The sequence below is a fragment of the Perca flavescens genome, chromosome 11, assembly GCF_004354835.1.
Source record: "Perca flavescens isolate YP-PL-M2 chromosome 11, PFLA_1.0, whole genome shotgun sequence".
NCBI classification, from domain to species: domain Eukaryota; kingdom Metazoa; phylum Chordata; class Actinopteri; order Perciformes; family Percidae; genus Perca; species Perca flavescens.
In genome coordinates, this window is record NC_041341.1 from 13,436,886 (window position 1) to 13,581,064 (window position 144,179).

The window sequence follows — 144,179 nt, forward strand, 5'->3', positions numbered from 1 at the left end:
AATCACATCTGCCGGATTTATGTCATCAACAGATCCATGATTCATGGAAATGTTGTGTAAAACACAACAAGCCACAAAGAATGCTGCGACTTTTTGAGGACTGTACTGTAAAGTTCCTCCTGATCTATCCAAACACCTGAAGCGCATTTTCAGTAATATTTTTCCTTGTAATTATGTATGGTTGCAAAAAATGCAAAAATGGGAACTGCTGCGTCCGTGTAGATGAGAGAAGCAAAGTGTATGCACGTTGTGCACACGCTACATTATGGCCAAGCATGTGCCCCTAAAATAGCATCTGAATAACGCGCCACTGACTTTAGACCAGGTTTTTCCTGGTCAGTGGCGGAACTTCAGGGAACGTTTGCGCCGGAAAACATCTCCTCTTTTCGCTGAACTGCCCCCGGGAGCGCAAATACATTCCCTAATTTACCGACGTGCGTCTGTGGAGGAAGTCTGCTGTGCGTCAGGTGCAAAATAGGAATGATACATGCGTCGGTGTACAAAGGCAATTGCGCTGAGTGCAAGATAGGGCCCATCGTATTGGATGTCCTCTCTTGCCAGGCACCTGGATCATCTATAAATACAATGTGGTGTTTCCATTGTTTCCACCTACATTACTTTCTGAAAAACGGTAAGTGTGCAGGTTTACTGTAAAGGTAGTGTTTTTCAAATTTTTTTATCTTACCTGGATGTACTGTATTGGTATCTTTGCTTTTTTACCTGTTTGCAGTGTTTGAAATGCACCAGGCTGAAATCCATTCTTTTTTAACAGTTTTGACAGCAGTGTGTTAGCATTTGAACAAAGTGCTATAAGTCCACAGTGTTGTGCAGGTTGTGGTTAAAGTCATGGGATAAGTGTGTAGAGTTTTGTAAACTGTGTTCAAGCAATGAAAAACGAACTAGAGTTTGGTCCACATGAACTGCTGCTGTGCAGACTGTAGTTAGAGTTTTGCACACGTGGCTCCAGTTGTGCCCACTGTCGTTTAGCAATCAGAAAAAAAACTAACTCTTTTATGTGGTGCTGCTCCCTCTGACTGAAACCTTTTTTAACAGTTAGATTTAAAGTTCAAAAAGTTGGTCTTTTTCTGTGAATCATAGCTGCAGTAACAACTGGATGTGTTTATTGTTTGACAGTTTTAGGTCGGTTTCACACATGTAGTTCAGTTCACTTGGCCCAGGAAGAAATGATCAACTGTTGCCTCTTAGATCTGGTTCATTTCATGTTCACACTATCTTATTACAAATGTACCAAGAGGACAGTGGTGGAAGAAGTACTCCAACTCTTTGAGTAAAAAAAGAAATACCATGGCATAGAATAATTTACTCATTATGCAGAATGGCTCCACCTCACAGTGTCATATTGTTTTAGAACATTATATTCATGTAGGAGCATTAGATTTAGATACTTTGTATACTAGCGGGTAGATTAGTAGTATAATACGTATAATATCTTATAAGCATATTATGTTTTATGTAAGAAGTAACTGGTACTAAATGTGTCAAAGAAATATAGTGGAGTAAAAAGTACAACATTTTGAAATGTTGTATAAGTAGCTTAGAATGGAAATACTTAAGTAAATTGTACCTAATCTAATTAGTTACATTTCACCACTGCAGGAAGAGTAAACCTATCCTCGTATGGACTGACTCAATTATTGGAAATGCTTTGCTTTAGTGGGATGTACCACTCTTAGTGTCTCAAAGAGCTCATTAGAACAAAGCTGATTGAGCACTATTAGTGGAGACTGCTTCTGGACTTTACATGACATACTTAATGACGGACAGGTAGAAACAGGACTAAAAGGTGTTGCATGTTGTAATGTTATGCGTTCACTTAGGAGCTGCCAAAACACACAGAGTAGAACACGAGCACAATTAACTGCTTTTCTGTGTCTAACAAATCAGGAAAAATCCTCTCCCCCACATGCTGACAATATGCATACTTAATTGTTACCATGGTTACAAATCCTCTTTCATACATATGTGTGTGTGTGTATATATATATATATATATATATATATATATATATATATATATATACATACATACATACATACATACATACATACATACATTAATTATATAGATTGTTTGCTTGACATATCTTAGCTACTATCATATTATCCTGGGGTGGCCCACTCTGCTTTTAAATCACAAACTCTTATATTTGATTCTGAAGTTGTGATATTTTCTTTAAACTTTTTTTACATCAGTAGTCTGTATGTCATTGTTATTGCTGCCTATTTTGCCCAAGGCACTTTATTTACCAGTGTAGTGTTGCTAAAAAGGAGTTTTACTGCCAATCGGGTCATCCCTTACTGTGAAAAAAATTAAAACCCAGTTTTCTAACTAATCTTTGCTCCTAAGCTCAGTAGCAAGGCAACCCAATGTGATTATGTATTGTATTATACTGTACATTTCATTACCAGTAAACTGAATGTTTTATATTCAAATGGATGCAGCATCAGGTAACGTGCAGAAGAATATATTATATAAGCTACAAGAAAAGGGAACAATAACTAGATAAGAAAGAATACAAGAAAAAAAAGACTAACTCCACAAATAAACCTACAGACTTGCACAGACACAGACATAAAGTATAGTACAATAACTAGCATACTCAAAAAGCCTGAAAATATTTGTTGCTTTTCAGTGTGGTCATCAGTTTGTTCCAGAGAACAGGCCCAAGCCCCCTCAACCAATCTGAATCTTACTCTAGGTTCAGACCACCTGATGGCCTGAAAGCTCTGATCTGATTGTAGCCTGTGAGCAGCTTTAGGTAGCCAGTGAAGTGATGTACTGGAATGATATGTTTGGATGGTTTGATTGTGACATGCCAACCTCTACAAGTTGAATTAAAGCTCAGGGTCAAAGGTCACCCACAGACCTGTGTCCAGGACTATGTGGGCTGAATGGAGCGGTAAACCTTAAGCAGCAATAAAAGGTCCGTTACACTTCCTCCACAGCAGCCCTGAACATGTGCCCGGTGAGGGAGTGTTGCTTTAATCAGATGACTCAAGCAAACAGAGTTATGATAAGCTTGTTGTAACCCAGATGTAGCCATCAAACAGGGCAGGGTTTGAATCTGCTTTTAATTGCAGGATGTGCTCAATGATAAAAGTCAAGGCTACCGCGTGGTGCAATGTCTTAACGTAATGATATGATTGACACATTAAGGCTTGGTCTGTAATATCTTGCAGAAAGATACAAGATTGATGTGAACTTCTCTGACTAAAGACATTTTCTTGGTGTGGCCTTTATTGTTCACCTACAGTACTGTATATTAGTTTGTATTTCTCATACAGCACATTAGGTTTAGTACTGAAACCAGTAATTAATCAAAAATACATTTAACAACAACAATTGTAATGTGTTGTATGAAGCCAAATCAACAGTGGTGGAAGATGTCAGATCTTTTCTTAAGTAAAAGTAGCAATATTACAATGTAGAAATACCCTGTTACAAGTAGAAATCATGCATTCAAAATCTTGCTTTAGTAAAAGTACAAAGGTATTCAAATCAAAATATACTTAAAGTACAAAAAGTAGAAGTAGAAAGCAGCAGTAGAGTACAAGTACCTCCAAAAACTGTCCTTTAAGTACAGTATTTGAGTACATTGAGTACAAGCAATTAAAGATATTGTGATGGGCATTTATTCACTATTGATTGAATGATTTGTTGATACATTAATGGATTATGGAAATAAGCTTTAGTTGCAGCCCTGAAGAGGTTTTTGCTGCAAGTATAAAATAACTACAGGGGTTAGTGCTGTTTTTTTTATAGCAGAGGCAGGACACCTTGCCTGAAAGACTTAGCCTCAACTAACATCATAAAAAATTTAATTATTTCCTCCAGGGGAAAATGAGACGTGCTACTCCACACAGCAAGTGCTATATATTTGAGTCTCATTACTGTTTAGGCTGCTTTCTTCTAAATTATTTATAATGGGTTGAGACATGTCAGGATGCGGGTGGCTTATCACCACTGCTGAATACTTTCCTGGGCTAAAGCCTGAACCAATATACACCAATAAACGATGCTAGTTAAAATGTCCATTAAGTGAGGACAAATGTAATAATTTATGGACGTTTTAATGGGGGAGCTAATAGTTAATTTGTGTTTTTCAGAATCATACATGTAATGCACAATTTCATGACAGTAGCTTAAACAGGGCGGACATTTTTGATGCATCATTTGCCAAAGTCTAATTGTTATGGATGACTAATTTCTGTGATGTTGAAATTCACTCCCCCATGCATATGCTAAATCTGAGCCTTCTACTTTGTTGTTGACCTCAACACGTTCAGCTAATGACCCTGCTTTTAGTTACTTATTCAACTTCACAGGCTTCTGCTTCTGATTAATTCACCAAGCTTCTGTGTTTGCCAGAGTAAACTGAAATTGTCATGCATCTCTGCCATAACGGCTCTGTTTACAGGTTAAATGATCTCTCCATGGTGTTTTATAAACACTGCTGGAGCTGTTTCCTTCCTGGTAGCAGCATAGTCTGCTTTTACAAGATTGGAAACATTGCTTACTTTGCTATTATTAGGCACTGGAAAAATACGCTGAAAAGGCTGAAAAGATAAAAGGTTTTTGTAAAATCAGGATTAAAAAAAAAACCTGCTTGGTGACTAAAGGTGACTGGACCTTCTGCTTATTTCTAAATATAGACATTAACACTAATGACAGCACACACACAAACATACACCCTGTGTTTGTTGCAGGATAATTGATAATTAAGCTTAGCCTCTGTGTGACCCATTCATACCAGACTGCTGTCACAGGTTAATCATTGTTTGTCACCTTTGAAACAAGACCGCTGTCAGTATGTTAGTTCTGTACAAATTTTTGCTATGCGGAACACCGAATGAAACCAGGCCTGGCAAAAATTCATTCAGGTTATTTAATGTGGTTTCTGAAATGTATACAATGGAGATCCAGTATGCCACTATTTATGGTTGATGATGCCTGAAGATGTCCGTAATCCACTCCTTTTACAACCCTCCCCTGGCCCAGTTTAAACACAGGTCTGACACTGTTTGGCTTTGTTAGGACAGTGTGAACACGGGTTCCTATAATAACTACTATTACTGTACAGTTGCCATAACATTATCATAGGTGTCAGAAGATTTGTGTGTCTTTGACTTATGCATATTTTTACTGCAGCTACAATATTCATCTGGAAGCGCCTCCACTTCCCTCATCCAACTTTCACTTTCATCATGAAGTTTTCATGCTCCGACAGTGCTATACAGTACATCATGATGACTGCAGGATTTCATTCTCCTCAGATAAACTTGCCTCAGGTCTTAAGTCTAGATTCAGGAATAATAGCCTGGAGGTCCAAAAAACCTCTGATCTCTGTGCTCCCACGCAGGGTTCAGGTCTTCATTCAAGACATGTTTTTTTTAAGGACATAGTTTTTAATGTGTTATGGTTTGTGGACCATTTTTGGGTGTTTTTAAAAGGTCCTGAAATTAATATAGTCAGAGGAAGTACTTCAGAAGGAGAGGTGCACATTACAAGTATGCTTGGCTATGTTAGGTGTGTGTGTGTGTGTGTGTGTGTGTGTGTGTGTGTGTGTGTGTGTGTGTGTGTGTGTGTGTGTGTGTGTGTGTGTGTGTGTGTGTGTGTGTGTGTGTGTGTGTGTGTGTGTGTGTGTGTGTGTGTGTGTGTGTGTGTGTGTGTGTGTGTTTGCGCGAGTGGGCATAGGGTGGAGCAGCATTTTTCAGAAGTTCCATTAACCTGAGTCACCATCAGATCACAGCAGGGTGTGGGTGCTGACTGTGCACTTTAAAGTTACACTGTGATTTTGGTTTTTGCCAAGTTAAGCATTGTTTCACTGTTTTACATCCAATACCAGTGTTTAATCACAGTAGAAGATACATTGTTTGCTATTTGTGTTCCCTAATCACAGCTGTATTTCAGTGTTAAAGGTTTGAGGTAAATGTCTCAATATTACAGTTTTCTGAGTAAAAGGTTAGAAGGATGCCAAATTTGAGTCACACTGCCTGCTTAGGTCGCTGATAGAAACATTTTGCTTTGGTCGTCTGTTGTGATGTTGGTTTGACCGACATGTCAGTTGTTTACATTGAAATGATTTGAAATTACTGTGTCTAAAACTCTGAGAGGTATGGTAAGATTATTTCTAAAATTAGTGAAATAGAAAGCAAAAGCAGTTGCCTCAAGTAGTTATGGCAAAATAGCTGCCTGCGTAGAGATTGAGTGATCTCATTTCATGTCACTGACTTTATATTTTTATATGTTTGACCTGCTGTGTTGCTGTGAAGTAATTACACTGCAGTCAGAATAAAAGAAAATGCTCACACGGTTACTTTCAACTCCCTCATCTGCCCACAATTCCTGCATTTCTTTTTTCCTGCTGACTTAAATGTAATTTCTTTCGTTGTGTGTCTGTCTCTTTCTCACATCCGTCCTTAGAGCAGTGTTGGGAGCCCTGTTGGACCTTCCTCCTCCCGCCCAGACTCTGATGGTGTTGGTGGACTCCCTGGATGTAGGGTATGGAGCAGGAGAAGGAAATGGGAACAGCGGCTCCATTGCACAGCTCCTGGCCGCCAATCAACACCTGCTGCCCAGCTGGCTGCTGCTGGTCTGCTCTGTCCGCCGCCACAACAAGGCTGTGTCCAAGATGTTCTCAGGTAAGAAGAAAGAATAACTCATCTACGTGGATTTTGCACTTCAAGATGTTATTATGTTAGTGGGACCAAACATGAACTACCTCAGGCTTGCATGTGGTGGATATCCTTTCTTGGGGAGTGAAATCACTGTTCTTCTGTTGTTTGTTTTGTTTATATAATTGATCGAGTCATTTTAATGATTATTGATTGACATACAGTAAACAAACAATCATTTTCAGAATTACTACCTAGGTAGATGTGACGCAGTAGATGTGAAATTATTTTTTGAGATGAAAACTAGAAGAACCCAAATAACACAATGCTGGACTGATAAATTCCAGACAAATATGCAAAACTATATTGGGTTAACAAACCTGCACTCTCTTTCTGTGTTGTAGGTTTTCGTCGACTCTGTCTGGATGATCTGCGCAAGCCCCCACCAGTCCGTGATGTGCAGCAGTACATCCTGTGCCGGCTAGATGAAGACGCAACACTTCGGCGTCAGCTCACTCCTGACACGGCTGACATGTTGAATCTGCTGCATATTAAGAGCGGCGGCTGCTTTCTCTTCCTTGAGCGTGTGCTGGATGGGGTGGCAGGTGCACTTGTGGGACTCCGGGAGATCCGAGACATCCCTGGGACTCTCAATGGCCTCTACCTCTGGTTATGTCAGAGACTGTTCCCCCGGGGGCTCTTTGTCTATGTCAGGCCTCTCCTCAATGTCCTCTTGGCTGCCCCAAGGCCCCTCACACCCCAGCAGCTGTTTACAGCAGCTTGGACACATGACCCCCCGCTCAGCCTCCAGGACTTCCAGAACAAGCTCCGAACCCTTGCACCTCTCCTGATCGATGGCCCTGGGGGCACCAAACTACTTTTTCATGCCAGCTTTGCTGAGTGGCTGACGGATGTTAAGTATTGCACGCAGAAGTACCTCTGTAGCAGAACAGAAGGTCACAGCATGCTTGCCATGGCTCTGACTTTGCAGGGACCCCACCTGGACATTGAGGACACTTGCCAGCTCGCCACACATTTAGTTTGCTCAGGACACCATAAAGATAACCCCTCATTATTGGCCCTGTGGATGCTGTGGGCAGGTGTGCCTGCTCTTACTCCTAGCGGCAGTAGTGCCCTCACCACATCCGTAAGCCATCCTCCTGTTCTGGTCAGTCAGGAAGTCCTTCAGCTGTTAACGAGGAGTGGGCTCGTCTCTGCAGCCTGTTTTTCACATGCAGACCCAAGGGTTGGAGTGCATTGTACAGGGGAAGAGGGAACAAATTTACGAGAGGCATTTGAAAGGGAGGTGTCTGTAAAGAAGCTGCTAGGCAGTGGGGCGTCTGTAAACCAGCCTATTTCTACAGATGGGAAGACATTGCTTGCCAGTGCGGCCCACGAGGGTTCTGCAAACGTAGCTGAACTTCTCCTGACACAAGGATCTGATCCACTGGTCAGTGATCAACAGGGTCAAACGCCACTGACTTTGGCTTCCAGGCAGGGTCATGTCAAAGTGTTGTCTGTGCTCCTGGAATGGACCAAAAGCCAGGAGCCAGAAACTGCAGTGCGGATGATGGAGCATCTCGACAATGAAGGCTGGACAGCACTGCGCTCTGCAGCTTGGGGAGGACACAGCGAGGCTGTCCGGCTTCTGCTAGATGCAGGAGCAGATGTGGATGGATGTGACGCTGAGGGCCGGACTGCTCTCAGAGCTGCTGCCTGGGGGGGGCATGAGGAAATTGTCCTGACCCTGCTGGACTATGGGGCACAGGTTGACAAAGCTGACAGCAAGGGCCGCACGCCGCTTATTGCTGCTGCCTATATGGGACATCATGAAGCTGTGGAGATATTGCTGGACCACAATGCAGAAGTTAACTTAGCTGATGGAGATGGGCGCACTGCTTTGTCAGTCGCTGCCCTCTGTGTCCCTACAGCAGCAGGGGTCAAAGGTTACGGTGAGGTAGCAAGTCTGTTGCTGGAGCGTGGAGCAGAGCCAGCACACAGAGACCATGATGGAATGACACCATTGCTTCTTGCAGCCTATGAGGGCCATGACGATGTAGTTGAGCTTCTGTTAGAAGCTGGTGCTGATGTAGATGAGACTGCTGGCCCTAATGGCAATGTCCCTGCTGCAGCTGCTGTTACTCCCCTGCTGGCGGCTGCAGCAATGGGCCACATGAAGACGGTGTCACGGCTGCTTTTCTGGGGAGCAGCTGTGGATGCCATTGATTGTGAAGGCAGGACGGCACTCTGCCTTGCAGCAGCAAGAGGCAGCGTTGAGGTTGTTCGTGCCCTGCTGGACCGTGGCCTGGACGAGAACCACAAGGATGACCTTGGCTGGACTCCACTGCACGCTGCCGCCTGTGAAGGCCATCGGGGTGTGTGTGCTGCTTTGACAGAGCGAGGCAGCATGGCACGTGTTGGAGAGATGGATATTGAAGGACGCACCCCTCTTATACTGGCTGCCCAGGAAGGTCACTGGAGCACTGTCAGGCTGTTGTTGGACAGACGTTCTCCCATTGATCACAGGGCGTATGATGGACATTCTGCCTTGAGTGCCGCACTCCTGGAGGGCCATGCTGAGGTTGCAGAGCTGCTTATGAGGCGAGGGGCTGATACTGATGTCCGGGATGCAGAGGGAAGGCCACTGCTCTACCTCCTGGTGTTGGAGAACCGCCTTGAAAAGGCTACTCTCCTCATAGAGAAGGGGGGGGTGCCCCTGGAGTCCAGAGACTCTGAGGGCCGTACAGCGCTTCATGTGGCTTCCTGGCAGGGGTGTGTGGAGATGGTAGACCTACTGTTAAAGCATGGGGCAAACCCCAATGCACAGGATACAGAAGGGAGACCACCAATGCATTCAGTGGCTTGGACAGGACATGCTGAAGTAGGACGTCATCTTCTTGAAAGCAGTGGTGTCAAGATAGACCTTGCTTGTCACCAGAAGGCAACAGCTCTGAGCATCGCTGCCCAGGAGGGACATGCAAACATTGTTGCAATGCTTCTGGAAAGAGGCGCAAATCCCAATCACATGGATAAATATGGCCGCAGTCCAGTCAAAGTGGCCGGGAAACATGGGCACTTTAACATTGTCAGGCTCTTGGAGAGCTATGGAGCCAAGCCATACATAGGCCTGTTGCCTAACTCAAGTACTAGCTCCCCTGCAAAACCCAACAAGATCCTCTCTTCGGGCATCTTAGTGAGTAATGGAGGTGAAGTCACAGCTGCTACCTCCTCCTCTTCAGTATCTTCTCCCGGCTCCACTGCAGAACGATTCCACTCTACGCAGAGCTCCCAATCCTCATCTACCTGCCACTCATTGGCCACGGTGCAGACAGTGCCAGCCGACAGCCTCCGCTTCATTCAGCAGATCCAACAGCACTCACTGCCCCGCAGTCGTAGTCGTCCCTCCACCCTCCCCCCACCAGGGAGCTCAGGCATGGGCAGCCTCCATGGAAGCACCCAGAGGCATCCCAAGGGCAGCCCTCCTACCACTGTTTGCAAAATCTCTGCCATGGTGCACAACTGCGAACTGCCTCAGAAAGGCTTGTCGTCTGGACTTGAATATCATGACAAAATGAACAAACAAAAGTCAAACCTAATAACACCAGACAGGACTACTTATGCTGGTGGTAAATGGCACTCAGTCATGACTTCCCTTGGGATAATGCCAGGGCAAGACAGCCCTGCAGTAGGTGCTAAAAACAGAGAAAGTCCTCCTCTGGGCTACCCATATAGGCTACAGAGCCAACTTCAAGGGGAAGCTTGGGATTCTCAACCCGAGAAGAGCATTTTGTCACCTGCTTGCTACAGTTTTTCCCCAGTCCCACCTTGCAGTGCCTTGCCAGAGGATGTTATGATTGCTATGACAACCACAGACCCACAGCTTAATCTGAAACAGGCCATCAAACTGCAGTTTGAGGGTCCCACCAGTGCAGCCTTATACAAGAGAGAGACACCCCTGTGATTGCTGCTCCAGTATGTGACTAAAGTTAGCTATTGTTACACTTCCTTTACAAACCTTTTACTTTTAAGATTACTGGATTATTGTGAAAAACAATTAGTTCATCAACAGTACATTTTAAAGAAATTAATTTATCAAGCCAAATACTCTCTGGTCTCAGCATCTCCAATGTGAAGATTTGCTGCTTTTCTTTGTTTTATGTCATTTCAAATTAATATTGTAGGATTCAGTAATTTTGTTATTTTGAAAAAATAATTGACAGATCAATTGATGTGAAATAATCCTAAATTGCCACCCCAGTGTGGGTATTTACAGGCTATTTTGTGGTACCATGCATTTAAAGCATCCACAGACATTTAAATTCTAATGACATCTTTGTTTTCGATGGAGATGGATATATTTTTACTGAGTTCACTGATACGTTCTGGATTCGGAAGTGATCTTTTTCTCCACCCCCTTCAGAAAACCACAGGAAGAACAAACTTACTCAAAGCTTACATTCCTGCCTTTCCGTTGTCTGTTGTGAGTGTGTGTGTTGAGCAGGGCTCTAACAGCTCTAATAGACATGCTTATTCATTTAAAGTGTACTGTAAAGCAGGACTGTTCATTTTCAACAGGGACCATATTTAACACTCCATATTTTGGAACACAACTGTCTAGTTAAGTTATGTTATTAAATTATTATTTTTGCAAGGAAAGATCCCTTTTTTAAGCAGTAAACAACCTTGTTTAAGAGCTTTAAGCTTGTGGCCTTGATCTTCATTGAAGCTTTTAATATTTACTATAAACTGCCCTCCCCCTCCCCCCATCGGTCCAGTGCTGACAACCAAAAACAGTTTCAAGAAAAGCAAGCCTACCAAAAGCCTAACCCGGTGCGAGGTTTATGATACAAACTATAAAAGACAGCCAAGTGTACTGAACCAACTTGGCTTGCTAACAGTGTGTGTCTTTGAGCAAACAGGAAGGAAAGTGAAAATTGGACCATAAAAACTGAGGGTGGATGTGGGAGGATTGTTAATTCCAAAACTTGTGTGTGGCCCAAAGACATTTTGAGTTCTTTTATCATTTTCCATTGGATTAATATTTAATTACATTCATACATTAAAGTGGCAAACGGTGCCATAAAAATGTCTACCTCTTTCTTGTCTGCTTAATTCGTGAATGTGTATGTCATGTTTTATTTCATGCACTTTACTGCTGTATGTCACAGAAAGCTTCTGATGTCGCATCATGCAGAGATGAAAGTCTGTTAGTGGGCTGATGGTTGCCACCTGGGAGTATAAAACCAAGCACTTTTGGATGGTTTAGAAACTGTAGAGGGGAGAGCGATCTGCAGTCAGGCCCAAGTGTGACATCCTCCATTTTTGTGATGTGTTGCATCTGTGAAACATTTTAGCTTTTCAGACTTTGGGAGCTACATTTCTATAAAAGCACAAGTGTGCTATTTTGATGTAATTATAAGCTCTTTTGTCAACATTGGCCCTGAAGAAGTCTAGTACCTGAAAAGCTTTATTGTTTAATACTTTCATTGGACCTAAGACACAGAGCCCTGGCCTTCTGCACCTTAGCATTGTGTCGGGAGTGTGATGATCTTCTCAAAACGACAGTTTTCAAGCTAAAATGTAACAATTCTTTCACCAATTTACTTTGAATCTACAGCACATGGCCAGATACTCATTCCCAGCAGGTTAAATCTCTCCTTTGTCTCCTCCAGCTTTCTATGATACTTATATTGTGTTTCAGCATAGAGAGCCCACCCCTCTCCTCTTTATAGCCTCTAGCTATGCTCCTTCCTACTTGTAATGCAATGCATTTACTCATAGAGGGATTCTTTCATCAGTTGCTTGTTTCTTGGGTCCTAATTCCAAACTAAATGTGTATCTTCTCTGTTACTGGACAGTAAAATTTACTTTACAGTCATTATACTGTAACATTGCACTACAGTGTTGTACTGACAATAATCTTTTTTTTTTAAACATTTTGACAAGGAGTTGACATGTTTTACCCAGTACTGTAGAAGATACCCATTTAGCTTAGAATACTGATAGAAACCCCCACGGAAACAGTTTTTTCAGGAAGATGGATATAATGGAACAAAAGCTAAACCAGACGTGTGGTGGGACTTTGGCTCTCTATACCCAAGCAAACACAATACAGCTTTATATACAGTTTCTGATGTCAGACACCTGCATCTGTTCGATACACTGACTTCTCAGCCATGTCTGTGAAGACAGACAGTGATACATCAGAGTTTTTTTGGGGTGTTAAGAAGTTTAGTTTGGAAAATGTCAGCTTTCTGTGGCAGAACGGTCAACTAGGAAGAAAAAAAAGTGTGCTTTGAAATCATACTGTAGCAGAATTTGCTGGCACCGTGGGATACCCTCAACACTGATCACAGCCCCGACAGACAATTTACAGACAACAGTGTTTATGCTGACTGCTCACACTTTTAACACAACTTTATAACCACCAACTGGCAGGCGCACAGCCCGTTGCTCACGACGTTTTAACAAAGAACCATCAAAACAATATCTCACAGCCCATATTTCTTCTTCTTCTTCTTCTTCTTCTTCTTCTTCTTCTTCTTCTTCTTCGGGGTTTTACGGAAGTTGGCATCCTATGCGTTGCATTACAGCCTCCTACTGGTAATTACTCGTTACCTATTCATTTCATTTCATTATACTATCATTTTCTAAGTAGTCCAGTGTCTTTCAAAAATGTAAATATATGTTTCTTTCCATTTACGGAAACCCCACTTTCAAGAGCATCTGCCATCCAAAGGTCAAGCACACTACTGCATATAAAGGGAGAGTTTAATTAGTACAATGATCAGCTGAGACAATTAACTCTCACTGATCTCCTGCTCTATCCAGATACCTCTCTCCACTGCAGATGATTGCAGACCACGCCCATGTCCACAGATACACATTAGTGAACACACAGTACGGGCTGCATCCGGCAGAATGTACTGTACTTTATTTTTTTAGTTCCATAGTCAGCACTGTGACTGGCAAAGAGAGAGCACTGTGTACATGTTTGTATGCGGAGGCCAGCCAGTCACAAGTTGTGCCGACAGCTGGGTTACAACTGCTTTAATAAGGACAAGCTGGAAAGGTCGGCATGATCTTTCAACCACTCTGCCCCTCTTTAACCTCTGGTTGAAACATCAGTCTACACACTGACTTTAACGCAAGGAAAGAAGAACAAAAGCAAACTTGTTTTTGGAAATGTGTTAGTGTAACATTTGTGAAAAGGATCACGTTCCCTGCTTGGTCGACAGGGTTCCAAAGGTAAACATCTGGTGAAAATTGGTATTTGCTTGACACTGAGAATCTGAAACTATGAGCCTCTTATCCTGTGCAAACGCACTATGCTCTGTAAATAATCTGGTAATTTTGCGTTGGTGTCTTGTGTGTAGGAGCCCAGTCATTTCCATAATTCTTCCTCAACAGCTCAAGTGTTCAATGAATACATTGGGCACAATGTTATAATGTTATTATATAAACGCATTCATCTATAATTTAAACAATGCTTGCTCCAGACAAAATTACAAATGTAAAATGTGTTTGGTAAGTGTATTTACTTTGGTTTAAAGACATCTTGTGCTGGTTGTATATTTCTTTTTTAAATCCATAATTTAGGCAGCTTCTGTGTGTGTTAAAACCCAATGTATGAAAATATAGGACAGTTATTTTTGCTGGATAATGTTAGGTGAGTGAGTAAAGCTAGATTGCCTGGAAACATCCAAACAATACTGTAAATAAAATACTGTATAAGAGCTGGCTACAGAATTGGGCAAGTGAAAGGGCTAGTGAACTGGGAGAAGGGGTTAGCTGACTGAGGAACAGGAAAGCCTGATGACAGGATGACCAGCTGGCTAGGAAACAAGAAGGCTGGCTGACTGGAGAACAATGGATAGTTCCACAGCTAGGAAACAGCTGAAATGGCTGAACCTGATGCCAGGGAACAGGAAGGTAACTCTCTTACACACACTCTTTAGTAACACCTAGTGGTAGTGGCAGGGACGTACAACAATGTGTCTTCTGTCATCACCCAGCAGGTTTCCCTAAATATAATTAAGTCTTTAAAGTAGGTCTTGACTTGACTCATAGGCTGTTTATCCTAATAAGGTTTTGTATAACAGCCTAAGTTCTGCACTGACGTGTATCCTCGTCTCCACCTGCACAACCTGACTCAGGTGAGGGGATTTGTGCTAGCACTAAGCTAAATATATGGCATGCTGAAAAAGTGTGGTGTGCATTTAAAAACTTAGCTGACACAATCAGAACACTATTGGATGTTTGTGAGAGATGCTATAGAGATTAGCTTTCATAGCTTTGTTTCATCAACAACAAACTTACGTGGCTCCTATTAGCTACATCACATTATGGGTTGCCTGTCCACCAAATCTTAGGTCAATTCTACCAAGTGAAGAGCAAACTGACTGAATATTTTTGGGGCCTGAGATGTAGAGCAATTTCAGCAAATACCGTACTATAGTGCCACACCCAGGTAGTTCAGGGAACCTTGTACAGAAAATTCCCAGCAAATACTAAAGAATGTGGAGCATCCTCCTGGAAATAGACATAGCTGGGTGAGCTGCCTGTCTTCAAAGTTTGAAACTTGAGCAGCTGACTATACTGGGGTAACAGCTTTTATGTTACGGTTAATATTACCGTTTGCAACTTTAAAGAACACTGCTCTTATTTGGCTACATAACATGGTTTGGTAAAATCTCTTTAGCGGATGATGAAAGACAAAAGGTGGTTTGAATCTCAGATGTGCAAGAAATTGATGCAAACAAAGCCTTTACTGTATGTTACTCTTTGGTTGGCAACAAATATGAGTAAGTGGGTGTTAGACCCATGAGATTCCTCCTTCAGTTTTTTCACTGCAAGTTCATTTTGTGGTTAATAATTTTTCATCTGCATTTAAATTCTAATTGTGGGTGGTGTACTGCAGGATTTAAGTTGTGATTCCCCACTAGTGCAAGAGATGGCTGACAAATGATTGTTAAGTTAGTGTCAAATGCTGCTAATGTGATAGGAAATGAAGAAAATGGCTGTGATGTATTGAAAAAAATCTGATTCTTCATTCTGTAAATTAATTTGTAGTTGCAGTATTCATATATACACCAATACCTGGATGACTCCATACACAAATTAGCTGTAATATTTTAAAATGTGTTTTAATGTTCCATTGTGTATTGCTACAATAGAAACCATATGATTAAGGTTTTTTAATATGTTGTGGCTTCACCATTATATTTCTGGAAAACCTTATAATTTTGCTGAAAGTGATAAGACTTGATGATAGAAATAGATAGATAGAAAAAAGTTTGTCATACGAAACAAAACAAGCTGCAGGAGGAAAAGATCACAATTGTACAAGTAAAAAGTATTTGGGGTAAAAAGTATCAAAGTATCAAATGGTATCTGTCACAGTGTTAAATTATTGATGTTTAAACATCAAAGCAGTATTTGAGCTACCTTTAGCTACTTCATGATACTGTTGGGGGATTTAAACTACAGCAATATGTCATAACGCATATCTCAAGTTTAGAGGATTGTAATACTTTTAGATTGTAATACTTACATGCTCCTCCAGTCTAACCTCTTTCCATTTCAAAAACTGATGAGATAATGTCAAAAATGCATAATTGAAGCTAAAACAAATGCAAATTTAAAATAGCTGCAACCACATACAGCATGCATGCACGCATTCACACACACACACACACACACACACACACACACACACACACACACAACTTCACAAACACGACCTCCGTGCCTTCAGCCTCATAGGGCGAAAAATGACTGCCAATGGGTAATGTGACTTTATATCAAACTGAATGTAAGTTGTAGTGGAGTAAAAGTATAAAGTTTCCTAAAAAATTAAATATACTAAGTACGATTACTGCAAATTTATTGTATTTGTGTATACAACTTTGCCTGATCCCAAGTAAGCAATGTTCCCCTGATCTGCTATTAACAGACACATTTCACAGAAAAGAATTTGGATGACAGTTTGGTTTCACTGCTGATGATTCACCCTCTCTGTACATTCTGGCAGCAGTGTATCCACATGTTAAATACAGAATCCATCAAAGAGTGGTGGATATGACAGACACTGCGGGTGAAAGAATGGAGTGGGAGGACTGAAAAAAGCCACCAAGCTCTACTGGTTGTCAGTAAAGATCAGTGATGGCGTGAAAAATTGTAGAATTTGCAGGAATGATTAAAGCAAATCGTGACAAGATTGAACACATCAAAAATAAAAATGCCACATTGAGAAAACAATACTGCATTCATATTTGTGTTGAATCTTGTTGAATTTATTTAAATCCATACACAGAACAGGGAATACTTTTCAGAGTTGATTTGTCAGTAGTATTCTCTGCAGGTAAGCAGCTGTGGGTGAAAACTCTTACAGAAAATTAAGGGCAACACAGACATTATACAGACTATAATTAAACTCTAAATCTATAAACTATATTCGAAAAGCAATCAGCAATTTTGTTTAACCTTGAACAGTTTAGATCAGCAAAACCAAACTAAACTCAGTTTAGCACCAGCTATTTGTTTTTTTGTCTCTATAGCTTAGCTTTATGGCTTTTGCCTTTTGATGAATTGATAGCCTTTGGCTTACAAATACACCTGACTCTGCTCTTAATGTACAGCTATACCAAACACCAATACATTGTTTGTCAGCCTAAATGCAGTTGGGTTTCACAAGTGAAGTTTACAGTATCCGCACAGGAGCTGCATCTGATTGTAGTTGCAGTTCAGCAGTAAAATTACCCAAATTAGTTTTATTAAGTATAAATACCCACTAGATCTCAGGTTACCCTAACACAGTTTCTTGTATCTTCAAACATCAACATGTTCTCTCTACTCCTGGGTCACTTTGTACTGGTATATCTTAATGCAATGGTGCATGCTGTCAGACACAGCTAGTTGGCCCTCAGGTAGCAGGGTCAGTCCACGTGGACTACTCAACCCCTGGGTTACTATCGGCCACCCGACTCCCTGTGCTGGGTATAACAGGACCCTGTGCTGCTCCCCCCAGTCTGCTACCAGCACATTACCATCTGTATCTATAGAGATGCCCCAGGGGCAGGCCAGGACTGGTCCCATACCAGCACATACACCTAGAACTCTCACCGTGTTCCAGCCTGGTTCTAACACTTTTATGCAAGGCACACAACCTGTTTCATTACCCCTTTCGGACACAGCTACCATGCCTGAGCTCAAGCATGCTGCCACTAAGTAAGGCCGGTGAAATCCGGTCACTACTGTGCGCTCAAGACGAGAGCCTGTCTTAGGGTCAAGCTTTAAGGCAATGAGGGTACCTTTCCGGATATCAGCTACCAAGAACTCATCCAGCCTGGTTACGGTCACACCCCTGGGAGCCTCAAGCTCATCTTTTGCAGAGCCCAACCCTGACCCTCCAAAAGTCTGTAGCAGGCGACCATGCCGGCTGAAGACAAGCAGGGCCCGCTCTGCTGCACAGCTTAGTGCAATCAAACCCTTAGCATTGACGGCAATGTCAAAGTAGTTCCGACAACGTCTGGCAGTGCCATCAGAAGTTGGGGAGGTCACTTGCTGGAGGACATTGCCCCGAGGGTCAGTCACCTGTTTCAAAGTTGGATTCACTTTTAACATGGGTGGAAACTTCATTTGATATAGTACACATACTGTATGTTGTATGTCTGAAAGACATTTAACACAACACATACCTGAACACGTGCATTTCCACAGTCCACTATATAGAGTTGGCCCTGTGGTGTTGCATGGATGCCACTTGGCAGCGTAAGCTCAGCTCTACCCGAACCCTGCTTCCCAAACTTCCGGATCAGATGGATTCCTCCGTGGTTGAATACTGTCATGGAAGATTCTACCTCCTCCTCCAACTCCACCAGGGCCGACTCTCCTCTCTCTCTTCTGCCTTTCTTTAGCTCCTGAGTGGAACCATCTATGATGGACATGGATAAAGACCTAGCCACCGGGGGTTGTTTTGAGCCAGCCACTGTGATGTTTTTCTGTGGCTGATGCAGAATATTATGACTTCTATATGTAGGGTATGAGAGGGTCTGCCCCATGTCAGAGACTCTAGGCCCCCTACTGAGAGTTGGGGAGGTTGAGCTCGACAAGGAGTTGCTACACTTCACGTTCCACACTCCTACTTGCTCATTCATCCCACCACTGATCATTGGGCGAGTCTTGTGTGTCAAGTCCACTGCAGACTTTGATAGACGGGAATTGTAGTTCAGAGAGCCTCTGTTCATGCTGTAGTCATGAGGTGGGCTAACAATGAAAGTATAGCTGGAGTCCAGGCTGTCTGTGGGGGATGGTGCTCGACCAGAGTCACCATGGGTCCCTATAGAGTGTTCATCAGAGGACTGGCTGAGGCAAGAGTGAGGTCGCCCCCTGGAGGTGAGGTCTAGGCAGCTTTGGCTGGTCAGAGGCTCTCTTGGAGTCATCCTGGGAGTTGATAGGGCACTGTTGCTGTACCTCAAAAGTCTACTATTGGAATCTTGACTCACTTTTCCTCTATATCCACCCTGGCTGTCTAAACTCAAGCAGTGACTCACTTGACTCTTAGAATGCTTCCATCTTTGTTCAGGTGAGGGGGACGGCTTCCTACCAGAGACCACAGTAATCGACTTCCTCAAATTTTTGGGAGAGTAGTGTTTTCCGTTACTATTCACCCTGTACATCTGCTGCTTGCCTTCACTATCCATGTTTATAAGTACCGTAGGGGCAACCAGAAATGCATCCTCTCCTTGTGGCTGAATAGAGGCTGATTCCATCTCGTCATCCTGTGATGACTCCCAGTCAGACTGCTCACACTTCGGAAGCCAGGGACATATCTTTGTTGAGGACAGGTTTTGTTCCTCTTCTGTTTCCAGATCACTCCGGGTGGAGAGCCTGATCTTTCTGGCAACCCTGCCTGTTGGTGAGGTCCACCCCTGTCCTAGGCTGCTTTTCTCTCCTCCAGCACCTTGATGGTTTGTGTCTTCACACTGCGTCTCGGGTGAATGGAGAGCACAAAGCTGCCCCTGTGGCCCACAACCTCCGACATGCAGGCACAGGCTTTGTTCTTGCACACGGATATCTCCAAAGTTTACAGCATGAGGTTGGGAGCTGGGTTTGAAGTTCACTTTCTTTAGGGAAACCGAGACTTCCCAGGGTTGTAGGAACTCTGCAATGTCCTTCAGCATCTGGTTTGGCCCACCATCCTCCAGACGTGACTGTTGACCCACCTCCTGAATCCGATGCTGAAGTTGAGCCAGTTTACGGAGCCTTTGGTCCAACAGGGACTGGCTGACCCGGGCTGCTGCCATGTTCTCCCTCTGGACCTGCTCCAGATGCTGCTGAGTGTCCCGATGGTCCTGTTCCACCCTCTCCAGCAGGCGCCGCTCTTCTCTGCGCGCTCCCAGGATGGCCCTCTCTACACCCCGCTTCACAGATTCAGTCTCAGTTGCATGACGCTCTTGTAGGCGATGCAGCTCTGCCTCTGCCTTGGCAAGGTCGCACCGTGCCTGTGTTGCCCAACATGGAGGGGACTGAGACAGGAGAGAAGGGGAAGGACCATCTGAATGACGATCAGGACTGGGGCTGTGGGCTGGAACAGGAGAGGAGGAATTGCTACCCAAAGGAGTTCCCACAAACATCATGATGGATGGATGGATCTTTCCTTATTTTCTAGCATTTAGTTCGAGTTCCTACAGAAAGACATAATGGGCGGAAAGGGAAGATCATTAAATAATAAATGCCTAATGAACCACAGTATGTCAGGCAATTCAGAGTTTAACATTAAGAGTAATATTAGAGTATATAAAATGATTGTGATTTTATGATGCTAACACCTAATGTTTTGTTCAGCCCCAACATATTTTTCAACAAGCAAAGCTTTTCTCCAACACTATATTACCTCAATATGACCCATACCACACACGTAGTTTAGTGAATCCGACACACACTAATTCAGCCTGGCAAAGGTAACTGAGCAACCACTTTTTTAACAAACTTTTTTTTTTTTAAGATTATTTTGTGGGTATTTTTAGGCCTTTATTGACAGGACAGCTGAAGACATTAAAGGGGAGAGAGAGCCATTGTTATGCTGCCAAGTGAACAAATGGCTTTGGAAAGGTGATACAGCTATGAAGGAAGGGCATAGGAGAGACAATTCTGTGGGCAGAGAGAACTAGCATAGAGGAAGAAGGAAGTTTTACACTGAAAAAACATCTATTAGCACTTCAAATAGAGGCAGACAGCCAGAAGCATCCAGAGTGAGGGCAAGAGTGGGAGGTAAAGAGACAGCCCAAGTGTCAACACAACAATACTTCTCAACTCCCCAGTTCTCCATACAGACCCCGCTTTGAAATTGTATTCATGAGAACACAGTGATAGGGCAGTGAAAGATGTCTGTCCTCCGTGTGATGTATTGTGATAATAGTGGAACCCCAAGGAGCCATCATATAATGAACACAAAGAAGCATTCTGGGAGTACATCAGGACGTTTATGGCCCCAAACTATTTTATAGAAATGGGTATGCCAGTCCAATGTATGAATACTTTATAATGCTTTTTTGCTACTTTATAGTTGAAGTTTTTCTAAAATGGAAAAAGAAGTCACTTTAACAAACATTTAACACAGCTGTACAAGGATGTTGTACAGCTGTAATAAATGCAGTATGAACGTATGACTCCAAATTGCAAAATATGTGTTTAAGAATAATAAAAATTATATATTGAATTAAGTATTCAGTGACAACTTCTCATACTTCACAATGTGTTTACTCAATGGTTTTGGACACAAGTATAACAATTAAAAACTTCACACACAGACCCATTATTATATGGTTCATTCCTGCGCTACTGAAGATCTACATGTTTTAATCTGTATGTTCAAGCTCAATATGTAGTTTCAACATACAAACATCTTCAATAACAAGTGGTCAATACTGAAAACTAAACAACATGGGAAGTTCTTTTTTTTTATTCACAAATTAACACATATCACACACATACTCCTAAACACAGTCACACAAAACAATAGGGACAATACAGCTAAATGTATCCACAGGACAGAAAAGAACAGAGAAGAAAGACACACAAAGATATACACTACCGGTCAAAAGTTTGGGGTCACTTAGAAATTTCCATTCTACTCCATTATAGACAGAAAACCAGCTGAGATCAGTTGCATTGTTTTTATTTTAACCAGGGCAGCAGTTTTCAGATTACATTATGTGCTTACATAATTGCAAAAGGGTTCTCCAATGTTTTCTCAGCCTTTTAAAATGATATCAGATTAGTAAACAGAATGTGCCTTTGGAACATTGGATGAATGGTTGCTGATAATGGACAATGTAGATATTGCATTAAAGATCAGCCATATATATATATATATATATATATATATATATATATATATATATATATATATATATATATATATATATATATATATATATATATATATATATAGTAATAATAATAGCATGGTAATTTCTGAGCTTGAGTTGAGAATGTAAAGAAAGATAATTAGTGTGGCACACTATTCTCTTTGGACGTACATTTGGTTGAGAATTACTTTGTGTTATGTTGCACTGACCCTTTTAGCTGACAAGAAAGTGCCTTCCCACGCATAAAGCTTTTTCAACTAAATATTTGCAAATATTGAACATGTAACATATAACTAGCCTTATTTAGTGACATTCAATAGTTTAGCAAAAGGGAGATGTTGAGGAAGGAAAAGAAAGAGAGGAAGAAGCCATTATTTTCTCTGTATTTAAAAATGCTATAAATTCATCAGTAAGAATGCAAAATATTAAACTGAACCTCCAAACGGTTTAGTCCTTTGTCCCCGATATTTCCCCTCTAAATCCAACCTTAACCCTCACCCCAATTTTAATTGTGCAAGGCACTATGGGTAATACCTTTTCCTGTCTTGCACTTTAATTAACATAACCGCAAAAATTGTAAATTACATTCATATCATCGCTAAGGTCGGAGAACAAAATGGTTTGGAAGTTCCTTAAAGTCTCTTTATGGGTATGTCTGGATTGTATTGCTTTTTTTAAGCGGGGGGGGAGGGCTCCTTGGTTGGGTGTTAGCATGGGTACCTGACTCTGGGCTTAACTTGATGCTATTTAGAAGCATTGATGAGCCAACAACTAGAGTAGAGGTTGATGTGGTAGTTGAGGGAGTGTATCTAATATATTTAAATTAGTGTGGCATTTGTATCAGGGGTATGAATATTTTAAGTAGCTGGAGTCTTTTTGCTGTGGTATAAATTACTTTACACATTACTAATTAAACAGTGTCTATTCTATTCATATGAGTCTTCATATCAGTCTTGTAGTTTTGATACTTGCTTACATTTTTTATTGACTTGTTCTTTTACTTGCAGTGACTTGGTCTACAGAATGTTCATTGTGGTGTAGCTACTTGTATTTATGGAATGGATTTTAAGTCGTGAAGTTTTTTATGTTGGAGATAAAGTGACAGGTGCGTCTTAGGCACAGTGCCAGTCCCATCTCTTTGTGTCACACCAGGTTTCCACTTACATTACCCAACTACATTATAGATGCGGAGAGGTCCAGTTGCACATCCTGGGAGTGCTGTGTTATAACTGGGTCACATCAGGAAAATATAGTTACTACTACATGTCCGTCTCAAAAAAATAAGACTTAACTCCAGAAGTACTCAAAAGATATTGTGAAATTGTAATATTTGTAAAAAGAAATAAAAAAAAGCACCTCTTCGCGTTTGCATTTTCACAGAAAATAGAAATTAAATCAACGAGTACTTAATCAAATTGTACTTTACAATAAAACTATTGAAATAAAAAAAAGAAATTGATAAAAGCACAAATCCATCGGCGTATCTTACCTGCAGTCAGGTACCAGCGCTGCTTCGACCCCATGCTCTGCTCTTCTTCTACACATTTCCCCACTCCCTCACTTTCTACCAGTAACCTCTGGCCCTCCCTCTGCACGGTTTCCCCTCTTGTTGGCTGTTGCTAGGAGACCGCCAAGCTGACTCCAGTTTCTCTCTGTGAGCAAACTCAGAATGTGCATCCACAATTGAAATTTCTCTTGGTCTGTGGACTGTATTATTTACTTGGAGTCCCGCTGCCTTGTTTTAGAGAAGAACCCATTAAGTAGTAAAGATTCAGAGCGGGGAGCAAACGTATTGATAACACAAAGCACCTGAGGAACCAACTCTTCTTTATGTTGTGAAATACACCTATGAGCTTCTGTGTAGCATTGATTGTAAGTGTTTACTATGCCATCTGAATTAAACATTGATTTGTAGAGTTGGTTAGCATGCAGTCTAGTGTTTGGCACATACTCAGTTTGGGGTTTCACCTGATCTCACAGAATTTCGTGAAATGAACACGGGCCCTTAAGTTAAGGAAAAGGTCATAGGTGGGCTTACGTTTCCATTACATGCGGGACAACGACGGGATGGTTGGGTTTAGGAAAACAATAAACGGTTGGGTTTAGGAAAACAATAACGGGATGCGGGACAACAACGGGACGGTTGGGTTTAGGAAAAGAAGAATGGGCGGTTACGGTTGGGTTTAGGAAACGTGATACGCGGGACACGATCCCCGGTCTCCTGGGTGAAAGTCCTGTGTTGTGTGACCCATCCACCACCCCAACCAACCTCCCTACGCAAATTTTCGGGCTTTCATACTACTCACTACCGTAGTCGCTCTTTATGCTACGTCATCTTCTCATTGACTTTACATTGGCATTGTTTTCCATGGTGGCCACATGGAATTTTCACACATTCCGTGCCACCACCACGTAATGCGGTGTTAACAGTTCGTGATCATTTCACAGAATTCTGTGAGACCAGGATGTCTGGGTTTGAGCCAGTACCTTCTGCGTGGACTTAATATGCTCTTGGATGGGTTTCTGTGATGTTAGGGCTGCAACTGACAATTATTTACATTATTAATTAATGTACAGATTATTTTATTAATTAATCGCTCATAACATGTCAACAAATAGTGGGAAGTTCCCAGACTCTATGGTGATATCCCCCACCCCCCCAAAGATATTTAGTTTAATGTTGCTGAAAACCAGCAAATATTCACATTTGAGGCTGGAACCAATTCATTTTTGCTCAAAAAAGTAATAATTCAACAATGAACTGATATCAGAACCGTTGCTGATTCATGTTATGTTAGTTGACTACTTGATTATTTGACTAATTATTTCAGCTCTACTGGTGACCACTAGAGTCCTAAATGTTATTTTGTGTGTGTGTGTGTGTGTGTGTGTGTGTGTGTGTGTGTGTGTGTGTGTGTGTGTGTGTTTTTACTTATATGCCTGTGTGTCTTAAATGTGCTGCACTGTGACCAAACAAATTTCCCAACTCTGGGATTATAAAGTATACTTTGACTTTTGACTATTGCTTATTATTATTATTATTATTATTATTATATATTTAACTTTACATAACTAGTACATAACTGAGTTAAAGATGTGCCTGCACCCATGGCAGACAAGGATCAGAAACCTGGTTAAGCTGTTATATAGAACACTATCTTTGTTTCTATCAAAGTAAAGCGGTTTCTCAAAACCAGACTATCCAGGATGTGTAAACATATAAACATGATACTAAAACCTGAAACTGAGATACTAGTGTTCCAGGGATGCTCAATATATGCTGGGATGGGCCCTGGCCCCCCAAATGGATACATTATTAATGAACGCTGCTTTGTGCTTGTGCAGCGAGCATGTTAACATGCGTACTAGTTGATGTTATACAGTCTTTTAGCACAGTGGTTTCCAACATCATCAGATGCTTCTGTTGCAAACAAAGTCATGTTTATTACTTTCAGATTTATTTCCTAGTTTTTCATGTAAAAAATAGTGGATAGTTTGACATTTTATTTTAGGCCTTAAATGGTTCCAACTATTCAAGAAGGAAAGTCCCTCTATGGTTGAACGTGTCCATGTCAAAGCCATACATAATCTGTGATGAGAGTTCACAAAGTGGACTTACTGCACAAGCCAAGAAGGTTGGGATTGGGAACCACTGTTTTACCAAACTGGAGATATGAGGTTTACGTGGAAGATAGACAAATGTTGGTACAGTCACAAGACGACAAAGAAAAAACACTAGGACAAAAGCGATATTGCTAGGCAAATTTATAAATTAATAAAAACATTCCCTTTGTAGTGTTTTTTTTTTCTCCTGACAGCTCTTTCCTGCTTTGTATTTTTGTCCTTTTTTCTAATGATTTCAAAATATAGAAAAATATTTCTGATCACATTCATCATTACATTATTTTTCGCATGATTTTCATTCTGTCCTGTTGGTTATTTCACATACCTCTGTTTTTTTTAACCCATTGCTTTTTACATTATTTACACATTAAATCAGTCCACATCATCTTTCAGTCTCAAAAGAGGGGGGACGGGGACAGGAACACACCAGAGCATGATTTGCATAGATCACAGGGGAGAAATCGTTCAGGGGGGGAAAGTCAAAGCTTTTCAAAGGAAAAGTGAGAAGATTCTGTACATCCCGTGATAAGCATTGCAAGTCAAACGTGTACACACGATGTGTTAAGAAATCAGCTGTGACAACAAATTCTTACCGGCAACTGAGTCCCTTTAGATGAACTGTATGTTTCCAAAGCTAAATGGCCAAAAACAGTTTCAGTTCTTATAGTCATACAGTCAAAATCACATGAAGAAATAAACTGTAACCGTACGTACATTTGAAACTGAAATAGGTTGCAAAGTGGAAACTGTTTGAGGCGATGGAACAGTATGATTGGCTGTTCCATCGCCTCAAACAGTTTCCACTTTGCAACCTATTTCAGCCTAAAACAAAAAGGTGCATGCTATAATTCCAATTCAAATGAAATGGTCAGTTGCATGCTGTGAATTTAATCACAATTCAACAGCTTGGGAATTTGAAAGATCTGAAATATTCAATTTTTAACTCATTGATGGATCAATTGTAGTGTAAGTACATCTGTCTGAAACACAGAACACAGCAGAAAAAAAAAAAAAATCTATATAAACATGACAACATTTTCTGAAGCTTAGCTTTGGGTTTACCACTCACCACCATCTATAGTATGTCAGTTAACACAATCATAATTTGAACAAACAAATACATTGGAGTCGGAGTAGAGCTGAGGTGAGACAAGGAAACAGCAACCACCACAGCTGAGACGTCGGTTTATCAAGCAAACACACAAATGGAAGATATTTACTGGTTTTAGCATCCACCTGTCGTAGTTGCTGCATATTTCAAAACCCTTTCCCAAATGTAACATTGGATCAGTATTGGTGTGTTTTTGACAGGCTATCCCCATGCCCATGATCCCTAATAGTGCCTGAACAGTTGGAGGAAACTGATCACTTTTCTACCAGCAGAGGAAGCCAAAATTGCTGGCTGCCATTCTTGGAGTGTGAAAAACAACTTCCATAAAACAAGGTAATCCATCACAGGAAGTGACCACACAGCCTCCATTATATTTGCCAAACTCACTGTTTGTTTTTTCACTGTGTGCGAGGTCGGTTTCTCCATATCAGACTGTAAGCTCTGCTCGCAGTCTGTCATCCGACTTCTCCAGATAGGAGTCAAAGTCCCTGGTAGGAAATAATCCCTTATAAAAAAACGCCCTGTTACACACTTTGCCACATCTATGTCTGTATTCTTAAAAATGAATAAACAGTAAGCAGTGGAAAACAATGACTGTAGGATGTGTAGATACATGTACATGGGCTAAAATCCCAAATCATAAAAAATTCAGTCACATAGGACCAATACCAAGTTTCGCATCTCAGGGTTACTGAGCAGCTCCCTTTTTGTTTAAATTAAAGTCCCAAAAACACACCTGGCCCCTGTCCAATAAGCTTCACCTGGTAAATCTCCTTTTTTAGGAATAATTCTGGTTTATTACAGCTTTGGTCTTCTTTTCACAGGTTTAGCCATCGGTTCCATCTTCTGACAATGTTACACCGATCAACTTGGTGAGTACAATTCTATCATAATGTTTTCCATCCTTTCCTTGTATTGAACTTTTACTGTACTATTTTTTTGGAGGGGTTTTTGAAAGCACTTCCAGCATTTAGAAAGTGCTACACGATTAAGGTTTGTTACAGATTGTGTGTCAGATTGCTTAAACAGTTACACTGAAAGTTTCAGTATTGTCAGAGAGAAATTGTCTTTGGTGTCCACAAATATATCACAGAAATACAGATAACGGACTGAAACGGCTTGGTTACAATGCGACTGACCAGGGAAGCGATAGTACTACTGTGAAAATACTGTATGACCGGTCATTAACAGAATGGTTTGTAAAATAAATAGTGTAGTTATAAAACACAATCGTGAGTGTAAAAGTAGACAAACTGTTGAGGAATGAGACCCTGTGGTCTTTTTATCTGAGCAAGGGAAACATTAATCTGACTAAGGTGAACAGATGGATGGACGAATGGCAGTGGGTAAAATACAGAAGTGATTTCTCTACCAATTTAATTAAGCGAGTGCAAACATTCAGTGTGAAGTGTGTTCTTTGCTGCCGCCGCCGCTGACCTCAGTCAGCCAGATTAGTCACTAACCACTAAAACCTACAGCATGAAAGCTTATTTGAGTTCAGCACTATCGCACAAACCAAAGAAAACTTACTCTACGCTATTTAATTATTATTTAATTATAAAACTGGCCTTAAGTGGCATGCAGGGACTCTTAACTAATGGTATTAAAACAGTGGGGTGTTACGAAATGTGTCTAGAAATTTCATAGAAAAGTGAGTTACAGCGGTAATGAAGTACTACGTTTACAAACATGACGACCATGGATATGGCTTTGACAAGATGAGAAGGCCTCAACTTGTCCAGATGAAACGGTTGTCTTCGCAGGATGGCAGGCACTTTTAGCAGCTTCTCTACTGCTAAAAGATGTGAGAATGTGTATGTGCAGAAAACCAGACAAATTCCCAGAAAGCTGGGTCATAGTTAGATGGGTTTTACATACCAGTCAATGCTTCATTTAAGAGGTCCAAAATTATGGACTTGTGAATTAAAGGTCCCATGGCATGAAAATCTCACTTTATGAGGTTTTTTAACATTAATATGCATTTCCCCAGCCTGTCCATGGTCCCCCAGTGGCTATAAATGCTGATAGGTGTAAACTGAGCCCTGGGTATCCTGCTCTGCCTTTGAGAAAATGAAAGCTCAGATGGGCCGATCTGGAATCTTCTCCTTATGAGGTCATAAGGAGCAAGGTTACCTCCCCTTTCTCTGCTTTGCCCTCCCAGAGAATTTGGCCCGCCCATGAGAGAGAGAGAGAGAGACATCATGGCTTGCAAACAAGCAAAACATGGCAGTTGGTCAAGGCCACACGCCCACCCTCCACCTTGCCCCCCCCCTCTCTCCTCCTCAATAGCATTTAAAGCTACAGACACAGAAATGGCACATCCTAAGGAAAGCTCATTGTGGGACTGGCTCAAGTTTGTAATTCTGCACCAAGGCTGCATTTCCGGGATACAAATATTAGGGGACCACTGAGGCCTATAAAAACCATCCAAAAAGCAGCATGTCGTAGGACCTTTAAAGAATAACCATCTTATAAAACAAACTCCCAACAGACAACAATTCAAATCTTCAATAGGTTGATGAAAGTTAAAGAAAAAAAAAAAAAAAAAAAAAAAAAGAGAATTTTGTCTTGGCAAATGCTTTTAACACTGGGCGGCTACGACTTCATTCAACCTCAGACACAAGAAAATAAATTAAATGCCGACCACAACACTGGCACTGATTCTGGCACATCCTCACATGCACATTCATACTTGGTACCCAACAATGAAATGAAGAGAAAAATTGGTGTTAGTGTTAAAAAACAAAATAGCAGCATGTTAAGTTCCAAGATGAACAGTTGTACTGTATGTTCAGTTTGGCCCGTCTCATCCAAAGGAGACAATATTTTGAAGTTAACTTAAAAGGGAAAAGCTGAAATTGAGATTGCTTCATTTTTAGCACACAAACAAAGAAATGGAGAAAAGTGAGTGAATACCTCAAAAGGACATTTTTCAAATGTCAGTTCAAAGTAAATGGAAATCATGCCAACACTTCCCTTCTCACCTTTTTATGGCAGACTCTCTCAGGTCTTTTAAAAAGACTAAATGACAGACAAAAAGGTATGAATTGTAAAGCAGTGCTGCCTTTCAATCCCGCAGCCTCCTTTATGGCAACAGGTGAATGGCTTACTAATGGCCTGAAGAGTTGGAGTCATTTGTTAAAATAAACCTTGCATACATGACGACAGACACACCTGCTCCCACACGTTGCTGATATGTCTAGAAAATGGTGCAAATGCAAAAGACAAACATGTTTAAAACAAAATACAATAAAAATGGTATTCGTTATCCAAAGTTTTCCAGTACATTTTGCGTTGGCCGTGCTGAGTCACAGGAGAAAGTGGCACTGTCCCTCCCCTGTGTTCCAGTTTTCGTCTCTCTGTGTGAGCTTCCTCTATTGGCCAGTCCTTGATAGAGGACCAAAGCAAAGACGAGCTTGTCATACAGACATGGCCAAAGCTGATGGGATCATTTCATAGGTGACTGACGAGTCTACACTTTCAATGTTTTCCTGCCAAACTATTTTTGGTGTTTTGTTATTATTTTGTTGAGGACAAAAACTTCTTCTCCTCCGTGCCGCCTGAAAGCACCCTTTCAACTTAAAACATAAAAGAGACTAGCACCAATATGTGCACCTATTTCTTTTATCTGTGGCTTTACTGTGTCACATTATACCATGACATGGTATGTGTATGTACAAGCTCCTTAATCTCAAGCATTTACTGAGATTTTCCGAGTATAGAATGTAAATAGTATTCATGATATGCACAATATCATAAGTTTACAGATGAGGAAAATTATTCCAGTCATATAGGTATCCTATAACAATTTGGTACAAAAATGCCACTGTTTCCATCTTGTCAGTGTCATTGCAGACGACCCACTTTAGTGACAGAAAAGTCTCAGGGCTTTAGTCTGTCCTCTGGTGGTGGGAGAATCCTATATAACTCTTTTTTTACAGCCTAATCAAAAAGAAAGAGAGGCTAAGACCTAGATTTGAGGAGTTTGCAATCTATTCCTCTGCCTCCGGGCTGTGAGGGAAAGGCAGAGTGACGGCGTGCTCTTGAGCCAGGGCAGCCAGCTCCTTGAGGAACTCACAGAAGATAACGGCACAGTAGACGGCGTTCTTAACTCGCAGAGCCTCAGCTTGCTTCTCCAAGCCAGAGGCCCCTCCGCCGCCCCTGAACAAAGCGCTGTGCAGCGATTGGCTGCCGTCCCGTACGTGTGCGAGGGCCAGCTGAGCGGCGTGCCGAGCCCGGGTCGGGCTGTTGGTGTGACGAAGGATCAGGTCTCCGAGAGATGGCTTACGACTCTTCACTGGAACAAGAGAACGTTAGGTTTACAAGTAGGCACAGGGCTAACAAGGATATGGGACTTGAAATTATTCTCAACTCAAGGTCCACTTACTAGTTTTTTTATTCAGAGCTTTCAAAGACTGAAAGCTCTGTTATTGTGATCTTTGTGTCTCTTTAAAAATAAATCAAATATTTGATGTAAATGAAATCCATTTTCTGTTTTTAAATTCTTTTTAACTGAATGTAAAGCACTACTTCAGTGTATGCATTGTGCTCTATTAATAAACTTGCCTTCACTTCAGATTTTAAATTAATAGAGAAATAACTTGTTACATAGATTTCTGTGTGGAAATAAAGAGAGCGACTTATCAATCTCACATTTTGAGTCCTTGGTAATTAACTGAATCACATGCAAAGACGTTTAATACAAACTGAGGAAATCGGATTTTTAGTTTAATAGCCAGGTAGGGAAGGCATAAAAAGGCTTAATTACGACACAGACACACAAATACACAGTACGTGTAAATGCCTCCATGCTCACCTAATGAATCAGAGCGCCGCAGGGTAGGAACTGCTGCAGGAGAGTCAGCCCAGTCCAACTTGCCTCGGGCCACCAGGTACTGTTGGGCTTTCTTCAGCATGGCAGGGAAGTCCTCATGAGAGGCTGCAAACGCCTCGATACGGTTCTTCACAGAACCTAGAACCTGATGGGAGTCGGCGAAAAAAGTTTTGATTGATTTTCAAAAGGCAGCTGGCTTGTGTTCGTTGATTAGTCAGTCAATTTTATTTAAGACTGATCACTGTAGCCAAACTAAAGTGCTATGTTTTTTGTCCAATATAGTATTAGTCATCCGTTTACAGCATATAAGAATACGGAAAGAAATGGAATATGAAAAAGAAACTATGCAAATGCATTCTGGGCCTGATCCTATTGGAACAGAAGCTAGCACAGAAGTGAGGTGGGCTGGAAACGGACAACTATGCCTACAAACGATAGACTAAAAGACGCCATCACTTCAAGTAGAAATACAGAAAAAAATGTTGTGCTGAGCACCTGGTTTAGAAATGTAATGCACTTAAGTTTAATAGACAGCATGGAGAGCAGCCTTGGGTCAATACTGTATGTAACAGGTTTGGCATGGTGCAGTGTACCTGGATCAGTGACTTGATGCTCGGCTGGAAGACCATGTTGGTGTTGAGCAGGAAGGAGCGTAGGAGGGGCTGAGGATAGCAGGCCAGCTGGGCCACGATGCCCGTGAGCAGGATGTTGACGTACAGCGAGTTTTGGAGCATGTTCTCCAGCTTGGAAAACAGAACCACCATGAACGGACCTGCACAGAGAAGGATCATTGAGTGGAAAGATACAACACACAATTTTAGCTAAGCTGCATGCAAATAAACTAGGGATGAAATAAAAAGGTGTCTTTGACAGCTATTTTTAAATAAGCGAGGTGGCATAGAGGCTGTCAAAGTGTAAAGAAAATAGTCAGCAGGGTGCTTTAAAATGCTCATATTATGCTCATTTTCAGGTTCATAATTGTATTTAGAGGTTATATCAGAATAGGTTTACATGGTTTAATTTTCAAAAAAACACATATTGTTGTTGTACTGCACACTGCTGTAGCTCCTCTTTTCACCCTGTGTGTTGAGCTCTCTGTTTTAGCTACCGAGTGAGGCATCGCACTTCTATTCCATCTTTGTTAGGAGTACCATGTACAGTACCTAGGTAGGGACTACTAGCTAATCAGAAGCAGAGTATGAGGGCGTGCCACGCTAGCAGCTCGGCGAGCATTATAACATTATAACGTGTGTTACAAAGTGACCCACGTTTGTCTCTGAAGTAAAGGCTGGACTACAATAGAGCTGTTTGAAGCAGTTGGTGAACATTGTTTTCGGTTGGAGATGGTAAGTCCCTTTGGGGTGGACTTTGGGCTTTTTCACTTTGTAAACCTATAACGTGCACAAAAAAAGATATATAACACAATAAAGCCAAAATATATGAGCACTTTAACAGCTTGTAGAGGTTAAATGGGGACAATTAAACCTGCCACTGGCGAGAAAAAAACTGTAATCCATCCCCTATGATTTCAGGACTGACTTCATGAAAAACTGTACCAATGAAGAAACATTAGTACAAAAGAGAAGTTTAGTCTTTGTGTGTGGCAATGCTGCTAAAAATGTGCCGTTTTATTATCAGGGACATGTGCCCATACAGTGTTACTGAAAATACCAAGCTCGGAGGACGACACTGACCAGGGACTGAGGTGAAAAACCAAAAAGTCAGCAGCACTTTAGTGAAAAACAAAATCATCCTACTTGGGGATTATTTCTGAAGAATTACAGTTATGATTCAGTATTTGAACTAACAATGGAGTAAATCAATTATCTATTTTAGTCACTTTTATTATCTAAGAAGTAAACATTTCACATTGTAATTGTGACTGAATTGTGTCTTTTGTAACTGGTTTGGAATTAGGGCAAGGCGATATAGAGAAAATCAAATATCACGATATTTTTGACCAAATACCTCAATATCGCAACAATATTGTAGTATGACTATTGGTGCTTTCACAAAATATTTACACAATGAGATTTTTGATAAATGATCATCAGTAATGTGGATATAATGACTAAGTGGGTAAAGGCAAATAATAGAACAGCTAGAACAGTCTGGTAAGTTCAGAAAATTACATAGCTTTACTGTAACGCAGCCTTTAAAACCAGGAAAAGTCTCATATCACGATACCGATATATCGATATATTGCCTAGCTCTATTTAAAATCGTAGAATATCATCATTACAAATTTATCTGTATTGCTTTTGTATTGGATCCTGGACTGTGTACACAGATATGCTGCAAGAGAGAGAGCGCGAGAGAGTGAGCGAGCGAGCGAGAGCAAAAACCAAAAATAAAATACCTTGATTACCCATAATTTCACAACTGGGTATAGCTTTAAAATAAATGAATATAAAAAGAACACAACCAACAAGTCATCACACTTTAACACTGCCGCGCCGCCACACACACACACACACACACACACACACACACACACACACACACACACACACACACACACACACACACACACACACACACACACACACACACACACACACACACACACACACACACACACACACACCTGTGTACGGCTGGTAGGCAGGTTGATTTAGTGGTCTGGCAGGACTGCAGAGGCCCACCGCAGGCCCGTCTTCCTTGGGGTCACCGGTCAGCTTCGCCTCCAGGGCCGAGGACAGCTGCTGCTCCTCCTGCCGCTCAGAGGATAGGGACTCTCTGGTGCTTTCCTCCTGCTGGCAGGCTGCTCTGCTGCGCTCCTTCACTCGGTCCTCCAGCTCCCTCAGCTCCTGCGTGAAGGCCTCGATGCTGATGCCCTGACCGTTGGATTCCCCGGGGAGCGGCGCTTCTCCTGGTGCCTGCTCCAACAGCTCCTGGATAAGACTCTCTACAGATTGTTGCGTCTGGTTGGCTTCTGGAAGATCGGAGGATGCACTCGGTGGGTTTGAGGTGTCGCTGGTCAGCAATTTGGTGTCAGACGTTGGCTGGGTGATGGAGCTTTGAGAGGAAATCTGGTTAGGGCTATCACCCAATTCGCTGTTGCTAAAAATGGACTGCGGCAGAGTGGTGCAGCTTTGGGAGGAGCAGGTGACAAGGGATCCATTTTGATTTGCGTTTTCATCCAAATACGGCTGCTCCCCCAAGTCTCTCTTCACTTTCTTTACCTCCAGTCCTCGGTCCCGATTGTCTGAGCCCCCGTCCCCCTGCCCCGTCACTCCGTTATACACGGCCTGGTAGCTAACGGTGATGGCAGAGGTGGGATTGTGTGGTGCTGGGGACGAGGCGGGGTGGGAAGTCGACGAAGGGGCAGCCGAGGACGAGGAGGAGGGGACGAGATGAGGTATAGGCTTTGGCAGGAGCTCCTCTCTCTGCAGGCTGCGTTTCTTGGAGCGTGGCGTGAGGCTGATGCAGTTGTTTTTGCTGATCGTAACGTCCCACTCGCCGCTGTCCCGTTCTGAGCTGCTCCACTCGGCTCGTGCTGCAGCCACAGTGGGCGCCCTCTGCTGGCCTGGCGGGGTGTTACTGCTTCCTCCCTGCTGCAAAGAGAAGTGCTCGGGGAACATAGCCATGGAGGGGTTGGACGTAGGGGGAGGTGGGGGTGGAGGGGCTGTGTTCGGGGAGGGGTTTTCTCCATCATAGGGCGCCGACCAGTCGCGGCAGGCCCAGGAGCAAATCTCGATGCCCCGCCGGGCGTCTTTGAGGTACTCCAGGTAACCCGAATCCCAGTCCAGACACTCCGTGTTAGTCTGCTGCTGGTGCATCGGGCTCTCAGGGGACAGCGGGTGGGAGCTGGAAGGACCCGACTGCAGCGGCTCCATGCTGGTGGGGGAAGAGGGACCCCCTCCTCCTGATCCACCTCCACTGCTCTGTTGGCGGATGAAGAAGGATAAGCGGGATGGGGTGCTGGGTCTGGGTGGGGCTGGAGACTCTGTGGTGGGACTGTTCAGTACTGTGGGGTGAAAGAATACAGATGCAAACAGTTAACTTTCTCACACTGTTGGTAAGTTACGTTATATAAAGAGTTACACATCAAGATTATCGGTAGGATATAATATAGACTTTTTCAATGTAATTCCATTGCTAGGCAACAGCCTGGCCCCTTGTTAACTTCCTGGCAGTTGATTTCATTCACATACAGTACACTGCAACAGGAAATCAACTTGGGGCCATTTAGAATGTTTATATTTACATCTGTGAAAAGGTCTATATAAAGATTTTAAGCTAACAGGCTACTGAACACAACCTGTTGATCTGATCTACAGTAAACTAGTGTTCACTGACATGTTGATGTGGATGCTGATTGTTGCCGTTACTTATGTACTTATTTATTTACATGGATCAGATAGACCGTAAAAATGAATTACCCCTTCGGGATTAATAAAGTATTCTGAATCTGACATAACGTTTGTCTTGATTTGATATTACAATAATTATGTGTGGACATTTGGTCCTACGCTGAAATTAATAATTTTTGCTCCTGAATTACTTAATTTGATGAAAACAAAACAACAACAAATCCACAGTTGTGTCACAGCCACAGCTAAAAAGGTAAATAGCTTTTTTTTTGTCCCCCACACAGGTGTTTGTAGCTCACCTTTTCCCCAGAACGCACCGTCCTCGTCAGCAGAGGACCCTGCATTCAGCCGGCAGCACTCTGGGATCAGCGACAGGAACTTGTCTGCTGACTTTCCGTACAGGTCAGCCTCCCTGATAGCACGACGCTGACTCAGCATTACATGGGTACAGGGCAGTAGATACCTGGCAGCAAACACACACATGTCCAAACCATTAATAAACTCGAGTCATTTTTGATACAACATTTTATTTGGCAATGTTGGCTTTTCTGTCTTGCTGTGACCGTGGGCAGTTACAAACTTTAGTTAACATGTTTAGAAAAATTCTTAATCATCCTGGTGAGAAGATACCAAGAAGTACAAAGTCACAAGCAGCTGTATTTGCCGTTGTCCTATAGACAAAAAGGCTAAACTGACCTTGGAAGTTTGCAAAAATCTTGTTAAAATTTAAAATGTGAAGACAGTGTGCTCTGGTTTGTGGGCAGAGGAACGCTTATTTTTTCAAAATTCTAGAAGGAGGGCACACATCTCAGTGACACAAAGTGAGTACGTAAAAGGTATTTCTCACAAAAATAAATAAATATGTAATTGCACATTCAAAGGACCCAGGTAGTACATCTACAAAAAAGATGGGGCGCAAATACTCTGTGCTGTACACAGAAGACAGAGACTGACTCTCTGACACACACATCAACCTTCAGTTAATCTGAATAAGTACAGAGAAAAATATTTACTACTAGAGCCATGTTTTGCATATTAAATGAGCCTAATAAAAATATTACACTTGGGGAGGACATGCTGAGATGTGCAGACATACCTGAGAACAAGCTGCAGCATGACGTCTTCACAGTTCAGAGACAGAAGAGTCCTGAAGAGGCTCAACGATACCATACAGAGCTGCAACACACACATAAGGAAACTAGTTGGAAAACGTGTCCGGAGAAATAATATATACAAATGCCAATTTGCATATGATATGGTAAAAAAAAAAAAAAAAAAAAAAAAAATCATAAATGCACAAAAAATGTGACACTTAACTTTTCCTCTCATTTTTCAGGTGTACTTCAGTAATAAAACATTTCCCAGGCCATATGGGTTTCCTGTGTTCAGTGGTACCGTCGTATTTAAATGTTACTGTGTGAGCGATGAACAAAACTACAAAAAGACCGAAGTTGTCAAAAAGCACAGCTTTCCTTTCAAGCTGAAATCTTTGCTTTCTGTTAAGTTTCCATTGTTGCTTTCTACGACAATTTTTATTTTTATTTTTTTAGATTATTTGCACATTTCACTGCGGATTGTTTTACTGACCACAAACAACGTACAATACAGCATGCATAGATGCAGGAGACATGACATTTACTTTGTTCTGAAAAACCAAATACTTCTATATACTGCTGGAATCACTTTCAATCAATTTTTGTTCTCAGCCCACGCACCACCCACACAATGGAGTTCATACAAGGGCCTGAACACACACACACACACACACACCCTTGAATTGCTGCTGATGCGTGTGAGTAATGTGTCCAGGATGGTGTCGTTGTCGTGGCGATGCAGCAGGAAAAAGCGCAGGAAGGTTTTGAGGAGCGACGTCTCTGACACGCTGCGCAGGAAAAGGTCCAGGTAGGCGGTGCTGGCAATCATCTCATCCACCGACGACTACAAAAACACACACACACACACACACACACACACACACACACACACACACACACACACACACACACACACACACACACACACACACACACACACACACACACACACACACACACACACACACACACACACACACACACACACACACACACACACACACACACACACACACACACACACACACACACACACACACACCGGGATTTGTGTAAAAACTACAAAAGAGGGCAGTACGACAACTGTCCTATGACTAAGATGAAGTCTAGGATTAAAAACCGACAACGAGACAATTTCTTCATCATTTTTTGCTTTGATTCCCAATCTGACTAATCGGTTGAAGAAACTACCAAGTTAACACAATTGTTCCCCCGCAAATTCACTTGAGATACACAATAAATAATGTCTTCCACTAACTCAAGAGCAGCCATAAACAAGTGGTCAATTTCCATCTGTGTGGTCCACCATATCCTGTTTTACTTACAGGATCAGTTTATCCAAATCACAAAAAAAACTATTGTCCTCACATACCCTGACTGGTATCTGGCCGTGCATAGTTTGGGGTCCACAAAGCCTTGCAAAAAAAGAACCATGGAAACTATTTTCTAACATGAAAATAGTTTGATAGTAAACTGGTGACAGGGAGGTCTGTGATAACCCTTCCCTTTCTTACTGTACCTTATGCAGCGCGGGGCCCATGACGGGTACGAGGAAGCCGTTGTGGAGGTAGTCCAGGAGCTGGGAGCGGACCAGGGGATGAGCAACCTGCACCACGGCATTGCAGAACTCCAGAGAGTTCATGAACAGCACGAGCGATGAGACGCCCATCCAGTCCTCCCGCCGCAGGGCGTGCCAGTCGTCTCCTCGGACCTCAATCTTTCTCGGCAGAGAGGAGTAGAGAGCGCTGAGGCCCGTCGCCAACACCTGAGAAGGCAACAGAGAGGCTTTAGATGAGACCGCTGTGGGTCAGTAGGTGGTTGAGGTGTCGGACAGCCCTCAGGTAAAAATGTGGGAGTATCCTTAACGCACAATGGGCCTCATTCACCAATATCTTCCGAAGTTTTCTCTTAAATATGTTCTTAAGAAAGTCCCTAAGAAAAGTCTATGTCGGATTCATGACGTGTTCTTAAACAGCACAATTGTTCGCACCTGTGTTCTTAGGATTGATGAATCCCACGTCTTCGTAACTGAAAGCACGTGCCAGTTGTTCCTAATTAACATAAGATAACGCCCACAAATCCCCATATAAGGACATGACGCTTCCTGTGCACCTCCTGCGAAGCGGGAGACTGCGTTAGAGATGGTTGTCGGAGTCGCAGATGACTTGTACATTGCAGTGGTGGAGGAAGTACTGAATCTCCGTACTTAATTAAAAGTACAAATAACCAGAGACATATTTACTTTAGTAAAAGTAGAAGATGTCCACTACCACAAACAAGGCCTGGCTTTTAAAAGAAGTTCCTATCCTAACCAGCATAAAATGGAAATATGTTAAATCGGAATGCGGTTGCTTTTATTCATGGATGTATTTTAAGACGGTTTTATTTTCTTTAATCATGCAAGTAAGCAAAGTGTGTGAAGCCGCGAAAATGGGGAGATGTGAAGAGGTTCAGCCAAATAAATAAGATATGAACGTGTCTTACGCAGCCTGGCGGGGGAGTAAACGACGCTGTGGAGAGAAAAAGATGGCAACTAGGATTTAAAAACGGGAATAATAAAAAACAAACATTTTCACTTTTGCCGGAGGCTGAATTACCGAAGGTCAGCGGTGCTGCGCCTGGGCTCTGGAGCACCGGGCCGGCTTGGATTGGCGGTGTCCCAAATATATCTACGGCAACCAAACTTCACTGGTGAGAAAAACGTGTGACGGTCAGGAAGACGTTTTGGCTAGGGGAAACAGTGATCAGAAAATGTAACGGAAGATTGTAGAAATGTAGTGGAGTAGAAAGTATAGATAATTGCTGCAAAATGTAACAAAGTAAAAGTCAAAAGTAGGCTATGCACTATTGAGTCTACTTAAGTACAGTAACGAACAATTTGTACTTGGTTACATTCCACCACTGCATTTTGGCCCTATAAATAGCACGATCAATCACCAAATAACGCAGGATTTAAATCAGTTGTAAATTGCAGTGTTAGTGTTGTTTTGTCATACTATGATGTTTTTTCAACAAATGATCAGAAATACATTACAGTACAATACTATCATTGTAAATGACTGTAGAATTAAATAAAATGCAGTAACCAATTATTTGGAGCAAATTGTCATCACTCAAATGTGCGTAAGAGTGCTTTTCAGTGTTTGTAGATTTTGTTCTTAGCTAAGAACAAATCAAAGTTAAGAAAACATTAGTGAATGTCAATATATTCGTAAAAAGTGCGCAAGTGGGGTTTAAGAACACATTTCTTTGTGAGAACGGTTGGTGAATGAGGCCCAATGTTTTTTATGTTGATTAGCAAAGTGATGGAAAATTATCCAATATTTTATATTTTTAAGGCAGCACGGTGGCTCAGTGGTTAGCACTTCTGCCTCACAGAAAGAAGGTTCTGGGTTCGAGTCCAGGCCGTTCCGGGCCTTTCTGTGTGGAGTCCCGTGTTTGCGTGGGTTTCCTCCGGTTTCTAGGACTACAGTTGAAAATTAGCCGACTGGCAAACACTGGCGCATTAACAGAAATGTTGATTAATGTGCATTGTCCTAATCAAATAAACTTACTTATAGACCAAATGATTAATCAATTAATACATTAAGAATGAATAATCAGCACATTTGCAGCCGTATAATAAGTCCAATAGATCATACGGTCTAGAAACAAACAACCCTTTCCTTCCCTGTTTTAGTCCCAGAGATGGCATGTTTATAATGTACATAATACTTTGCAGTGTTCTCTTGTATCTTGGCTGAAACACATTTTGTTTTCATAACACCACTAATGACCCTACAGAAAAATGTACAGCTCACTTAACCTATTGCAGTCTAAAGAAATGAGTTTGATAAGCACAATGACCTCCCAGTATGTATAGACATGCTGGAAATGTCACAGATAAAAAGCCACATACTGTAAGCCCTAATGTAGTTTATTAATGTATACTGGGTTATTACCATATCACTTTCGCATATCCTTCGGCTTACTTACACCACACGTTTGTGCCAGCTTTGTAATGCCTACTTAATCTGCACTTTAAGTAGCCTTTATGTAGCATATTGTACTCTGTATTGTATTGAATGTGAAACTGTATGTTGTCTCGCATGCTTACGCTTTTCTTAGCCAGGTCACCGTTGCAAATGAGAACCTGTTCTCAATGGCCTAACTGGTTAAATAAAAAAAATATTTAAATAATAATGTTTTTGGATTGCATTCATGAAACTGTGTTTTTGCTTACTGGACCAGTGGAAACATATGATGTAGAAATCTGGACCCGTTAGCCTGACTAAGCAAATGCAAACAATTCATTGATCATAATTCATTAAAAATAAAAAAAAGGGGCTATGCACTGAGATTCCATGGGAGGAAAGAGGAGTGGGTTTGTGATGAGCACTGCTTACGGTAACACACAGTAAGAGGGCTTTTACAGTCGTCACAGAATCTATTGCTACATCCACAAATGTCAAACAAAGTTGATTAGTGTGAGCATGCACAGGCAGAAAATAGTGAGCCTCAGGCAGGGAGGAGCATTCGGTCCTTGATGCCACCTCCACTGGTCCCGCTAGCCTGTAAGTAGGTCAGACTGAAGCTGCTGGAAGGAGGGCGAGCAGAAAATAGCTGAGCTAGCTCTTTGAACACCAGAGTAAACAGGCAGAGGAAAGCAGTATTGACCATAGCATTAAACTATGGTATACAGCCACACTCATCATGCTACACTGTCCTAATGGCGTTTTAAAGCTAAAGGGTTGCTCGGATGCTGTAATTTCAGACCAGATTTTGGCTGCAAAGACTGGATTCAGAACGATGGTCCTGACGTTAGAATGTGTCCACACAAACCTGCGCCTCGCACTGAGTCACTTTCAACATTAAATCCAGCAAGTTAGGACAGCCTTTTTTAGTACGAAATACATTTTAAAGTGCAATCAGTATCAAAGTATGGCTCTTTAGTAACACCTAGTGGCAGCAGGTAGAAACTACAACAACACAGGCAGAAACAGCTCCAACCTTTTATATCTGTTTTGATCATTTACAGACTAAATGAAAATGTCAAAACAGTGTTTTTTTTCTATTTTATCAGAAAGTAGAAATTTATTGATTGAAATAATCATGGTTCATTTAAACGCGATCACAAATACCATCATCTACATTTTATTTTATTTATTTATTTATTTTTTAGGTACCTGCTACATCAACTGCTATGTTCCATCATCAAGTTTCAGTTCAACTCTTTGATTAGCTGTCACGGTAGATTTGCAGAAAAAAGTAGTGGTTAGAGATTATTGATTTAGTGGTGTTGAGTGAGGTGGTTATTTTTTAAAATGCCTACTTAAAAAGGAACATGCCGACTTATTGGGAGTCCGCTCCGAATAAGTGACAAAATAACGCCAACATGTTCCTATTTACATGTTGTGATTTGTATAGTCACAGCGTGTACAAATAACACAGTCACATGAGACACAGCCGTCTTCTAACTGTATATAAACTGGGAACTATATTCTCAGAAAGGCAAAGCACTGCTACTTTGGCAGAGTGATATGCTTGCAGCACCTGAGAAGCCCAGAGCAGCTTCGCCTTTCCGAGACTATAGAAAGGCCCCCCTGTGACTATACAAATCACAACATGTAAATAGGAACATGTTGGCATTATTTTGACTTATTTGGAGCAGTAGGCTAGTTGGAACCAGTTACCTCCAGGATCTGTGCTAGGCTAAGCTAATACTGGGGGCGTCAGACAGCGTTACAGCACACATGGAGATGAGAAGGGTATGTATCGACTTGTCTAACTCTGGGGGTTACGGTGAATAAGCTAAAGTCCCAATAAGTTGGCGTGTTCCTTTAAAGCCTTCTAAGTTGAGGCAGAACTGATAGGATGTAGATAAGGATGAACAGTCTGTCAGAGTGCACAGTCACGTCCTTCCCCTTCCATTATCACACACCATCACTGATGCATTAGAAACACAGACACACACACACACAGACACACAGACACATTATAAGCTGTCCTCAACTATCACATCATTAAAGAGTAAGTCATATATGTGTATATAATATGGATGACCCTTTTCTGTAAGAGCCAAAGTGACTATAAATAATAGAACCGAGTTTGATATTATGCATAGTCATGTGAATTACTGTTAAGTCAGTTACGGTAAGAGTGAAAAAAAAAAAAGGTTTTGACAGGTTCTACATTTTCAAATGCTTCACTTTGAAAGAAGCTCAGTAGGATTTTAACTTGTGGATGGGAACTAAAAAAAACTTGACAGGATATTGAGGATGTTAATAAACCATCAAACCCAAATGAATGGATCTCTGCCCTACTCTGTGAGTTATTAACAATTGAAAAAGATAAATTATAAATGCCTGAATATGAGTCAAGACACTCTAATTTGCTTGATTATTTTTTTTTGGCCCCTATAGGTTCAGCTATCAAAAATATGCCAAAATACCAAAACCAGGTTGAAAATAATGTAGCAATATGACCAGTTGTGCTGTTGTTGTTTTTCAAACAAATGGACAAAAACCTTGATCATCAATTTCTGTGGCCATGGTATATTAGAATTATTCTTTAACTTTACTTCAAATTCACAAACTGACAATATAACTACAACATGTATAATTAAATGCATGGAAATAGTTACAGCCAAATCAAGTTTTTTGTAGAGCCCAATACCAGCCACAATGTGTCAACATTCAGAGCCACAACAGCAACAGTTTCTAGCTGAAGGCAGGAAGAAAACCTTTATTACTGTATAAGCAAAACACAAGATGCCCAGACACATGTCCAAATGTATCACTTTCTGTAACTACATCCGCTACTAAAACCCCAGTTAAAGCCCCAAAAAACCCCACATTTTCCATAACAAACATGTTTTAATGAGCACCATCACTCACTGGGCAGAAGTAGGAGTTCTCAGCAATGTAACGTGCCACGGCCTCGTGGCTGGCCGAGGCCGCCATGACCAGCAGCAGTGCGTCTCGGGCCTGCTGTCCGATGGCTCCGTCCCGGTGGATGAACGGCACCAGGAGGGAGAAGATCAGCAGATTGGTGGAGCCCTGCTGAGCCGGTGCCGCCCGAAACAGCATCTCTAAAACCACAGGCTGCCGGGCCATGGACACACAGATCTGGTGGGGATTCACAGAGTCCCAATTATAAACCGTATTATTACACGGCTTGGTTGAACGCGACGGCATTCTGTGGTCTGCTAATTCTCCCCTTAAGTGTTCTATTGGAATGGATAATCCCACAGTCTGTTTTCACCTTTAGTTTACATTTTGCAAATATAGCTAGAAGGCCAAAAACCAATAACTTCTTATGTAGATTGTAGGTAACGATATACACAATAGAGCAGTATAAAGACTGTAGGCGAATGTACCTGATTGAGCAGCAGTACCAGGCTGTTTTCCAGGGCTAACGGACAACCAAGTTCTGGGTCAGCGCAAGCTCCCAGCAGCCTCAGCAGGGGGTGGAGGACGGCTGTGTGCTGCAGCAGAGGCTGCTGGGACTGGCCGATGAGCATCTCAAACAGCTTGAGCAGCGCCCCCTGGCTGTCTGGGTCCAAGCCGCGGCGGAGGTGCCACTGAACCAGGCCCGCCAGAATATTCTGGGTGACCACCAGCTCCAGTATGGGGCCCATGGGTGCCACGCCGGGGGCACCCTCTGGGCTCTCAGCAGGCCGCTCCTCTGCCAGCAGACATAACATCTGGTCGGTGTGATTCCTCACTGCCGTCAGGTCATCGCTGGAGGATGAAGGCTCCTGCTGCTCCAACACCCAAGAGACCTGAATAAAGGAACAGTGTTTTAGTGTAATGTTTAACTCTTAACATTGCTGCTGTCCTTGTATGAGGAGTTAAGAAGTAACTAAAGGGTGGCCTCATTCAATTTCAATTCAGTTCTTTAAAAACATAAAAATATATATATATAAAAAAAAAAAAACTGTAGGCTATTATATAAAAGTTTACTTCCAATTTTTACAAAATCATTTAAATTAATTTACTAAGATCTAAATACGCTGACAGATAATATAAATGCAATAAAAAGCAATTACTGGCACTGCAACACAGTTATTTTCTGAGGATCAAATGCAACAAAATTGCATAATTGTGGTGTGGAAAACAAACGACAAATGAGGTTTCACAACAACAATTTATCAAAGGGTCTACCAGTCAGCATGACTACAGCAATTATGAATGTACAGAGCTGCAGACAGCTTGTGCAGATAAAAGATGTGCTTCTTTGTGTTTGTGCAGCTTGAAGTTTGGGGTGAATGTTGCACAACACATTTGTGTTCGCAAAAACACACTCTCCCACAAAACCACTTGTTTTTATTTTCTCATATCCACTAACATATAACTAGATTATCGACACATATGCCTCTATCCTCCCCCTTATAAATTAGGAAAACATGGAGGATTGATTTTTCAAAAATATATATACACTGGGCGCTCCACATGCAGGTTAGGTACAGTACTAGGAATCAATTAGTGACATGTAGGAGTACTTTAACATCTTGTGGATACGTTGCAATTTAGTTGCAACATATCCACCTATTAAGTCTGAACAAATTACACACACAAATAAATATCACTCAGATGTCTAATATTGCGTCTGAGGAAACTCAACAGTCAGGTAGTGGCAAGGCTCTGTAACCTATACAACGTTCAGTCAGTGATTGGCCATAAGCCAGTCACACTGTTCCAGTAGACTGACTGACCACTCCCATTAGCACTGGCACAGCTAACTGAATGTGTAAACATCCACACTTGGTGTCTGGACAGATTATCATTCACTAAAACATGATGATTATCATTTACTGTTAACCAAAAGTGAACATTTGCTTTTGTATCTGCACAAAGCAAAACTAAACATGCAACAAAAAAAATTTAAAATAAAAGTCAACCATTGTAAATGACTGATGAGTGTAGGGTGTAACAGTTAGTTCTGAAATGATTAGCCATCAGTTTAGAAACGGAAAGTTAAGTCATTTATCAAACAACAATATTTGCTGGTTCTCTGTTTTATATAATTGGAAACCAAATCTTTGGACTGTTGGTTGGAGAAAAAAAGCACTTTAAATAAGTCAGCTTGAGGTCTGGGAAATCGGGATTGTCAAATGTTTCACTGTTTTCTGCCTTAACAGGGTGAACCAGGGGACACTGTGGGCCCCTCCTCAGACACAAACGAGACAACTTGAGCCCAGTATTTTTAGCCTATATTTTGTTCACATTTTGGCACCATGGCCGAACTAGCTATTAGCAGTTCCTGTTTACAATGTACCCATGGACGTACAGACAACCATCACCGGATTATTTTGACACTGAAGAGAACTTAAAAAACGTGAAGATTTTTAGTCAAGTTCTGGAGTTATAAGGAGACTCTGTTTTTCTGTGATTTCTGAGTGGATTTTTTGGATGTTTATTTGCCATAACATAAGATACAGTATAATGATAGCCTCAGAAAGTTTAAGTCACACTGAATCCTAAATATTTTTATCATGTCTGTTTGTTCAGAAGTGACTGAGTGATGACTCAGAGAAGGAGTGAGAAATGAACAACTCACCCAGAGAAGGTGTGGTTTGGATAATATTGTATCTTGTGACTTGTTTAAAAATCGTTCTACTTGATGGTAACCGCGAGCATAGCAGAGATGCTGTCTCCACATCTCAACCGTTAAGTTGGCGAGTAAAAAAAAAAATATTCAGCAGCAAACTAATATCCAGTTTGTGAAAAATAAAATTTTATATACATTTTATCAAAATTCCCAAGAGAGGTGTGTTTGTAGCTCACCTGTCTCCAGTGGTTCTCAAACACCATGAGGCAGGTCTCCGGGTCAGCAGTGCAGGGGCTGGAGGGGGCGGCACTCCGGCCAGACCGATTCCCCGGAGCCCGCGGGTTCAACCTGCTCAGCCAGCTCATTCTGGATCCGGTGAGAGGCAGGTCAAAAGGTCACAAGAACTTAAATACGAGAGAAGGAGTTCCGGTAAAAAAGAAAAGAAAGAAAAAAAAGGTCGAAGTATGGGAGCAACAGAAGGCAAAAAGAAATGAAGGGGAAAGGAAAAGGTGAGGGAGGGAGAAGGAGAGGAGGAGGACGGGGAGAAAGGGGAGGGGGAGTGTTTCCAAAAAGAGAGGAGGGGAAGGAGGTCTGCTGCAAACGCGCTGTCACAGCCAGTCAGTGTACATCTAGGAAAAGCCCGCTGCTGCTTCAGAATCGGTGCGACCCTGTCCACCCTGTAGACCCTGTCATCCAGTCTGAAGCCAACACCACTCCATAGCCAGTCAGGACGGCCACTCTGCTCTGCATATACAACCACAAAACATATTAGCATGTAAACCAGCGGGCACAAACTATAATGCATTTTCACAACCTTTTAAACCTTTACAAGTTAAAATATGGAATTGTGTTTTTTTCTAAGTGTATTTTAGGCTACTTGAATATGTTCCTGTATGTCCCTAAAGCCTACGTAAGTGGCCTGAAGTTTATACTTATGCGCTGGTCTGTGCGTCAATCTCTTTAAGAGAATAGCAGGGCCGGTGTGCGTGTGCGTGTGATAGAGCGAGTGAGAGAGTGACGGCGATTAGGTTCGGAGCAAGTAGAGACGCTAGAGTCTTAGTGAGAGAAACAAAGAGTCTCCCCTGTGCTTTCTGACCACGTGGGAAATCTGTAGCAGGAAAAGTTAACCCTCTCCCTGATTTCATGTTGTTTATGGAGAAGGCGAACCAGGAAATGAGTCGGGGGAAATGCAACGCAACGGTAAGTGTAGTTACATTTCTCGAGAGGTGCACGTCAGGCTCAGCGTAGGGTCCGTATCTCCACGTACCTATGTACGTAACCACGACGTATGTAGATTTAACGCAGAAGCATAAATCACGCTTTAGTTTGGTGTAAGAGCCTTTTTTTATTCATGGTAGTCGCTGTGTATGTTTCAGTGGGTCACACTTGGCTAAAACTGATGGGAATCCAGACCAGTCTGAGCTAGTGCAGTGTTTTAGCTTACACCAATGCGTGTCTGACACCCACCACTTCATCAAAAGTCTGAAAGTGTATTATTCATGCCAGCAGTCCAGGTGGGAAACATGACCAAAATATTTAATCACAGTAGATTTAGTTTTGCATCGTGATATCAAAATGGACCTAATGAAAACATTTTCTTCAAACTTCGCAAAGAACATTTTTATTGATAAAAATAACCAGATGGAAATGTCTGTTTTGGCTAATCCAGTTATGCATAATTGACATTTAACTATCTGTTAAATCGAGATACATAGATGCAAAGATGCAGTCTGGTACTTCCATAAGGCATTCATTTGCAAAACAAGAAATGGTCTCATATAGCCAGAGATATTAAAGTGATGTAGTGTATATCAAAACACCCATTCATTCAGAAATCATTTAATTTATGCTGAAGAGCATCTGTGTTTTTTCCGTGTTTTCCTAAACAAACAGCCTCTACAGTATGTTGTTACCAGGGAAACCATTTTGTCCTTCTGTGGAAAAGCTACATCCAGTCCACCTTCTGCTCAACATGGGAGAAACTGTCTGTCCTGTATTATGCATGCCCATTTCAAGCATTTTCCTTGCATCAAAGTTAACGACAGATTGATCACTAAAGATCATTAACTTACAAGATGCATGCTTTCCTTCAATGATTTTTTTTGCCCCACAACCATATTAATATTCAGTGTGTTATCAAAAATATTTCTGCCCACTCAAAATTGCAACTCGAACGGTCTTTCAAAAAAACTGGCTAAAAAAATAAGGACGGTTAAAGTTAGGGCTGGGTATCGTTAAAAGATTTGATAACGGTACCAATACCGTGAATTCAATACTTTTTTTGACACCAATTTTTATTAAAAAAATTATTTATGTAAAAGAAAAAAAGAAATTACAACATTACACATTATCTTATCTTTTTATAAATTTTTCAGCTCCTACTACGTGAGCCCAATCTCTGTGTATAACATAGGGTTTTTCCTGGGTGTCTCTATGACGTATAATGTTAGACAGCCAATCACAAACATTATTAGATCTTGGTAGAAGCATGCTTATTGACGCTGATGAGATTTACTCCTTAGGTATTGAAATTGGGTATTGAATGAAGAGGCATTTTTCGATACTTTATGGGAAATTTGGTCGGTGCCTAAAAAGTATTGAATTCGGTACCCAGTCCTAGTTAAACAAAAGTTTCGAACAATTGAAAGGCTTCGCTGCTCAATATGCAGGACACTTTAAATCAAAGCATAATCCTTTCTTGTATCAACTAAAAAAGGTTGAGGCTAACAAATGCTGATCTCAAGTAAGAAAACATAAAACAGTGCCCAGATCTCCCAACAGTTCTTAGTAGTTTTTATTTGAGAATATGAGATAATTAACATGGTCAGAGCTAAATTGTATGCCAAGTATGTTCTCTCTAACTCTGTTGATAAACCATGTGGTTGAACAGTTTTGCATGTCATCGCAAGAGAAAAAACATAAAAGAGGAAACAGCCACAGTGAACTGATGAAGAATTTCAGTTTGGGCTCAAACTGACTACAACACATACTTTTTATTAGGCATCGACAGATATGGATTTTTTAGTGCCAATACCGATTTTTTTCCATCAGCCTTAGCTGATGACCGATACGGTCTGTCGATTTTCTTGAGCCGATATTTGGAGCAGATACTGCTTTTGCTCCCTCAATTTACATCATAAAAATGTAAACCCTGCCACACTGGATTTGTTTTCAGAATCTGCTCTGCCATTTCTCTAAAGATAATAAACAAAAACACAGATCAGTGTCACTTCTGCAATCATCTTACATTCATATCACCCAAATGATGTAGTGCAATGTGCATCATATGGATGGGTGCACTGCATATGGTTAACTGTGCAAGGCTAAAAGGCTTTCATCAACATCTACAACACAGCCTTGATGATGCATTGCTTGCTGACATATTATAAGACAGATATAATCAGGTCATCACAAAATGTCCTTTGTCAACACATTTAAATAATTTAAGAAAACAATAAACCTGAAAAGTAGCCATTGAAATAAAGTGCTTGATTTGTAATTTAAGCCTGGAAGGCTTCCAGCACCAGCACTCTGCTAGTGGGCCAGGGGCAGTGCATGGTCTGCATGTCAACTGCAGCGTCGCAAATATCGGCCCGATATATCGTCTGGCCGATAAAATCTAAAAAACGTCTATCACTAATTTAAAGCAAAGCATAATCCTTTCTTGTATCAACTAAAAAGGTTGAGGCTAACAAATGCTGATCTCAAGTAAGAAAACATAAAACTGTGCCCAGATCTTAGTAGTTTTTAATTTGAGAATATGAGATAACTAACATGGTCAGAGCTAAATTGTATGCAAAGTATGTTCTCTGTAAGTCTGTAGTTTTGCATGTTATCACAAGTGAAAAAAGATAAAAGAGGAAGCAGCCACAGTGAACTGATGAAGAATTTCAGTTTGGGCTCAAACTGGCTACAACATGTACTTTTTAAATCAGTCAATTCAGCTGTTAAAAACACCTGCAAGGATTGAATCAATGTCCAAGATAAGCACAAATCCTCATGCTGTACCTTTGTGCACTGCTAGAGCCTCTCTCTAGGTGTTTATATGTGTTTAAGTAACAGGGTTACTGTCGACTCCCTGCAGTAACCCGATTACTTCAACATTATGTAAACTTGAAACGGATTTCTTTAACTGGAGAAATGTATTATGGAAATAGGCTGTCAAAAGTATTTTTGAGAATCAAATACTAACAGGTTATGGTTGATAAAACATTCATTGTTTTTCCATAGCATAATTAGAGACACTACTTCTGCTATCACATCCTGAAAAGCTCCACAAATATTTGCTGGAAGTATTATATTTAGTAATTTATTGTGAGGATTATTGGGAAAGGACTGAACAGATGGATCAACATTGGAGAAGTATATTATAATGCAGTAACCCAATAACCCTTTTGATGCATTTAAAAAAAAAAAATGTGAACCAACATCTGATACCCACCTTTCCAACATGCCTATTTTATACCTAAAAGATAGATTTGCTTTGGGGAGAGAGAAGAGAAACTTGGTAATCAAAGTTAGATTTCTGCTGGAGAAAGCGGATTTCCCTGTAATGCATTAAGTCCAAGGTTAATGTCACAAGTATTAGTTATTAAAGTGCTCATATTATGCTTTTTGGCTTTTCCCCTTTCCTTTACTGTGTTATATATATTTTTGTGCACGTTATAGGTTTACAAAAGTGAAAAAGCCCAAAGTCCACCCCAAAGGGACTTAGCCTACCATCTCCAACAGAAAACACTGTTCACAAACTGCTCCAAACAGCTCTATTGTAGTCCAGCCTTTACTTCCGTGATGAACGTGCTTCACTTTGTAACACACGTTCTAATGCTCGCCTACCTGCTAGCGTGGCACGATCTCATACTCTGCTTCTGACTGACTGGGTAGTGGTCCCTACCTAGGTACTGCGCATGTGTGACTCCCAACAAAGATGGTACATAAGTGTGATGCCTCAGTCAGTAGCTAAAACAGAGAGCTCAACACACAGGGTCAAAAGAGGAGCTGCAGCAATGTGCGGTACAACAAAAATATGGTGTTTTTTGAAAATTAAACCATGTAAACCTATTCTGGTCCAACCTCTAAATACAATTATGAACCTGAAAATGAGCATAATATGAGCACTTTAATGGACCTGAAAGCTATTTGTGTGAATTTGTTTGCTTTTATCTCCTAAGTGTTTGAATAAAAGATAATTGATCAGAGCCCTCTGGTAGGTCCAGAAAGGTTCAATAGGTTAATGGGTTTAATGCACACTGTTAGTATAGATTTTGTACTATTAATGACCACATAATGTGGACTGAAGTCACATGACTTGGACTTGGGTCAGTCACAAGTAACAGATTTGATGACAAATGAATCAATAATGCACCAAGGTTTACTTTGTTGAATTTCTAATACATCAGCTGTATGAGTAGACCTGTCCACAAACAGCGCTGAAAAAGGCAGGTCAAATTAACATCCAGGCTTCTTTAATGATTAACCAGTCCTCAGCGGGTGAGTCAAAGTTAAATCCAATCTTTTCTTTGAATGCACTAAATGAATCCATTCACAGGCATCAAAGCGGAGAGAAACTCAGTCCACAAAGAGTCGAAACAGAGAGATAGGCTATCTACAGTAAATTGACGGACTGAAAACAAGCTCAGTGAAAATACTATGATTCAGCATAATTGCAATTAAGTTAAATGCACGTCTGCCAATCTTCAATCCTTCAAATTCAAAATGTGTTTAGTTTTCATGTCACATGCACACACACAACTATATAAAAAAAAGCACCCATAAAATGAGTTCAAAGTTCAACTACCACTAACCACTAAAGGGAGGCTGCCATCATAAAAACAATAGAGCTTGTCAAAGGTTAGTGGTTAAACAAGCCATAACACAGCTAGACTTTACTGGTATATAATCTCACACCACAATGTCTAAAGGCCAAGATAGACTCTCTCACATGTTCAGACAGAAGTGGAGAAAAGCTTAGTTACTTCTTACAACAAACTGACAACCACACCTACTTTCTGCAGGAATTTTCCAGGTGCCCAATGGTTTAAAAACAGGCAGAGCTCCAAGGTGTCCTTCCCTTTCCTCACATTTCGACTTCTGTCCCTATCTGTTTTTACTGTTGAACTTCATTGATCACATCTGTGTTTGCAGTGGTAGAGGCAGGGAGCTTTCATAGCAGCAGCTGCGACAGGTATGAGCTGATACGGACTTCCCCTTCGACCAAATGTGCATTTTTAAGTCAGTGGCAAAGCTGATCTTAAAAACACACCAGAAAAAGGCGGCTACCTTTGTGCTGCTGTCTAAAAGCAAAATAATTTATTTCCTGCAGCCTGTTTACTGATCTCCCGTACCAACAAATACTTCGGCTCTGTAACCCCCACCACTCACCAGCATGACAACCAGCTTCTCGGCCCATCTTCAAATATACAGTCTCTATAAAAAGAAGTGAAGTATGTAGCCTATAGCTTGCCTTTTTCTGATATGGAACTCATTGCATTATCCAAACTTATTCTGAGAGACTAGATTGCAGCATTGAAAGTTAATTTATGGCACAACTACACTCCAGACAACTAGAAACTTTACAAAAATATTGTCATGGCTCTACTCAGGTGGGTCACTTTTAATGAAAGATGTCAGTGACTTTACGCAAGTGAAGCAGACAAACTTCAAAAGCATCAGTTATTCATGCTGTCTTAATACAAAGTAGCTGTACACAAACTTTGCCTATATTAAAAATGCAGGCCGGTGCTTCAATTAGCAATGACTTTCATTATCAATTAATATGCAGCTTATTTTCTAGATTGATTGCATACTTGTTTGGTATACATGTCAGACAATGCCAGAGCCCAAGGTGAATATCTAAATTGCTTGTTCTATTAAAGATATTTAATGTACTGTTGTGGAGAGAAACAGCCAATGTTCACAACGGGGAGGGTAAAACCAGTGATTTTTCTTGTATAAAAATTGATCAATTGTCCACCTTGTTGCTGATTCATTTTGTGGAGGAACAAGTAACATTAGCCTAATCGTTTCAGCTCTCCTGCTCTAATGCGGTCTAAAATTAACTAAATTATTAGAGCATGAAAATTCAATCTTGACCCAATGACAGCCTTGGGTTCAGTTTGACAAAATAGCAAAATTATGATTTAAAGCAGGAGGACAGAGACAAAAAAAAGACGAGGAGTCTGATGAAGCATTTGTTGCTTTCCATACTTTAACACTACGGACACATTTCAGTCAATACTATTGATATATTGGTATCTAGCCCTACACTTGAGTGAATTAATGACTATCATAATATAACCTGTTAAATCAACTTCAGATATTCCCCTTTTGATTTTCTCAATTTGGAGGAGAGTTTAGATTAGTTTATTGAAGGATTAAGTGCTTTTGCCACAGCTCACAAGGGTTAAAGATAACTACAAAAGCAAAGTTTCAGGGAAAACAATATCCTCTTATTTAATCAGGACGTTCACAGATTGTATCATGCAAAGTCAGCCATCAATCACTGCAGTGTTTTGGGTCATGTGCCCCCTTCAGTCTGACAATGGGACACCTAGCTCTCAACCCTCCACAACATTGCCATTACACTGATGGGTTAATTAACGTTATCTAAACAGCATTTGGGATTTACACCTGATCCTGTAGTCATCATCCTGCGCCAGATCGCACATTAGCCAACCCAAGCGGCTTACTTTAGGGTCCGCCGAAAAACAACAATCAATGCATTTCAATAGCGAGATGATGTAGCAAGCTAGTTGGTAACGTTCCTGCAAATATAATTAGCTAGCTAGCTATCTTAGAAATGTCACCCATGTTATGTGGCCAATTCATCAAGTTGTCTGTGCACTGTAATAGAAGGTAATAAAATAGTTATTTACCTTTAATATTTGTGGGAGTCTCAACAGTTGTTGCGAGGTCCTGATTTCCACGGATACCTGCTAGCTGGTTGCTAGTAAGTTAGCGCTGGTAGGTTGCTAACGACTAGCTGCTAATGAATTCCACAATGTCAGAGCAGTAAACGGATGACCAGCGCGCAAGTAACCTGGAGACAACTGGCGAGCTAGACCATATTGAGCCGGGGAAGCTAACAAATTAACCACTCCTTCATTCGGGCAGCTGTGCATCCTGTTAGAGACAGATAAACATCCCATTCGATGATTTCTCAAACACTCTTCCCTTTCCCGCAGCCATCTTACTTTAACTCCTCCCACACGACTCCTCTGACTCACACCCACACATGTCAATGCACCCACAGCGACACTGCTCCTCTCTGCTTCACCCTGCTGTCGGAAGGGTTTAAAGTGCCATAATTAAGAAGAAAACATGGTGACCCAATTCTATACCTACTGACAAATGTACATTGTGTACTAACGGTTCTATTTTGGTCTTTACTAGGCCTACGCGAGAAACTGATTACAACTGATAAATCAGTCCTTAAAGCAGCTCATAATGACTGAACATCATTCTTAATCCTGGAAATAGTAATTTGACAAAAAACTCAAAAGTCTATAAGTCTTTCATGGCCTTCAACCATATCTCATTAGTTTGCTTTGCTAGTTGCTAAAAATATGTTGTGACCTCAGTAGCTGACTTTGCTCATCCTTGGGCACTCCAATTTATTATTGTACTTTTATAAAGTTTGGGGATACGGATTTAAAAACAAAACAAAACGTAATGGTCAAAGTTGTAGCAACAGAGGCCGAGATACCCTGACTTTAGTCCCCCACTATGGGTCAGTCAACCTTCAAAAAAAGCTGCATCCTATTTCCAACTCAGTTGTCTTTTATTAGACCTTCCCTGCCTCTTAAATGCCCAGTTCTTTAAATCCAAACCCCACACAGTCAGTTTGTAATACAAGCTTTCTGTTAAAAATTCCCCTTAACATGGCTGATCACAATGATTAACACACACACAAAAACAGATCAGTGTATCTTTTTCAAATTTGATGCATGTATTTCTCTGGAAAGAAGTAAAATATGGCAAACGTTTTACTAACTCTTAACAGCTAAAACACCAATGAATGGGGACAAAGCTACGGCTAAACAGCTTTAGACCAAAACAGGGCTAAAACACAAGAGAATGTCTCAAGTCTTAAACCCACAGTGCGATAACCCTGATGACACATGACATATTGGTTATTGTTTCAAACCTTAGAAAAAGCTCACTCTAGAGCCACAGAAGACATCATACAGGAGGAATACTCCTTGTGACAAGTAGCCTACATTGAACTTAATGTGTAAAATGTGTAGTGTGCCCCTAGAAAAATTTAACATCTAAGCTCATTCTTGACCTTGGAAATAATACTTTAACACATTCTGTCTCTGATAAAGGGCAGTGGTGTATGCATACATATAAAACAGTTTTATATCAGTGGGTATATGCTTGAAAGCTCTGGAGGGGGGAGCTAGCAAGTGAACTTTGAGATGGGATTGTTTTATCGAAATGTTGATGCTGATGGTTTCTTGATGCTCTATGTCAGTCTTTGAAACTTCAATATTTTTCTGGTCAAGGTTAATAATGGGCAGTCAGACCGATTGAAATAAAAAAATCATTTCAAGTAGCTCTGGATTCAAAATTACAAAGTACAGAAGTATTATCAGCAAAACAGAAAAGTTTAAATGTGATTGAAATTAGTCAATTCATAATGATGAAACATCAACTCAAATGAATAATGTGCAAAATGGAGGGCAGAAAATGGGAATAAAAGATGCAATACTGAAGCTTTTCATTTAAACTGAAGTTCCACATTTCCAGGCTCACATGTAAGCTATACATTTGAGTTTTTCCAATGTTCTCATTTCAAGTTTGTAAATTTCACTTTCACAATTTCGCTTTCAAATTTGTCATTTAAAGAAAAAGGGATTTTCATTTGCATATATGTTTTTTATATGTATTTCATTTAATAATATATTTTTTTTAATAAACATTTCATTTTGGCCAGATTATCCCTAATTATAAACTAATACGAATAAATAGAATCAATCCATGAAAACACCACTGTCTCTTATAATTTTCAATTTTCTCTTCTAATGTGGTGTATTTATAGTAGCCTATCTACATATAGCCTACACTGCACTCTGTATGTTTATTGACAGTGATACATGCGCTATAGTTTGGGCTCTACACACACATTTATTGTTTGTTGGCTCTAACAGCCACTGGGATGTGCAAAGGAAGACCTCTCTGGTTTTCTAGGCAAAGGATGAATTCCCTGAGGACGAGTGACATCTGTTGTGGTTTTCTTCCATGGAGACCTGCATCACCAGGCAGTGTTCAGGTACACCTGGTTTGTTGTTATATAGGTGAACCACGTAGCCTACTTCCTGATGCATGTCAACAAGGTTGTTTGAACTATTGTCCAAGAAAGTGCAACGGTCATGCAGGGAACAAGATCAAACAACATGCTCTCTTAGAAAAATGTGTTAGTTTAAAAGGCTTCACTTTGGAGAATGGATAAAACAGGCGATGTTAGTATTAGAGGTAACCAATGGCAGAGACTGCTGCAGTGGCATCGGAGGGAGAAAGTGACAGAGGAAGGAGAAGATGGAGTCAAGGATAAAGGGAAACATAACACCAATCTAGGTCTGAAGTTGAACGTTAAGTAAGTAATGGATCATAATCGGATATCTGGTTTTAAGGTATTTTTGAATTAGCGTGAAGACATTTATTAATTTATTCAGACTTAATCACTTCTGAATTGGTGAAGAACTACAGCAAGCTTCTTGGATGAGAGAATACATGTCCAGCTAATGTATAGGGAGCATTTGTATCCACAATGAGAGCTTTTTTTTACCATTGTATATTCTTATTTTTGTATCTTAATTTGTTTTACATTTAAAAGAAGCATCTACCAAATTGCATTTTAAAGTTATAGACATATGTTTAAGATCTTATAAACAAGCAGAAGTAGGCAATATGAACAACATTAAATATTCTAATAATTACCACAGAATCTTAATGATGTACGATACTGTATGTACATGAAAGCCATAGACCAGAGATCTTCAACAGGGGGTCCGGGACCCTTAGGGGGTCCTCAGAGTTACTGCAGGGGGGCCTCCAAATTGATAATTCTTTTAATTTTTTTAATCCAACATATTATTAGCAAATATAAGTCAGCCTATTTGTGAAATAAAAAACCCCACTGATGATATGCTAACTGTAGGTAAGGTAGTCACTAAGATAGCTATCCCCAGATCCAGGTAAGGATTCACTGCTCCACATGTATTTTTAACATTAAAACATGATTTGTAAAATTGTGCCAACATTTATTTTAAAAAGCTTAGTATTCTATGCACAAAAAAGGTATATATAAAGGCCTTAGACTGCCCTACATGTTATTGTAGGCCCAGTTTAATATGCAACTTCTCTGCTCCATCTCTCTTTCAGTTAAGGGGTCCTTGGCTTAAAAAACATTGAAGATCCCTGCCATAGACTGTATATGATGAAAAAAAGTTAAAATCATGTTCATCCCATTAGACAGATCAACAGATCAACACTGTAATTTAAATTTATGTTTTAGAGTATGTATTAAAGACATACCGTGACAAATGTTGGCTTATTATTCATGTAGATATGAGAACCATAAACCTCAGTCTGTATGTGACAGTTCCCTTCATGTCACACTAACATCATAATGACTGATCATCCTCATTTCCCTCTCTCTACTCTTCATCATCATTTCCCTCTCAGCCGGAAAGAGTGGGTGGTTGATCCGGCAGAACAGTTTTATTATGTCTGGCTACAGGTCATGATCTTCCCCATCGTCTACAACTGGGTGATCATCATTTTGAGGTACAACAGAATACGATTATATAGAATATCAAGTAGTAAGCATTTAACGTGTAATCATTTGACATCCCTGTTCTTATTGGAAATGTTTTCTCAGGACATGCTTCACTACAATTGGACTGAGCTACCTGCCTGTGTGGCTTACACTGGACTATCTGTCAGACCTCATGTATATGCTTGACATGATCATCACTGTTCACACAGGTAAATCTTTTTTAATTTATTTGCTTTTTATTGAGACTTTGAAAAAGAATATAACTCTTAAAAATGAACTTGTATTTGTCAGATATGTAGTCATATGAAATGGGAAATATAAAAGGAACAACATCAGATTAGTTTTAATGAACTGAGATGGCATTTTAATTTATCAGTCGTTATCATAGCATTATGGGTTACTGTCGCATTCGTGTCACATTGGAGTTAAAACTGGTAAATACCATTTATGTCAACTTCCAAGTTGTAATTAAGACTAGGAAACTCAGATTTGTCTAGATCCTCCCATGTATCTGATTTGGTGCTCAATAATAAATAAGTACCTGAAAAAGCAAAGAGGCATGGCTGCCTCACATCAGCCATAGTCGTTTGTTCAGTGTAATTTAATAACAGTCAATGGATATATTGCCATTTTGACGATGCACAGTATTTGAACCCCCACGTGAGCAACTCTGCAACCAAAAAATCATCTTGAGATGTCAGATGATGTGAAAGCTTGAAAAGTCATAAACATGGAACTCTTTCCCATCTTCCATTTATGATGTGAAAGCAGGACTAACTCTTGCAAGTCAGATGGATTTGATATTCCTGAATAGTTAGTGACAAATTACGCTTTGACTTGATCATTCTGCCAGTGTTTGAAGTGTACTCTGAGCTTTGTTCAACTGTGTTCTTCTCTCTCCAGGTTACTTGGATCAGGGCATCCTAATCAAAGACCTAACTCACCTGAAGAAGCGCTACCTGCACTCGAAACATTTCATATTGGATCTGGTTTCCTTGCTGCCCACCGACGTCCTCTACTTTGTCTTTGGCATCCAAACTCCGCTAGTGAGGATCAACCGCCTTCTGCGCATGCCACGACTTGACGAGGCCCTGGATCGCATAGAGACGAGAACCTCCTACCCCAACACCTTCCGCATCTCCAAGCTCATGATCTACATCTTTGTGTTGATCCACTGGAATGCCTGTTTTTACTTTGCACTGTCGAGCTACGTGGGCTGTGGAAGTGATGTTTGGGTTTACCCCAATGTCTCTGAACCAGAGTTTGCCTCCATGCGTCGTCAGTACTTTTATTGCTTCTGGTTCTCTACCCTGATTTTAACCACAGTGGGAGACGTCCCCCAGCCACAAAGGGAAGAAGAGTACCTGTTCATGACTGCAGACCTGCTCATTGCTGTACTGGTGTTTGCAACGGTTGTTGGCAATGTTGGCGATGTCATCGTAAGCCTAAGGGACCGTGATAATGTCTTCTTCCCTAACCATGAGCTGGTACGTTTTTGAGTCTTCTTCCTGTCGGTATCTGTAATATATATAGGGCAGATAGCTATATGTTGTAATTTCATTATTTTATAGAAAATAAGGTTAATCGTATCCTCTTTCAGGTGAAGGCTTACCTGCGTAGCCATCTCATTAGCAGGGAGCTTCATCAGCGTATCAACAACTGGTACCAGCATCTTTACATCAACAAGAAGATCATCCGAGAGAATGAAATCCTGCAACAGCTGCCCATACACCTGAGGACAGAGATCGCTGTCAGTGTTCACCTTCCCACACTCTCCAAAGTCACCATCTTCCAGAGCTGTGAGAAAAGTCTGCTGGAGGAGCTGGTGCTCAAACTAACACCTCAGGTCAGGGGGGATACAGGTGAACCTGCTACCCTCAGGTTCAATACTCAATGGCTCAGTGGCATATATGTGTCATATAGATTTGAATTCAACCCTATTTCTTTGCCTAGTTTCTTATCTAAAAGAATTGTTTAAGGATGAGGAGGTTTCTCATGCCATTTGTCTTGCAGGTGTTCAGTCCAGGAGAGTATGTCTGCAGGAAAGGAGATGTGGGCCACGAAATGTACATCATCACAGACGGCAAACTTGCAGTTGTAGCAGATGACGGTGTCACAGAATATGCTGTGCTGAGTGAATCAAATTTCTTTGGGGAAATTAGTATCCTCAATATCAAAGGTAGGTCAAGTGTCAAGTACTTGGTCATACTGCATTTATTAATGCATGTATGTGGGGGGAAATACCAAGCATTTTTTTATTGTACTAAAGAAAAATACAGTCGGAATAGAGAGTTTGGTTGGGTCAACAGTGCAAAAAGGTAGAATACTAGACTATAGATGCTTCAAGAAGACAAGCATGAGTTGGTACCAAGAGAAGAGACATATTGGTGCTTTAAGGTTGTAGTTGTGTTCAAATTAAAGGTCAGTCGTATAACTTGAGTGACTTGAGTGACTTGAGTCACGGAGAATGTGCATTGGAAGACCCTGTAGAAAAACAAAATGTAGATGAACATAATGAAAGGAAATTGCAGTGAGGGTGTAAAGCACAGAGCTGAGAGACATAACTGTAAAATATTAATACTTAAAGGTACCCTGCCACACAAAACCGTTTTTACTTGTATTTTTTGAAATATGTTAGGTCCATATGTGTTTGTGTTATATCGTGAATGTGAAAATGAACTGTTACCTCCTCTGTCAGCTTTAGCTACTGAAAAGAAATAAGCGGAGAAATCAGGCCAATTACAAAAGCTGGTCAGTCTGACGTGGTGTTGCCTGAGCTCATTACTATTCATGAGCTCGCCCAGTTGTGCTGGGTAAAGGATGCTGATAGCAAGGCTCTCATTGGCTAGCTGTTAGCCAATCAGAGTCAAGCAGCTTAGCTCGTTGAATTTGAATGAGAACTGACACAAATCGAGCTGAGTCTTCCTGTAGGCTTTCTATACCACGCTAGAATGGCTTGAAACAAAAAATGTTACAGAGTCCATGGTAGAACTTCAGGCATTACCACAAAGTAATAAAATATGTGTGGCAGGGCACCTTTAAATGTTAATACTATTGACTTTCTCATTTAAGGCAGCAACAAGAATGTTTCCCTAATGTCCTTTTAATCTTTGAAATGGCCTCGCTTTGGATAATAGAACATGAGTTGGAAACATCATGATATATTTTTATTTTTTTAAATCTCACTGAAATTTTCAAGAAATTACAACATGTTACCTTTTAGGTAACAAGTCAGGCAATCGTCGCACTGCCAACATCCGAAGCATTGGCTACTCTGACCTGTTCAGCTTGTCCAAAGAAGACCTGACAGACGTGCTATCCGAGTTCCCTGCAGCCAAACGTCACCTGGAGGAGAAAGGCAGACAGATCCTCACCAAGATGGGCATGTTGGAGGAGACCGGGGAGCAAGAGGAGGCAGAGAAAGTCGAAACCAAGATAAACAGGCTGGAGAGCAACTTGGAAATCCTGCAAACAAAACTAGCTCGCCTTATGCTGGAATTAGAGTCGTCTAATCACAAGGCGCAGGCCAGGATGGAGCAGCTGGAGTGGGAGGTGGCAGCACTGGAGACTCAGCTGCCAGAAGACGAGATGGAAGGAGAACAGGGAAGAGGTGAAGGGGTGGGCGGGGAGGTTGGATGGGAGCGAGAAGAGGCAGAGGGGGAGGAAGAAGAGGGTTCAGATGCAAAGATAAAAAAACAAGGACAGGGAGAAGATGGTAATGATGTGACCAAAGAGGGAGATGGGGAGAGCACTAAAAGTACAAAGGAAGATGTAGAAGGGATGGTGGAGGGAGATAAATCTGTGCTGAAAGACCCGGATAATCAGGAAAATAAAAAAGAAGACAATGAAGGGAAAAAGAGAGAGAAAGGAGATGACAGACCTGGGAAAGGAGATGGAGCGGAAATTGAACCTGAAGATGAGAAAGAAGAGAAAAGTGGAGAGAGAGAATCTGAAGAGGGGAGAGAAGGGGCTGAAGAAAAGACGGGGGAGAAAGGTGAAGGGCAGAAAAAATAACAATGAAAAAGCTAAATAACTGAAAAGGAGAATGATTAAAAATATGTAATTGTGTATTTTCATTTGTAGGCATTTATCGGTTTGATATTAATAAAAATATTGAAAACCTTAACATCTCATTGATACACTTTCTGCAATACAACTTTGTACCCCAAGGTGACAGCATTGTATTCCCCATGCAGTGTAGATACATCCAAAACAGGTGTTGAAACGAGACCTACATGACAGATTAACTTTTAATTTATCTTTTTCTTTTTAATTTAATAAAATACTTTATAAACATTTTGTAGGTTCCATGGTGATGAATTGTTTTTTTCTTTTTTGAATTAATTTAATGAAAAAAATGTTACATGGGGTTTTGTTATTTGTGGCCTATATTTATTTTGATTTGTCTCTTTGGGGCTTGAAGAATTTATTTTATTTTTCACCTCCGAGTCAGATAGGCTACTTGAATAAAACACCTGTAATGGGTGCATAGCATGGATGTATGGTGCATCGACAGTAAACATGAGGTGTCATAAAAGCACAGGTCGGCCCTTTAATGACGCACGGTTTACGCAGTTCCCGGAAGTGCAGTGGGGACACAGGCCCCATCGATTCAACACAACTGCATACATAAGCATTTACTAATAATAAAGCTCGGTTTGTATATAATTTTCATGGAGTACTACCGCTAACACATATGGAGTGTCAAGAGGAAAAGCCGATCATCTATACTATGGAAAACAAGCCGATTGTGACATGTGAGTGTTTAGTAAAAGGAGACGTTCAGTCTTATTTTTCTGGTCTTGACAGTAAGCCAGCCAACTAGCTACATTCAGTAGCTCGTTTTAGCTAAGCTAGCAGGTACCCTCATATTAACCAGCTTGGAGACGGTGCGTGTGGTGATGTGTGGCTTAATTTTTTACTCGTCAAGGCTATAGGTTCATACTTATACACTGCAACACTGTCTGTGATAAATGTTAACATGTGTAGCGGCATTTCTCTCAGCTAGTTTGTAGCTACATCGATTAACAGGCCTAGCTAACGATACAACGTCACGGCTAGTTGCTGCAGTTTTGAGAAGGATATCACCTTGTTCCCTGATAGACAGCCACAGTTTTCTCCGTTAACAGCTCAGACTGTAGCTAGTTAGCTAGCTACCACATGATGTTTGGGCGGTGGGGTCAGTTTGCCATTCATAAATCCCTTGGAATCTTATGGAAGCTTCTTGGAGAGGTTATTTTAGGAGCCGAGTCTGGTATTTGGTGCCAGCTTCCTCTCACACCGCAGGCTGCTCCATTTTTAGGACATAGTGCACATATGTCACAGAGAGGTCGGAATATGGATATAAAGCATAGGTGTGAACGTTGACTAATGGGATTTGTTGATGTGTTCAAAATCTAAGTCACAGGTTTCCCCAAGTGGGATCCAGGGAACAGCCTGTGTTTCTTGAGGGGCTATCCGGTGTCCTAACTCAGGTTATCATCTTTGTTACATTGGGACTTTTGCATTGGTGAATGGATTAAGAAATAAGCAACGTAACACACACACACACACACACACACACACACACACACACACACACACACACACACACACACACACACACACACAACAACAAAAATCACAAGTAAACCCTGCAAAAGTACAACTCAATGTTCCTTCTGCTTTTAGTGTTGTCCCCAGCAAGATGAGCAGCGTTGTACTTTAGCTGTTATTTGACGCTGTGTTGATTTACACAGGCACAGGGATTATACTGGTGTTTGCTTTGCCGGGTTGTATTTGATAACAGGTGTTTATAGCCTTTGTAGAACATTCAAAGTTCAGTTTTGTTCAGACTTTACTGGAGCTTTAATACCCCAAAAAGATTAATGTCAGCAATTAACGCACACATTAACGCATTAACTAAATGTGTAAACTGTTGCATTTTAACAAGGTTTCAGATCAGGGCAGACTCACACTGGTCCATGCTGAATTGACATTGAGAAAAAACACCAAATACAAATAGTGTTTGCTGGCAGTCATGAACTTTAAGAGTGACCAGGGTTTTTCCTGCTAGAAGAATTTTTGGTTACACGCAGAACGGTCATGCTTACTGTTGTGCGTAGTTATCCCCCCCTCCCCCCACCCAAAGACCCATTCTAAATCAGCTACCAGTTACTAATGTAAATGGAACTCACTAGGGCTGACGATTGTCCTGCAGGATGTTTGAAGGTGTTTACATTAACAGTGAGGACTAGTTATCCTGTTTCCCCTTGGGGGGTATTTATAAAAAAAGGGCTTATTATGTGGTTCATTGGATGTAGCCCAGTTTCAGTGCAGCTTGAAATCTAAGCTAAAGACCTATCTTTTTGATGTTGCTTTTCTTTAAATAATCTATTTTATTAACTTTAATTTCTTATACTGCACTGTAACTTTTATTCTTATACTGCACTATCAATTTTATTCTTGTCTTTTAATGTTTTTAATTTGTTTATTATTGTTTTTTAATTGTTTTCTAACTGCTCTTTAATGTTTTATGTAAAGCACTTTGAATTGCCCTGTTGCTGAAATGTGCTATATAAATAAAGCTGCCTTGCCTTGCCTTGAACAATTACTTCAGTCCTATAAGTCACTCTTTATCAAAAAGCACACAGCTTTCATGAATGACAGATTGAGCTTTGCTGAAATGGGGAACTGGTGGCGACATTGAAGTAACTTTATTGTTGAGCTGGACTGGGTATTCTACCGATGGGGAGCAGGGCCTGGTACACAGCACTGGTGGGGAATTGGAGGATGGACCAACCTCAAACGTGGATCTGCACAGCTTAGGAGCCAAATATTAAAAAAATTCAAATGCAATTTAAAACTGAGCATCAGCACCTTACTCTCATAGTCCTATTTTCATTTTAAATGCAGTGTGCTTCAGTGCAGTGCCACAACAAATATATTGCAGTACTTAAGGACTGCTCTCCATATTGACAAGTATATGATGATCTAAGGGGCGGATTTTTACTTTAAAGCACTGGTGAGATGTGAGGAGCTAGTTAAGTGAACAAGACCAACTGTTAATAGGAATGGCTCATACAGTAGTGTTGTTAGAAGGCTTCTATGTAGACTCAGACTGTGCACTAATATGACATGGTGATGAAACTGGGTCTAAGGATAGAGGGTGTTTCTCGCTGTGCAGATCGTAAAACTCTCTGGGACAAACGATGACAAACTCAGTGATTTGAAACCGCTCTGCAGAAAACTGTTTGTCAGTTCAGCCACACATTTTCAACATTAGGCTCCCTAAAGCACAATTGCAGTAGAAAGCATGAAATGTGCACGGACATATGAATCCAGTGCGATACAGGACAATTTTCCAAAGCTTTTTGGAAGCAGGCATTTATCAGTCGCTCAACAAAAAAGACCGAAATTACAGTTTTAGAAGTGAGTAAATAATCAGTTACAGTTAAAATGAAAAATATAATTTTTGTGTTGCTCGGTGATTCCCAGAAAGACGGCAACCATGGCAACTTTTGCTGATTTTTCTCCTCCACTCTCCAGTAGACTTGCAGTAACTCCGGTGGTGACTGCGCACATTGAGCTCAGAGCCCAATAAGTTATTCATTATTTTATTAATAATGAATTTAATTAAGTTATTCGGGGTGGAAAGACCATTTCAAACAATATATAAAAAAGTGTATATTGGAAATGGTTAACTGTGATGAGTGTAAAAACATCAGTACAATGGTTGTGAGGAGAGCAAAAACAACTTCTGACTTCTGCTCTGGATTTTGTTCTTTAATGTTCAATTTTTTTAGTCAGTTAAGTATTCTTCGTAGCATTTGTACCCTTTTCACATTATACCCCTGCTATTCTTTGTATTTACATTAGTATGATTGCAAATGAGTTTTCCAGTTATGTGCAAACTTAATTTTGCCCAAAAAAGTTTCTGTGTCCCTATTTGAATTCTTAATTTTTGACTTATTTTTAATTGCCCTTTTGTTCTGCCCTTTTCATCACAGGTGCTGGAGACCAGGGCTTGTTTACGTCTCTCTATACCTCATTGGCCCAACAACTTCCCAGGGAGCCAATGGAGTGGAGGAGGTGAGTACTGCTCTGGTGAATGTATAATGGAAAAACATTGTAATAGCTTTTACTTTTCGTTGCCACTGTGTCAGAGAGGATTGAGTTGATGGGCTGCTCTTGAATTTTTGTCCACTCTCATTGATGTGAGTGGGTATGTTTTTGGTACAGGTGGTTAACATCATTACACCATGCATTTTTATTTTCTTACATAGTATTAGAGCAATTTTGATTTACATACTTTCTCTCTTGTTATTATTAAACTGTTTGCATAGAATAATATTATACTGAATACTCTAAACAAGATAACATGGAGCCATTGCGTGTCCTTGTCTGAGCACGGTGTGTTCCTGAGGGCATGCATGCCTGACCAGACCAGACCAGACAGGGGAGACAACAATTGACGACATCTACTCTGTACCATGATTTATCACATTTTCACTTAATATTATAAAAAGCAGCTGTAGAGAGCTTTTCTTTAGGTTGTTGTCTGTACTATTCTGTAGTGCGGAGACTGCCTCCTTATTGGGTTCTCAAGTAAAATGAACTTTAATATATCTTCAGTGGCCCTGTATAGCCACAATAATAGCTGCGTATGATGTAAGAATGCTTTCTGTGATGTCTGAGATGGAGCAGGAGAAATTGTCTCACATTGACTTTTTTATGAGCTGAAATGAGAGTTGAGAGTTTGTTGGGCTTTTTATTGTGATGTCTGCATTTATATTCCTTTTTAAGGTTATTACTTATTAGGAATACATTTGAATGAGCCAATGAAGGATATCAGAGATGAGTATCATAGTTTTGACAAATGACATACTTTTATCAAGGCCTTGTTGTTCTCTCTTCAGGTGAGGGATTTGATAAAGGACAGTATTTAGTCACAACAATAGTATGAGAAACTGAATTGTCCTTCAAACACTTTTAAACTAAGCTTCTGCGAAAGCTGCTAATCCAGTGACAGATTCAGGGGTCCAGTGTTCATGATCTCTCTCTCTCTCTCTCTCTCTCTCTCTCTCCCTCTGTGGAGCTAATGTATGGAGGGAAAAAAATAATAATCTGGCATGGATTTTCCATAGATATGGCCACAGTTTTTCATGGACCAATAACCATAATATTCATCGTAAACGGCATGTAATTGATCCTATAAAACCTGCTTTCTTTTCCGTACAGGACTTATGGCCGTGCACCAAAAATGATCCACCTTGAAGCTAATTTTGTCCAGTTTAAAGAGGAGCTGCTCCCCAAGGAGGGCAACAAGGCTCTCCTCACCTTCCCTTTTCTCCACATCTATTGGACCGACTGCTGTGTGAGTAGTTACACACACACACACGCACACGCATGCACAACAACCTCCATCATTCAGTCACTCAATTGTAATTTCATTAACAATACTGAGAACAAAGTGTGTTAAGATACAAGGGAGGTTTGTCTTCCTGTTCCAGTGGGACAATAAAGCACTGTTCTATTAAATTCTATTCCGTTCTCTATCCTGCTGGCAGATCTGGTTCAAAGACTCCAGTGCTTTTAATGCTATAACTCTCTGTGAGCACTTTTGTGTTTCAGTAGTCGAACACTCGGTGCAGATGATTTGGTTGTTGTGATAGCTTTCTGTGTTTGCTGTCAGACAGTTGCACGCATAATGACTTGATTTGTAGCCATAAAAGCTTCCTGTCAACTAAGACTAATGAAAGATATGCTGCTGCTGTTAGAGATTGGATTAAATGTTGACTGTATTATGACCATTACAATTGAGTTGTCCGACACTATAAATATAAAGACACATCAATAAGAACACTTTTATTCTGCGATCAGTTACGTTAACGTACAACCTGATTAATCCTAGAGAGGCGGTGGCGGGAACACAAAGTCTGCCTTTTAAGGTTGCTGCTACCTGACCTTTTCCCAAGAAAACACACAGATTCTTCATAAAGTTTGTTTATTTCATCTGTTATGGAGTATAGGCAATGTCTGCTTGTCTACCCTCCTAAGAATAGATGAGTACTTATGGGCATCTTATCTGGGAAAAATAGGTCACACAGCTCTGTAAGCAAGATATGCAAACTCATAGTGTAAGAGCTATAAGATAAGTTAAGAGTATTTTGGCATAACTCCCATGACTCGTAAGGTTAACAGGCACCCACAAAGCCTTATTTTCCTTGTCCATACAACACCCAGAAAATAGCATTTTCAAATGTATTTAGTTGTAGAGCATTTTCTAATGGAAGGAGAAAATAGCACGTTTGTGCACACTTGACGGATTTTTAGGAGCCTGCAACCACCAACATAAACTGAACTGGACATCGACTGTGCAGGGCCGCTGCTTAGGGAAAACAGATAGGAAAAAAGAAATGGGGACACAGGAACCTGCTGAGCAGCAGGTTAGTTTAAGGAAGTGCTGTCATCAGCGTGTGACTCATGACTTTTCTTAAGAACTATGCCTCCAGTGTGGAAGTAGTGAGCCTGCGTATCGTATGTGTACGCAGATGGGCACAGCAACATTATCACCTGTACAGTATTACAAATTCACTACATATTAGACCATATTAGATTAAGGAATCACCACTTCCCTGATAAACAACTATCTAAAAGGAACATTTCCTTTACGGTTAACTGTCACATGCAATAATTGTGCCTTAGATGCTGTCTAGTGACTGAAACTGTGACTCTAATTTCTATCAACACGTGATTGCATGTGCAGTGTCAATCGGCTGATCACCAAGATTCACAACCCAAAAAATTATCCTGCCAAATGTAACTAGAAGTTCACTTCCAAAACATTGTGAAACACCAGGGCTTCAGTTCCTCTCCCTGCCACTGGACACTGTTACGTAATAACAGACTTGTCTTAATACAAACCACTGAGTCACAGCATTCAGTAAGTTATTATAAAATGTAAACTTGCTGGCCAGCATTCTTTTTGTAGTTTCTGTCCTCTGGTATCTTCTGATGTGGAAACATCCTCCTCATTGTGTACAACATACAGGTCACTTAAAGGAGAAGTACCCTTTCCCTTTCTTTCATCATTCAGTCATTAATTTCTACAAGACTTGATTTCCCCCAAATTCAGTATCAACAAGAGTTGTTGTATTCCTTCACATGTATAATTGTTTTGTTTTAACGTCATTTTTGGGGGTTCACATGAGTCAATCAAGAGTGAGAGGATACTGTTATTTTACCTATTATTTTGTAACGTCATTGTAGGACACAGAGGTGTATAAGGGCACGGTGAAGGAGGACATGATACGCTGGCAGAACAGCTTGCGAGCTCATGGCTCAGCAGACTGGGTCATCATCGTCGTGGAGACCAACGACACTAAGAAGAAGAACAAGACCAACATCCTGCCTCGGTCATCCATCGTGGACAAGATCCGCAGCGATTTTTGCAACAAGCAGAACGACAGGTGAGAACACTCCTCCCCTATAAACTAGTTGATTTTGGTGAATTTTGGAGCGGACCATGAGAATTGGTAACAGACTGACTTATTGCTGCCGTTTTTATATGTTCTCACAGCAGGCAACATAATCGATACCTGCTGAATATAAGAAACCATGTTGATTCAGCCTTCCCTGAGTATATGAAGGTTATTTCCCCTTTGACGCAGGTGTGTGGTGCTGTCCGATCCTCTGAAGGACTCATCTCGGTCTCAGGAATCCTGGAATTCCCTGCTGCTCAAGCTGCGAACTCTTCTCCTCATGTCCTTCACCAAGAACCTGGGGCGCTTTGAAGACGACATGCGTACGCTCCGAGAGAAACGCACCCAGCCTGGCTGGAGCTTCTGTGAATACTTCATGGTCCAGGTACATACTGTAGGAAAACAGCAGGCGTGCGTCTGCACAGAAAGAAAAGTAGAGGTTGTGTAATGACTGAAACGGAGTCAAGTCCAGTCTCATCAAATCAGCCTCACCCCTATTTTGCACCGGGCTCGTCTGCGCCGCGGTCCGGAGGCACCGCGACTCGATTTGATTCTTGTCGATGCTTGATATTCCACCGGCTGGGCCGTGGCGCAGCCCAGAAGCGTGCGTGAAGCCGCTCTCCTCTACGATACGATATGTTTATATATATATATATATATATATATATATATATATATATATATATATATATATATATATATATATATATATATATATATATATATATATATATATAAAAAAGCTGAAATGAAGAACCTATTCATCAGTGTGATGTAGAGGGATTCTATGTTGATGCTTTCCTAACTCTGCCTTGTGTTGTGGATTATGGTGCTAAAGTGTCCCAGTTCAGTTGTTACTCACCTGTGTGTGTGTGTGTGTGTGTGTGTGTGTGTGTGTGTGTGTGTGTGTGTGTGTGTGTGTGTGTGCGCGCGTGTAGGAAGAGCTGGCCTTTGTTTTTGAGATGCTACAACAGTTTGAAGATGCCTTGGTCCAGTATGATGAACTGGATGCTCTTTTTACCCAATATGTCCTTAACTTTGGAGCTGGAGGTAAGTTACCACCACTTAATGGTTGGCTTCAATATGAGTCTTCTCAAGTAAAATAACATGCATTTTTTTGTTTTCAAGATCAAAGGTCCATTCTAGTTTTGGTTTTGGTCTGACCAGTCTATTTCTATCCACAGATACAGCTAACTGGCTCGGATCGTTCTGCGCCCCAGTGCGCAGCTGGAACGGCTTGCTTCTTCGGCGGCCCATCGACATGGAGAAGAGGGATGGGATCCAGCGCGGAGAGGCCAGCCTGTTAGATTTGAGGAGCTACCTGTTCTCCCGCCAGTGCACCTTACTCATCTTCCTCCTGAGGCCCTGGGAGGTCACACAGAGAGCCCTGGAGCTGCTGCACAACTGTGTCCAGGAGCTCCGTCTGCTGGAGGTGCAGACTCCTAAAGGGATATTTCTGTCATGTATATTACACTTTAATCAACTTCATGCACTTTATACAGGCTGAATCTCAAAATGTATTCAAAACCTGTAGCCATCTATAGAAAACGCAAAATAAAAATGGATAATTCTCTGTTTGACATATGAGTTGCTCTACATCCTAAATCCTGAACAAACCTACATAAAAAGCCTAAACGGACTGAACTAAATGTGTCACTCATCCTAATGCTGTGTGTTGTTGCTCTTGTTGTTAAGGTGTCAGTGCTGGAGGGGGCGCTAGACTGCTGGGTGTTTCTCAGCTGCTTGGAGGTTCTGCACAGGATCGAGGGCTGCTGTGATCAGGCCCAGTTAGCTGCAAACTGCTCCCATACCGTGGGGCTGTGGGCCTACGCCACTGACAAGGTAACAAAAAATTACTGAATCATGTAGCTTTGACTTTGATTGACCAAGATGTGTTATGATACCTTTAGAGGGCAAGGGTCCCGTTCTTTATATTGCAGTAGTACATTTCTGACTTAAGAGGAGGAATTTATTTGCTCATTCTTTTACTTATTCATTTAAATAGTGAGCACTTAATAGCTGGTAAAAATGTTTTTCTCCAACTAATAAAAGCGTTTTCAAATGAAATTCTTTTTTTCTTTTTCCTGTCTGTCTTCTCCAGCTGAAGTCCCTGGGGGAACTCTGTGGCCTGGTGTCAGAGAAGGGACCCACATCAGAGGACCTGAACAGGACTGTGGATCTGCTGGCCGGACTGGGGGATGAGAGGCCCGAGACTGGTGAGTTTTCAGATTGCTGTTAAATAAAACTAGCTTCATTTTCAAGTCCTGCTGAGTGGTAATGTTTACAGGCGTACCAGCCCCTCCCATTGATGACATCAACACATAAATTGTGATCTAGGGCCCTGACACACCAACAGTCGGGCATCTTTGTGCCGAGTGTGGTTGTCTGTTGCATGTAGCTTTTGCGGTGTGATCGGCCCTCATCATCAGCGGGTCAGCTGACTCAGGACTGACTGGGTGTCTGACAGATTGATCTGGGATTTCACCCATTTAGTGCAGTTTCTCCTTATCTTTTGCCCCTGCCTTTTCTTTTTTCTTCTACAAGCAGACGGCCATGGGCTGAAAACGCCAGCAAAGCAAAACTTTACAGCACTAATTGCAACTTTTTATCAAACATTTTTTTATTCACTTTATCAGACATTTATTACTTGTACTCCACTTCCAAATACTATTTACCGAATGAAAACTCATATTTGAAAGACCTGTGCCTTGTTTTCATTTTCCTTTTGTTATCCTCCACAGTCAACAGTTTGCAGAGCCCTTACAAAAAGCTGAAAGAAGCCTTGTCGTCTGTGGAAGCTTTTGAAAGGCACTATCTTGTAAGTCAATATCTTGCCACAGCTTGGTGTTGTATTTCTGTAGTTGGCAAAGCAGGAAGTTAACACACATTTTCTGAATGTCTGTCCCAAAACTTAAATCATTATTTTCTGATGTAATCTCCTGGAAACAACAGTGGAAATGATCCTTCTCCTCCCTTTTCCCTTCTCACCCTCTCCCTCCTCCACCACCTTGTTGGCCACTTCTTGCATCAGGAACTCTCTCATGCTGCTATGGAGATGTATAGGGCCATCGGCCGGCTGAGGTCTGCCAGACTGGTGGGAAAAAGCCTGGCTGAGTTCTACATGTAAGTAATCCTTCTACTTCGCTTGGGGTACACAAGGGTTAAAGCAGCTATGCTTCCACGCTGGTATTTTCAGGTCTTTTTGCTAATTAGGCCTCTTCTCCAGAACTGTCAATCAGTTACTGCTTGTAAACACCCACACACTCCTGTGGAGAGGTCTAATTAGGCAGAATAAATGAAAACACTAATGTGGTACGATGGGTGTAAATGGGGTTTTAAACTAAATGTGAAGCCATAAATGTGCATTTGAAAGTAACATTTTAAACACATTTATTATAGTATATCATGCAGTGACAGGTTTCTTTTAGCTGGGTTTTGAAGTGGCTTTTAAGAGGCAGATTTTTGACATCACTTTTTAGATAACTATCATCACCCAATGCCCAACGCCAGCCAAAAGCAGATGGATAGTTCATCATTCTGCATTCACAGTAGATGTCAGCCTTTAAAAACTATTTAATTGGCAAAATAATACCTTTTGCAAATATTTAAAAAAAGAATAAAGCTTAATTTGTTTATGCTTAGTACATGAATGGTATAGATACTCTATCTGTTGTCTGCCTTTACTTTGGTCTTTAAATTAGAGTTGATTTCACTTCTAAGTAGCATTGTAGAAAAGGATGTGGAAAAGCTAACATTCTGTCAGTTATCTATGTGTTTTTCTATAGATACTGTATGAAAAACAAGGTGATGTATTTCTGTCTGTTTTTGCGTTTATTAGGAAGAAGGGGGACCCTGAGCGGGCAGAAACCTTCTTACAGGAAGCTTTGAAGTCGTATGTATCAGAGGGATGGAGCCTCCCCGTCACTCACACCAGGAAACAGATTGCGGAGTGTCAGAAGCTGCTGGGCAGAACTGAAGAGTATCCTTCATAACACCAACACCAAGTATAGCCAGAAGACCAATTAAGGGCCAAATATGTCAACTTTACAGTAGTACAAAGATTAAATTGTAAAAGGAAATAACCTTCAGTGTTCTGTGGCATATGCAGTTGTTCAAATAGTCAAAGCCTTATAGTGCTGTACACTAGAGAAATACATTAATCAGCTTTGAGTTGGTCGTATTGTGCCATCTTTTCAGTCAGGGTTAAAGTAGGCTGGCCCATTGGTGATCCAAAATCTCATCCAACATGCTCGGGCATTGGCAAGTTAACAAAGGGGTTCCTGTGTTGACCTGATAGAGGTGGTGTTCTTGTACCAATGCACTGCAGTGTCTGGTTTCCTTTACAGCCCACTGCAGCTACTTGCAAACCAGTGCCTTGTTGGCAGGTGATGTGAATCTGACCACAGAGGAGAGGAAGCACTTTTGTCAAGAAATTCTGACCTTTGCGGACAAGGCTGAAGATCAGTGTAAGTGATCATGCCATCATTACAAGTTTACCTTCACAACACAAAGCTTAAAGGGGCAAAACCACCTCATAAACTCTGTTGTATATCATCAGTCTGTGATGTTCACTGCTTTCTGGGGGTCTTTAACACCATATTTAATTTTCTTCCCCCACAGCTCACAAAGTGACTCTCAGCATGGGTGTTTTTTCTCAACTCACACGGCTACAGTTCCGTCCAGCCACAGCCTCTGTGCACTCTGGAGCCGTCCTGCAGGTGGAGCTCACTCTGCGATGTTTGATGCCCGTGGCAGTGCACATACAGCAAATAGCTGCTAACATTCACTTTGACCTGGAGCGTGGAGGGACTAATGGAAGGTCTAAGGGAAATCAGAGACAAACAAACCCAGGGACAATAGAGTTTCACCAAGGTAACTCGTCAGCGGGTCCGCCCTCCTCCTCAGCTGCTGGTCCCCCTTTAGAGCTAGATGAGATTCAAGACAGGAGTCCTTCGGACAATTCGCTCAACTCTACAGGAGTGGTGTGTAAAAACACTCATCTGGTAATGCGTCTTCATGAAAACATCTCGCTGCCCGACACGCCCAACTGTGTCAGCCCTCCTGCTGTTACCATCCAGGAAGGAGCACAGATGCTGAAAGTGCAGGATGTAACGTTAGAGCCCGGGAATAACAGCATCATATTCACAGCACCAGTAAGAGAAACTTTGCTGCCACCTTAAATGAAAAAAACTAAACTAAAATGTGACCCTTTTTTAAAAATAACTTTTGCTCTGTCACTATTATCTTTTGTGTGTAGAGTGGACAACCAGGTACTTACACATTGCGTCAGCTGTATGCCACGGTGGGTCAAGTGCAGTTTGTACTGCCTCATATCTACCCATCGGTCCAGTATGAAGTCTATTCTCAGGAGCCTCAACTCACCGTGGAGCCTCTCTCAGGTCTGAATGTTGAAGTTGAAGTTGTGGTATTGGTTTCAATTTTCAAGTGTGTTTGCTGTGTACTACATGAACTTAATTCCATGAAACACTAAAACTGCGCAACATTGATTTCTCAATTTTATATCACTTGCTTACCTTAGGAGCTGCTCAGCTTTTCACATATTTCTCTTATTGAACAAACCAAACATGCAGCTGGCAAACCAAAACGTATCACACTATCCCCCAGTCTTCTTCAGCTTACCATGTTATGAGTGTTTATGTGATTGTCTAGAATAAGTTGGGTATGCTCATATAGCAAGTCTAGAGTCTTGACAGCAACGTGTATCATATTATTTAACTGTTTCTGTACAAGCCTTCTGTATTTACATAATTATGCAGGGCTGAATCTCCATTTGCTGTCATGCAAATATTTGTATGATCATCACCTGAGCTTGCATCACATGGGTTTCTGCCGCTCTGATTACCACCATATCACGTTTATGATTGTATATAAACCACAGTGCAGCATGTGTGTGGCGTTTTTGTTCACTGTGGTTGTGTGTTCTTCAGAGCCACTGTTGGCCGGTCTGCCTCAGATGGTGAAGTTCACTCTGTTGACGGGTCACTACGCAGTGAAGAAGGGAGACGCTCTGCAGCTCAGCAACACAGACACCATGCCCATCCTGCCCTCTACCAGCTGCACCGCCCGCATCAGCAACCCAACAGCTGGTCAGTACACATTAGAAAAGCTTTATTTGAATCCGCCACTCTGCTGTCATTCTTACCCCGTCTGAAATCTTTTCTGTGCACAAGGCCACATGAAAAATATGAATCACGATTTTTTTTAGCTTAGAATTGATATCATGATTCTCTGCCACGATTTGTTTCTCACAAAGTGTAATGTTTATTGCACACATGAACCATGACAAAACAAAAACAAATTGTCAGTACCAAACATTGATTTTTTTTTTTTTTTGGCACCTATAGCACATTGCGCATCACCACAAGCCTGTAAACATAGAGGCTTCAATGAATAAAGAAAATGAAGTACATACTGGCCCTTTACAATAGGCTACCAAAAATAGTGACATAACACATTGAACTAAATATGGCCCTAATACAGGCCCTATCTGAACTCCTTGAACATGTCTTTACATAATTAAAACATGTCAATGTCAAATGCTTTCATTAAATTAATTGAAGGACGAAAAAAAATCGCGAACGGGTGAATTGAGATGGCAATTTTGTAACGATTTATCGTGCAGGCCTATTGTGCACTTATGTTGTAGGTGGTGGGCGTGTTCATCGCGGCTTGAGCAGAAGTGATAACATTATATTTGTTTGGTTCACCTGGTTAATTTTGGGCTTTGACAAAGAGGGGGTGATCCTGGGAGTGAACACTTTCTGTTGACCCGCAACACTAACTTTTTATCGACTCAAAAAGTAACTTTACTTGGTAACTGCAGTACTAGTTGTATTTTACGTGTGGAGGAATAAATCATTGCAATACAATCTTGAGCGCGTCACAGTGTGTTTATGCGTCTCTCAGTGTTTAGTCCCTCGCGGCCGCACTTTGTAGGACTGCTTACAGCCGCAACACACTCCTACCACATTAAGAGACACTCCAACCATAAATAACCACTCTTTGTTTTTGTCAGACTATGCTTCTTGGGTACGTAATGTTCAACTCATAAAAATCCGGTTCCTGCAGAAAGCTGTGTGCCTATAAACACACTGACGAACCCATTTACAGCTTTTCTCATTGCTATCTATTCCGCTTCCTGTGTTCAGAGTTGGTGGGTGAAAGCGCCCTGTTCATCCAGTCGTCTGAGAAGGTGACCAGCATCAGCCTGCCCGCCACCCCTCCTTACCACACTGTGGAGTTCCTCCTGGAGGTTCTGTGCATCATCCCGTCCGGGTCCGACCGGCCAGCCAATGAGAGGCTGACCAACGGCGAGGTCCGCCATCGACCACGCAGCTACAGTCACCCTGACACGCCCATGACCGCCATCGACCAGAGGGTGAGCCTCTCAAACAATTACACATTTTCAAAGTGTGAGACGGGGAAATAGCGATGGAAGACTTAGGCGGTATCTATACGGTAATCTAGAGCTGTAATGATTATGGATTCATAGATTAGTTGCTTGACATAAAGTGTATCGGCAACTATTTTGATAATTGATTAATTGTTTAGTCATTTTTCAAACAAAAATGGCTAAATAATTGATATTTCCAGATTCTCAGATGTCGGTAATCGCTGCTTTTCTTTGGCTTACATTATAGTAAATTGAATAATTTTGGGCTAGGGAGTTTTTGGTCCGACAAAACAAGACATTTAATGAAGTCACTTTGGGCTCAAGGATACTGTAACAGGCATTTTTCACTGTTTTCTAATGTTTTATAGACCAATGATTTTAATTGAAAAAAACAAAAACGGTGCAAATTAATCTGTAATAAAAAATAACCTTAGTTGCTCTTTGTAATTAGGCCAGTTAGAGCTGTTTGAAATAAGCTACTTCAAGAGATTTGATAGTAAAGTCCCGCTGGTGTCTGTCCCCAGATGTCCATCGACTGTCCGTGGTCCATCTACTCCACGCTGCTTGCCCTCACCTTCTACATCCCTTTCAAGACCAAACACTCTCTGCTTTCTGCTGGTAACAGGTGAGCCTCCATTCTCGTAGAAATAACCTGTATATGCCATTTTTAATTGTAAACCAACAACGTTTATCCATGGGAATCCTTGGGAAATATTTTCACTTTCACATAAAATCGTAAAAAACCTCCTTTTACTAATTTAATTAACAGCATGCTTTACCATTTACATTCCCCAACTTGCTCATACACATGCCTGACCTGTGACCTTTGACCTGACCCCACAGGAAGTACATCCAGGTGTGTGTGCAGAACATGTCAGATGTGAACTTCACGCTGGCAGAAGTAAAGCTGGCCGAGAAGCAGCATGCGTCACTGGAGCTGCAGTCTCTCAACACTAAAACTCAACAGGTGAGCAGAAATAAAAAATCAAACCAATGTCATTGACTACAGGATGGATCCATAGATGGCTTCCAGTATACATTTCATTATATTTATGGGAAAATATTCGAAATGAGTAAGATGGGTTCTACGGCCATGTTTACACTAGTCTTGCATTGCCAAACCTTCCTTCACAGCGCTGCGGAGGAGGGTCTGGCTACACACAGCACTCTGGGATGGGAGAGAAATGTTCTCTGGTTTATTGGCATTTCTTTAAACCAATCACAATCGTCTTGGGTGGCGCTAAGCTTTGGACTCAATGACTGTGCCGCTGCAAAATAGCCTCGGGAAGTAACTTGTTTTGGTGGAACATGTGTACGTTCTAGCTAGCTGTCTGGATTTACCCTGCAGAGATCTGAGGAGCAGTTAACCATAGTCTTCATAAATTGACCGGGAAAACGGAAGGTGTGGGACATCTGGCCGAAATATGACGGACATCCGGCGGAGTTTCCAGTGGCACCTGAACAATCCCGGAAGTGGAACGTCATTGATATAGACTATGTTCACAATAACGAGGATACATATGAAAATACTTATTTTTCCCCTTAGTTTCAGCCTTCCATCTACAGGGAGCAGCCTGAGGATGCAGCTCTTGATTAACCAGTTGATCTGTGTTGCAAGCTGCATTCATGGTCATGAACTCTGGCTAGTGACAGAAATAATGATTGTGTTCACAAGCAGCCAAAATGAGTTTCTTTAGCAGGGCTGAGATGTAGGGATAAGGCGAGGAGCTCAGATATCCAGAGGGATTTAAAGTGGCCAACTGAGATGGTTCAGGCATCGGATCAGGGTCCTCCTGGATGCCTCTCTGTGGAGGTCTTCACAAAGAAAATCAGAATTGACAAATACCAAGCAGAGTATCTGGACATGTCTGTCAAAAAGATCTACCCACTCAGCCATACTCTTTAGTCTTTACCATGATGGCAGTTATACAGAATGTTGTTGTTCACTGACCGAAACAGGAGGAAAAGATTTTACACTTTTCCAGTTGCTTTATTGCTTTGGTTTAAGTTTGGATCCTAAGGTTTTTGTTTTTGGCCCCGTTTAGTCCTTATTTCTCAAATAAACAACATTTGCAAATATGTTCACATTAGTGTTGTCTGATGTTAAAGAACATCAAAACTACATCAATCACTAATTCATATGCTTTTTTTTTTTCTTAGCTTTTGTGCAGTAAGCACAGTGTGTTCTGCTTGTGGGAGGTGAGGTGGAAGGATGACCTGCCCTCCTGTCTACAGTGTGTATTCTCTGCCAACTTCTCTCCACTCAAGCAAGACGTCTCTGCTTTCAAACCCTTCCACTACCAGTTCCAGTTGGAGAGAGTCACTGTAAGTCCACTTAAACATTTATTGTGTCCCCTTTGTCCTGAGAGTTTGATAAGTGAAGCTGTAATTGTGTCGCCTGAAAGCCAGACAAATCTGCGAGTCAGGGGCGTTTCTAGGACTTGATGAGGCGCGGGGCTTAGCCCAGACCCATTCAAATAAACTGAAGGCAATGTACGCAGATCACAAAAGCGGTGATTGGCTTTCCAAGTTTGCCGTGTTCTGTTCATTTCAGCTGCCCAGTTTGTAGATGTTAGTTAGATGGCACAAACATTTGGCTTAATCACAGCTGGCCAGGTACCAAGGCAAAGGTTTTGTTTCCATTTCGGTGGACACATCAAATGTGTCCAATTTTGAGCGTTAAACATTTAATTTCCTGCATTCTGGTGAATTAGATGCACCTATTTCCACCGTTTTCTGCTGGAAATATCATTATTTATGTAAAGGGAAACCTAGATGACAATTCTAAATGTAAAACTATAATTGTAAATAATGCAGTAAGGCTCTTAGGCATTCTGTATTGTGTTCACGTATTCTCCTGTAGATCAACTTTTCTCATTATCTCTGCTGACTGAGACAGGCATAATTTACTCCTCGCTCCTCTTTTGCGTCTTTTTGTTGGGGAAGTAACCTCTTTAAATGTGCATGTGGCAATTAAATATCTAGATGTTTTTAAAACATCTGGACAGGCAATTATGTTCCTGGTTTGAATAAGTGATAATGTTACTCATGTAGTATAAAGACATGCATATACTATTTTGTGAGTTTTGGTTATCTAAACACTCCTACCACATTAAGAGACTTCTTTCCACCATAAATAACCTCTGTTTGTTTTGGTCAGACGTTGTACAGTGTGAGAGCTGAGATCTTTCCTCCTGCTGGTGAGCAGCACTGTCGCTCCGGTTACCTCTGTGGCCTGGAGGTGTGTATAACCCGACTGACTGAGCCTGCGGAGGGAGAGATGGCGGAGGACAGCAAGACTGACACCGATGGCCTCAAAACCACCAAACTCATGTATGAAGGTATGTCGGGTTTATCATCCGGGTTTTCTAAACTGATGGAAAAACACAAGCAGGGGGAATGGGGATTATACTAGCACTGAAAAATTCTTCTTTTATTCAATAAGATGTATATCATCGGTGCTTCAAATGTGACTAAAAAGATCAAATTTAAGCTTTCTTCAAGCTCTGGTAATGTGTGACAAATGATTATATGATGAAATAAAAATGTAATGAAGATAATCATTATTTCCAGCTAAGATTATAGTAAAAATATTCAAATAACGATTCCAAAAAGAGTCAAAAAGAAAACCAAATGAGTGCTGAAATGTTTTTTGCTTAAGCTTGATTAGTCAATCAAACTTTAATTAGCAACTATTTTAATAATTGATTACCTGTTTAAACAAATTTTTAAATAAAAATGCCATGTGTTTATTTTTTGATTTTCCCGCCTTTGTTCTCATTCGTTCATCATATCGGACATCTGATAAACTAAATAATTAATCAGTTAGATGAAAGAAATATTTGATAGGCTAACCATTAAAGAAGATATTCATTAGTTGCCGACAATATTGAAAGTAAAAAATCTAAAAAGTAAAAAAAAAAAGTCAGCTGTTTGCCGTAAGCACAGCGAAGGCTCATCGATGCGAGTTTAGCAATTTTTGCAAATATTTCTAGAAGTAGATTGATCACTTTGTAGATCATATAAGCATGCATATGAATACAAATATGTTGATATTTAGAGTCCCTGTAGAGTCACCAACTGTAGAACAGACAATACATCAGTGACGTGTGTGTGCGTGTCTCCACAGTGGCTGACGGCAGCAGTAACTGGGCGGTGTGCGGGAAGAGTTCGGGGATGGTGTTGATGCCGATGGTGGCCGACGCCACTCACAAGGTGCAGATCGAGGTGATGCCTCTGTTTGCAGGACACCTGCCCTTCCCCAAGATCAAAGTGCTGAAGTACCTGCCTCACACTGCAGCAGTGGCCATTCAACCAGACCCTGGTAAGACCTCCCCCAACACAAAACCACACATCTTAGTAGATGTTCGTCCCATGTTATGTAGCAGGAAAAAGCACTTAAATGTCATTCAAGCAGCAACTAGTGGGTTAGGGTAAGAGAGAACGCTGCTTATTTAGAGGAAAGTTCTTCCATGATGTCTTCAAAGAGTAAGAGGCAGCTAAATGTCAGGTAAACAATATATTAACCTCCAAACCACTGTCTGTTAGAAAAGATGTAGTCATCATTCAGGACAAACTTTAATTTTAGCTTTGGACAACTTGTAAACAAACAGAATACATTAAATAGCTGAAAATGGAGTGGAAATCACACTGGTCCGTCAAAACCTAATGGACCTGTGGGATGTGAAAACAACATTATAGCAAATGGACTTCTGCTGACTTGTTGATCTTCTCTCTCATCCTGTGGACGCTCAGTAATTAGTTTGTCTCTTCCCGTCCTCAGACAGCTGCGTGGAGAACGACAGTCTGTCCCTGCTGGACAAGGCGCTGGACGACCAGGGGGACACGGCGAGCATCCGCAGCCGGGGCAGCGTGCACTCTGTGGGCAGCGGTGACCAGCAGCAGAAGGGTGTGGCCATGCCGCGTCTGGAGCCCTTCAGCCCCGGACAGGTGTTCAACCACAGCCACGCACAGCAGGTCCTGGTGCTGCCCGCCACCGACGACCACATCCTGGAGGTCAACGCTACATGACCCTGGTGGCAAGACCGCCCGCTTCTTATAGAACTGAACCCAGGCCCTGGGTGGACTCTGCTGAGCTTTTGCTCTGGGGCAGATCGGGTCCATGAGTCCTTGTCAAAGACCGCTGCAAGTTGCCGGCATGGACTCACCCCTAAGCATGAAACTTTCACATCACTGGAGACATTACGGACTAGACGCAGTGAAGAGCCAATGACATCTGCTGATAAAATTTAAATAAAGATGTTTCTTTGCCATACTTTGTACATAGCTCATTGGATGGATTTATAGTTATATATATATATATATATATATATATATATATATATATATATATATATATATGGACTGATCAATCAGATTGGCGCCTGTCCTGCTCCTTTCGAACTGAAGAAAACAGTCCTGATTGTCCCATGATGCACCAAAGCCCTAGATGTGTGTACGCCTCAGTCAAAGTTCCAGTACTTAAGTAGCTGATCGAGTGTGTCCAGCTGTAAGTGCTGTTCCTGTGCCACTCAAGTAGTCATCATTTTTACATTTGAGACTTTTGCCTTGATGGTTATCTTCGAGTTGCTTCAATTTTACAGAAGTCAAAATGAGGAAGGTTAACAAACTTGAATGCATCTTTGGAGACATATCCATCCTCCCAGACTCTTCTGTCCTGCCAATACGAAAACCATTCCCTCTGATGTATGTTGAAGTAGAATATTAATTCTGACAACAGACTACATAGTATCAGCCTGATAATGGTCCCAAAATGATCAAAATTTCAGCTTTTGGATGGTTGTAACGTCATGTGAAATTGAGTTGTCTCTCGCATCCTTTTGTATTTTAAATTTGGACACATTTTAAACTAATACTGCTACGTTGTAACTAATTATGGTGCTTGCTGATCGATTATTCAACCATTCATAAACTATTACCTGTAGCAAGGTTTTAATTAGATCAAGCTGCTGCTCGCCCTCCACAGTAGAGTTTTGGTAAAAATTGTACATTACTATACTAAATAATGTATTCTAAATATCAGTTTTATTACAAGTATAACGGCAACGAGAATTGTTTTTGTACAGGCAGGATAAAAAAAAAAGTATGGAAGCCCTGAGAGGCAAGAGAAGCAATTTTTTCATCTGAAAACGTCTGGGGGGGAAATATTTTTATTCCCAGGCTAATTTTTTCTCTTTTCTTGTTCTTTTTTTGCCCCATCTCTGAAAATGGGTGAAATGGGGTAGTGGTGCATTTCAGCCTCTTGTGGCCGACATGAGTATTACAATAACAAACCCTTCAAAAGAAAATTCTCTCTTGCCTCTCAGGGCTTCCATAGCAAAGTCGCCAGTGATTATGAAAATGTCTTAAAACATACAAGTCAGATTTATTGGATAACTGCATTCATTTTAAACAAAAAGAGAAATGCAAACATCAGCACAAAATTCTCAAATGTAAAACCATTGACGACATGAGAGTTTCCAACTGAGTCTAGCGGTGTGTGCCGTGTGTATCTGTTCAGCTCATAGACTGGAAGGGTTCAGCTGTAGTGTGTATGTGTGAGGGTTTACGTGTATGTTTCGGTACGAGTGTGTGTGTGTGAGATCAGGTGAGATCAGCCAGTGCACATTATAGTCTATCTATTGTCTTACCTTATCAGTGGATTGTTCATATACAGTGTGTGTATATTTATTGTGTTTGGGTGTGCGTCGCCAAATCCATATCCGAGCTATGCACACATACCGTTAGGTGTTGAATAGATGAATGTAATAAGTCTTTATTGGATTTATTTATTCATTTATTTGAGAGCATGAATGTCAGCTACTTCTCACCCCCCCCCCTCCCTTTCCTCCCCCCTGGTGCACACACACACACACACACAGTGTAACTACAGCCTCCAGCTCCTCTCTGACCACTGTACATACTGATCTGTAAATAATGATTCAAATCAAAATCATCTTTGATTTCCAACTATATTAAAAAAATCATTGGAACTGACTTGATGTATGGTGTTTATAACGGCATGTTAGCAAGAACATTACAGTTAAAGAAGGTCTCCTCGCACAAGAAGTGATTGTTAAACCTGTCTAAAACGTGCATTTATCTACTGCTGTATCGGCCTCCATTTTCATGGTTTCAGGCTTTCTGACGGATTTTGGAACCTGGCTGCAGGAATTTACTCCCATTCAGAGCATTAGTGAGGTCCAACACTGATGTTGGCTCTCAGTCTGCAGTCCAGTTCATCCCAAAGCTGTTAAATGGAGTTAGGTTCAGGACTATGTGCAGGCCAGTCAAGTTCTTTCGCACCAAACTCAATTATTTATGAGACAAACTGTTGAGAAAGTTGGAAGAACACTTGTCTGAAATAGTATTGTTTGCTGTAGTATTAAGAATGTTGACAGTGGTTTTAAACTTCATATAGTGTAACATAAGAAAAAAAAGACAAAACAAACTTCTTTTTTTTAATGGATAAGTTATAACCAAAATAAAACCTTCTGAGCACAATGAAGCAGAAGGAGCCCAATTATCTTTGGAAGTTCAGTGGCAAATGAAAAAAAAAAAACATTTAAGTCCAAGTGTTTATTTAGAAAAATTTTGAACTTTACAACTTCAAAAAAAATGTTTAGCTGTGATTATTGTGTGGTTTAAGTAGGAATTGGGCATTAAGTTCTTTTTGTGGAGGGACAACAGACAACACTGACTTGCAAAGACTGAGCTGGATACTAAAACGTGATGCGGCCAACATGGGAGTCAGGACTAAATCTGTGGGGTTGCAAGATCAGGGATGAGAAAGAAACAAGTGAATTTTGTTTTCTAATTATTATTATTTTGTGTGAAATACTGGCAATTTATTTTGTGAAATACTGGATGTTTTTACCGCCTTGGGCATTTAAAAATATAAACTACACTATCTGAAAGGGAATGTTGAACTATAAACTATGATGAGTTGTCACATGCCAAAAATGTTGTGAACCACTTATATGAATGACAATACATGGAAAAAGCAAAATAAGCTTAACACACGGTTGTTGGTGAGAGCTGTGTGGTTGTTTGTATTGGTGCTGTCAGTTTGTAGAATTCCAGAGAGGAAATACTTGTAATGGACACGAGATGGCGTAAGGAACTCATAAAGTGCTGGCAGTACTGTTCAGTAATGCCTCTAACACACTGCAGACCTCACAGCTTTGGGTTGAAATATTGCTGAATAAACTCAAGCATTAGTTTAACGTGCTGATCTAGCTTTTTTTCCTGTTGGGTTTGGTGTGTGTATTTCTAGCTACAATCTCTCTTTAGTTGCGGATAGACACCGGGTAGACATGCTCATTAGTAGTGTGCAGTGATGTCTGCAATAGTGTCATTTTGTATACTACTACACACCAAAGTCTTTTTTTTTTCCTTTTTATTTATGTATTCATATTCTACACAAAGTGGTTTTAATGTTTAGCCTAATCAGTGTTCGTGAGGGGTTGGGGGGGTGAAACAAACAGTGACTTTAAGTTGAAAACAAATGATTTTAGATGTAAACATGCAGGAGAGAAAGATTTCAGGCAAACTGGCGGTGCATGTTGTTGCTATGTTTTGATCGTGTTAAGTCACGTTAGCTGTGTTGGTTGATATCGTACAAATTGCTAAAAAATTTGGGGCAGACATTTGTGGTCTCCAGATGATAATCCTAATGATGTTGGTATCTCCTGACCTTTTATGTAGTGTCAGTAACATCCCAATGTTAACAGTGGTTTCATTGGGGGATATCTTTTTTAAATAGACCTAATATTTGTTGTTTTGAATGAAATTGAAGTAATGTCCACCCCAGTAATAATATCTTATAGTAGGCCTATCTTAATTTGATATAGCCTATAGGGCCTACTTGGGTAAATTGACCCTTTAATCAATTCACCAGCTTTCTATTTTAACTTCATCTATAACTCAAACTCTTGGACTTGGTGAATCTCACACTTATATGGTAAAAGTCTCTTCCCGCCCCACTCACCTTATCTCTGCCTGTCTGCCCGCATCTCATTACCATAATTATGCAGCTGCACATCGGGAGGTTTCAGAGGGTAAAACAAACGCCCCGCTCTCTGTGGGGGAGCAACGTTACAGGTGAGGTACCAACACACCTGAGTATTACAATCAGACATGAGGCCAAACGTGACTCCTGTGCTGCTGCTAGCGGCGTGTTTCCTCGCTGTGTGTGCTCTTTTACATGTGGAGGAGATGAGGAGCCAGGAGCGGCTCTTCCTCAGCTCCCTGGGGCTCTCCGAGCGACCTCGGCCCGCGGGGAGCCAGCAGCGGCGCCACGTCCCCTCCCCGCTCTGGAGAATGTTCCGGAGGTCAGAGAACATCCAGGCCCGGGAGAGCGACCCCTGCACGGTGTCGGAGTACGGAGTCCGCGGCAACATCATCCGATACGTGCAAGACCAAGGTAGGTCATCCTAGTTAGTGTGTAGGCTAATGTCGACTGGTTGTAAAGGCCAAATGTGCTCAGGTTGTCATGTGAAGCGTAGTTGCTTCCGCATGACCACAACGTAGGCCTAGATGGAGAACGATCAAATGTAAATTCTAATTATTTTAAAACCTTTTAAACTTCTAATTAATTAAAGGCAGAACTCAAAAAAGATATTTTTAGTAATTATGCTTCTGAAATACATTTCTTAAAATCTGCACACAATGTTGAAGAAAATAAAATGTGTTTAAAGAAAATCGTAAATTAGTATGCCTAGGCCTACTTGTGGAGTTTTGGATAGACTTTATAATTCAAATAAATGTACTTGCCTAGCACTAATATTCCTTTCCATTTGGCTAATAACATTTAAAGGTTTTCAGTCGCACAAATAGGGCATTTTTATCTGTATCATTGTGTAACTGGCCTTATAGTGGCATATCCATGTGTTGTGGTTGTGCAAAGGAAAAAACCAGGTTCCTGTGGCAGGGTTGGCTCAGTTGGTAGAGCAGGCGCACATATTTAGAGGTTTATGCCTCGAGGTCCAGGGTTCAACTCCGACCTGTGACAATGTCCTGCATGTCTTCCCCCTCTCTCTCCCCCCCTTTCTCACCTGTCCTGTCTATTAAAGGTGGAAAAGCTCAAAAAAAAAATAATCTTAAAAAGATTTGCACTCTGGTATGAGAGAGAGAGAGAGGATACACACTTATTTATTGATCAAAGTGTTATTAAAAACATGGCAGAGCAATCAGTCAAAACACATCCGCTTAATTTTTTGTCAACATTTCTATAAAAACAGACAACAAAAGGCTCGTTATTTTAAGTTGTTTGCACTAAATCCTACTGCAAATGTGCTTTATTCGTGCTGCTAAACATGCAGAGTGAGTGCAACCCCAGTGTGTGTTTGAGAGAGAAGTAATCGGTCATGACAAATGATTAATGATTTAGGTTATCATGCATCCCATCTCCACTTATATATAAAACCTAAATAAACCCCTGCTGTAAAAAATGCTCCTCTCCCCGCTGATGTTTTGCAGGCAGGCTGATGTCGGGCTGGAGCAGCAGCTGTCAGGCCTGTCTGGAGAAGCAGCTTTTCTTCAACATGTCCGTCCTGCAGCCTGTGGAGCTGCTGTCTCTGGCTCAGCTGGAGATCAAGTTCCACTGGAAGCCCTTCAGATCGGCAGATCTCCTGCAGGGGCCCCGGGCCCTCGGCGTGTCTCTGTATAAAGTGCTTCGAGCCACGCTGAGGGGAGCCAATCCCCGGGCCAACCGCAGACTCCTGCTGTCCCAGTCAGTCCAGCTGCAGCCTGAGCCCGCCTCCATCACCATGGACCTCACCTCGCTGGCAGAGAGCTGGCGCACACCGGGACGCAACTACGGTTTGGTTTTAGAGCTGCTTCCTCTCAGCACAGATTCAAAGGAGTTTCTTCCGTTTCACCCCGGGAACTCGCTCCCTTTGGAACCAGCCTTCACCCTGCCGCTGATCCAGGCCTCGCTGGTGGCCGTGTCCCTTAATCCCCACCAGTGTAGCTCCAGACAGAGAAGAAGCACCGTCCACCTCCCAGTGACACCCAGCAACGTGTGCAAGGCGCGCCGCCTCTACATTGACTTCAAAGACGTGGGCTGGCAGGACTGGATCATCGCTCCACAGGGTTACATGGCCAACTACTGCCACGGCGAGTGCCCGTTCCCGCTCAGTGAGAGTCTGAACGGCACCAACCACGCCATCCTGCAGACCCTGGTGCACTCCCTGGACCCGAACGGCACGCCACAGCCCTGCTGCGTCCCCATCCGCCTCTCCCCAATCTCCATGCTCTACTACGACAACAACGACAACGTGGTGCTCCGACATTACCAGGACATGGTGGTGGATGAGTGCGGGTGTCGATGATGTCGGTGGACATTTCTCACTATCAAATATCCACCAGTTATTGTTTTAAGCTTTTCTTGGTCCAAAGTTAGGAGTCTCAATGTCTTAATGTGACTTAATGCTGTTTGTTTGTTTGTCTGTCAGACGAGGTCTTCAGTGTACAATGTTCTTTGCTGTCCGTGATATAGAATTTTAACATTTGTATTCTCACAGAAATTTAGACCTATTATTTTGTTGTTTTTTTTTTATATGAAGGCTGGTGTTAATAAAAATTGCAATAAAGCCACACTGGAGGACTTAATTTGAAAGACAAGTTTTTTGTTTAAGTCTCTAATTTTGGTGGAGCTTTCTTTACTAATCCACACTTAAGATAAGGGGGCTGAAAATCAAATCACGTGGGGGCCAGGTTATCCTCTCCTATGGGTCCCCTCCGTGGATTCCGGGGAAATAATCCAGTGTTTGTTTTTTGCAAGAATTTCAACTATACAGCGTCTCGGAAACCAGTGCTTTGGAACAGCAATACAGATGTGAGGAATAAATCCTGCATTATCTTTAGGTGGTTTGTGCTGACTTTAATGAAAGAAACCTTATGTTCTGTGTTTTTGTTTTTTGTTGTTTTTTTTGGTCACTAGGAAGATTGGATATCATCCAATGAGTTTATATTTTCAGCATTCTTCCCCCAACAAAATTACAGACCCTTGTGAGACTGAAATGTCGATGTCCTATCAGACAGCTGGCTAATCTAAAACTGAGCAACTTGTCTTTCCTTCTCCTCTCCTTTGTCCCTAGTGTACTGCTCTAGGGTTATTGCAATAATGCTGCTTAAGTAAGTGGTTACTGCAAAAGAAAAGCTGGTAGTTTAAATCTCACATTTGAGAAGCTGAAAGCAGAGAATGTCAATGTGCACTTAAATGATTTCTGTTGATCTACTAATCGATAAATCAGCTATCAAAATCATAATTGTATCCTAAAAATAAAACTTTCATCTTCTTGGAAAACAAATGCTCATTTTAAAGAACTATTATGGAGCGTAGAATTTGCTTAACATTGGAAAGGAGATATCCTCAATGCATTCGCTTTGCAATCATATTTTTCTTGGCAGATTTGTTACGTTTGGGAATATTCACTCACTGCTTGTGGGGGATTGTTGCCTCACATAACGTCAAAATCAATATTGATAGAAATATTGAGATCAGCAAGAATTCTCTCTGCCTTTATGTGTCACCACTGGTTTCCTGTGGTTTCAATGTCTCACTGACTGGGACCAGCTACTCCTTTTATCTACTAAAGGAGAAATTAACTCTTATCTCACCTTCCTGCCTGATAACACCCCCCACCGGCCACAACCTCCCTCACTTTGCCAGACAGACAGGCACTGGGGTTGCCTTGACGACGGCTGGTCGCCACAGCAACCGAGAGAGGCTGACAGGTAGTACTAATTAGTAAGAGACAGAGTTTGGGGTGTGAAGGAGGAGAGAAGAATAGACCCAGTGAGTAGTTTTTGGCTCCCAGAAGGTTCCCCTAATGTTCCCAATGGGTTATGGTAATGCTAGTCTTTTAAAGGTTCCTAGACTGTCTCTCTTTCATTCCCACGTTATGAGAACCATCTTTAAGCGCTCTGAAACAACATTATCAACCCTTTGAACTTTTAATTTTCACCTTTTGATTTTCACACTTGTTCCAACCTATACAGTCTATGGTTCCAACAACATTACTGACTCAAATACTGATGTAAATATTTGAAACCAAGTCAGGAAAGTGTGTTTTTATTGCTACAACTATGTCAAAAGGAAATATTGTAGATGCCCTGGGCATCAATTCATAGAAATGTCCCCAAAATACAACTTATTTTAGGCATTTTTGGAGTGTTTGGAATCTCGACTAGAAGTAAAGTGAATTAAGTGTTGTTTAATGCACACCTTGTTGACGGGTTCATGAGAAATCATGCAACAGAAACAGATTTGAAAATGCAATGTTTTTGGTGAATGTGACTGAAAACATTGGTGCCGGCAGTGTGCAGGAAATAAATGCTTTCCTTTGAAGAGTCAGAAATTAGCAGGAAGGTACAGCTACTAGAAGGTGCTAGTGCCCTTTCCCTCTTTTCTTTTTAAACGTCCACACCCCAATTAATGGGCACTCCATTGCACTTTAATAAAGTTGTCAAAATCTGTGTAGTAGAGGCCGTGATACTCTAACTTTTATTCCCTAGTATGGGTCGAGCTTAAATAAAACACTGGGTCCCTCATTTCCCATAATGCAACCAATAGGGTCAGTAAGACTATCCATGACCAGTAAACTGACCTTGTGTAAAAGAGGTGGAGTGCCCCTTTAAGCACTGCTTTGCACGTTTTTTTACATGATGATTTTCAACAGCATTTCAATTGAAATATTTTAACATGTAGTTTGCACCTACCTCACCTAAATCTCAATACATAGTCATCTAAACAAAACTAAAACTTCTTTTAGTTTTCACTTTTTATTGTTTTTAATTATTCATTTAATCAGGAAAAACAATGGGATTTTTTTGTTTTAAACTGGGAGCTGCAGAGTAAAACCATTGACCACAGATTAAAGTCAATCCAGACATCTGATTCCTAAAAGTCGTTAGATCTGAAAGCAGTGAAGTTTTTTTTTTTTTTTTTTTTTTTTTGCATCCCTTCCTGTTTATTACTCTGCCAGTTTTTTTTTTCCAATCATACTGTTTTCTTATTTTCCTCTGATGTGTAACATAACTGAACTGAAACAGAGATGAATGAGAGAGAGAGAGAGAGAGAGAGAGAGAGAGAGAGAGAGAGAGAAGCAGCACAGAGATAGACGGGAAAAGGAAGAAGCCTCAGGCTGTTCACCAGTACTTTGCTGTCAAAGACAAAGTCATTTCCACTTTACCCTCTGGGGCCCACAATACACACTCTATCTCTAACAGTCAGACTCACAGAAGTGTTTTCTTCCTGTCTCTAAAACTAAAACACTCGCTCTCTCCTTCTCCCAAATGAATTTTCACTGAGTTACAGACGAGCCACACAGTCAAATTATCTTTAAGCTTTACGTCAGTGGTGAAGCCTGGGGACACCCTGAGCTCCTTTAACACTCTCAGAATATAAGCTACAGAGTTCAACCTTTTTGCTGGGTCCAGGGGTCTGGGACAAAGTACCACTTTCTTTCACTCTATGGTCCACCACTTTGGTCCTGACTGAAATAACTGTTAGATGGATTATTATGAGATTTGGGACAGATAATCATAGTCCCCAGAGGATGAATCTTATTGACTTTGGTGAGCCCCAACAACAAATCACAGACTCTACCAATTTTCAACTTGGACTGTCTCATTTTTAAACAAACAAAAAATGAACTGCGTCTGAATAATTTAAAAGATAGTGTAAAACTTCTGAAATGATTCCTGTAATTCAAATATGATCGAGTTGCGGTCTCACAAGCTACTGTCTTGTTACTTGCAGTTAACAAAGCTAACAGCTGGTTGATTTGGGAATTAGGTGATCAGGCTAGGATTACTAACTACATTTCCAGTGGGTAAAATGCATGTACTGTTCATACCTGACACAAATGAGTACATTTTCACACACTTTGACAAAACGTCTGTGCTTTTATTGACTGGCATCATAACCTCAGTTCAGATGTTATCGGACAGTGGATAATGGCTTTTTTTCTTTCTTCCTTCCTCTGCAGTTTCTCCCACATGTGCACAGTCAATGAGAAATGAATAATCAATACCAGTCAAGGTTGAGCCTGCGGAGCCAGTATGACTCAGCCATCCTGATTGTATTTCTGTCTCCAGTCCCTCTATCCATTTCTGTTTTAAAGGGAAGAGAAATCATAAGTGCTACACCATACGTTGATATTTTAGAACAGTGTTCTTCCAACTTTGTGGCAACAGTTTGGGGGAAGGCCTTGAACACCTTTCTGATACTGGAAAGGCTGACATCAGAAGAGCAGAGACTGTTATAGGAGCAGTTTATTGTCTATGTTTTGGAATGGCATGTTCAATAATAGGTGTATTGTTCAATTGTCTGCATACTTTATGTCATGCCGTGTAACTTCTTACTCATCTGGTTGCTATTGTTGTTTAAAAAAATGGAGATACTGCACATTTTTTTAATGTTTAACTTCTGCTTATTTTTTGATAACACAGCTGTTTTTTTTTTCCTTAGGTACTGGTACTTGTTGAAGCGACTGAGATCTGCTGCTGCGCTGACTCCCCATAGAACCAGGAAACAAGCATTATGAAAATACTTTTATTAATAATTCTTTTCCATTACCTCTATCTAGGATGTTATGTTTTCGGTTTGGCTGGTTTGATTGTCACCAGGATTACGGAAAAACTACTGGCTCCATTGTTGTGGGCCAAGGGAGAACCCAGTTCATTTTGGAGTGGATCCAAATCACGGGGCGAATACACAAATTATTTTTCACTTTTGTTAACATCGTGTGGCCTTGGTGGAGGTCTGCGCTCTAGTTTTCTAAGACATTGTAAGCCAAACTCTATGGTGAAAGGCATGACATTTAATAAAGCAATCATACAAACAAAAAGAAAGCAAAGGAAAACAAGAAACCATAAAACAACAGTGGAAAGTAACCAGGATTTACTCAGGCACTGTACATACATTGAATTCTTAGATGCTTGTACTTTTTACTGAATATACAGTATATAATTTGAAGCTACTTTACTTCAACTTTACAACATTTCAGAGGATAGATAATATTGCACTTTTTATTCAACTACAGATACTTTTACTTTAGTAAAGGATCTAAATATTTCTGACACTTAGTTTAAGCAATGTTATTCTATTAACCAGCAGGGGTCACTGTGGCTTCAGAGCTGACTGGCTGCTGTGTGTGTGTGTGTGTGTGTGTGTGTGTGTGTGTGTGTGTGTGTGTGTGTGTGTGTGTGTGTGTGTGTGTGTGTGTGTGTGTGTGTGTGTGTGTGTGTGTGTGTGTGTGTGTGTGTGTGTGTGTGTGCGCGCGCGCGCGCTTATGCGTGTGTGTATACTCTCAGCATGAGGTAGCTGCTGGTTAGCACTGGGTAAGTGCTGAGCTGACCACTGCAGAGCCCATCAGTAGTGAGGATGGGACGTGTGTGTGTGTGTGTGTGTGTGTGTGTGTGTGTTTTATGTAGGGCTCAATGTTTATCATTTTATTTAAGACTAAGTGTGTCATTCAAAACACAGTCAAACCATATATTTGTTCCAATGACCAACGCAGTCGCCCCATCATCAAAAATTATGGCAACCTGCCATCGTCACAGACTTGCACTTATGAACGTTATGATTAATGTTTACTGGTGCTGTACAAAGATGTATTCATACCAGGAATGTACAAACTCATGCTGTGCACAAAACATTTCCATCTGAAGCTAAAACTCTTCAGTAATGTCAATGATGCCTGAAATGTTTGTGAAAAGATATACAAATACAGATTGGGCCTTTAATGAAACACTATTAATTCCCATAGAAGCATGGTCTCTTAACATCTCAATGCAATCACACATGAACATGTAAAAAAGTGTCAAAGAAAAATGAATTAACTCATTTTATTTTACATCATATTTGGAGATCGACGTTCGTTTTGAAACTATTTCACATTATCAGTGTGTGTACAGCGTCTTTCTGCTGATTGTTTTGGTTTTATGGCCCACAACTACTGTTTTGGTTCACCCTTCCATAAATGTTCACCAGACAAGCTGGTGAACATAGATTTAGCAGCTAAAGAGTCATATGTTTCCCTCAGGAGGTGGTGGAGACCATAAACAGAGCTAAAAGGAGGGTGAAATTTAAACTTAAATTCACTTAGTGGCCTTAAACACAACTTCAAATAAAGCAAACTTTGCTAAGTGACATATCAAAAATTGACAGTGTAGTGTACATAGCTTTGTTCCTTTCTTCTACTTTTGCTGCCTTTAATAGACAAAGAATTATTGCAGGTTTAAGGATTCTATTTTAAAAGGCAACAAGCATGAAGGAAACATGGCATCCTGCAAATTTATTCTGCATGCTGCAGAATCTGACTTTTGGCATGTTTTTGGTGATTGTTGATGTGTGTGTTTTGGGGCTGTAAGAGGCTGTTAGAGGTTATATGATACACTCAAGTGTTGGAAAAATGTATTGATCATGAGTGGTAATATTTGTCAAATCCCAATGTCGAATATAGTGTGTCAGTGTTGTTGTAGCTTGCTTACAGCTTCCATTAGATGTTACCGCACCTTTAATGTGAGTAGATGATCATATGAGTGGCAAAGATGACAGTGAGGCACTTATTCTCTCTCAAACACACACAGACTCATCGTTCCATTGACCTCCGTAGTGAGTACAGTAATACCCCGTCTGATAGGACAAGCACTCTGACTAATGATCTGTCACCACACACATACACGCACACACGCATGCACGCACACAAATATATACACATACACACACACACACACACACACACACACACACACACACACACACACTTCTTGGCTCTTATATTTCTAATCCTTTTACAGTGTGTATCACACCGACATGCATTTGGCACACACACACACACACACACACACACACACTGTCACCTAATCAATGATAATGGAATCACTGTGTATCCTGCCTAGTAACACAAGCCTCTGTGTCATTAACATGTTAACCTACACTTTTGGTCACACACATACACGTTTGCATGTTGGAACATGTATGTACACTCTAATGCACACTGAACCAGCTGTTACACAGTAGATAATGCCGTCACTGTGCCGTGAAAATACCTAAAAGGTTGGATGAGAATTTGTAACGTTTAAGGCTCCAACTAAATTTATGAATTCTTTTATGACACATTTACTGTTTGGTTCAGTCTCGTCACTCTCATCAACCTTTATTTCCTAGGCAGTTGTTTTCAGCAAAAAAGCTGACAACGTTATCAGCTAGCTGTTGAAGACAGGGGAACATTTTGCAGCTGAGGAGCCAGATATATTTCTCAGGAGCTGATGGAAACCAAAACAGTGCTAATAGAAGAGTAGGAGAGTAGTAAGGAGAATATTGGCCCTACAGTCATCAGGTGAACAGAAACACAACTCAAAATGAATGCTAATGTTGCTCTGTATTTGCTGGATATTTAGGCAGCTATATCCGGTCATTTGAACTGCATTTAATCTACATTTATTGTTGCACCATGACCGAGACCCGGGTGGGGACTGATGGCCTCTGATGACATCTACATACTGGAAACTAGTAATTCTGTCTCCTGAGTAATATTTTTCACGCAGTATACTACATTGGAATATTACAATGTGTTATGTATATGTTGTACTTTATGATATTTTGGAACAAATGTATTGAATACATTGTTCTTAAAGTCATTCTGTCATAAAGGAAAAACATTATTTATATAAGGGAATTATTTATCTAGTAGTAGTAAGTAGCCAAATGTTTTATAGTTGTTATGTTTCTTTGCATGTTTAAAGCTATAGTACGTAGTTTCCCCAAGAGCAATTCTAAGTAATGACAACAAAACTGTCGGTCCATCCACATGATACAAGCCTTCCGTGATCGCACACCACCCCCACCCCTCCTCCAGGCAGGATTTAAAAGAGGTAATTATCTTCACTCGATTTTCTGCGTGCAAAAGTTGCCGGACGACACAATCTTCTGAACACAGCCATACTGAGAAATACAGAGAGAGTTTTGTGGAGCTGATAGTCTTAATTAGCTTTGTGGCAACTCATTTGGCAATGGCTTGAATGACATTCATTAATATAAAAAAGTTACGCACTAAAGCTTTAACTTAACATGCTTATTTTAGAAAACATGACTCCAGAAATAAATAATTTATGTTTACTAATGATTTTTAGTGATGACTACTAATGTAAACTTGATTTGTCTACTGCACCAACTTATCGCTTTGTGTTATTAGAACTTGACCTGTGAAGTTTCACCTTGTGTAAAAACTTAGATGGTTTAAGGCAGCAGGTTTCCCTGTAAATTTCTAGTGAAGTCAACTAATTTGGGATAAAAGTGTAGAGGGATAAAACAGAAACTATTATATTGTACTTGTCTTTAATAGTTTTATCCATTACTCTGTTATAGTTGCTCCCAGCAGCTTTGTGAATGAGTCTTAAGAGGAAAAACTCTTACCTCTTAACTTTTTAGTGCCATTTAGAAGAACTCCTGGTGGTAAAATAAAATTCTCTGTGAATACGGCCCCTGGATGTCAGCGTGAGTTGTGGCCGTGGGTGTCCTTTAATGAGGGGACAGCAGGTTCCACCAACACACACTTTAACACCTCACCTGGAGACACACAAACACACACACACACACACACACACACACACACACACACACACACACACACACACACACACACACACACACACACACACACAGAGGTGACACCATTACCCCTGACCCTACAGCCTTTATCTGTTGGTGTGTGAATGTGTGTGTTTGCAGCTGGAGGTGCCGTGGCAGTTGGAGTATTTAATTACAAACCATACGGCTGAGCTGCTGCTTCACGCTGATAGAGTTCAACACATTTACATTAATTCTTACACAAATATGATTTTAACGAGCATCTAATCTGTGTCAGATAGTCAGACACAGGTCACTGACCCTCTTCAGGTTAATGTATCCTTTTGCCATATTTTTGAAGATTGGTCTCGGTTCAGTAACACAGCTCCATGTCAGAAAATGTAAAGTCCGTCTTGACTTCCATTTATATAATTGCTGGAGAATAAATTGGTTCAGTTCTCCTGTTGCTATGACTTCATTTTGTGAATCAGTACAGGAAGGGACCTGAAATTATTTTGGCTTTTGTTAACTTGTAGAATCAAAACGAGGATGTGTAAATTATGTAGTATTCTGCTCAGTGTTCGTGTGCGTGTGACTTACAATGACTTACAAACATACATATCAGCTACAAGTATATGCACTATACAGGATTTACCCAATTATACTTTATCGACAGGAATAGATAGGTCAAACTGCAAACAGCCACCCACAAATAAGCATCAGGCTGTTTTTGAGATTTCACATGAACAACAGTTAAAGTTACTCAGGCTACCGAAGAATACCATAATTCCTCCGTTCAATTAGACCTTAGCGACGCACCCCAAGCTTCCACCCTTAACAAACAGCCATGTATATCGCCTCTTCCAGTCTCTCCACTGCTGGCTGTTCCAATTTAACGGGAGAGAGGAGCGAGAGGGGTCAGGATCATCTTCAGCCAGAGAGGACATTATTTCTTCAGCTTCTTTTTGCGTTGTCACCCCAGTGGGAGGTGTGCTAACAATGCTTGCAACAGGTGAATTAGTCGTGCTATTAACGTCATCGCTACACAATTTCTTAGTAAAACCAAAATGAATTAAACTGCCTTGTTTTCTTTTTGCCATGGCTATATGATTCACTGCAGAATGGATTTCAAGGACTTTGCGCGCCGATTAATGGCCTCCAACGTTTATATTTTTTCTGCGAATCTTTGAGTTAACATGTAGCCTACTAAACATGAGTTGAATTTGCACCGCAGCACCGCCACATTTGGTGTGGTGGTGAAGTGCAGTCATGCTGCGTTCATGAGCGTAGGGTAGGCTCAGGTCTACGTCCCTAGTAGCCCATATTTTAATTTAAAGGTTTAATTTAAGTTTTTAATGGTAAGAGATCGCACAGGGATGGATAATGAGCGTTGATTAAGATTAAATTACATTGCCACATATGGCCTCTGGCTCCCACGTAATTCGAACACTGATTCTGCTTATAGTGTGACTTTATATTTATTTTGTATTGTACGGCACTCTGTATATTGTGTGTGTCACGGTTTGAGAGTTTAAAAGGACACAAAAGCAGGAGACCAGTCAGGCAGGTTGGCAGAACAAAAAGTGAACTTTAATAAACATAAGGCTGAATAAAAACCAAGAACACTAGAAACACTTAACACTAGAAGATATACTGAAAGCCAGGAACAAACACAGAAAATCATACCCCGTTTATACGTACATGGTTATTTTGAAAAACTGAGACATTTCCCTTCGTTGGTGCCCTTCGTTTACACGCAAATGGAGAATTCGCCTCTGAAAACGATTCTTTCTAAAAACTCCGGCCAGAGTGGAGATTTTGGAAAACTTTGTTTGCACGTTTGCATGTAAACTGAGACAAACGGAGGTTTAAGCAAAAAGAGGAAGTGAGGAAGAGAAGAAAGAGCAAGTGATTTGTTGCTGTTGTTGCTATTTTTGGGATTCTGATTGGGTAACACTGCCACCTACAGGTTTGGCATGCTCTTGACGGCATTGACGGCATATATAGACGGGTACGTGTAAACACTTTTCTGAAAACTGACAGCTGTGCACAATGTTATTTTTGAAAACGGAGAGATTGAAATGTCCGTTTATGATGTACTCTAAAACACTAAAACAAGAGAACAGCACAAAGAAAGCAGGGTGGTAACGAGGCACAGGTGACACGATGGCTGATGAGGAACAGGTGAAACACAGTGGTGGGCAGTGGTGACCTAAAGATTAAAGAAGTAAGCTTGGGACCGGAAGGTTGCCGGTTTGATCCCCAAACCGGCAGGTTAAATCTGAATGGGGAAAGTGAAAGAGCAGCGCTTGTCCCTCCCTCATTACCATCACCACTGAGGTGCCCTTGAGCAAGGCCCTTAACCCCAACCACTCCGGTGGAGCTGCTCAGTGGCCAGCAGATCAGACTGTGGTTGTACTGGGCAGCTTCCAGGTATGAATGTGTAACTGTGTGAATGTGATCAGGTCGTTGTTGCAAATGAGAATTTGTTCTCAATCAACATACCTGGATAAATAAAGGTTAAAAAAAAAACGGGTCAGACAATTATGAAACACACAAGGAAGGAAGTAAAACAAGACATAACACATGAGAAGAATCTACAAAAAAAAAAAAAAAAAGCAGGAGCATGGCAGTGTGGTTCATTTAGTTCACATTTTTACTGACAGTTATCACATTTTTGCCACAGTTCCCAGCAGCCATAGATTTCCATTCCTGTAAAAAAAAAGAATCTTCCAATAATTCTGGTATTTATGTGTTTGGGTTATGTATGTCCATCACAGTGATCAGACACATACATGTAGCTTTGGCAAACAATGAATGCAGGAAAGATATAATGATTTACTATACAGTGTCAGGTCTAAGCAGTATACTGCATTATTTTTTTTTACTTCATGGAATTGAATGTAAAGCAATGGCTGCCATACAAAAATCTAAACCACAACAGCATGTGATTTTTAATAAATGGGCTAAAACATGCAAAGTCACTGTTGGCACTTAGAATTCCGGGGGAAACCCAGAACATATTTTGGACTCTTATCACTGTTGGAATAAGGCGAGAAAAATCACACACACAGGTCCACTGATTAAAATCAACGATCAACACATGCAATATTAATTCAGAATCTCCTCTGGAGAAATAAATCCTGTTTGAATGAAGCTTTAGACTGTCTGAGTCTGAGGTGATGGGGGGGATACTGCCAGGAAACCTTTCCAGATCTTCACACACACACACACAACAACCTGAACCAGAGAGACAACAGAATAGATGGGAAGACCAGTGTGTGTCTGTGTGTGTGTGTGTGAACACACTGCTTCAGTGTTTTTTCCCCCCGCCGGGACTCTCAGACCAGCATGAGTAAGCGCCCAGTCGGATTTACAGCATATTGATTAAATTAGCATTCGTTCCACAACCTGAATATTAACTCATCCAACACACACACACAAACACACACACACACACACACACACACACACACACACACACACACACACACACACACACACACACACACACACACACACACACAAGCATGCAGTGGGCGTTCACACCAAGAAGTGATTAATTTCTCCTCAGAAAAAGAAAATTGACTCTAGAAAAAAAAAAAACGTCTATCATGAGGCCTGAGGTGCGTCTGGTTTGTAGGTCTGTGAAAAATGGCAGCAGGCGATGATCACCTGTCCACTCCCCAGGGACAAAAAGGGTGTTTTTTTAACCTTTTAATTTCTCTAGGGAACATTGACAAAGCTGATTTACAGAAACATCCTGCACCACATTTATGCAGGGGGCTGTCCAGTCCTCTTTTAATACAAGATTACCCATAAATACACTTACTATAACCAAAAACAGTACAGTGTTCACACACAGAGTGAAGCTAGAGCCCAGTGACCTGCCTTTCCTTTGTCTGTGCAGCAGCAATTAAAAAACTTTCCATTCGCTTTATTTGTTGTACAAACATGACCAATGAAGCAGAAAAACAAGGAGCTACCGACCTGTTCTCTTGTCCTTTATTTCCTCTTTCCTGTACTCAATAAGCTCTCCTCTGGAAGAAGTGTTCACATCAATATAAATGATTCTTTCACCACCTTGTAAGATACAGTTTTATGTGTGAGTCTTAAATATAATATGGCTGACTCTCTGTCAGTGTCAGCCATTTATTCTGAGAATAAATAATTAATAAGGAAGGTTAAAAGATGTGCATTGCCAGTGAGGAAGGCAGGAGAAACTATCATGATGCTCTGAGAATTGTAGGCCATAAATACATTATATTTATATCTTTTAGCATTTTGAGCCAGAAATTATAGAATATGTTTAACCAAAATGAGTTTCTGAAGGGTGCCATTGACAGTTTAGTAACTGAAGCAACCTGTGACCATATTTACTGTATTTCTTGCTGATATTTTGTTTTATAATTTGACAATTTTCATACCAAAAAAGAGCACCACAAAGATAAAAAGACCGATATGCAGCCTTTATATGAACACATGCTATACATAATACCATTTGCTCAAACGTTATATAGGCTATACCACTTTACTACTTTTATTACACTTTACTAAATCTCTGTTAAACTATTGAAACAGTTTATATACCAGCCCAGCAGGGTGCTAATGATGTGCTCTAATGAGGCTTTCAGAATAATTTGCTTTGAAACTTTCCACTCTCTTTACTTCTTTCCTTGTTGACAGTTTTCATTCATAGATTTCCTGTGTCTGTCATTTATGGATTTAAATGCTGTCATCATGCGTCATTATTTATTTTTTAACCATAATTCTACAAAAATGCTATCTCCGTTTCTAATGAGTAACCAATCAACAACATTAGTTTAGTGAGTAGAGTTGTTTTCCTGTCCACTTGGTGAATGTAAGTCCAATATTCACTCTCTTTTTAGCTCTGGTTTGGTCTCCACCTCCTCCTGAGAAAAGAAAAGCTGTCTGTTGTTCCTCTATGTTACATTACAAGTCATTTATCTGACTCTTTTATCCAAAGCGACTTCCAATAAGTGCATTCAACCATGAAAGTACAAACTCAGGACAACAAGAATCACATAGAAGCACATTAGCTTCAAATAAGCCAAACTACAAAGAGCAACATGTAAGTGCCACATGTAAATGCAATATATATTTTTTTAACAACCATTATCTTCTTAGCCAAGATGCAGTCAGAAGAGATGTGTTTTTAGCCTGCGACGGAAGATGTGTAGACTTTCAGCTGTCCTGATGTCAATAGGGAGCTTGTTCCACCATTTAGGAGCTAGCACAGCAAACAGTGGAGATTTCGTTGAGTGATTAGGTGTCCCCCGCAGTGAGGGAGCAGCAAGCAGGTTGACTGATGCAGAGCGGATGGGCAGGGGTGTAAGGTTTAATCATGTCCTGGATGTAAGCTGGATATAAGCTGGGCCGGATCCATGGTTATATGTGTTACATGTTCACCAGCTAGTCACTAACTGTAACTGTATATGTCTACAGTTGGTTTATCAGAGCTTGATATGAATGAGGTTGATGAGACTGAACCATACAGTGCCGTACAACCAAAACAATGAGCTGAAAGACTTTCCAAACTTTTTTCGTAGAGCCAAAGGGAGCTGCAAAGTTGAGTTTCATTACTGCAGCTTTAAATATCATGGCACACTTTGGCTTTCAATGCCAAAATATTTTGTATTCCCTCCTGCCAAAGAGGTTCCTCCACCAGTGTCCAGACTCATGATTTAACTTCATTGGCTGCACTTTATCCACATCCATACAGCGTGTAGAAAACATTATCTTGGTTACTTTTCTGGGATTGCTTGAATTTTCCCAAGGCAACGTGAAAGTACAGGCAGTCTATCTTGAAATCAGTTATCCCTGCCCATCTGCTGCTCCTGGCAGGTTTAAAGCAAACAATCCAACTGAACATGATTGTTTGTGAAACCTGTGAAGCCATATGCCACGGAGAACAGGATGATTTCAACAGCAGAGCCTCAACCACAGAGGGCGAAATCAATCATATGTCTCACTTTGACTGAGATTCTGCTAGATTGAAATTACCTATTTTGTTGTACATATATTGGAATTTTGTTTCTCCATTATAGTTTTTTTGCTCTTCGACAAACCAGGGTTGGACAACAGCTCATGGAGCAGCATGGACAGTAAGGTAAGAGACAAATTCCAACTCAAGCCAAAGTAAAAGTAAACGTGTATTCAGACTAGATGTGAAGCACATTTTAGTGGTGCAACTGGATACAAAGTCAGACAGATTTGCAGCCAGGTGGAATGTATTACGGTGAAGATGCATCCATGTGAGTCAAAAATGTTTCAACTTAAAAAGCTCATTCAAACATTGACAATTGTAGCAACGCTAAAGACAAAAAATCCAGCCTTGGACATGTGGCTTGCTTCAAATGTTTAATAAGGATGGTAGTTTGAAAAAAATAATCTGTAATAATAATCATGCACGCATGGCGGACCGGCGAGTAGTTTAGATTTACAACACACACAGAGTGAGTATGACTTCTCAGGGCGACATTACTCCATTATATCTTTACATAGAAAATATTTGTTTACTGCTATATTTTTTTTTTAAAGATTATTTTTTGGGCATTTTTTCAGCCTTTATTTTGATAGGACAGCAGAAGACATGAAAGAGGAGAGAGAGGGGGGAATGACATGCAGCAAAGGGCCGCAGGTCGGAGTGCATCAAGGACTAAACCTCTATATGTGGGCGCCCGCTACACCAATTGAGCTATCTGGGCACCCGTTTACTGCTATATTTATGTTCTGAATGTCAAGTACAGCCCCTTCAACTTTGTATAAATCACAAAGATTTCAAGTACTTCATGTTTTCAGAAAGACGATAATAGAAATGCTGAATGAGCATTTTCTGTATATGAAGTATGTAATTCTAATTGTTTAATATGTCTGAAACATTTGTTTGCAGGGAGCATTAATCAGAGCTTTTAACCAGCGAGAGAACTGATTATCATCTTTAGGTTTATTCCAGTGTGTGTGAGAGTTATAATATACAGTGCAATGTCATTCCCATCAATACTGACATAAATCTATTATCTTAACATATTCAACCTGCATGTTGCGATGAAACTGAATCTCTTCCTCCTCCATTCTCCAGCTCTCTCGGCCGCTATAAGATTTGACATAATGCAGTTATCACCATGGAGATCCTCTGGACAATGTCAAGCGTCCTCACTGTCTCTCTGTAGATTTGATTCCAGGCTTCAGAGCTGCTGACAGCCGGAGCAGATGGACGCCGCCTACACTAGAATTTAAAAAGTAAACTTGAAGGGTAGGATTTTTACTAAGAACTAAGAAACCGTGTGAATACTAAATGACAAAGATTACATGAACATCAGCTCAGCAGCTTTGTGTTACCAAAAGAATTTTGATGGAGGAGCATTATTTAAACAAGAAAGAGCACTACTTACTATAAAGCTGCAACATCCAACCTTTTCAAATTAATGAAACTAAAAAGCTGGAGGCAGGCAGTGGCTTATCATGTGTGCAGACTTTATTCCTACAAGAACAAAGAGGTACCGGTAATGAACACAAAACATGGCAAAGCTAATCCTGTTCGGCTAATGTAAGCTTGATAATAAGCAACCTTGTGGACTTTGATAAAGTGCTTTCATATGAAGAGGTGACTGGGCTTTTTTGTGCATTTATGTTTCTTTGGGGTGAGAATTAAAGCTTTGGGATGTTTTGTTGCAGTTTTACTGGAACATTGTAATTTGAATCCTGTTTTTCATGCTGGCTTTAAGACACTACGCCATGAAATGTTTTTTTTAGTAAACTCAAAGAACTCAGCAATTCTCTAGCTGGTGATAAGATTTGAAAAATAAACTCAACAGTATATTTTTGTTTTGGCTGACATTACCTGTGTGCCAATAACAAACTGCGTTAACACTGTTGATGTCTGAAGGGATAGACACACTTTACTTGGAAGGTATCTACATAAGAGTGACATGACACTGTCATGAACGTGTCAATATCATTATAAACAAGTCATAAACGTTTATTACATAACGCTTCTGTCATTAAGGCCACATCCACACGTACCAAAACAATCTTTTTTTTACCCGTCTTCCCTGGATTCGTTTCAAGAATGTTTGCGTCCAAACAAATCCCTTTGTAAATGGAAATTCACAAAAAAAACAGAGAAGAGCATAGTCACTTCAACTTCCCATCATAACATGACTAGCTAGATTATAACGTTCTCTTAATACATCCGTGGACTATAATAACTTTCACCACTGCTCATTTTATAAAGGCCACTGCAAGAAAACGTGTCTTTGTTTACATTGTATAATGTGCTGTTGGATTGCTTTTTATTTTGCATGATTGCAGCACGCTAGCAGCGAGCTAACGTTAGCGTGCTAACTAGCTAGCTAGCTCTAACATCGGCAGTCAAACAAACATCAATGATCCATGAATGATGTCTTTTTTTTAATCTATACGTCTTTCTTGCAGTAGCTTTTTTACAATAAGCCGTGGTAAAAGTTACTAAAATCCATTCAAGTAGTTGATAAGCAGACAGATTAGCTAGCTAGTTGATAAATTGTCTACTTCCACTTTATAAACGGATAACCACAGCAGCTAACGTTAACGTTAGCTACGTCGCTGCTGGAGCATCAGCTACTTTAGCGATGTTTAACGTTGGCTACATAACGTTAGCAATATATCTTGTGTAGAATCCAGAGGGAAGTGTCAGGGAGCAGAGACACAGTATTTAGATGAAGTGAGCTGGTTTAACCACGGAGATGGGATGTGCTCGCTTAGCTTCACCGCAGTGTGTGTCAGTGGCAATGGGGTAAGGGTAAGAGAGGGTGTAAAAGAGGGGTGTGGCGATGACATCATCGATATGGACGTATTCGTATTCGCCATCCAAACAAAGCCAAACGAGAGCCATTTTTGGATTTTTTCACCCTGAGACCGGGTTTTAAAAAAGTGCGTTTTCAGGCAGTGCGTTTACAGGATTCGTTTGGACGGTCGGCCCAAACGATGCAAAACATGTGTGGATACTGTGTGGATGTCCCCTAAGTGTCATTCGGTTAGAGTTAGTCATGTGTCACTCTTATGTAAATACCTTCAAGTAAAGTGTTGCCAGTTATTCTCTGGCAGAATAAAGACTGCAATACCAACATTTTGTAACTGATTAGCTTGCAATCTTAACTGCTAGTAATATAGCTAGTGAGCTAACACTAAATCATTTTTCTCTGCCACTTTACAGTGTGAGCAACTCCTAAATCTTAAATAGGTTCAGGATGGATTTTAAGAATTCACTGATTACTAGTTAAGCATCGCTGTGAGGCGAATTGTGTATACACACACACACACACACACACACACACACACACACACACACACACACACACACACACACACACACACACACACACACACACACACACAACAAAAGAAGCAGCTGTAAAACCTTGAAGAAAATTGACTAAACGTCACAGACATCCTGAAATTGCTTCTACTATCTCAAAATGAGGCATTCGGTCTGATGAAAAGTGTGCTGTATCAGTGAACTGTTTATTATTCTACATCAGGTGTCACAAGGTCTCTGTCACTCCCCTCACCCACATTCTCACTTCCCTTCCTCCCTGCATTACCATTCTCTATCCATCTGCCAGATTCTCTCAAACTTAAACCCTGCAGTATATAACCAGCCCATTTCCACTCATTCCCTGCCACATTGTCAATGCTGCTTATGTCTTTGCTTTCCACCCAAACCTGTACCAGATCTGGTTCTGTGTTTTGACCTGTTGCCTGTTCCTTAGTCTATATCCACTAACTTTCGCTTCCGGGATTGCTCCGTTGCCGCCGGAAATTCCGCCGTATGTCTTTCTTTTCGGCCGGATGTCTGTCACCTTCTGCTTTCTTTGTGTTGGAATTTTAAACTCCGGTAGATTTATGAGGACCATGGTTAACTGCTCCTCTGATCTCTGCAGGGTAAATCCAGACAGCTAACTAGACTATCTGTCCAATCTGAGCTTTCTGTTGCACGACTAAAACAACTTTAGAACGTACCACCCGAGGCTATTTTGCAGCGGCTTCAGGCTCTGTCTGGCGCCGCCCAAGACGATTGTAATTGGTTTAAAGAAATGCCAATAAACCAGACCACGTTTCTCTCCCATCCTGGAATGCTGTGTGGATTAGCCAGACCCTCCTTTGCAGCGCTGTTGAGGAGGGTCTGGCAATGCAAGACTACCTGTCCCGTACCATCGCTGTGAGAACATTTCTCTATATCCTCCCTGCTTTCCTGATGTGTATTTGTTTGCTCTTCAGTCCTCCTGTCTCTGTTGCAGGAATTCGCTCATTGTGTTAAGAGGAATCTAGGTTCTATGGGCCCAAAGATGTAGAAGCCTGAATAACGTACATAAAAATGAGTGGGGCACCATAATGGAACCAACAAGTCTTCTGATGTTTGCCCTCCACAACAATGCATATAAACCCTTTTTTGTCAGTACGTTCCAAAACTGTCCAAATAAATTATGATGGGGAATGTGTGGTTAGGTTGAGTCACAAACACGACTTGGTTAGAGTTAGATAAACATCTTGGTTTGGGTTAACGTGGCTCATCATGATTTGTTGTCATGGTTACTATAATAACCAGGTGGTTAAGGTCAGGGAACAATCATGGTTAAACGAAGCCAACGTTGACTTGTCGGTAGAAAATGGGACACACACAGAGCAGTGCCTGACATATTTCAGTCTGTCCATAGCAACAATACTGATGCTCATGATTATTTTGCTATTACTATTATTTTGTTTATCCCTCTTATCCTTTTAGTGCGTTCTAACCTCACTTATTTGAAGTTGTACAGTATGATCAGGGATCAGTGGTGTAGTCTACGTGATACGCAGGTATACGCAGTATACCCACTAAGAAATCTCCAGGATTTCCATATACCCACTTAAAAATGTGCAATGATACGCAACAACATATTTTTGTGACAGAACTTTCACTTCAGATATTTGTATTCACAAATACGGGGTCAAGTAATGTGACAGCAAACTAAACTAACACTGCAGAACATGCAGAGAGACTTCTCTCATCTTTCATCAACCCGCACCTCGCTGAGTGCAGTGTGTAGTGTGTGTGTAGCGACCGGGCCCAAATGCTCCGCCTACATAATGCCAGTATCCTCCATTCACCACACATTTAAGACTAATATAAGTAGCCTATTTTATTTTGTCCTCGTTGCTTTGGGGTCAACTTTTGTGATCCAGGCTCAGGTCTCTGATGTGAAAGCCCCCTTACTGCTTTATATTCCATTATATTTTTGATATATTTTGAATGTCATGTGTGTTTTCCTTCTCATAGGATAAATAAAACTATTCCCACCATAAATTGGTGCATAAAAGTGTATCAGAATGCAGAATATTAGTCTTTGACGCTTTGATATGCCCATTCTGAGCCTGGAAAAAAAAAAGCGGTACAGTATACCCACTACAATACATTAGACTACACCACTGATTGGCATACTTGCCTTGCTTTGATCAGTTCTGCTCCTTTTTATAGTCTACTGTAATAAAGTATTATTAAATTAAATTAAAGTCTATTAATGGTCCTCTGTGAGATAATAGAGCCGAGTGTGAGGGTTAAAACATCTGTGAGCATGTTCTTGTAGCTCGGGGAGAACAGAGATGGAGACAGAGATTGAAAGAGAGAGGAGAATGAGAAAGAAATAAGGTCCAGTGTGTCCTAGAATAGAAAAAGAAAATCCATTTATTCTGAGAGGCCTGTGGGGCTGGAGGTAGCAGGAGTCCACTGTTACTCTACACACACACACACACACGCACGCACACACACACACACACATACACACACACATACAGATAAACCTCTCATCCTACTGGATAAAATGAATTCTTTTCCTCCTTTCCCTCTTTTTCCCCTTTTACCTTTTTTCCTCTGTCAGCGCAACCCACATAACTCCAACCTGGGTCCAAATCCCATCACACACACACACACACACACACACACACACACACACACACACACACACACACACACACACACACACACACACACACACACACACACACACACACACACACACACACACACACAGAGTCACTTACCTGGTCACCTGCCGGAGGGGTTGTGATGCTGTTTCACTCTTTGCAGGGGTCTCTGTTTCCTGTCTGCCCGGCCACAGAGAATACAAGGCCATCAATAATCCTGCTGAGAGGAGAGGAGAGAAGAGGAGAGGAGAGGAGAGGAGAGGAGAGGAGAGGAGAGGAGAGGGGAAACCAAGAGAAAAAAGGAGAAAAAACGGTGAATACTGTAATAATAGAGAAGAAAGAAGAAAAGGAGCAAAAAGGCAAGGACATCAAAAACAAAGCTAAGGAGAAGACAAAAGAACCAACAAGAAGAAGGAAGGAGAGGCAGGAAGCAATGAGGGGACAGAAGTTAAGGAAAGGATAGAGGGGAGGTAACAGAAGAAAAGGGGAAAGAGGAAGGAAGCAATCATAAAATAGGAGAGAAAACTTTGGAGAGAAGAGGAGGAGAAAAAGAGGAGAGAGAAGAAGAAAGAATTAAAAACATTGAAAGCAACAGTAGAAACAAAGATAGAAGAAAAAAGAAAGGAAACGAGCGAGGAAACAAAGAGGAGAATGTGGAGAAGGGAGTATTAGATGGGGGAGGAGGAGGGGGGTCTGCTCCTGATGATTCTTATTGGCAGATTAAGACTGAACATGGTGTAGACGGAGTTTCTTTACACCTGTTTGTACTTTTACACCTCTGAGGACCATTACTGACACCTTAATACTCAAACCAGGTCTTAACCCTCAAACAGCCCTTTAAAGAAGTAAGGAGAGGACAAAATGTTCTTACTTTCTACAGTGTCCTTGATGTCCTTAATCTCAAGGTATAACATTTAAGCTGGTCCTCACAAAGATAGATGTACAAGAGAGCACACACACACACACACACACACACACACACACACACACACACACACACACACACACACAGAGGGGAATGAATAAGGAGACAAAAGTTAAATATCTTTTCTTGCCCTCTTCTTCATTACACTCTGTGCTGAGTTGATTCGCCCTCCTCCCCATTTCACCTCAAATCCATCTGCTTCTCTCTCACCCAAACTAAATCTTTTTTCTTCCATCCTTTTTCCTATCCCTCTGTCCCCGTCAACCTATTTCCTTCTCCTCTAATCCGCCAACCTTCAAACCACCTCTAAACCTTCCTCCAAAGTCCAGAAATACCTTCTGTTCTCCTCCACCCGCTAAAATATCCCCTGTCAATACCTGAAATGCACACCAGCAAAAGACTTTGCATCTTTGCATGTCTCATCCACATGTTTTCACACACACATATACAGTGGAAATACCAGACATTTGAGAGACTTGTTGTGCTTGGCTGAGAAAAATGAAAGTATTTGCTTTTTTTTACTGTAGACAAAGCTTTCATGTCAATAAAGACTAAAAATAGCAGGAATGTCAGCGGTGTACTTCCCCGTTTTAAGTCCAGATGGCCTTTGGTTGCATGCCCTCCACCTCTCTATTACCATGGCGGCTGATAAAGACACTACAAATTCGTTCATCAAAAAAAAAATTAATACAAATCATCATGCCAGGTGGGAAGCAGAGTTACTGGTGCTCCATTAATTATGTAATCTGGTCATGTTTTTAAGAATATTTGCATATAAGGTTAGTTGATAGAAACACAAAATATGTTTTAAAGTAGTGCAATATTTCAATGGAATCTACAGACTCTGTTGTCACTGTACCAGTGGTACAATGTAACCAAACACGTAGTAAAGTGAGGTACACATACTTTAGTATTTCTATTTCATGCCACTTTATACTTTGACGCTGATACATTTTAGAGGCAAATAATGTACATTTTACTAACAGTTACTCTGTAGATAAGGATTTTGCATTCAAAATATATTATCTTCTCATTAAGTTAGATGCGTTTTTGTAGATCAAACTATTCAATCTATATTCAAACTTTGACCAGCTACAACATTAAAATGCTCCAATCCAGTATTATAATATATAACAATATTATACTGCACTGGGTTATTCTTCAGTACCTTTATTTATACTTTAGGTACATTTAGATGATATTGCGTTTATATAAGAACAAGTTTGAATGCAGAACTTTTACTTTACATCAGTATTTTCACACTGTTGTATTGCTAACTTAAGTAAACTGAATACTTCTTCAACTTCTGCACTGTACTCATAACTCTAAGTTATGTTATTAAGTTTTCACAGCAGATAAAAAACATGAACACATCCACAACAAAAGTTATCTTCTCTGCATGTTCAGGATGTTCCAAACATGCCATCAAATTTAAGTTGCAAGCTACAGTGTTGTTACAAAATGACAACAACCAGTATTTAACCCTCTGAAACCCAAGCCATTTTTGGGCATTTTTTGCTCCTGTCACATTATTAGTCACTGTGAACTCATTTTTCACTCTATCTGAAGGGTTTGCATCTAACATTAACAAGCACAACCATGGCCAGAAGTAGGATTAACTCCTAAATGTCTTTTGATCAGTATAACAAAGTTATAATGGCATAAACATAACAAAAAGGAAAAACGTAAGTTACATTTATTTGATAATTTATTTATTTTTTTAAATAGAATAACAGTTGAAACAGATAATTCAACATTTCCCTAAGGGAACATATGTATATACAATACAGGAAAAAAATGAATTTTGGAAGAGGGACGCTAATGAATAAATATTCCAAAGGGCAAGAAATGTTCATTTAGACAGGACAAAACAACTAAACAAAACGTGTCCGTCATTTCAACATCTGGTTTGTGTTGACCTCTACATTTTGAGACGGTTGTAAAACTTGAATCTCTGTTGGTTAGTGGCATTTCAAAGCACATCACTGCAGATGACTGTTGCTCTCTTTCCGAAAACAAGGAATGGTGTTGTGTGCATTCAACTTTATCCCTTCAATCTCGTTTATTGGCCTACGTGTTTCAAAGCACCTTCAGGCCAACCTTTTATTGCTGACTACACAGTGTGCCATCTACCACATACCAACACGGTGTGACTGCAGCCTGAACTGATCATTTCATTTCTTTTTAGTCCCTCCTGGCTTTTGCTTCTGATGGAAACCTTGTGATGGGCACTTTGGATCTAAAAGGAGAACGTTTGAAAGTATAAACCTGTGGAGGTCCGACATGTCCATCCACATATAATATGGCACTGCTTTGCTTTTGTGCTGAGGGACACTCTAACATGAGCTGTTGAAAAAAGATTTTGATAATGTTGGATCAACACCACAGTGTCATTGTGTGCCAAAACTAGCGGCAAAGTAGGTGGACAACAGCTCACAGACTGCAGCTAAGAAAACACATTTAAATAATAAAAACATAAGCAAATGAAGAAAAAATGGCTGCAAAAAAAGTTAAACAGAAGAGGCAGAAGCATTCACCAATGTAACAACATGAACTCATGTAAACCTGACATCTTTATTTAATTTGTTTTACTTTAAATACTTATTTATTTTCCACATCCTATCCTAGATTTTTGATGCACAATTTATTATATTCTTTTACTGGGCTGTGCCTTTTATGTTGTTGTTTCACTATGTTTTTGTGAAGATTTTCCTCTATTTGTCTAATCCATTGTTGTTTTCTTTGTAAATTCTTTGCATATTCATTTTTTTTTCCACTAAAGTGGACATAAAAAAAGTTTCCACTTTACCTGACTTGCATGTGTGTCTGCTTAACTGATGATTACTTGTTAATTAAAATGAATTGTGTAATTAACTAGAATGGTCTCAGAAGTGTAATAAAAGTCCTCACATGAGAGCACAACTATTATCAGCTCAGCTTGATCAGCGCCTCCATGCAGGGGGTGGGGTAGGGGCAAATAGGTGAGCAAAGACCCACATCCAGCTCTGGGCCTCCGGGGCTGCCAATATTTACTGTTTCGGGGACCCAAGTGAGCTGTTTCTGGGGGACCAAAGGTTTTAACAATGCCCCTGCCTCAATATATTGGTCTATGAGTGTGATGGAAATAAATTATCAGTCACTAACACTAGGGCTACATTTGACTTTAGACCCAAAGGAGGGTGGTAAAGATTAGGAACAAGTCTCATAATAAATCTTGATCTTGTGAGGAATAGTAATGACCTGTTGAAAATGGCTGAAGTTGTCTATTTTATAATGCTACAGCGCTTGGTCAATCATTTTCAATTAGAGTGAAAGATATATAATTGTCATCATTTTAGACACACACTCACACACTGCATCTGAATACCTTCAGAGAAAAGAAGAGGTGATTAGGGAAATAAAGTGAACTATATATAAGGGCAATTATTCTTATCAGTGGTGTGAGATAATATGAGACAATGTTTTTAAATTTATTAACCATAAAACAAAGACTTAGTCCGGATTAGAGAGAGGGAGACGGACTACATTGGGGCCACTATATCCTAAACCTACTGACACATTGGAGACGAGGAGGAATTAGGTCAGGGCTCGAATGTAGAAGGTAATAGATGGCTACAGCAGAGATTAATGTGCGACACCCTCTCTCTAGAGAGAAATAGAGAGGGAGAGACAGAGAGAGAGAAAGAGAGATGGGAGGTTGGTATTGGAACTAAATCAGACTGTCAGTTGGTGCTGAATTCTTCCTGAGGCGACAGAGGGGAGGAAGAGAGAGAGGGAGGGAGGGAGGGATGGAGGTAGGGAGGCGGGGAGAGAGGGAAAGGGGAGCAGAGCAATGGAGAGGGAACTGGGACATGCAGAGGGAGAAGAATAATGATGGAGGAAGCAAAGAGGCTGAAAGAAAGATCAGAGTGGTGGAGTTCATGGGACAGAAAACAGCAAAGCCAGCGTGAGAACACAGCAGAGATCAGGAAGCTTTTAGATGATCTAACTTACTGTGTGGTGGCAAAGGAGGAGGCAGAGTTATTTCAGATGTCCAGAAGTCCCATTCATTTTCTATATAAACAATGTTAGGCAACTGACAGTTGGAGCACTCCAAAGGCAGCTTAGATGAACATGGGACTCTCTTGGTTGAGTCATCAGTGCAAAAGATGAACAACTGTGTTGGAAAATATGTGGTTCTTTGATAAAAAGTAAAAGGTACATAAAAATAAAAAAATGTTGTGCGTTACTAATGGCAGGGTGAAGCTAAAGTAACCATTAAACTTTGTAAAATTCTAATAAAAATATTCAGTAGTTGACTTTCAGATTCTGTGTCAGTTTCAGATAAATGTGAGAAACTGTAGTACAGTTTTGTTCCCATTTAAAAATGAAGACGTTTTCTAAATTTTATCACAACAAATGGTGATGTCTTTGGCATAACAATGGCTGCTCGTGCTGATGGTTACCGTGTATAGTGTCATGAATTCCACCAACTTTTTGTTTTCATCTGGTTTTGCTTTATCACTAACTCTACTGTCATTTCAGATCTTGCCTCCTGATCTGGCCTGGCTACCAACTAGTGTTGCCTCCAGATTTTGATAGTGATAAAACATTAATGCATTGGGAGTGGAACATGATAAAAATGCCACTGGATCAATTCAGGTCAAGGTCTTCCATGTTAAACCACTCAAGTATTGATCAGTTTAACAGTAGCCTATACATGCAATCCAATACGCTGCATCCCATCCATCATATCCAACTGGACATGATCCCATTTTAATACAGTGTACGTATGTCCCATGGATGTAATGTTCTGACCTTAACATATTGAGCACCATACATGGACTCCTGTTGATTTCAAACCAGAAATAACCAAAAAAATGTCTCTTTTATACTTGTTTATTTGTCTGAAAAAAGCCTCCCAAGTTTGTCTATTATAACACCAACTAGAAGAGCACTCTGAGAGCGCAGACCTCCGCCAAGGCATGCCCTACTGTATCCCACAATGTTAATGTAGTGTTAATTTACCCTGTCAGAAACTTTTTTCTGATTATTCTAACACCACATGAATGCAATACAAATGCCCCTTCTCACAATGTTAACAAATGCGAAAAAGAATTATCTACAAAATCAAATGGTGTCTTCCTTGGCCCATGCTACTCCCTTTATGGAGGGAATATTTATTCATAATTCAAATTGAAAGTCCAAAGAGAAAACTAAGCAAGATCAAATTAAAAATAGTATTATAGTAGTATTGGAGTAAAATAATACTATTTTTAATTAAAATAATACTGTTATTTAAATTAAAATAATACTATTTTTAATTTGCTCTTGCTTCGTTTTCTCTTTGGACTTTCAATTTGAAGTATGAATAAATATTCCCTCCATACTCCCTTCCACCAAGTATCTTGAAAACCTTGATAGTAGTTTCCCGTAATCAATTCAATTCAATAAAATTCAATCTTATTTAGAGTATCAAATCATAACAAATCATAATAAGAGTAATCTCAAGACACTTTACAGACAAAGTAGGTCTAGACCACACTCTATAATTTACAAAGACTCAACAATTTCCCACGAGCAAGCAGAAACCTCGAGTGGTGAGGAACAACTTCCTTTAGACCGAAACCTCCAACACACCCAAGCTTTTTGTGGGCGCCATCTGTCACTGCCGGTTTAGACACAGACACTGATACAGATATACAGATATAGAGAAAAATGTTTCATAATAATTATAGCAGTTGGAATGATGAACAGTGGCAGTTATAGTAACAATAAAGATAGTGGAACTATGACAATAAATATAGTTGTAGCAGTTCAGGGTGTAGCGGGGCGATGCAGGGCGAGGCGTAGAAGGGTGACAAACAAACAAACTAACAGACAAACCAAACCAAAAACATTACCTTCTTGGCGGAGGTAAATATCAGTCACATATGGAGAGTTGGGGATGACAGATTAGAGGTTTGACCTGCTGAAGCCAACCAAAGTATCCAATCTGGTATGTCACAACTGTCAATTCTCCCTTCATCAAACTGAGAAAAAGGAGAGTGTAAATTGTTTTTACTCTCTCTTTTCTTTCATACTGTTTCTCAAGCACACACCACACACACTAATCAGTGTTTGCTGCCAGTGACCCTTATTGAAGGCTGTGTTAATGATGACTTAAACAAACAGTGTGTCTTTAGCGCCAGTCAATAGCTCTAAACAGCCACGAGTCACATCACCCATTACAATTAGGGTAGAAATATTAGAACTGCTGCTAGTGCGCACACCGCGTCATCATGTGTGTGTGTGCCTGTGCTAATGACAGTATTGAAATTGTCATTAATGTGTGATGACTCAACACTAGGAGAGCAATTGGGTTTTATGAAAGGCTCATTGCTTTCCATATTTCAGCCTTAAGCAATATAAATGTTTATGTGTTTTCTAATTGACAAGTCCATTTAAAGCAGCTTCCAAAGACCTTACAGGCCATGACTATTTCTCTGAAGCAGCTGGCCCACCAGGGATACACTGACACACCGGGCTCCTCATATGATAGTCCTGGTTCTACTTTTGTGTAAAATGGATACAGTGCAGACGGTATCATCCATCCTTGATGCACTACAATAACTTATTCAAAATCCATGGAATTTGTTTTAAAAGCCTCCACTCTTCTGGTGTCAGCCTTTCCACCAGATGATAAACATGGCTGGAGAATTTTGCTCCCTTTCAGCCACAAGAGTGACAAATGAGGTTTGAAAGCCATTTCTCCATGTCATATTCTGCTTCTCTCTTGCTCCCTTCAGCCACATTCTCACTTAACCTGTTCATTGCCATTCACTACCTGTCCATTAGATGCCCTCAGTCTTTTCCAACTGCCCTAGTCACATGGCTCCCTCATTCATCTACTCACCTGTTTCCACTTTCCCTCATCAGCCCTGCTAGCCTGGCTGACACCAGACCCTTCTCAGTTGTAGCTGAGAGTGGGTCTGGGAAAGGTTCATTGACAGTTCATTTCCAAAGGGGCGTCACAAACAGACGCCGCTCAAATGCCTCTGGGCGCACTGGATAGTCCAGCCAATCGGACCAACGATCCGGGTGACGCTGCGCTTCGGTAGCCGTGATGTTGAATGTAAACAGATAGCTGCTCACCGTCGCTGTGCTATCGTCGTCACGTAAAGCCTCAACGGTTGTGATTGATGCCTCTATTTTGGGGACATTGGAAATGGGTTTGAATGGGCTCTTCGCCAGACTGACTTGCAGAGCAAATCTCAAATTTGCCGGAAGTTCGTCAGGGTTTACCCAGGCTACAGCCCTGCAATATAACCGGCCCAATTCTACTCATTCCCGGCAAGATTATCAAAGTTGCCATTTTGCTTTGTGCTCACCTGAACCTGATCCCTACTTAGCACTTGTAACTGCCTATATATACCTTCACTTTGGCAAAAACTGGGATTAGCCTGACAAATTCACACAAATTCCAAAAAAGACACGTTTCTAATTAACTCTTATTGTATCTTGCCATGTAGACAGTTTTTGTTGTTGTTGACAAGGTTATGTCATATCTGCTGAGTTTTCTGCTTCCACCACAACACAACGGAGTGAATGGAATTCAGTGCATTATGGAAAAACTCAACAGCAGCTTGTGATATCAGAAGTGATTTATTTAAATTCTTCAGTGGGGTCTGTGGATTATTCTGAATGACTGGGACATTGTTTATAAAAAGAGACATTGCTGTTGAGTTTTAAATGTCATTTTGAATGATTTGCATGCTACAAATGAAATTCCATTTGGCTCTATTGTGCTGGGGAAGCGGCATAAGTCTCAGAGACGGTTATCTAAAAACCTTAAACTGCAAGTAAAATTGAAAGTACATTTGCATGACTGGAAACGGCTGAGGCTAAGTGGGAAAATATGTTTTTTCTATGATTTGAGAAGCCCTTAAAATGAAATCTCTACATCTGTGTGTGTGGATGTGATAAAGCTGCAGAGTTGGAATGGTCTCAGTGCACTCAGTGTGTACTTGGCCTCCATTATCTTTTATTTGTAGGCTGATAGCGTCTCTTGGCAGGGAATAAACGGGCTGTAAATCAGAAATGTGTTTGTGCATTGGTATGAGGGAATTTAGACGTGCACAAACACAAGTATAAATATGCAGGTGAGGAACACAAATTCAGGCAAGCGCTCTCCGTTTTATTTTATTGTGAAAATCTGAAAAAAAATCTGAAAAACAATGAGCCTGATGCATCCATTAGCTGTGCAGGACATGAACACAAACCCACTGTGTGAATATGCACATTAGAGAATCAGCCATGGCAAGCTTTACTCCTCAATGCATTTGAATATGCAAATGTTTTCCAGCACAAAAAGCCTTGACAAGCTGTTATTACATGATTCCTGTGGGTGCAGACACAACAGCCTGAAAATATATTATAGGAGGCAGAACAAGAGAAAGAGAGTAGAGAGGAGGAGAGTAGCCCTAGACAGTTGCCGGGGAGATGTGTGCACGTTGCTTGCATGCATAAATTTGTGGGTGCTTGTTTGTGTGTATTCACAGAAGGCTGTAATAATGCTAGTGGTGTTTCTTTACTGCTCACCAGAATATGAGATGTGCTGGGTCATACTGGTTGTAAAGGGGTTGGTCACACAGGGCATCAAAACATTCGTGCAAATAAATTCTAATCACAACTCAATATAACAGGCGACTGACTCTCCATGGTGGCGCTGCCAAAACAGCAATGGTTATTTCTATACATTTCAGGACTCATACCTAAATGATAGGATAACAATTAAGGGTGTAACGGAATCACAATTATATAATGACTTTAAAGGACAATACCCTATTTCAATATGAATAGTTATAGCCTAGTTAATAGTTAATCAGCCTGAAGGTTAAAACTGTAATCAATCAATCAACCAATCAATCAATCAATCAATCAATCAATCCTTATAACTCATTAAATCTTTTGTCTTACAGCAATCTTTTTCACATTGAATACAGTCTTTAAGAGAACTTTGTCACAAAGATACTTGAATGTTAGAATAGAAACATACTGTACAAACCGTTAACAGCTGATATTACGTCCGTAAATTAAAGGCATTGACACACCAACCTGATTATCGGCCGTCGGACAGTCTGGCGAGGTCAGTGACTCGAGTCTGTTTGGTGTGTTCCGTGCCCTCGTCAGTCGGAGGAGCCGTCAGCCTTCATTTGGGCCGATTTGACATGTTGAATCGGAAGGTGGGCAGTTGGACTCAATGACCAATCTGATTGGTGGAGTGCTAACCCGGAAATGACGAGCGGGATGAACGTGACTAGAGTATCTCAAAATTTGACGAAAATCTTTTAAACCGACCTTTGTTGAGCTGAAATGAAGACAGATTCAGCAACTGCATGGCCTACTTCTCACTTAAAATGTTTTCAGAAACACGTTTCGGTGAACTATTTTCGTAAAATATGACATCGCTCAAGTCAGCATCGCTTCAACGTGTTTTGAGGCACTTTTTTGACCAACTCAGGGAGTCAGTCCTACTGCCTTTTCTGCTAACGGTCGGCTGTCGGGTTGGTGTGTCAGAGCCTTAAAGCTTTAATGTGTTGTATTTAAGGCAATATATTAGCAGAAATATAATATAATATGAATAACTACATTTTCATTAGTACATAATCACCTGGAAAAAAATTTTTGTGTCCTCTTCCACAGAGGCCATGTTGCACCGCCATGTTAGCCCAGAACGGACAAACCAAACACTTGCTCTAGATAGGGCCATTCACATTTTTGCATCGGCAACTGTAGTTCTCCTCCACGCTTGGCACACGGTAGAAATTTCAGTTGGTGCAATCTGCAACCTCACACGGTAGATGCCACTAAATCCTTACCTTAAAAAGTGGTATTCAAAGTGTCTGAGCAACATGATCATGAGTTGAGTCACCAACTCAAGGGCCCATCTTGTGTAACTGAAACAGTATAAAAGGCCTAATGCAGTGTTTGCAAACTGGTGACCACAAATGGCAGATACATTTGATTATTTAAAATTACAGAGCAGATATAAAAATGAACTGTTTTTTGCATGGCAGCCTAGTTTGACCAGTCTGTTGTCCCCTGGAGGACAAAGCACATTCCGTAAGTACAGAACTCACCAGTTCACCATAGTGCAATCGTACAACACAGTTGAGTGTGGTTACAAGTACAAGAGACCACACCCAACAGTGTGGAGTTCCTCTTAAAAACAAAATCAGTTTATTCAGCCCCAAAATAGATACAATTCAACTATCTTTCTATTTGCAACAGTCTATACTCTGTGTTTATAATACACACATACATACATACATACATACATTGTATTGTTAAAAATACTAGTAAGGCACTAACTATTCTTTATATAGTTTTTTTGTAATACCAATACATTTACATTTTTGGAGTAAATACCTTGAATCCAGTCTTTCCACTTTACTTGTGTCGACTGCTCTTGAGCATCCTTACCGAGCTGTGACGAGGAAATCGGACAGCAGTGAAGGTCAAATGATAATTTGGAGGAAGAAGCAACAATGAGAGAAGGGAAATGAATGCACCTCCGATTTCCTGGTCATTTTTGTAAAGGTCAGGGGGAAATGTTAAAACTCTACAGGGAATGAGAAACCGCAAATTGCAGCGGTCGAAAAAAAGAAAAGACTGAATTTGGAGATGTGGTCTTATGCCAAAGCTCTAACTTCTTTTGTTTAATTGTTGGCCATTGCTTTGAGGGTTTTTAAACTAATTACCGAGGTCAAATCACTTAAGATCAGCATGAATTTAATAATCAGATAGATTCTTGGATCAGTTCTTATCAAGTGTATATCAACCTGTTTGTGACAAAGTTACAAAGTGAATGGTTTCTGAGCTATGGTACAAAGACAGAGACAGCACTAATTAAATGAAGTAGCAAGAAAAACAAATGGTTGTCCATTTCTAAAAAATAATAATGTTGTCCATATACAAAAATATTATACCTCAGATCATTTTCATATCAAGTCAATTTTCAACTGACTAACTGTTTCAGCTTCAAATACTGCCCCCTAAAAGATCACATATTAAAGCTCCAGCTTTAGCTTTAGTTTGATATCCAATGTCAAGAAGTTTTTGTGAACTGCAAAGAGACTAATCATCAAATTTGTTGTACCTTTTAGTTAACATTCAAGTAGCTCCTTTGCAGGGCAACTAAACAGCAGGAAGTGAGTGAGAAGTGGTTTCCCAGAGGGAACATTTTGATGTTGTGCAACAAGATGTGTACAAAATCCAAAAAGTATAAAAGCTACAGGTAGCCAGCTGAGACCCTGCAAAGCTCCTTGAAGTGCATCGAAGGAAAGAGTCTCAACAGCTTGACCTCTCAAGGTTGTCTTTTGATTTATTGCTCGTTACATGCATCTTGGAGTCTTCCATATTAATGACTAGCATTATGTTAATGGTGACATAGGAGAACACTGCACTGCAGGTGTCCATCCACAGCAACTTCAACACCCTTCATCATGAGTATGACTCCTTGAGCAAAGAGCTCATGAAATGTGTTCAACATTAGAAATGTTGGGCCAATCATTAACACTGTTTCCTAAAAACCAGGTATATATATATATATATATATATATATATATATACCTGGTATATATACAGTATATATATACACCTGTTGTTTTGGCATCTATGGGATATACATCAGGTATCAGGTATACCTGATGTATACCCCATAGATGCCAAAACAAAAGGTCCTCCAAACCATACGACAACATAAGTAGTTTATTCCTCTAATACAACCCATAGGAGCGTTTCATAAATTACCGCTCCTGGCGGTGCATCCCACATTGTTTTCCATCCTCATACCTTAGCATGACAGTTGCTGTTTTAAACATGTTGTCAAGATTGTGAAACGGCTGCAGATTAGTTGGGTGTGGGGCCAATACTACTTAGTTAAAGGTTCCATGGCACTTTATGAGGTTTTTTAACATAAATGTCTATGGTCCCCCAGTGGCTAGAATTTGCGATAGGTGTAAACCAAGCCCTGGGTATCCTGCTCTGCCTTTGAGAAAATTAAAGCTCAGATGGGCCAATCTGGAATCTTCCCTTTATGATGTCATAAAGGGAAAGGTTACCTCCCTTTTCTCTGCTTTTCCCGCCCAGAGAATTTGGCCCGCCCATGAGAAAGAGAGAGACATCATGGCTTGCAAACGAGCGAGGCATGGCAGTTGGTCAAGGCCACACCCCCACCCTCCACCTTGCCCCCCCCCCCTCCTCAATAGCTACAGACACAGAAATGGCACATCCTAAGGAAAGCTCATTGTGGGACTAGTAGTAGTGGCTGTAATTCTGCACCAAGGCTGAATTTCAGGAAAGAGACTTCATATACAGTATTAGGGGACCACTAAGGCCTATATAAAAGAGACTTCAGATACAGTATTAGGGGACCACTAAGGCCTATATAAAAGAGACTTCAGATACAGTATTAGGGGACCACTAAGGCATATATAAAAGCATCCTAAAAGCAGCATGTCATAGGACCTTTAAGTTTAAAAGGGCGTTTACTTTTATTTTCGCTGCTTACTTTCATTTTCAAATGGTAGTCATGTGTTTGTTTGACCCATCCACCCCAACCTGCCTCCTTACATGGAATTTGGCGCTATTATACTTCCTGCTTTGCTTCTGTCATAAGTTGTCCATAGAAGGCAACACCGCCTAACAAAAAAACTTAAATATAATTGCTGATTGTACAAATTATTTTTTTGTTGTTGCTGTGTGCCGATTGGCCCCATTCTGCTCTGTGATGAATCATGCACAAGTGGAAGGAGCTGATGGGATAGCATTTCACTGTAATTTTACCTCGTAAAATTTCATGTGATAAATAAAAATTGATTGATTGATTGAAATTGTTTTTCGGGGTAGAACAGTTTGAGCCAAAACTAATGGTGCATTAATGTAGCCACTGTCAAAATATAAAGTCAAATTGTCCTTAAACAACCAACAAAGTGTGGAGTAAACTCTAGATTTATGATTCAGATTTACAGTACAAGTTGTGATAGACAACTAGCACATTTGTACTAGGTTGATTGTAAATGATAATGTTAAGCTGTGTATAGTTAACATTGTTAAATAACACAAACAAACAGTGACTTCCATTGTTTAGATCCTGCAGTGCCTTTTTTATTGGTCCAGTCAATAGGACCAAGAGCAGCCTCTACACAGACAACAACAGATACTGTAGGACCAAACTGCACAATCAATAGCAGCATTTTCTCTATTTTTAGTGTAATTGCATTAAAAAGTTTTAATGAATAAAAAAAGAGTTGAATAGAAATGGATAACAAAAAATTCTTTTCAGTGGCTCAGTCATCCAGAGTGAACACTGATGACCTTACCTCTAAAGAGTGAAACAGCCAAATGTCAAGTAACAAAAGGAGAAAGATACAATATGCCTCACACTATAAAAAGGACATGAATAGGCTGCTGGATTCTTTTCTACCAGCCTGAAAGGTCAATAACCACTTAATATATGTTCCCATATGTCAGAATAGAGTTACATGTAATAAATATTTGAAAATGCTGCCACTGTATCCACAAACTGATGCTATACACACACACACACACACACACACACACACACCTGCATGGAGACACTCACACACAGGCCCATTCAACTGGATGGTTAAATGTCATTACAGCTGACAGTGTGAGTGGGCAGAAGGGCAGCCAGTCATTTACTGAAGGGTGCTCACACTGAAGTGTGTGATGGCTGTTTATGGCTGTTAACAGACTTCACATCACCATCATTCCAGCTCTCGATGGAATGATGTAACACAACACACTGTACTGTAGGTTTTTATATTAGGAAATAATAAAGAGAAACTTGTTTTGGAACGAGGATTGTGATTAATGAATTTTATTTCAGTGAGACAAATGTAGGACACACAGGAATATACCATGTATTCAATAACATTTGTAAATGCATTTTTTTCCTTTCCATTCTGGCTTTCCATCCACAACAAAACAGAGCTTTTCAAAATGCTTGTGTCTGGCTGTCAACTCTTACAGACATGGTCAATAATAGCAGCAATATTATTGAGCTTCTTTATCATCAAATTATGTATGCCAGTTGACAGGATTTCAGGAAAAGACCCAAATCCACAGGTAGAATATTGAGGCAGAATACGGTGCTCTTAAATGATATTGAATGGGGAAGCAGGTCACCAGTAAAGGTGGACTGGAAGATAGGGCAGAGGGGATGGAAGATAGGAAAAACACTGGTGGAAGGCTGGCTGCAGGTGAAGACGATGAAGGTGAAGGCAGGAATCTAAAGACACGGGAGGTAGCAGATTCATTATTTACTGCAAATTTATTATTCAAAGAAAATCTGAATAACACAGTGAGAACGACAAGGTAACACGACAATCTGACAGGGATGACCAGGAAATTCTCCCTAAAATAAGCCTTCACCACAGACTAGGCCTAGACTTTGACATGGTCACAGTGGGAAAAGCACATGTGTAAATGACGACATGTATTCCATTTAGCTGCTTCGGTTTCGGGGTCCTGGTATTGTTCATGCTGGCTCTGTGCCACACTGTCATGGCTTACTGAACAGAACAGAACAGAGCCATCGTTAATGGTAATATTGGTGCTTAAGTCAAAGGCCTGTACACTGCGGCAAACCTCTGATTTTCTAACTCTGCAGCTCGTAACAGATCTATGCACATACTGTATTTAATTCAATTTTATTCAATTTTATTGATTGTATCAAATCATAACAACACAGACGACACTTTACAGATAGAGTAGGTCTTGACCACACTCTATAATTTACAAAGACCCAACAATTCCAATAGCTCCCCCAAGAGCAAGCATTCAGCGCAACAGCTGCGAGGAAAAACGGGCAGAAATCTCGAGTGGTGAGGAAAACTTCCTTTTAGGGAGAAACTTCGGGCAGACCCAGACTCTTGGTAGGTCTGATTGGCTTGGGGCCCATTTTGTTCCCTAATAAATGGTGGAAATGGACAGCCCTCGGACACATCTGACATAAAATGTAACAAAACCCTGAATATAACTCATTGGTTGCATTGTTTGCACCTTTACTTTCACTTGCACAGACAATAAAAGACCGTGTTTTCGGTTCTATTTTAAGTATACCTTCAGTTGACCGGTCTAGGTTGTACAGAATTGAAAAGTGTCTCTGTTAGAGGGCAACCTGCATAATGGCTCTGAGTGAAATTCCTTTGGGACACAACAAAATGAGGAAGGAAACTCCACTTTCCTCATCAGCACTGCGTCCACACCCCTCCCTAATTTGATCCTAACATCACGGACAAACTTCCCCAACTCCTCTGTTCAGCCTGTAGCCAAATCAAAAAGTTCCACATCATTAACAGCTGAAGGTGGCTATACTGTTAATGAGAAGCCCAATTAGCCTTTGTTAAAACAACGAGAGCTGGAGGGAGAGACTCAGAGGAATAGTTTCCCTCCTGTATACAATTTGTTGACCTATTGCCATGTTTGCACAGACCGAAAGAGAGAAGAGAGAGAGAGAGAGAGAGAGAGAGAGAGAGAGAGAGAGAGAGAAGAGAAAGAGGTGACTGAGAACATTTTGAAATAGAAATAAAAAAGAAATAGAAACTTCCAAGTGCTAACAGAAGAACAAGTGCTAACATTTGTATTCATGGCAATCAAATGCCTCCAGCATTTTCCAGTTTAGTATTACATTTTTATTACTAAAAGAGAGAAAAGGCAAATTTTAAGATGTCCTAGAAGTGTTCCTATAGCCTTAAAACCTCTGAATTGGTTGGCTGGTAGGAGCCAAATATAGTGTGAATTGGATTTTGGTTGACCCATTTATTCAGTTTATTTACTTATTTGTGCTTAGGGTTTAGTAAATAGGTTTATTATTATATTTCGTTACAGAAATCTATTAAGTAGCCTTGCCTGGGGTTACTCCCCTTTTTTCCTTGTTTTCTTTTTACCACTCTCATCAACTTGTATATTAAAAATGTACTGTATCATGTAACCACATTTTTTTTACAGGTGTTGGTGATAGGTGGTCATCCATCACTGGTAAACACATCACATGAAATGAACCAATGAAAAAGCCACAGCAAGATGTGAATAATAAAGGTTAGAGGGCAGAGACAGAACCCAGTCTCCCCTCTTAGCCTCCACCCAGCGCAGAAAACACCCTGCCTTCACCACAAAAGCTATTACATACACAATTTATAGGGATCATGGAATAATTTTGTTGGAATTAGAGACTAGAGGCGCTGTCAGAATGGGATAAAAAGGGCTGGATTGCAACTTTAGCCCAAGGCTTTTCTGCTTGCCTCATGTTGTGACAGGTCACGCATTACAGAAAACAAATTGCTCTGCTCCAATGTGGATGCCTCCTTAGACACATGCACAGGTGCACAATGCTGACATATACTGGCACATGCAGACAACAAGAGCAGAGTTTACTTTGACCAGTACTGCTCTTCCTCTGTTGTTTTGCTGATGCTGCTATTGCATAGAACTGCCACTGGTTTCAATGCAAATTCCTATAGCAAACATGGACATTTTAAACTTTACAACCTAAGGAGGACCACCTGAATGCATCATTGGTTTAGATCTGTGAGAAGGATGAGCCGGCCTCTGGCCTTCAGTCCTCTGAAGGAATCATCTTTGTAGACTCTGTGTACTTGGAAGAATGTAACATAACCAACATCACTTAACCCTGTGAGGGCTGTCCATTCCCAGCCTGATAATCACTTCATTTCACTTCATTATTCAGTCTGACATTGTGTTGATGTCAGCCATTTTCTGTTTGGGACTGTTTGGTTTTTTTTCCACCCTAACCAATGCCATTTTCCATCAACACAAAAGCTGTAGTAGTGTTTACCAAGAACAGTTAACGTTTTTCATGACGGTGAATAAATCTTCCTGTAAGTCAATGTACAACATCCTGTCTAGCTGCGTCCATTTTATCCACGCTTATCATCATGTTTTGTGGCAATTTTTCCGTTGCTATAAAAATGACCTCATTTTGAATCCCTCCAACAAAGCACTGATTGGATAATTCTTTCTCCAGCTTGACTAAACAGCCTTTTAATGACAGCCACTCACCTTTTAATTCAGTTCACTGACAACAAAGTTTGTTTTTCTATAAGAGTTAAATAATAGACCTTTTTATTCCACCTCTTTCTCCAAACTCATTCTAATGGCTTAATCTAATTGTTAGGTAAAATATTCTCTAACAATTTATTTCTACAATCTCTGACCCTGCCAATAAAAAATATTGTTAAGGTTGGCCATCTATAACAGTGTGTTCTAAGGTCTGTTCAGAGGTCTGTTAGTTAGAGTAGCAGAGAAGGGAGAGAAAAAGAATGAAAGAGACAAAGCAACATTATTTCACACCATGTCAGACAGAGCTGTTGGCAAATTAAAGAAGAAGAAAGAGAAGTGCCCTAAAAGGGTTTTAGGGGCACTTCTCTTTCTTCTTTTTCAAATTTATCTCTTCCACACTGCTTTTTCTTCTACTTTTAATCAACTCCTTCTCTCATACCCCCAAACTCTCCGTTTTTTCGCCTCAATCTCGATCTTTCTCTGCCCTCTTTATCTCTGTCTCCTCTCCGAAAGCTCGTCTGAAGCACAGCTTCGTCTCAGGGGACTGCAGAACTCTCTGTCTCCATCAGCCTTTTCCCTCCTGCATTCTCCTCTTTCCTGTCTTTCTTCTCAGAGTTGTCATATCAGCAGAGAGAGCAGTGGGAGCTCAGTTTTTCCAAGTGACATGCTGACTGCTGTACAAGGTGACCAAAAGATTTGTCACAGCAATGACAAATGGCAGCGACTTAAAGGCAACAAGATGAGGGAAATTACAGGAACCACTGTAGCTAATTACATGGTTACACTGTCAGTTGGTAGCCACAGTGTTGAGGCAATGTCATGTCCAGGAGAGTTTAAAAAAAATAGTTATGAAAATTTAATTAAAATTAAACGTTATGAAAAAAATTAATATGTAGCAAGATCTTATATTAGTGGTCCAAAGCTCCTGTGCTAGTGATGTGAACACCAACACTCCCCCGGTGCTTCAAGCTCCCAGCCCTACAGCATTGCTAAGTGAGCTAATGGTGGCAGCTAATGTAGCAGTTAGCAGTAGTTTGCAGTTAACGTTACTTTAGCAACAAGAAAAACTTTCTCTCCATCAAGCAACTCTGTAAATCAAGGCAGAGCAGTCAGAAGACATCACAGGGAAAACCAGAAAACATTTCCAATATTAAATATGATCCAGCTCCACCAAAATCAGTGGTAGTGTTGTAGCACTTTTCACGAGAGATCAAACCCGCCAAAGTTACGACTTAGTTTTTACTCTTATTATTATGGTCAGTTTAACAGACAATAGTATCAGGGCTAATACTGTGCTGGTTTATAATTCAGAAAATTAAAAATTTTTAAACTTTGCATCAAGCTGTGCACCTGCTTTTGTGTAAATCTGAATAATTCATGTACATTTGACTTGGACTCTTGCTTGTATCTGGTCCTTGTCAGAGCAGAATGATAGAGATGGCACATAAAGGCGGTGGTGTGTGGAGAAATAAACCAACAGCCTGCCAGAGGGCAAAAAAACCCAGTTTCCAGGGAAACGCTTTCATCAAGTCCTGCTCATAAAAGACGATTTAAGGCCATCTGGGGCTTTGACCATGAGACTGAGGTGTGTTTGTGTGCATATGGGCGTCTGTGTATAGTTGTGTTCATATGGCTGTGATCATAACTCACTCAGACGAGGGAAAAAGTGAGAAGAGAATCTGGTAAAAACACATCAGCGTGTTTCAACACCGGAATAGATTTTAACATGGTGACCAATGTGTCTTGTACAATCAAAAAAGATTTGTTAGCTTGTCAACACACACACACACACACACACACACACACACACACACACACACACACACACACACACACACACACACACACAATCTTTTAGCCCCTGCAACATGTACAAACCTGTTCTGAATCATGAAAAACAAAAATTTATTTCCAAACTTTTAAGACGGAACACATTTCTCCTGCTCAATGTAAACATAATGTGTATTAATATTCAACATGATGGCCACCTTTCCTGCAGGCCACCCATTCAGCATCTTGATAAGAAAATCATCAACCTAACCTAAACAACTAGGGTTTCATGTTATTCTTTAGCAGGTATGTAGACATTTTTTTTTGTACATTTTCTGTAAATTTGGTTTAAATTTGTGCTTCAGTTGGAAGGAAACCTTGCTACAGGTGTATGGTGTTTGGCTGATTAGACCTTTCCCCAGCAAAGTGTGAGCTTGTGCCGCTCATCTTATCTGGTAATGTGGACGCTAGCGCCACAGATCCAATGACTCCACCACCTGATTTCACTGATTAGCACTCCTTTATGTAGAAGGGAGGAACACATGTGAGATCCATGTTCATGGCAACCTTTGTGCCAAACATTCCCCCAAAGCCCATTCAAAGATTATTAATTTTTTGGGGGGCTTTTCTGCCTTTAATGGATAGGACAGCTAGGTGAGAAAGGGGAGAGAGGGGGGGCAGACATGCAGGAAACTGTTACAGGTCGGATTCAAAACCTGGACCTCTGCATTGAGGCATAAACCTCCATGTTTATGTGCGCCTGCTCTACCCACTGAACCAACCCGGCCACCAAAGCCCATACAGATGAGCTTTTAAGTAAACCCAATATTCCAGATGTGTACACTTTAACAGATATTTTTGGAGTGGATGTTATTTAACCCAATTAATACATACACATTCATATAAGAAAGTAATCCTGGAACTGGAACTTTTTTCACTTTGGATTGGCCCAGTTTGCATTCATACGGCCTCCAGTTGGAGTTGCAGAAGCTGGAAGTTTCATCCATTATCCATTACATATTGATCTATTTTTACTTATCTGCTTGCTTTTGAGCTAGTCTTTGCACACTAGCTCACAGCATGTGGTATGAAAGCAAGGTTGGGAGACGTATTCTGTGCAGCCAATATCATAACTGGTAGTTTTTTGCTTATTGTGGCATAGATTAGCCTCAAGCCTATATTCGTAATCCTATCTCTTTTTATTTTCTTCTGCAACACAAATACAGTATGCGGATACATTTTTTAATCAAATCATTGTTTCTATTTTTTCAAATTAGTTTAATTGATCTAGCAACTCTGATACACATAGCACTGTCTGGGAATCACTGAGACCAAGGTGGTATTCCAGAAATGTGTTTCAAGATATGCTAAACATCATCAAAAATCTGCTCATATTTTGGAAGAGAGAGGGGGAAAGCATATTGAACGAGACATTTGATTACATGGGAGATTCATGTGGCAAAATTAAAAAGACAGTAGATGGGTAGTACAAATGCAGTCTACTGTAACACTGCCTACACATAATGAGCGACTTTCTCCTCCATTTATCTTTTTGTGAACATGCAAATGAGAGCAGCTGCATTTGCATCTCACCTGCCTAAACAAGCAGGAATTAACAGAGACAATCAGAACACATGAGGAGTGAGAGATGAGATGTGAACAGCACCTCTCCCCAGGCTGATAAATAATACAGCACTGTGGCTTTTTACATAGAGTACACAGCCGTTTACACACACACACACACACACACACACACACACACACACACACACATGCACGCACATGCACACACGCACACACACACACACACACACACACACACACACACACACACACACTGAGCGGAAAACAGACTTCATCATAGGGTGAAAACCAGCTGACATTTGTTAATTATGTTAAAACAGTGATGACACAGGAAGCCGGCTACAAAACAAAACATTCACTCACAGCAGATTTTCTGATGGGAGACCACATCGCTTGTTGATACATGATACATCTTGACAAGATCAGAATTCCCTGGAGAAGTTTCATCACCACTGTTGGATAATCTAAAGTGAAAGTGCACTGAGCAGATTTTCAATTCATCTTTGTATGAGGACTCAAAGTTAAGAGCAGACGCAGGCACTTGACCGTTAAGAGCTTTGAAATGTTGCTGTCCATGGTGCTGAAGAGTTCATTTCATTGTAACCTGGTTTATTTAACAGTTTAGAAGCTATTATGCATTTAAATACAATATTGTAATGGAAGACGTGGAGGCTTAGAAAGGTTTGACTTCATCTAGGAGTAGTATTAACCTGCTTACACTGTGACATCTTGCGAAAAATAATGCAGAAAGGAGTTTAAAATGATGATGAAAAGTTTAGAAATCAGGACAGAAAGAGAGATTTTGAACATTTCGAACATTACCAGTGTTTATGATTGGACAATTAGCACTGCATCCTGCGCCACAATATTATTAAAACTGTAGAGTTTTAATAGTAGCGCATTCATTTTGAACTGTACACCTGTGTCATAGCTGTCTCGTTACACTGTCCAAACCACCCCTTCCATCCTATCAGAATCGAGAATCTTTGGTATCAATAAATATTAGTTCAATATATTCAGTTCTGTCATCATCGCCTCATGAGGCAGGTCAAGAAGCTGTAAACACAACACTGATACATTGTCAATTTATATTGTTACATTGTTATGGTAAAATGTTTTTTAGCTGCTAAATGTTCCACTTTCTGCATCAACTATTTGCTAACCATTGCTAGCCATTTGGTGCTGGGCAGGTAGTGTAGAGTGTGTTTATCAAAAAAATAAATACAAGTGGAAAAGAAAGGCATAAGCAGTAATACCATGTTGTATACTGGCAAAAAAGTAACTACTAATAAATAGCGAAGAAAAAATAGACAAAAAATCTGGTAGCTCACATGTCTTCTTTCATACTAACTCTGCTGTTGGCTGGTAAGTAGATGACCATGCACCACCATCACCAGCTGCTTCTTTTTACCTGCCAGCAAATTGCGATCAGATACCCCCTCACACACCCATTGGTTGTATTGCTGAATGTCACTTTACAGCCATGCTGACCTAGATAAAGCCTTGGAGAAAAGGTGGCCTACACCTCCAGACTGAAGCCATGTTTCAGTTTTAATTAGAGGGGGGGAACTTTATCTCCCTCTCAGCCCTTCTCTCCTTCGTTCCGTTCCCCTCAGCCACCTGGCCGAGGCAGCAGCAGAATGTAAATTGGGTTCTGGGCTTTAATTGGATACTGTACATGCTGGGAAGGACCTACACACACACACACACACACACACACACACACACACACACACACACACACACACAGAGACCTGCTGTGTCGTATTGAAAGGTTGTGCTGGAGGATACTGACAGAAGATCGCTGGACAAGGGAAGCTCTGCAAAGCTTAGCAAATTGGCTCTGATGCTTCAATGTACATTGAATACTTCAATACACCTCCATATTGGAGACAGTACACTGCTTGCACATGTTAAAAGAGGAAGTCAGCAGTTTGGGCATAACTGTAGGTAGAAATAATTAAATAGTGGACTGTACAAAAGGAAACAAAGGAAAGCAGTCCATCTTCAGATGTGACTTTATGCTGCGGTAGTAGGTGATTCAATAGTTCCAACCAATAAGGTTGCTACTAATTTGTCAGCTGACTCAATTTGCACCTACCAGCACATCTAAAATTCATTAATTAACACAGTTGCAGGAATGACTACTCCAAGAAAAAGTGTGGCAGATAGCAATAGCCCTCAATAAAAACATGAACTTGTTGTCTATACACTTTGGTTTCTAACAAAATAGAGTTATAACGCGTTAATTAGTGGGCTTTTTTGCACTAAGCTAAGCTAAGTAAACACATAAGAATGTTTTTGATCTTCTCATCTAAAGCTTGGAAAAAAAGTGAAAAAGCATATTTCCTAAAATGTTGAACCTTTAAGGAAGAAAAATAATTGTTCATAGATCCAAATATTACAGACTCCCTTAATAACTAACACTGTAGAGAAGTCAGGCCAAAACAAATTGTAAAACATTTTCATGATAATTGCAAAATGGAGGAATATTGCTTGAAAACTGTTTTCAAAACTCTACACACTTATCCCATGGCTTTAACCACAACCTGCACAACACTATGGACTTACAGCACTTTGTTGAAATGCTAACACACTGCTGTCAAAATTGTTAACCACACATTCAAAATAGTACAGATTTTAGCCTGGTGCCTATCAAACACTGCTGATTGGAATTTCAGCTAAATGCCTTAGCAGGTGTCTTGTTTTAGACGTGTTAGTAAACACATACTGTATATACAGTATATAGGGAACGCTCATTAAGCCTTTTTTGGAACTAAATAAGAATGAAACTGTTATACATTGTACCGTTCAAGAAAGACAGTGAACAGATAAAAGAGCAAAGATACCAATATGTTCAGGTAAGATGTCTGAGGTTACATACACAGTTATAAAAAAATGGGAAAAACACTTCCTTTACTGTAGTAAAACTGCGCGCTTACTGTTTTTCACAAAGTATTGGAGGTATAAGCAATGGGAACACCACAGTCATTCGTATTTATAGATAATGTTGGTTCATGACAAGAGAGGACATCCAGTGTGTTGATAAAAAACTTCTGAACTATTACATACCTTTTCTTTGAAACATTTCCAGTAATTACGTAAATTACTACAGACAAAATAAAAATATATATCTATTTACTGTAGGTAATTTCAGTTTACCTAAAAACTGGTACAAAATATAAAAGAAAAGAAAATAATTTCACTCTTCTCATAGAAAATATTGATTAGTGTAAAGTCACTGTAATGTACATTGACTTTATCTGTTGTGTATAGATAAAAATATGTTGGGACTGGGAGAACCACGGAACACTGTGGATGTGTGTAGCGTTAAAAAGCACAAATGTGGCTGTGATATGATTGCTAAGTTGGCATTGGCTTCAGAGATATGAGCCGATTTGGGCTGAGAGTCAACTCCAGTTAGCAACTAACTCTCGGGCCAGCTTTGGGGACAGTGGCATCCGGTAACCCTATCTTTGGCTGATTCTGACGCATCATTCATCACAAGTTTGGCACGAGATTTAGAGCACTGTTTGGACAAGACATTTTGGCTTCTCGGTAAGATGTCAATGAAGCACCTTTTCCCAAAATGATGAAGTGTAAAAAAAAAAAAAAATTAAACTAGTCCAAACAATCTTCGAAATGGCAATATTAAGTTGTGTAAGTGTGTGTATATGTGTGTGTGTGTGTGTGTGTGTGTGTGTGTGTGTACTTGCAAGGAGCCAAGTTGCCTCTGTGAATTTAGCAGTTGACAGTGACAAACTGTTGTTTATTCTGCATTTGTGGGTGCTTTGTGTGCATGTGTGTGTATGTATGTGTGTGTGTTCATCAATAAGCTAAGGTAGCAAACAAACACACACACACACACACACACACACACACACACACACACACACACACACACACACTGGGTGGTGCTTCAAAGCGTGGCATCCCTGTCGGCTGTATTACTTTGTGTTTCATGTGTCCTCTATTTTTCTATTCGGCACCCTCCCCTCTTCCTCCCCCCTCCTCACCCATTCTTTATTAATGGCCCAGATGTGGCGGTGGCACACGGGGAGCTCATTACACTGAATACAACACAAAGCAGTTGTTTCCATATTCAAACATTTTGCGAGGAGGCGCTTTCATGTAATATGTAACCAAACCAGTGTAGAGCTTCTAAAACTAACAACGTTGCTTGTTCGACAGTTTCCGCTCTGTGTTGATTAGGTGAGAGGAAGGAAGAGCAGGAGGAAGAGGAGGTACGTTCATGCACTATGTAACTTCATTTAGCTGCAACTTGTGTAAGAGTTTCAGGAAGGAAGAGAAACAGAAGGAAGTTTGGAGGAGGAAAGTGAGGTGACTGAAGGAGAGGTGATGATGAGGTAGAGAAAGACATACAGTGAGGGTGGAGGAGGTAATGAGAAAGAGATTTAAGTGAGGAGGGGGAGGAAGTAAGGAGGGCAAATGAAGAGGCAAATGGGTTAAAAAAAAGGAGAGGAAGGAGAAAACAAGTAGAGGATGGGGAGAGGAAGAGGAAGGCTGAGAAAAGAGGAAATAAATGCAGAAAAAATGGAGAGAGGAGGAATAAATAAGGAGACAACTACTTAGGCTTTTAGCTAAAATTCCAATCAGCAGTGTTTGATAGGCACCAGACTGAAATCTATTCTGTTTTGTGTGGTTAACAGTTTTGACAGCAGTGTGTTAGCATTTGAACAAAGTGCTGTAAATCTACAGTGTTGTGCACGTTGTGGTTAAAGTCATGGGATAAGTGTGTAGAGTTTTGAAAACTGTGTTCAAGCAATGAAAAACAAACTAGAGTTTGGTCCACATGAACTGCTGCTGTGCAGACTGTAGTTAGAGTTTTGCACATGTGACTCCAGTTGTGCCCACTGTCGTTTAGCAATCGAAAAAAACTGTAAGTAGGTGTCTTATTTTAGATTAGTTAGTGAACATATATGGTATTTATATAGAGAAAGCTCAGAAAGCCTTTTTTTGTATACAAACACCAAATAAGAAGGAAACAATTATACACTGTACCGTTTGAGAGAAACAGGTAAAAGAGCAAAGATACCAATATGTCCAGGTAAGATGTCTGAGGTTATATACACAGCTATAAAAAAAATGTGAAAAACACTATATCTTTACAATAGTAAAACTGTGTTCTTACTGTTTTTCAGAAAGTAATGGCGGTGAAAGCAATAGAAACACAACGTTCATTTTTATTTAGAGATGATGCAGACACCCAATGTGATGAGACAAAATACTTTATTGAAGAAAACTGCTGATTTTCATTCCTTCTTTTTTACCTTATGTAAAAATTGGTATGCTATACAATCTATATTTTTTCCTTAAATAAACTATTGAGTAGTGTCAAGTCACTCAAATTGTTCAAACTGTAAAGATTATAAAGTTTGTAATTTGTGTATTGGTGTTTGATGCTAGTATTTTTACTCTCAGTGTGTTCTGAGTGACAGTGTGTGTTATCTCAGTGAGGCTTGTGCATAGTGTTTGACTGCACTGAGCCTGTTTTGCAGGTGATCTGAACTGTTTAGCTCAGGTGACTGTTGGTAGTGCAGACTGTAGTTTGAGTTTTGCACATGTGACTCCAGTTGTGCCCACTGTCGTTTAGCAATTGGAAAAAACTGTAATTAATTACTCTGGGCTGAGATTTCCTAGGAACCTTACCAAAAAGGCTCAGGATGCTGCAAATGTTAGTATTATATGAAAATGGCTGAAGGATTTAAGACAAAAAATAATAATTTATTGAATGAATCAAATATGAACATATATGTCACTGTGCGTGGCTTGTTGATCTTTACATTGTTAGTTACAGTAATTTCCTATTCTGGCCACACACACACACCCATTCATACGGTTTGATAAAGGACTTATTGGACTTTAACTTATCATTGCACTTACAATAACGAGCGTAGCTGTCCTCAATTTAGGTCATTGTGTCGTCTCATCTGCATTTTTTCCTGCATCCATCGTGTGTGATTGTGTGTGTGTGTGTGTGCGTGTGCGTGCGTGTGCGTGCGTGTGTGTGTGTGTGTGCGTGTGTGTGTGTGTGTGCGTGTGTGTGTGTGTGTGTGTGTGTGTGTGTGTGCGTGCGTGTGTGTGTGTGTGTGTGTCAGTCGCGGGGGAAATGGAGCAGCAGCCCCACCTGCTGCAGAGAGCCGAGAGTATTGAAACAGCAGCCGCTTCGGTTACTTTAGAGTGAAAAAACGTTACAGCGTACATTGATGTTAAAATGGATACAGGTTGGCAGGACGGTCTGAAAAGTGTTGCGCGGTCTTTCGCTGTACGTTTTGTTGGTAAATGTGAGATGTTCGAGTCACACACACGTCTCGTCTTCATAACAGAAACAAGGAAGTTAATTTGACCCGTTCTGATTCCCGCTTGGTCTGTGGCTGCACGTGGGACTGCTGGGATCGTCGCGAGTAATGAAAATGCGATAGGGGGCCCCGGCTGTCAATCAATATCTTCCAGTGATGCGGGCCCCTGATTGGTCCGGGCCCGTAAGCACCGCTTACCCTGCTTACCGATAGTTACGCATCTGGGTGAAGATGAAGAGAGGAAGAGGAGAAGGAAAGAAAGAAGGACAAAAACTATGATAAGATGAGGAGACAGAAGCAGTGGAGGAGATTGAGATAGGAAGAAGTGATGAGGACTAGGAGACTAAAGAGGAAGGAAGGCAATAAGGAGGATATGGAGGAAGAGAGGCAAGAGGAGTGGAAAGAAGTCAGTGGAGGAGATGAAGAGTGATGTTAGTGAGAAAGAAGTCATGTGGACTATAGGAGGCTGGGGAAGGACAAGAAAGAGGAGATGGAGGAGGAGAAAGAATGCAAGAAAAGAGGTGAGGGGGCGGAAGAGGACAATTGGCAGGAGAAACTAAAAGAAAAGGCTCAAGAAAGAGGTGAGGAAGAGGAGGAGGCAACTTAAAACAGGGCGAGGAGAGAGACAAAGAGGGGAAGTAAAGTGGGGAAGAAAGTGTAAGAAAAAAAAGAGGTGTTTTGGAGGGAAGTGATGAGAGGGTGGAGAAGGAGAAGAAAAGAAAAGAGAGGGATGAAGTGTGGGGCAAAGTGATGAAGAGGAAAAGGAGGAAGTGAGGAAAAGGAGGTGAGGAAAAGAAGGAGGTGGGCGCCAGGAGTCAGAGTCACTTTCATCACAGACATTTTTCGTGTTGATCAGAGGTGTGAACACAGCAAATCTGACAAATCTCTCTCAAAAATCCGTCCAAAAAATGAGGTGACTGAGTGTGTGTGTGTGTGTGTGTGTGTGTGTGTGTGTATGTGTATGTGTGTGTGTGTGTGTGTGTGTGTGTGTGTGTGTGTGTGTTACACCCTAGGGGACAGTCAACATTTCCAGTGAACAGTCTTTATCAGCTTCCTGTTTGGGTTTGTGTCTCCACTACATGATCTGCTGTTATTCACCTCCTCAGGGACGGAGAGCCCGAGTTGAAATACTACATACTGTACTTATTTCTATACGATCACATTTCCTGCATTGTATGGCCAGTGGATCGGATGATGTAGCATGACACAAGGGTTTTATCTTGATAACATCATACACCCAACTCACTGTGGCTGCATCTTTGTTCAACTCATGCAATATTCAAAACCAATCTACAATCAAGAAGCACTAAATAGAAAATGTCCATGAAATCTGTGTAAGACCACTACCAGAGTGCTGCTGAGAGGTCAATCTGTTTTATTTTATGTTAATGCTCTCTCTCTCTCTCTCCCTCTCTCTTTCTCTCTCTCTCTGTCCTTTTCAAAGTGTTTGGAGGATGAACCGACAGATCATGCCTGAACTATATTTCTTTATGGATCTGGCTTTGTGCACGGGGACCCTGTCATGTTGAAATGGAAAAAAGACTTTCCCCCCAAATTCCCACACAGTTGGAGGCACGCTTTTGTCTAAAATACCATTGTATGCTGCAGCATCAAAATTGGAGCTATGGCGCCCAAACTATGAAAAACAGCCTTGTAACAAAAGTGCACTAAGGTGTGTAGACAGTTGTTTCCACAGTGATTTGTCCTGCATTCCCCAGCACTGGATGTAATCTTTCAGTGGTGGAGTCAAAAAATGCTTTATACTTTGAAGGGACTTCAAGAGCTCAACTATGTTAAACACCAATCTAACAGCTTTAAAAGAAAAATGTCAACTTCATCAGAACCAGAGACGCAAAAAGTTTGCAATTTTTCAGTGGGAAATTGCCCACAAACATTGACATCTGCTCTAATCTGATTAAATGCCAATAATCATCCTGTATTTCACATACTGTGCGTGATTTCATCATGTTGAAGTTAAAATCCTTAAGATTTAAGTCCTGCTTGATTTGGCGAAACCCACGGTTACCGTGGTAACACAAAGTGTGGTTTAAAGCTACAGCAAACACTCTCAAACAGCAGCTGCTTTGTCAGGAATACAATGGAAGAGCAGCTGGTGTATCTGTTTACAGTGCAGCCAAACAAAAGCTACGTTCACACCGCAAGTCTTAATGCCTGATTCTGATTTTTTGCTCAGATCCGATTTTTTGTTTGGCTGTTCACATTACCTTTTAAAATGTGGTCTATATCAGATTCCAGTGTGAACTGTTTGCGGTTTTGAACTGACCCGCATGCGCAAAAGAACAATAACAATGACATCAGACGCAGCACGCTGTTGCACTAAAGTTAGGGAGGTTATGGAGGAAGTCACCTTTTTACGTGAGCCGATCCCCGCCCTGGCGATGCGACGCGCGGTTGGGTAACAATGAGGACAGTCCGCCCCGGTTAACAGCCGCACTGGAAGCAGGGGGCCCCGCCCCTCCCCTCGGGGAGAGTGGGCGCAGCGAGGGTTTTTGACGTAAAAGTCGCATCAAATCTGCCTTGGATGTTCACACTGCGGTCGCATTGAAAAAAATCAGATCTGGGTCGGATTCAGGACCACATGTGGAAGTGGCCTGAATCTGATCTGGGCTAGATTTGAGTGTTCACACTACTTCTGAAGAAGCCTGACCTGGTCACTTGACCGGATTTGGGCCACTTTGGCCTGCAGTCTGAACGTAGCCAAACTGACATTTAAATAAAGAAATCAGTAAATAGTCAGCCTTTTCCATAATGCCACAAGCAACAGCAATCTCATTTCATGCAATGCTTGATATGAGTAGCTTTCCACTCAATAGCAGGAAAGTAGAAAGAGTTGGTTAGCTTGCTGAGGAGTTGGAGCTCACTGTGGCTGCTCCTGACTGTTACTTCCTTACTATTTAAAACTGATCCTCTGACAAAGACATGACCTTAATGACTATTCCTTGTTTATGACGATCGCTGTCAACACTAAGTTTCTTGTGTCTTCCTTAAAAATAAAAGCAACCCTGTGTTTCGCCATTTAATATCTTTTAATTTGAAGCCACAGCAGTAGGACTTGGTTATCTTGGTTATTATGAGCAGTAACTTCAAGTTCTGATACAACATGGAGAGTGATCTGTAAACAGTGCGGCTGATGTCAATGAGATGAAATTACGCTGGATTACATGCTGCATGGTTTCCTGTAAATCCTGCATGCTTGTGAAAGCAGACTCTGCCACTAACGATGAAAAGTACTTCATAGAAAGGTAACTGCAGAATGTAAACACAGTGAATGGCTATTACAGCAAAAAAGGGAAGACTACAAATAGTATAACAAAACAGATTTGATTTCATTAAAATCTTAAGGTCTATAACTTAAAACTGCACTTCCAACTTTGTGCAAGGCCTTTGCACTATAATGTCTAAGGGCTCTATTTTATTTTATGTATTTATTTTATTGTGTGGTCACATGGAGTGCAGCAAATCTTTTCTCTGGCCAAAGCACACCCAATGTTTTTCTTTTCCTGCACCTGTTTGGTATTTTAGTGACTTGTGTGCACAGCAGAGGGAATGTCTCTGCAGCGGTGCAGTGCAATTGCAGTGTCAAGATTCATCGTATTCGATGCCGTCTGCTGCCTGGCTTTTTGGATTAGATCAACAGCGCATATGTACTGTAGAGCACCATGGCGCTCTAACATAAACCTCTAAATCAAATCACTCAAATCAACTTTTGCTTGTCTGTTTCTTTCCTTGTACATTCTTCAACCAGTAGACACATATAATGCACTGAAAAAATATAGTTTAAACTTCTTTTTTTAGTTAAAAAAATGGACCCAGTTGCTTTTTATATAAAATTTCACATTATGTCAAATTGAGTTTCCTTTCAACAGCAGTTGGTCTCATCCTGCTATTTCTTATTTATCCACTAAAACTTCCTTTGCCTTGTTTAGGTTTTTTCAAATATAGCCTTAGTGAATCTGCCAGTGTGTGTACACGTGTGGATATGTGTGTGTGTGCGTGTGTGTGTGTGCCGTATTATGAGCGGCTCAGTGAATGCTGCTGTATTATCAGCACATATAAGCCGAGCAGACCTGCTTGTTTGCCCAATCTGCAGCTCCACCACTTCAAATCAAATCTCATGTAATTAGCTTTGTCATGTGTACAAGTTCAGGGTGCTCTCAGTGGATTGTGTGTGTGTGTGTGTGTGTGTGTGTGTGTGTGTGTGTGTGTGTGTGTGTGTGTGTGTGTGTGTGTGTGTGTGTGTGCGTGTGTTTGTGTAGAATAACCATATTCATGTGGTGCTTGTCGCGGCCCAGCTCAGTGCAGTGCCTGAGTGTGTGGTATGTAGGAGTGCTGGTGATGCTGATTTGGGTGGCTGTGGGCAGAGATGTTCCTGTTATACCTGCACTTATATCACATCTGCAGCATGAAGGATGGAAGTAAAAAAATGACCAACTTTGGCTGATGTGAGGCATCCATGTTTGTTTGCTTTTCTGGCACTTCCGTCAGATCTGTTGCCGATTCCCAGTAGTAATTATGACTTGGACTATGGAGTGAGTGATATTTGAACATGGCATGTATCTCTGTAATGCAAAGCTGCTGTTCAGTAATTACTGTAGACTACAGACCCGGAGATGATGCTGATGGAAAGCACAAGGAACCAATAAGTCTTTTAACAGTTATGATAACATGCAAGGTTTCAGTTTCTTTCCTTCTACTTTTCTCTGTATGTTCAGAGTCATAAATCCTTGAGATTAGCATGAAATCTGCTCCATAGCCTCAGTGCATTCACCGAGAGAGAATCAGCATCTTTCCTTTAAACTTTTAAGCAATTGTTTTGCCTAAAATGTGCTTCACGTTCAGTCTGATCACTCTTTTACACTGCCAACACACAATGAGAAAACATTTTGATTCTGCAAAGTAAAAATATTGACAAATGTTTCTGCTGACCTTAACAATCCTGAGGTTTTTTTTTGTTTTTGAATGATTATTGTAAGATGTTATGATTTATATGATTTGAAGTATGAAGAATGAATGTTTTAATTCACGTAATTATTTTAACATTACTCCTCGGCTCTGTAAAAGCTTTTATGAATGTTATGAGCAATGCATTGTTGTATTGAGACCGTCAAATCAGCATTTTATTTGGTGTGTGACAGGCTGTGCATTAACTGATACAGCTACTGTAGAAAATGAGCCTTCGCAAGAGTTGGAGAACAGAAAGTTGGCTTTTATGTTGCTGCCACACAGGAGTTCTTATCCATGTCTGTTAATGTTGATTGACAGAAATACACGAGTTTGAGAAAAGCTCAGTTTTCCTCGTTCCCAATGCAACATGAGACTGACAGGTTTTTTTCAGAAGCTTCCACTCTGAAGAGCAGTTTTTGCTCCCATTAGTGTGAATAAAAGGCTAAAATGGAGAGAGAAAAAGATGCGATTTCAAATTCATCCACATTAGTGCAGACATGGCTTCAGAGACGGAATGACAAAAGGGAGGAAATCAGAGAGTGAAATGGCGAAATCTCCCTGGAGACAGATAGAGGGAAGAGGAGACAGTTTCCACTTATTCCCTCTTGTCTGACCCTTCGTTCACCCCGCCGTCTCCCTTCCCCCCTCTCTCTGTCCGTCTTTCAGTGCTGCACACACACATTGTCCACACACAGCTCTGGCATGCAGTTCACACATAGCCTACAGCATGCTGGGTAAATACACAATAGACACAATGGAAGCTGAGCATGAAGATGCACACATACGCTCCCCACACACAGTTTTGTGACGAATTGTTTGTGTATGTTTAGATGCAGTTGTTGGGTTGCCAGCTGGGTTTGCTGGTTGCCAGGTTTCTTGCGGCTGGCCACGCTTGTTGACAGCTGCGACCCACACCAGTGCTGCCTCTGTGCCACATTCACCACCTCCACTGGCCTTGGAGCTCAGTCAGAGGGACCAGGAGTGCACTTGCTACAAACTACAGAGGTTTTATCAAAAACCACAAAGGTTTTCTTTAATTGTTCATTTTCTTGTGTTTGCAGGTGAGGCCTAAAGCTAAAATGATTGGTCTTTAAGAGAAGACCAATAATTTCACACTTAACCAATTGATTAGTGATTAAAATATTCATTGGTTACAATCTATGTATGCAACCACACTGCCTCTAAAATGGCTATCTGTCTGAGCACACAGTAAGAATAGAATAGCTATGCAACACTTTCAGATGTTGGGTGTGTAAACACATAAAACCCTATAATGGCTTCTAGCAGGACTTTTACTCCTTTTTTATTTAGAAAATGTAAACTGATCTCAGTGCTGTCTTCCAGCATCACCATGCTTTACCGTGATAAACTTGCACACATTCACGGTGTAAGCTTCCTTTCCTTTCCTGTTAGTCAGTGTAGCTTCTCTGTTCAAACCACAGTCCTGTAATGTGGTCTATACAATATGAGCCGCTGAGAAGCCGGAGCAGTTTTGGTCAAGTGATTTGCTCAAGCTGATTTACTTATTCTCTTTCTAAAACCACATTTTTCATAATGTTTGTTGGGATTTAGACTGAAGCTGTGTATTATTGCTTCTCCTCCCCCCCCTCCACTCCCCTTGGCCTTGATATCAAATAAAGATGAAGGTGTCGCCCTAATCGACATTGTTCCCAATGAATCATTTAGCAATGTTAGTCTAACATTCCAGATTCCAGGTCAGTGCTTCTCACTACTCATCCCACTGCCAGCAGGGTTTAGCCTGGTTCGGCCTGCCTGCTGCAGACTGGCAGCGCTCTGTCTCTGCTGCTGTTGCCAACCAGCAAACCCTTTTTCTGCCCTGGCCGTCCCTCAGGCACCAAGCTCCGATGTGTGCAGGCACTTTCCTGCTGGAGCAGAGAAATGCTGAGGGGGGTGGAATATTTTAGAGAAAAACATTTACCACTCAGCTTGGATTGGGTCGGATTAATGCTCCTGTATAAATCTGATCTGTTATTCGCTATCTTGCAGCCCTTTTTTGTTCTTTGCTTTAGCACACTTGTTATGAAGTTCTTTATATTTTATCCCAATGGCATTTAGGTTGTAGGCTTTTGCATGATTGTTAATAGGTGACTACAGTATGTGTATGTATGTTTTTTTGGCTGTAACTTGCTGCCTGTCTCAGCAAGGATCTGGGTAAATGTAATGGGCAAATATATATTAAAAAAACCTGTCGTCATCAGGATGGCATTGGTAGGGAAAGTGTAAAATGTTGCCTGATATTACTTTTGATATCAACTAGGTAGTGTTTTGTCTTTTTCTTTCTACTGTATTGTTCCTTTAAATTGTTTATTTGTTATTGTTTTCAATTATTTCTTTGTCTTTTAGTTTTCCTTTATCCGAAATTGTAAATATTGTAAAATAAATTTCAATTTGGCTTTGAATGTAGAGAGAACAGCGTCAGTTGTAAACTAACCTGTGCATTATACTGGTTTTATTCTCAAGACATGTAGCTTCTTATAAAATGACTAAAATGACTGAAAAGACATGAGACCTATCTATGGATAAATATATATTACAGGCCCATATCCATGTGACTTTGCATAGTGCTGCATAGGCAAAACAGTGGGTGGTAAAAGGTACTACACGAATAGAAACTAAATTAATTACTCATGAATGTATTTTTTAACTTTATATCTGCATAAGCTTGATTTACATGCATTTAATGTAAAGTACTGTATATAGCAAATGCTGTGTTGTTAATTAGCATGCAAAGAGCATTCAGAAGAGTGCAAATTGGAATTAAAACAAAAAAGAATTGGTCACAACAACGGTACTTGTCTGTTATA

General features: G+C 40.7%; 6 protein-coding genes across 8 annotated transcripts in view; 4 read left to right on the forward strand and 2 right to left on the reverse strand.

Annotated features, from left to right (window-relative positions):
• Window positions 1–11,725, forward strand: part of ankrd50l (ankyrin repeat domain 50-like) — an 18,872-nt gene extending 7,147 nt beyond the window's left edge. For 2 of the 3 annotated variants that reach the window (XM_028591698.1, XM_028591699.1), the window contains exons 4-5: window positions 6,445–6,662; window positions 7,040–11,725. In XM_028591698.1, the coding sequence (XP_028447499.1) occupies window positions 6,445–6,662; window positions 7,040–10,596 (3,775 nt within the window). In that variant the 3' untranslated portion in view covers window positions 10,597–11,725. The remainder of the gene's footprint in view (window positions 1–6,444; window positions 6,663–7,039) is intronic. The other variant, XM_028591700.1, reaches the window with a different exon arrangement.
• A 5,625-nt stretch (window positions 11,726–17,350) lies between these two features.
• On the reverse strand, window positions 17,351–17,849 carry LOC114563562 (NHL-repeat-containing protein 4). The gene has a single exon (XM_028590357.1). The coding sequence runs from the start codon at window positions 17,835–17,837 to the stop codon at window positions 17,487–17,489; it is 351 nt and encodes a 116-aa protein (XP_028446158.1). The 5' UTR covers window positions 17,838–17,849; the 3' UTR covers window positions 17,351–17,486.
• An 11,800-nt stretch (window positions 17,850–29,649) lies between these two features.
• fhip1b (FHF complex subunit HOOK interacting protein 1B) lies at window positions 29,650–54,783 on the reverse strand. The gene is made up of 12 exons (XM_028592161.1): window positions 54,394–54,783; window positions 46,756–47,263; window positions 44,346–44,750; window positions 43,864–44,094; window positions 38,508–38,753; window positions 37,665–37,832; window positions 36,991–37,070; window positions 36,194–36,357; window positions 34,166–35,548; window positions 32,172–32,350; window positions 31,561–31,723; window positions 29,650–31,041 (listed from the first exon to the last, which is right to left on the reverse strand). The coding sequence occupies exons 2-12, from the start codon at window positions 46,882–46,884 to the stop codon at window positions 30,737–30,739; spliced, it is 3,453 nt and encodes a 1,150-aa protein (XP_028447962.1). The 5' UTR covers window positions 46,885–47,263; window positions 54,394–54,783; the 3' UTR covers window positions 29,650–30,736.
• Window positions 54,784–58,250: 3,467 nt separating this feature from the next.
• cnga4 (cyclic nucleotide gated channel subunit alpha 4) lies at window positions 58,251–62,502 on the forward strand. The gene is made up of 7 exons (XM_028590421.1): window positions 58,251–58,309; window positions 58,404–58,510; window positions 59,205–59,788; window positions 59,902–60,147; window positions 60,315–60,480; window positions 61,525–62,058; window positions 62,498–62,502. Exons 1-7 carry the CDS (start codon window positions 58,266–58,268, stop codon window positions 62,500–62,502), a joined length of 1,686 nt encoding a protein of 561 aa, XP_028446222.1. The 5' UTR covers window positions 58,251–58,265.
• A 375-nt stretch (window positions 62,503–62,877) lies between these two features.
• On the forward strand, window positions 62,878–82,452 carry trappc10 (trafficking protein particle complex subunit 10). Its single transcript, XM_028591321.1, has 23 exons — window positions 62,878–63,058; window positions 66,290–66,371; window positions 67,521–67,656; window positions 69,552–69,751; window positions 69,953–70,148; window positions 70,702–70,813; window positions 70,948–71,195; window positions 71,459–71,605; window positions 71,865–71,979; window positions 72,505–72,581; window positions 72,795–72,886; window positions 73,602–73,742; window positions 74,120–74,229; window positions 74,384–74,916; window positions 75,021–75,162; window positions 75,712–75,870; window positions 76,933–77,162; window positions 77,702–77,802; window positions 78,021–78,144; window positions 79,338–79,502; window positions 80,338–80,518; window positions 81,307–81,501; window positions 81,961–82,452. The coding sequence occupies exons 1-23, from the start codon at window positions 62,998–63,000 to the stop codon at window positions 82,206–82,208; spliced, it is 3,795 nt and encodes a 1,264-aa protein (XP_028447122.1). The 5' UTR covers window positions 62,878–62,997; the 3' UTR covers window positions 82,209–82,452.
• Window positions 82,453–86,223: 3,771 nt separating this feature from the next.
• Window positions 86,224–88,802, forward strand: gdf3 (growth differentiation factor 3). Its single transcript, XM_028591437.1, has 2 exons — window positions 86,224–86,601; window positions 87,657–88,802. The coding sequence occupies exons 1-2, from the start codon at window positions 86,316–86,318 to the stop codon at window positions 88,508–88,510; spliced, it is 1,140 nt and encodes a 379-aa protein (XP_028447238.1). The 5' UTR covers window positions 86,224–86,315; the 3' UTR covers window positions 88,511–88,802.
• Window positions 88,803–144,179: the final 55,377 nt, after the last annotated feature.

What these genes read in the sequence shown, in the direction of transcription:
- LOC114563562 (XM_028590357.1), bottom strand. Translation starts at nt 17,837, where the DNA reads ATGGTAGCTGTGTCCGAAAGGGGTAATGAAACAGGTTGTGTGCCTTGC.
- fhip1b (XM_028592161.1), bottom strand. Translation starts at nt 46,884, where the DNA reads ATGAGCTGGCTGAGCAGGTTGAACCCGCGGGCTCCGGGGAATCGGTCT. An exon ending in CGGTGCGTTCTGGGGAAAAG is followed by an intron (nt 35,549 to 36,193) that starts GTGAGCTACAAA and finishes TTCACCCCACAG; the next exon opens with TACTGAACAGTCCCACCACA. An exon ending in GCGGCGCTCTGATTCATTAG is followed by an intron (nt 31,042 to 31,560) that starts GTGAGCATGGAG and finishes CTCTTGTTCCAG; the next exon opens with TGAAGAGTCGTAAGCCATCT.
- gdf3 (XM_028591437.1), top strand. Translation starts at nt 86,316, where the DNA reads ATGAGGCCAAACGTGACTCCTGTGCTGCTGCTAGCGGCGTGTTTCCTC. An exon ending in CCGATACGTGCAAGACCAAG is followed by an intron (nt 86,602 to 87,656) that starts GTAGGTCATCCT and finishes GATGTTTTGCAG; the next exon opens with GCAGGCTGATGTCGGGCTGG.
- trappc10 (XM_028591321.1), top strand. Translation starts at nt 62,998, where the DNA reads ATGGAGTGTCAAGAGGAAAAGCCGATCATCTATACTATGGAAAACAAG. An exon ending in CTGCTGGGCAGAACTGAAGA is followed by an intron (nt 73,743 to 74,119) that starts GTATCCTTCATA and finishes AGCCCACTGCAG; the next exon opens with CTACTTGCAAACCAGTGCCT. An exon ending in CACCGTGGAGCCTCTCTCAG is followed by an intron (nt 75,163 to 75,711) that starts GTCTGAATGTTG and finishes TGTGTTCTTCAG; the next exon opens with AGCCACTGTTGGCCGGTCTG.
- cnga4 (XM_028590421.1), top strand. Translation starts at nt 58,266, where the DNA reads ATGATCTTCCCCATCGTCTACAACTGGGTGATCATCATTTTGAG. An exon ending in TGGGTGATCATCATTTTGAG is followed by an intron (nt 58,310 to 58,403) that starts GTACAACAGAAT and finishes ATGTTTTCTCAG; the next exon opens with GACATGCTTCACTACAATTG. An exon ending in GATCATCACTGTTCACACAG is followed by an intron (nt 58,511 to 59,204) that starts GTAAATCTTTTT and finishes TTCTCTCTCCAG; the next exon opens with GTTACTTGGATCAGGGCATC.